This window comes from Varroa destructor, unplaced genomic scaffold, assembly GCF_002443255.2.
Source record: "Varroa destructor unplaced genomic scaffold, Vdes_3.0 BEIS01000005.1, whole genome shotgun sequence".
NCBI lineage: Eukaryota > Metazoa > Arthropoda > Arachnida > Mesostigmata > Varroidae > Varroa > Varroa destructor.
In genome coordinates, this window is record NW_019211458.1 from 22,027,154 (window position 1) to 22,171,332 (window position 144,179).

The 144,179-nt window shown below is 40.3% G+C and overlaps 1 protein-coding gene and 4 long non-coding RNA genes across 27 annotated transcripts in view; 2 read left to right on the plus strand and 3 right to left on the minus strand.

Moving 5' to 3' along the window:
• The first annotated feature begins 12,013 nt into the window (after nucleotides 1–12,013).
• LOC111251083 (uncharacterized) lies at nucleotides 12,014–51,522 on the plus strand. 5 transcript variants are annotated; one of them, XM_086990035.1, is made up of 8 exons: nucleotides 12,014–12,352; nucleotides 12,947–13,164; nucleotides 15,281–16,341; nucleotides 29,919–30,028; nucleotides 41,908–41,985; nucleotides 45,246–45,667; nucleotides 46,076–46,685; nucleotides 47,403–51,522. In XM_086990035.1, exons 3-7 carry the CDS (start codon nucleotides 16,298–16,300, stop codon nucleotides 46,205–46,207), a joined length of 786 nt encoding a protein of 261 aa, XP_086846161.1. In that variant the 5' UTR covers nucleotides 12,014–12,352; nucleotides 12,947–13,164; nucleotides 15,281–16,297; the 3' UTR covers nucleotides 46,208–46,685; nucleotides 47,403–51,522. The 5 variants fall into 5 exon arrangements, with proteins under 5 accessions (XP_086846161.1, XP_086846162.1, XP_022663093.1 ...); XM_086990036.1 differs by lacking the exon at nucleotides 12,947–13,164; XM_022807358.2 differs by lacking the exons at nucleotides 12,014–12,352; nucleotides 12,947–13,164 and adding an exon at nucleotides 13,226–14,576.
• Nucleotides 26,651–38,469, minus strand: LOC111251084 (uncharacterized). Its single transcript, XR_002673622.2, has 7 exons — nucleotides 38,255–38,469; nucleotides 37,076–37,460; nucleotides 32,942–33,068; nucleotides 30,980–31,138; nucleotides 29,872–30,383; nucleotides 27,508–27,572; nucleotides 26,651–27,025 (listed from the first exon to the last, which is right to left on the minus strand). It is a non-coding gene; the product is annotated as an uncharacterized LOC111251084 (long non-coding RNA).
• A 25,545-nt stretch (nucleotides 51,523–77,067) lies between the features above and the next one.
• LOC147755428 (uncharacterized) lies at nucleotides 77,068–84,186 on the minus strand. Its single transcript, XR_015328806.1, has 3 exons — nucleotides 84,172–84,186; nucleotides 83,108–83,977; nucleotides 77,068–82,747 (listed from the first exon to the last, which is right to left on the minus strand). It is a non-coding gene; the product is annotated as an uncharacterized LOC147755428 (long non-coding RNA).
• A 4,444-nt stretch (nucleotides 84,187–88,630) lies between these two features.
• Nucleotides 88,631–121,386, plus strand: LOC147755429 (uncharacterized). Of its 18 annotated transcripts, none has more exons than XR_015328929.1 (5): nucleotides 88,664–89,202; nucleotides 89,319–89,381; nucleotides 119,349–119,470; nucleotides 120,270–120,378; nucleotides 121,207–121,386. It is a non-coding gene; the product is annotated as an uncharacterized LOC147755429 (long non-coding RNA). The 18 variants fall into 18 exon arrangements; XR_015328930.1 differs by having other exon boundaries at nucleotides 88,665–89,202; nucleotides 119,357–119,470; XR_015328923.1 differs by adding an exon at nucleotides 118,481–119,189 and having other exon boundaries at nucleotides 88,675–89,381.
• A 7,423-nt stretch (nucleotides 121,387–128,809) lies between these two features.
• Nucleotides 128,810–144,179, minus strand: part of LOC111251211 (uncharacterized) — a 45,811-nt gene continuing 30,441 nt past the window's right edge. The window contains exons 3-7 of one of the 2 annotated variants that reach the window (XR_015328493.1): nucleotides 138,243–138,372; nucleotides 136,415–136,886; nucleotides 134,314–136,122; nucleotides 132,092–132,194; nucleotides 128,810–129,978 (exon numbers count right to left, since the gene is read on the minus strand). This is a non-coding gene — a long non-coding RNA (uncharacterized LOC111251211). Of the gene's footprint in view, nucleotides 129,979–132,091; nucleotides 132,195–132,731; nucleotides 133,357–134,313; nucleotides 136,123–136,414; nucleotides 136,887–138,242; nucleotides 138,373–144,179 lie in introns of those variants that run through there. The other variant, XR_015328494.1, reaches the window with a different exon arrangement.

Here is a 144,179-nt window from a genome sequence, read left to right on the forward strand (position 1 = left end):
ACCGTTGCGCGACACACACAGTGTTTTCCTGAACAGATCCAGTCATTTTGTTCGTTTGTAACGGTTAGTTCATGTGGATTGAGACTCGCCGCGACGACGACCCCAGAGACCAGCACAATGACTGTTGCTGCGTCAACACCGACGTCCACCCGTTTATTCACAGTCCTCTTCAGTACTCTGGCGTTCACCAAATCCTTTTCGTGGCTGTCCGGCGTATATTTCACCCTGCATAAGTCAATGCTTGGAACTCCGTCGCCGATTGCTGCCGTTATCGATAGCTCTGACGATTCCGGCGTTTTTGCTTGTCGCTTTGCTACGTTCAGCAGTAAACGTGAGCTATAAACGAACTCGGCTGCAGGTTACAAACCCAACTCGTAGATGGTTTCCGAGAACAAAACACCCAGATTCCATCGTGTAATGCCCACTAAGTTAAGCCCCCTGAGCCAACCGGGTGCTGAACTCTGTGTTGGCACTACGCCGATTTCTCGCGTTCAGGAACCGTGGCCGAAGCTTGGCTGCGAGTGGATTTTTCTCTTCGGATTCGTCTTAGACGGCGTCGAGGAACTAGAAAATACAAACCAGGGGCCGCCTGTAGTCTTACCAGCACAGCTAAGCACTTCTTGGACGTGAACTCACCGGTGGTAATTCGGTGGTTCTGGAAGCCATCTTTCAATCTACGTTGTCTTCCTGATTGGAAGCACGTTTAGGCGGCAACTTTACGTAACCCTAGGAAACCACCACAACCTGTCAGTCAACAGGCTCAGGAAACCGCAAGCTAGCCTTTGATGTGCGCGTATCGGGAAATTGGAGGGTGAAACAAGAACGTGGTGGTCTTCAAGCAATAAATGCAGCGACTTCGTTCCGTTGGACAACCGCAATGCGTGTACTTCTGAAATATACATGATGCTTATATCGCTCACGGCCTCGTTATGTTAGTACAACTCTTCACAACATCTTGGTATAGTATGAATGCTGTCTGGTGGCCTGGAGTGTCCTGACACAAATATATAGACAACGAAACGATAGAAAATCAGCTAAAGCCACGCGAAGAGACGCTAAATAGTTCACTTTTGGTTGAGCGTTCGTAACTCAGCCCTTTTCTGTTTTCACAGGGCACGGTTAGGAGTTCCTTTCCTTGAGCCAATGGTACTTATGGCGTGTTCTCCTGGAATATCCTATTGTTTAACGAGTGAAGCCTCTCAACGCTGTAATAACAATACAGTGGTTTGCTTACTTATATTGCCTAGAGTTGCACTAAGGGATTTCTATACGAAACAATATGTATTTTAATCATATTTGCTAGGACTGGTTTTGAAGCGTGTACTAGAATTTAAAGTTAGGCACTTCTAGTATTTTACCTATACGGTAGGTTGTCTTAGGTTATAGTCGGTACATATGTGACATGTAATATCTATTACCATTTATGCAAGCGTCGTGACTTATCCGTTAAAAACGAAAAAGCCCTTGTCAAGATCAGCCTGGCGAGATATGAAGTGCCTTTAAGATCAATATAGTTTATCGAACGACACTCGTTTCACAAATCAGGAAGCGGTTACACGAGTATTTCGTTTTCTATAATAAAACTGAAGACGTACACGTAATACAGTAAGCTACACAAAACTACTCTACGCTATTCTTCATTGTCACGTAAATTGAAAATCTTTTGTTCAATATATATATAAAGCTCGTTGCCAATGCAACGGAAGATAGACCAGATGCAGTAAACATTTTTCATGATGACACTCCACTAAGATTTATTAATATTTGTTTTTATTAATTTTTTTTTATTAAAAATTATTTTCTCTATCATTGTATTTTAATAGCAACATATGGCTGCTCAGAACAGTGGAGTAGCCTTACAAACGATGACCTAGTTCGCTCGTACGTTGGCTAAAACCATCCCAGTCGTTGTTTCAGTTTCAATATCATTGTTTGCTAACGCATTTCGAACATTTTTTTTGCTTTTTATTTTTAATTTTATTACTTTTTCTAATCAGGGGGTACTAATCAGAGGCTACTAATCAGATTTTAAATTTTGTTCCACATTAACGACCTTCGAATTCATATGACAAAACTTCTCCGACGGAATGTGTTAGGACAGCACTCTCTCAAATATGCTCTCCATGCGTTTCATTGGACCTACATTTATGGCTAACAAAGTGGGTTAGGACTGCCAAACAGGTCTGCATGAAGGGATACCGGTTTGTCTTGCTTCTTCGGAGTATTTATATATTTGAATTATACTTCTATTTTCGTGCTACCTTACTCGGGACGTCGTGGTCCTTCGTTATGATCTCTTGAGTTTCGCCGTTTCATTATATCGCGCGTATTTGCTGTTATACGATTTCGCCATTTCACTGGCTTTTTGAGCGCAATTATATTCGAAGACTGTCACATTTGGAATACTCGTCATATCCCGCAGCAACAGAAACTTGCAAATCTGCCATGAGCACATACTGGGGAATAGCCTGGTTAGCAACAGGTGAGTGATAGCGAACCATATACATCCCATGACAGCTCCGATTCCTCCTCCAATCAGGACTTGAATCGATGTGTTATAATCGAGGTACACACGGGCCACACCGACTGTATAGGCCCACAGGATACATGCACTAATTAGAAGCAATTCCTTAATGATTGAGTCCGTGCTTGAATCTGATCTACGATGCACTCGGACCCTTATAAATAACATCAGATAGATCGCAAAGAACCACATGAACTGCGAGTGCTCCGACGGCATTCCATAGGTCGAAAAAATTGATTCTTTTCGTGGGGGGACTGCCGTCGGCCGTGGTTCTTTCCAAATGTGCTTTAGAAGCACGTTTAGGCAACAATTAAGTGTTATGCCCAGCATTAACGCGATTGTGTGCAGATCTCTTCGAGATGCTATCAGCGTCAATAACGACACTATTGTAATTAGTGGGCTTAAGGAAACGAATGCCAAAAATTCCCCCACGCAATTTCCTCTAGGATACTGTACAAAGGTAAGATCGAGCGGCTTCCAATCAACATTCTCTTGCAACGGCCCTACGTTATACGTGGCATTCTTGATTCCCGGCGCAAATGCGGCCGAGTAGTGGTTATATAACCAGTTAAATCCTCTCATCACTCACAACGTCAGATATAGTAAGTTCTGGAATCACGAATATTATTATTATCGGTATTGTTCAATGTTGATTTTAATAGGTTCTATTTTTATCGACTGGGGAGCGGGGTCCTTTAATCAGACGAGTTTCAACTTTGCCACACCTCGTCGTTACGAACACTCAGTGATTCAAAACAGGAGCGCTGGCCAAGTCGGTAAGTATAGCCGATAACTAGCAAAAAATGCAACTCTTCGCTGTTTGCAGATATCCGCGTAGGTATCGAAGGTAGATGAAAACGTGTAGCAGGCAATATTCTCAAGTAAATAAATATAAATAAATTTGTACAGGATGACTTTTAATGCCTATTCCACGTTGGGGGCTCACATTCGGTAGGGGACTTCGCAACACGCACGAAAGTACAGGTATACGCTATACGCTGGCCCCAAGCTAAAGTCAGTTAGGTCTATTGTTGAAGAGTATTGGGGACATGCTGCGAGTCGATTTGAGCTTCTTGAAAGTTTTTAGGAATCAAAAATGAACGAGCTCATACAATGTCTGATCCCGTGAGATACTCAGCATGCTAGACATATATATAATTTCCGTACAAAGCTGGATCGAGGCTAAATTGAACGTTAAATATTGACTCATATTCTGTTCGTAGCGATTAACGGGAACGCGATCCTCTGTCTATCATTAAATGAAGCATGGGTCAATCCACTGAGGAAATGACCAACAAGGACAGCATTACTTTCAACTAATTAGCATTAATCAACAAATAAGTAGGCCAACATAAACAAAATACACGCTACCTTTGGACGAGGATGTATGCCACGCAACAACAAAAGGGACTACATTTATCCACTACATTAGATTAGATCGACGATTACTACCGTAGTACGCGTCGATGTCGGGCGCCCAGTCTGCAAATCTAGGTGGGCCAGTATAGGAACTGGATTGCTAAAAAACGAATGAACTCAGTTCCGTAAAAAAAGACCAACTGTCAGTGGTGTTCGGCCCTGAAAAGGTTGGTGACCACAAATACGCTGCTATATATATGCTGCTAGGTTCGAACCAGCGACCTTTCAATGATGAGTGGTAATTAGAACGATATATATAGCACTCGTACCTGTGATTAAGCGAAGCTAGCCTTTTTGATAAGTTTTTGGCACAGATTCGCTCAAGGATCCTGGCGTTTTTACAAAGCTTTATAGCTATCGCAAAAACTTCACTTCGCTTGTTTTTTTCCAACGTCGCAAATGAAAGTTATTATTATATTAACGTGCGTTCATTGTACAGTTCTTTACAGAGAGCGTCTCTTAATGTCGTTGCTGGCCCAGATTTAGCAGTTGCATAAGTTTTCGGGTCTTTATTGATTCATAATTTCTATGGCGATTCCTTGTTTTCCAAGCAAAGATCTGCGGCAGATATAATGCTTTACACTCAATAAGTGTTAGCAACGTCCTCAATAAAAAAAATCCATCTTGATAAATGTTGCATGATTTGCACAAAAAATCGAATAGTTGCAACCCCGTGGAGGAACATATAATGTTAAAAAGCTGCCCATACAACTGAACGCAAACAGATAAGTTAGGAAATCATAGAACAGTTCGATCCGTGCATTCTAACCGCTTGAAAGAGATTCCGTTTTTTTTATTTATACGCGACAACTTATAAACGGAATTTACTAGCGTTTTCTGCACGTATCACATAACTGCGTCATAATGAGAGACTCTTCTAAAAGAAACGTATGCACTTCCTATTTCTAGCCATCTGCGTCTCTACTCCAACCGTAAATAAATTGTAGATAAATATATAAACCATAAATAAGAAATGGATTGTTTTTATTTTCTTTCACTAATTAAATCAGGAACTAACTAACTTATACGTCCTAATAAAAATCTAGCATAACAGCATTAAGTACAGCAAATATAATAGGGTAATCAGTACCAGCCACGTCACAATAAACCTAGCTACCTTCTGTTAGTTGAATACCGCATATGTTCCGTTCTAGTTTGTTTTCGGGCTACGTGTAGGTGAAAAGCACCGCCTACTTTGCCCTTAGCAGATTTATGCAAGATAGGCATTCATTTGCGATGGATCCATCCTCAGCAGTACCCCATGAGGCAGCGTTCCGAAGAAATAGAGAGAAAAAGGAAGGGTAGAAAGAATAAGTTAAACTGCCATTAGATGTCGTTCGTTGCCGACGCCGCTTTGGAGTGCGGTAAAAGCGCTCATGCCTTCAGCTACCGACCTCATTTACCTATTGGGAGCTGTAACTGCTACTACTGCCATTGTGTGATTGTTTCGTCGTGGATTTCGCGACTGACTAAATAAAGCGTGCTAAAGCGTACAAGTGCGGGAAACCAGGACAGCAAAAGCACTTCGTGTGCTCAGCTCGTCAAGGCAACAGTATAGTGGGATGAAGCTAGCACGAAAACGGGGTGTTGGAGAAGTGGTAGAGTGCATAGGCTTTGAGACTCTGCTGAAATGAAAGCGCTCATCGCTGTCTCAACAAGCTTCAACCAGCGAGTGACGCATGACACTCGAGTGAGGTTGAAAAAAACCAAACTGTTAAGAAATCTGCTGATGCCTGTGTAGAGAAGGAAAACGTGGCTGAAAGGGACTTTAATAGGACCTGTCGCCGCCTTCACTATTTCGACAAAGACTATTATTCATGCTATTTGCGCAAGCTGTTTCGGAAAAGGCCACGACAGCTGCATCGGTAGCAGTTGCAGGACAGAAGCACTGTGTGCGCCACCAGCCCCAGCAAATACCCCACCGGAAAATACCTTCCGTAAAGTCCAGCTTAAGTAGCCTGGCTTCATAGGACTGGTTCAATCGCTGCCTTGTATGCCGCCCTATTTTGTGTCAACTCTGGCATTACCTACGAGATTTCATTTTGGTCTTTCATTTGTCCAAAAATAATCTTAAAATATGATTGCCCGCTGGTATTTTAAAATGAAATATTTTTAATCTTCCGCTACTACTAATGACAAACCCTCTTTCGAAAGCTCGGCCATATTCTTTTGAGTACACGCATACACACGGCCGGTAAGACACGTATTGGTATTTGAACGGTCGTGGCTGAAAGTACAGTTCACTAGAAATCTACAGTTTCATCATAGAGCGAAATAGCCCAGCGCGAAGAATCACGTCTGATGTACCGGAGAAACGGTGCATCCCGTGATTCTTTTAGAGTCAACGTCGTATTGAATTTTTATGTATTATCGATTAGTATGTTGATGCATTGTGAGTGACATGGTTAATTATACGTCTTTATTAATAAATAGTTGTCGTGGGGTAAACATGAAGAACTATCTGCGCGAAGCTGGCCTATAGAAATTTTGCGTATGTATTTTAATTCTGCTTTAATTTGTCTAAGTGCGTAAGAAGTTATTGCACCGGTACGCGGTAGCAGAGATCCAGTGTTATCTTGTAAACAGGTGTAGGTCCAATATATATGGCTGAAACTTCTGACTCTACATGTAGATTTTAGAGTTCAGCGGTACGTTGTGTTGAGCTGGTCTACCTGGTCGCGCAATAGCCCGTGGCAAGTATTCGGGTTGACTCGGTTCGAGGAGCTGGGTTCGAGGAGCTGGGTTCGAGGAAAGGTCAGTCGAAACAGTCTTTGTCTTATACACTTACATACATAAGTTGAAACGTAATTGTAATTTTTTACAAAAATCACGATTAATCGAAATTTACGATCGTTGCAGTGAAACGCCGAACAATATGTTATTGATTGGAATTTTTCTCGTGAACAGTTTGCCAGAGATTACATAGTCCGCCGTCAAAGCCACGTGGCCACCATTAACCTAGGAAAGGAATCGACAATATCGTGTCCTTTTATTCGGGTAGGATGTTTACTGAGCTAAGCAAATTATTAAATTAGCCATGCAAAAGGACGGCTGGGGATCATCGTTGGAAGGTATTATACTAGGGTTTGTAGAGTCTGTGCAAGGCGAGTCCAAACGGTGCAGCTTCTGCTCGATAATTCTAGCCTCAATTTTCTAATAAGTAAGTTTTTAAGAGCTAATAAGTAAGCTCGATTTTTTCACGACAAACTATACTGGAAAAAAGCTTTATATATCCATGCTGCTCCTATAGAGTTGTTAACGAGGTAAATTCCATTTTGAGTACGAAACTTCGACCCTGTCCTTTAAACTAAATAGTCTTAAGCTTCCTGACCTTTACCTTGAGCCTTACTTATATTGCATTAAGCGCCATTGCGATGCTTGTGGTGAGTATTCGCCGGTTATGGGTTAACTTGAAGGTAGGACAATACATTACTGAGTTAGCGTATATAAGGGAATAATTTCTGGCCACAGATCCACAGGTGAAGTCGAGCACTATAATCAATAGCTAAAAGTAAACAACTCGTATATGGGTTAAGGTTGTTTCAAACATCGCACAATCGCCATAAAAAAAGGAGTACACATATTCGCTGGGCTGATCTTTACTTCCAAAAACCAAATTAACTCATTGTCATTTGTATTTAGTCAGGTTGAAGCTGGCTGTTCTATGATTCACGCAGGCGTGAAGAGCCTGCGGTGTCCTGGGCATCCGTAATGATGTCACTGCATATTACAATTGCATCACACCATGACGAATCATAGCTATATTATCACTGTACGTACGCCGGGTTATTTACATTTATGTAGATATAATGTTTGTACGGCCGTCCTACTATACGTGTGTCTATGTAGGTAAAAGTTGTACGGTGCCGTTGGGCCAGACAGAATAGATTGGCATGACAATGATTTTTCGCTCCATAAAGAATGATGTCACTAAGATAACTGGTCATAATCTCGTGTCGAGTACGTACTTACGTTTAGGTGTGGATAGGACCTCGTCTGCGAATAGAGCAAATACAATATCTGTACCCTCTATGCCTGTATGGACGTGAGTGCCCGCAACTTTACATATGCTATATAATTGACCTTTGCGCATGTGCGACAGTCCGGTAACGGGTCAGAGTTCCTCTTTTTTTGTTTTTTGGTTAGTTAGCCGATGTCGTGGAAAAACTGTTCCAGCTTCTTGTCTACAGTACATCGGTTTCGGTCAACAAATGCCAAGAAGCAACCAGCCAACTAACATTTACTATAATCCGTGCCAAATATTGCCGAGTCGCCGAATCATCGAAAGGCTCTACGGCGTTTCCACTTGTAGGCAAAGGATAATCATGATTATGTCTCCTGGATGGTTCCTGAGCGCTGTAATAGCGCTAGACGTTGTGGCGACACGAGACACAGTTGTGTGCGAATTTTTAAGCTGAAGAAATAACACTGACTATATAATATCATACAATGAGATATTGGCCTTACAAATGTGAGACATTTTGCTATACGAAAACGATAGTGAAATGGTCGAACTACCTGAATACCTGGTACACTTTATGATTCAATAGTTGCAGACCCAGTCGATTGGAAGTATGGGTTTGTGCTTTACCACTGAATATATAATATGGAATGGCGATAACATTTTCAATCTAATTGCAAACATTGGATTAGGGAAATTTGTTTTACCTGATATCACTGCAATCTACAAGACTTGGCTGCTCGTACAAAGGATCGACTCGATACGAGTCAATCGATATCATTCCGCCTTTGCAAAACTTATTTTTGTAAAAATCGAGGGTACTTTCAGAATGTTTGTAGACAAAGGCTTTTTTAAGTTACTTAAAAATTTGTCCGTGAGTGCATGAAAGGTTAGTTTTGATGAACTGGCATACAAATAAGCCTAGATGCGTTTGCAACATCAAGTTGATACGGAATTTCAGACCTGTTGATCACAGCGTCAATTATCTGCGTTTTCGAGTTACAATTTTAGACATGCAGAAACGAATATGCGTGGTGGTAAGAAACTGGTATAACTACGTAAGTATTCTATATGAAGAGTTCGCTTCACTAAATAGATCCTCATCAGGGTCGCATGAAGATTTTTAGCCTACTTATTACTGCCACCAACAAAGTGATTTCAACAGGCTATATGCGGACGGCATATCTGCTATATATAGTCTCTGTGATATTTTTACTGTGTGCGTCATTTGACGCGTATTAAGACGATGTTTTAATCATTTAGTCAATATGACAGTATAAACCGTAAAGGGGCACCTGAGCTTAGAAAAATAGACAATCCATGATTTAAGCGCTATCGTTATTCCTCTCTCGTACTGTGACAGACCCATCGACCATATTTGTAATGGTTTTTTTTGACAAAAATAAGAAAGAACTTAATTTAGTTACAATAGTTTAGTTGTACTTGTTTGTTTTTCAACTGTTTGTAGAAACAGTGCCTGTGCTTTAAAAACACACGAGGTGATACACTTGATGAAGTGCAGAAACATAGAACGAATGCCAATGACGCTCTCACGAAATTTACTCCGTCAACTCCGATAAACGGACTGCACGATATAGTCATTCTCAAAACGAACAAACCTGATATGATAGACCAATATGTCGTTCTCCGAAATAATAGCCCACTTGTAAAAGCTGTAAGGGTCTCTGAGGCCGTGTGGGTCAAGCGTGTTACTTTACGTAGGAGTCGAATTCGTGAACCTAGGTTACGTAATAATAAATAATAACGCAGTCGCTACATTATAGTTCCTCTCGAAAAGCGTCAAATTATATTCAAAATGATAATAAGACAGCAATGTGTTACAATATATTGACTACGATGACACCAACCTTCCGAAACGATGTCAAGGAAGTTACCTGCGAGTAATCCTTGGCTATATTTAACCGTAATATGGGCGAACATCTGTAAAGTTAAGCTTGCTGCCCGCATCCGTTGGAAGTGATCAGAACATGCGCGCATCGCAGTATCACAAGATATTTCACTTTAATTGACGTGAAGCGGCGTAGCGAAGTCAACGTTTTCGTAAAGGAACGTGCGTAATAGTGAGAGCCTGCATCAGCAAACCTGGGTCAAATCATAACTGTCATGTGGGCATATAATACGAATAGTTACCCTATGCGCTTTAAATGCGAAGCCGACAGGCGAATTTAACTCGTACACAATACCCAATTGAAGTCAGCAAATTATTCCTTATAATATTAAAAAAATAGATCACAACCCGTTTAAGTTTGATCTCAAATGAATTGTGCCTACTATTTCTTAGCTTGTGCCTTAATGGAAGTTTGTTTAATATCTATCAACAAGTAAAGGGATCTGTGTCGTATTCCAATTTACGAGTGCAAATTGTTGGTACAGATAGAACGCAAAGACAGATTGCTTATATTGACATTTTACCTTTTCATCATAGAATAGGTAAATCGCGACATGATCCCCGGAGGGCATCTTTAAGCCTTCCACAAATAAAAGGGCCAATTATTGGACTTAGATGTTACTGCAATTCACTGTCTTGGCCTTCTTGGCAAAACGCGTCACAGTACGCAACTTCAACACCGTTGGTCTTTAGCTTGACTTCCTGTAGTCATCGTTGGTGATGAAAAAAACTCGCCATTATCGAACAGCGTTCCCAATCACACTCAGCTGCTTAGCTTCGCGTCGCCATCGTATCGTCCAATGGCGCCATAGTCAACAAACCGCAATAAGCAATTTTACCACCTTGTCTGCTTAAGCTATTTAATAGTGGGAAGACCTGTTAGCTCAGTAGGCACCAAAGCCAGCTTGACCAGTCTGTGAAACTCCTCCTTACTAGATTTATCCTGCTAGAGCTCTCTGCACCCCGAACACTTCACAGACGGCTATCCGTATCAGGTTCTACGGTTAACAAGCCAGTGAACTTATAAGCTTTTTTCTGCGCATCGGCCGTCGGCCTAATAACAGGACAATTTGAGGGCAGACAGTCCCTACCAGGTATTCGCGTGTTGTAAGTGGCCGGCCCCTGTAACGCGTACACGCCACATTGTGCGTGTTTGCCGCATCCAGACATGTAAACGTAAAACGTAACATAGTCGTGTTTGGTTTACGTGCTTATTCAATCACAGACTCAAACCATATCGGGAAAGCGTAAAATAGAACATTCGAATCATTTAGCCTAGTGTTTTTAAAAACAAACGTCTTTTTTGTAATAATAGGACAGAGAACTAGTATTGAATATCGTCGTTTTTTAGAGCATTTTATGTACGATGCTTTTCACAAGTGGCTTTAAATAGATTGTCTGGGTAGCCTATTTGTTCATTTTTTTGGTCTCAAACCCTCCTCTTTGCTAGAAAATACGAGACCCTTTTCAGCTTGTTCAGTGCGCGGGTTTTACGCGTATGTGAGTAATACTATCCGTTGACTTTCAGTAAACGAGCGGTTTTTGGTGAGTTGTAAGGTCTGTATCCAACAGGCAAACAATTAGAAAAATGCCAACAAGTTGCTGGACATGTTCTGGAAATATAATCGTATCTATGATGCTGGGCTCTGCTTTCTAGCAAAAACTTGGCTGTATTATTGGCGAACACATGTAGAAGGGTTATATAGAGAAAGCAGAGAACCTTAAATGTGGCTATTTTCTGTCCTTGACACTGGCGGTAACAATTACACATAGCGGAATTAGTATACCAGCAAGTCTAGTCATTTTAATTATTGATGTTCTTCATGCGATGCATCAATCACCCAGCACTAGTCATCCATTAATTATTTACTATATTAGAATTTAAAATACATCTTACACTAGTCGATAATTATTTAAATTTTTGGTGGAGGCTTTTCGAATTTCCAAATACGTCCTTATATGCACTACAGTATTAAGGATCTACTTACAAAAAAGGCAATGATATTCAATACAAGATACAACGGCCTGGGACGACCTTTTCCCTCGACATCGTGACGAGCTATGATCTAAACGACTTATAGTATCAACAGTCACCACGTCGAATGGCTGCCACTTTCCGGATTGTATAATCGTTGCCGACCCTGAATTCAGGCCATGCGCGTATGTGTGCCTTTTCGCCTTCTATGAACGACGGACGCTGGTGGTAAATATAAGCCGGCACTATGGTAAGCGCAAGCCTTATTCGTTTACAATTGACTTTAAGTCTGTATTAGTATCTTCTTCCTCTAAAGCGAGTTTGACTCTGCGAAAGAGACTTCGCGCAACGCCAGAGTCGTAGTCTTCTTTTCTTCCACTATTATTTTCATTTCGAAAATAGAATTCTGACAACCCGTTTTTTCCAACTACACTTTATAGTTAAGTTGAGTCTGAGAACACATGCGAAGCAGATGTTTTGAATAGATCTTTTTTACTTCTGCCAGTAAAGTCAGGCAGGAAAAAAGAAGCCTTGATTTGCCCGTTCTTCAGCGCCTGCAAAAATGTGAGTGAGACATAATTGACGAAACGTTCTCCTATATCTCGCCGTCTTCTTGCACTAAACAATGACATTTATTTTCACGTGCATTCTGATGTTGGCCTTTATCGCGAGTTTTTGGTGTGCATCTATGCATATCTCGTCTAGCTGTCTATCTCAGCACCTACGTTTTTTTCGAAGTCTTCTGTACCAGCTCTATTTCAACATCGCACACAAAGGTTTTACGGTCTGCGGGACCATGCTCAAGCTACAAGCTTCCTAACGCGTACCTGTCCGTGACGCAAGCCCATAGCATTGCCTCTTTCTTTTGACAGATTTTCGATTTCTGACAATATATACCTGCCCCTAGAGCTTTCTATCGATCCCTTTTTCAATATACATACCACAAGCACGCACAGAAATATTGCACGTAGACAGGCGTCGGTTCGTCATTGCCGGTTCTTTAGTTACTGAACGAAGCACGCTTGAGTTCTTGGGTGCTTGTCGCGAATGGCGTCGATGTGTTCTTCTGAGTTTCATCCGCAGTGCTACGGCATATAGTTCACATTTAATTGTGACGTGAGTTTCGGTTCTGCACATAATTCTGCCATTCCGACGCAGGTGAACGTGTATGCAGCTTGGCCATTGGCTGTGTAACAACTGAATCCGAGGAAGGAAAAGCAAAGGAGATACCGTTCGGGCAAGCGTGTATACTTTGGCGGTCATGGACATTTGATTTTTGGCTCATCTATCCTGGACCGAGCTAATCGTCAAGTTAGAGTAGTTACGAATTGCGCTCGTTATGATACCCCGCCCCTACACCCTCATATACACTTGAGGTATGTACTTTTATTCTTACGACCGCATACGCTGAAACGAGGCGTGCTGAAGTTAGTGTGTTTACTTCGTGGTGTTAGCAAACAGGGCCCACAATTGAGAAACTAACCACCTCCATTATTGACGCTAACCGAAAGGATTTCTGGTGCATCTTCTTGGCGATGCTTTACTAGGTATTGCTGTTCCCGCAGCGCCGCTTACTATGCTTACACTAGGCACTAAGAGGAGGAGAATGGAAGACCACGCCGCTGCCAGATACAGCTGTTGTGCCACATTTGAAGCTGGCCTTTTGCTCTTTCTCTTTCTGAAGATGGCAGAGGGCGCAACACAGGAGAGGGTCCAACTATGGGGGAGGGTTGCAGGAGGAGTAGTCCTCTGCGATCAATGGCTGGACGAGGAGGCAGCGCCAAGCATGCAAGTGTCTAAGGACCAGCAAAGAAGCAAGTTGTGGCGAGAGTTTGGTCATGTACGAATTGTGTTTAGTTGAGTGCGAGTACTGCGCGCGTTTGGAAGGCTGTCCTCGACTCCTTGAATCCATTTGACTGTTTAAGAGTATTCTATTGTACTGTATAATCGTAGAGTTCGGTCTCAGTTAATGATACTCCTTCAACGACTTGCTATATTCTAGCGATTACTACCACAGCTGCGACGATTTAACTCCCAGTCAGTCTTGTGACCATCCTCATCTAGTGACTATAGGCCGTCGTAATTTTTGCTATTGCTGTGACTTGAACCCATCTCTCGCATCTTTATGAGATATAGCTTACGGTAATCGTCGTTGATCGCCAAAGGCTTCTTGTTTACCATTGCAACTAGCTGATACAATGATATCACTAGTACAATTGTTGTTCAGGCGAATTTTAATGACCACAAACAAGCGACGGTAGTGGGTCGTATACAGTAAAGGCTGTCGAGATTTTCATTGTATACAAAGCAGGATCGTGTTGGACATTGCAGACGACAGATACGGGTATAGTCGACGAGACTATGGATGCATAAGGCACGCGTCGGGTACACAATTGTTGCCCCTTGTGCAGTTATTAATGCTACAAACGCTTCTGGCACACTTGAAAGCTCTGCCGCTGCTGCTATCGCTGCCAGTGTTGCAAGATAATGTATTCCCTTAGTGTTGTGCCTATTACAAGGCCGCTGATCCCCCAGTCATGGTGACCTAGCAGGCCTACCGTTAGCCATGCAGTTCTGTCGCGCTTGTGTGGACGTGCAGCCAGCTCAACCGTGGTGCGTCGCCAAGGTGATACAGGCACAGAAGAGGGCTACGGTCACGACGAGCTCAACTAGCTTGCTTGGTTGATTTATCACAATGGAAAGTGGCAATGGATACAGCTCGACAGAGGATGCCTATACGATGTTTGCCACTGCTGGAATTGTACGACCTGCTAATCGCTAGATAACGGTAAGATTTGTTTTGATCTTTATGTTTGCTTGTTCGGTGCGCGTGTTTTAGCGATACGAGAGCAAAGGCGTCAAAAAAGAAGATGAAGAGCGAGCGGTCAAGAGGGACGAAAATATGAGGCTGTTACGTATGTATTCGATCACATTTATAAAGGGAAAGATATTATGTTTATAATTGTGGCTTATAAATAACGGTAGCGAGCCAGTGCTGATTATTTCTGCACCTAGCTAGCAAGGAGACTATATTAATCTGTGACTGGCGTGCGCGGAACTGTGACGTTTTGCACTGAACGTGTTCGCGATGTGTAGCAAATGCATGTAGCGGGCTCTAAGTAGAAGGAGCTATGCCGGGAGAGGCTATGGCTTCCAACTATGGCATTAGACTTACGAGACAAACGATTCGGTAATGAACACTGATCTTTCCAATAACAATTGGCCTACTCTGTGTTGGGCATGACTTCACTATTTGTTCACATATGCGCAGAATCGTTAAAAGTTTCTACGCAGTTGGCTAATAGCAGTTTTTTTTTTGCAGCAAACAAGCGTACCTACCGCGAGTGAAGAAAATTCGTTTGTTACAATTGTATAGCTAAGCTTTTCCTTCGATTTACATTATTGTACCAACGACTGCAGTTTTTTTTCATTCGATCAGACCTGCCTATACTATAATTCTTCAGTGTGCTTCATGTTCTTTTCTCTTGATAGGTCGAGTTCGCCCGTCCGATTTTACGGCCAGCCTGCTTGTTCGGTTTTAAGGTCTTAGCGCGGCCCGACGCTATCGATACCACTCGTCTTTGGTGGCAAAGGTCTGGTTCAGCGGTCGGTATCGCCGCTTACCAGTGGTTGCGTTCGTAAAATCTACAGTTGAGTGGACCGCAACAGGCATCGCGACGACCATTGGCGTCAATGCTGTTCCAGTAGCCCAGACTGGGATGCAGTGAGAGATATGCATAAAGGAATGAGAGGGACAATAGAAATAGTTAGAAGAAAACAACGTTGAAATACTGTATTCTACGAAGTAAGCATACATAGAGCAAGAGGCAGAGAAAAATCCGAGGTCTTCGGACAGACGGGGATAAAAAGCGCAGCGTACTGTATTTCTGTTCCGTGTTAACCTCTAAAAAATCTTCATCAATCAGTGTTGTTGTGATCGTGAAGATCAACAAGGACAAGAAGAAGTTGAGGATTTGGTGATCGCCTGCCCCAGGTGTAACCCGTGAGATAACGTGGCTAATGCCAGCCTGTTCCGTACCAACACTGTCGTTTTGACCCGCCGTAGCTCGTGTCGTGCGCCCATATCGAAGTTCATCTTCTTCATTGAAGCAGCCGCCTTTGGTTCAAAAAAGGGAAAACTGCGCGTCCGTGTCAATGAAAGTGTGAGAAGCAAAGACTACAGAGGAACACGACGGACGGAAATTTTAATTATATTGTGAACCACGAAAATAACGTCGGTTGCTTTTGCCAGCTGGCTGGTGGTTTCTGCAGGTTGGCACCATTCCCTCGATTCCTGCCACGTACCTCCCGACCCAGCCTCCCCCCGCGCTGCTGACGCCCAAGAGCCGCGACCCCCCGAACTCGAATTTGAACGCTACTTCCGGGCTCACCCCACAGCAGCTTCCCCCTCACCTTGATCCACGGCCCGTCCTTATACCAATCCTTAGTGCTATAATTTTTTTCCCCATTATTGCTTTCATCATTATCTGCGCACTTCGCTACCGAGCCATGCGACTCCGACGTAAGGAGCATAGGAAACGTCTCCGCGGAGGGTAAGTGTTAAGTCTGAACACGCAAAATAGATATAAACAAATATTTTAAGCTTTACAAGTTAAGACTTGCATACGGCGCGGAAACCGGCCAATATATACAGGTGTTGGATTATCTGTTCTGGGAAAAGTCCTCATATCGCGACGAAGAGCTGTGCGTACCATGCGTCTTAGCTGTCTTGTCGTCGGCTTCAAGGGAATGTTAGGAACAGCTTTTAAAAGTAATATAGGTCAGTTAGGCAGATCTCGTGAAAGATTGACACGCCATTATGTGTAACCATCTTAGGTGCAGTTATGGTGAAATCGAGAGATGACAGCTGTAGAAATTTCGACTGAAAAAAGATCACATACTTATGATACAATACCGCTAGATGAATCTGTGAAGAAGTCAGCTCTATTTATTCTGCAAACTTTTTTGCTCTCCATCGTTGTTGAGGTGCTGCATTTTCCATGTGTGTGTGTGTGTGCAGAACTATAAACTCTTTTTTCAGAGTAGATACAATGCTGCATAGATAACTTTATGTACTAATTGACACCATAATAGCTGATAAATAACAGATAAAAACTACGACTGCAGAAATTATATGCGAAGAAGCGGAAACTGTGGCACTATCCAATATACAAGATCTGCTATTTTTTCGGAAAACCATACATTATGTATTAGTGTTGTAGAAGGCAGCAAGACGAGGCGGGAGAGCTCTTGTCGACTGTATGCAACATGCAGAGTAAAAGTTTCAGCATATGCTAGCCTATGATGTCTTGCTTGCTTCGTTTTGTTTCCCAAAAGGACAAGGCCAGGCATTTATCCGATGGATATCACCCTGCAAGCCATATTGCTAGGCGAAGCACAGTACTCGACGGCTCCAATTTAATATGGTCCAGAGTATGGAAGAGTGCAGAAAAATGCGGGTGTCGTTTTTAAAGAGTTACTTTTGCAAAAAGCCATTGATTTTGTAGCAACATAACAGTTCGATAAATATACATTTTATCTCCAACCAAGAGTATTATCCTTTATTTGCACCCGCAGTTACACTTCTAATGCTCGTGTATTTTCCGTTGCAAGTAGCGCACTTAACTTTATTACATAATCAAATGGCTTAAGTTCTATTTATATTTTTACTAAAGTGTTACTATTCCGAAGGTCGGATATTGTCACGAAGTATTTGTCGTTCTTATCATCACTTTTTTTTAAAAATATCTCCAGAATGCTTCATGAGCTGGCTTTAAAACGAGGGCTTCAGAGTACGATACTCAAAACACCGCTGCTGTTTCACCTCTTACTTGCAGAACTTGGTTGATCTCAGAATGTTTAAATAGATAATTAATTCTAATGTGAGAAATTTCTGCACAGCATTCCCGCGAGAATTCAAAAACCGATCACAAAAATATGATATTATATCTAGATAATATTTTATGTAAAAGTGCAGTAGTAGCATAGTATGTGCTCAGAGTCGTCCTCAATCGTGAACCGATTCTATTTATAGTGACAGTGTGAAGCAAACATATAACAGGCACTTGTCGTTTTACATCGCTGAACAATCTCATAGCTATTCTACAAATTGACAAGCCATCCGCCGGATGAATAGGGATATGTTTCATTTGTCTATAGACCACTCGGTACGATTTGTTCGGTAGGACATTTTAGGCCGACCCAAGAAGAGCAACCCCGAATGCTAAACAATGATCCATATTGACTAAAAGCGATAACAAGAGACTAATCGCAATTTGTTAATTGTCTGTATAGCGGAAAGGGATTGCAATATGGCGGGAGCGGTGTGGAGACGAAGATAGCACACGAGAGAATATTTCGTTTTCTACCCTGAAATTGGAACATTAGCAACGATCGTTTCAACGTAAAACATAATATTAGCACGAAGCTTTAACTAAAAATCACGCTTCGCGCCCGCTACCTCGCTTGCACTAAATGATCGAACATCGACACTACGTACTGATGATGAGCTCAGGCTCAGATTAGCGATGCTCCCGCTCGTCCTCCGCTAAAAGGCGGATTTTACTGCTTTTTATTTTTTTAGAAAACACTTTACTAAGCATACGCAGCCTGTCCAAAATGAACGGAAATGAAAAAGTATATTTGTCGTCCTTTTTTTTCAAGGCACTGCAACTCCAGCAACTAACAGGCATAAGCTTGCTTGTTGCTAGGCTTTATTGCTAACGTATGAGTGACACAATTGGACAGAATAACCAATGAGTAATGAATCTAACATGCACTCGCACAATTGGACGTTTTTCATTGGGCCCCTGGTCGCAACCTCCCCTAAAAGTTCTCTGCAATTAGGTGAGATACGGAAACTTGTGGTGTCTTCGATCTCTCTCTCACTCTCTCTCTCTCTCTCTCTCTCTCTCTCTCTGAAGCAATGACAAAGCTCGAAGCGTGCCTTCTGTCGAAAACAACCGCTTTTCCGATTATTTATGTCTCTTCGCTTATGGCAACCTGTCAGTGTACAGTTATCCTTTGATTTAGCTCATTTCGACCAGAGTTAAGTAGCGAACATCCGACCTTGGCCGGATATAGAAGCAAAAGCGAGTAAAAAATCAAACAGGTGTAAGGTATCCGCATCGATCAGTAGCCGTAGGTTTGTTGCAGCCACACGTCCGAGAGACGCATACATTGTGAGGCCAATTAGATCGTCGAGTCCTCAAGCGCAAAAATGATGTTTTTTGACTTGCAAAAGTTCTTCTTCAAAAAGAGAAGGTTTTCCGGGAAGGATATATGTGACAAAGTAAGTCGGACTAAAATGGGTGCTGCTAGCCCATACCTTCTGCTAAAAGAAGTAGCGAGATACATGTTTGCGCTTGTTTGAATCTGTCCTTTGAGACCAATAAGTCCTCCGGCCAGCCGATAGTGCTGGGCCAGCGGCGAAACATAGCAGCAGGCACAGTCGGGCACACATTGCGAATCTGTGTGGAACGCAAAGGCGACGCGATAATGCGGCTTCTAGGGGCTGCGAGAGACAGCTCAAATCTATTCACCGAATAATAAATTGCAGAATGAAGAGATAATTACCTGGAATTAGAAGGTATATATACTCTAGATCCTTTTCCCCACTAGCTAAACAGTACTCGCAATGTATTACGCCCTGTAAAACCGTTCCAATCTAAGTAGACCGTATCAACTACTATACTACTGTTATGCAAAGCATGAAATCATCTAAGTGAGAGAGTATGACCCGTTCAATAGATAAATGTACGGTCAATGTGGAGGTATGGTGAGGCTGCAGGACAAGGACGAACTAGGAGATTTTCATCTCAAATGAGAGGAGACATTTATTTCTGTAAACATATGCATCAACTATTCGAACGTGTCCAGAATGAAACAACATTCATATCAATCACTTCAAGAAGATGGACATGGGAGGGACCTGTGTCTCTACAAAAGTTACCTCGACTAGTACTCGATCTGCATACGCATCGAATGTGCCTTGTAGAGGTTATCGTGCGGCAGCTTGTATGCGAAACGTTTTTGTGCGGAACGCGTTCAGGAAGCAAATGTACAGATCCTACTGCACGCTGGCTGTACTCTGAAAAGGGCCATGCAAAAGAATGCAGTCTTCTGACACGCGTACGAAGGAAATGGAACGGCTGTACCTAAAAAGAAACAGAGAATTTTTTCTAGCTGGTGTCTAAGTTATAAACAATAAGTTATCGAAAAATTTCACTAGAAGCGAGAATATAACACATCAAATAGGTGCGTTGTTCGAAGTGTACACATAAGGAAAAGGGTACTACTGATCAGAAGAACGACGATAGTGTGTAAAACGATATCCAGAAATCTATGCTATAATCAGACTCTTCACTCGTAGTACAAATTTCAAAGTTGAAGATGTTATGTTTTACATAATTACCAGCCTATTTTTCTGAGATACTGACATCAATCAACTTTCAGGCATCGATATCGCGCACAATTTCTTAGAGAACAACGAGGAAAGGATCATTCATAATCATTAATATTATCCAGGAGGAGGACGACGGTCTCGAAACGGACTGAAAGCATTACCAAAATTCGATCTAGCTCGAAGTGGCACGTCCTATGTTAATATATATTGTTCCAGTCCAGATTTACCATATTGCCTATTTACTACCTCAGAGGCAAACGCGATTAACGCATGATCTTCTGATGGATTGAATCCCTTTGAAAAATAATGATCGCTCAGTTATTACTGTGTACTTGTACCGGATGACGAGCAAGGTGGACGATGGCTATACATATATATATAACGTGATAAAATCTATCCTCTTACGCGACGTATTTCCTTGATCTGACCAATATTGAAACTTGGCTCAATGGCAGCTTAAGCCCAAGTGGTACACACGCAAATAAAGAACATCCAGAATCGGTGCGATGATTTGAGATGTATAATCGGGGCATTTCGAGGAAGCACACGCCTTTCCTATACAGTTATATTGGATGTATATGTCAAAACAAAAAAAAAATCGATTTATGTTCTCTAGCACATGAAAGCCATTTAGAATTTACCTGGATGAAGACTAAATACCTGCTCATCTCGAAGCTAACCGAAAAATTGTAGATAGTAGCGATTTTCTTATTTTATAAAGAGCTAATTTTTATATAAGACGAAATTGCAGAAAATAAGATGGATAGGGATAAATTTTAGCGATGTGTAACTGTAAAAATACATGTAGATCTACTTGCATGAATCACTAGGGCCGGCGGGAGTCATAGTTGCGCACACCAATAATGCTTTAAATATACAGGATGATTTGACAATGAATACAAGTCCATGTTTCGGGTTGTATGTCCAGCATCGCCGTTAGGCATTCCGTCAGACGGTTAACTAGCTCCCAGCAGGAACTAAAATCTATCCATGGCCGGTTTCGAACCCAGATCACAACCCTTCCGTCCCCGTGATAACCTAGATGATGATGCATTTGCGTAAGGTATGTATACCTGATGTACGTAAAGCGTCGCTTACAATTTTCGTGTATTCTATGATAGCAACAGCGCTGCGGATTGTACGCGTCGTCCAATTAATCCTGGGAGCTCTGATAAATTTGAGGGATCTCCTAATGAAATAACGGAGTGTTGTCAAATAGGTACAAATTCCAGTTTACTAGTTCTTGCTTACAGAAACAGTGCGGTATACCGTCCTATCTCTTGCATCTGTTCGATGGATCGAGACAAACCCTATGTTTGATATATTGGACAGGGAGACTAGACGTAGACAACAAACTGTATATGCTTAAGTAATGCTACTGTATCCCTTACGCCATTTTAACCGTTGGGATATTACCCGAACTCATCGCCGGCAGGATCCATTAGATAGGTATGAATCCCGACTATCAGGCGTCTATAGCAACCACATAGCAATCAATCAAGTCTTAGTCAACCTGTGCAGCAACAGGCTCAATAAATAAGCTTCAATTCGGTATAGATCGTAGCGTCTGCTGCATTGTATGTGACTCTTCATTTGATGCTCGATCGGTCTAGAAGTTAGTGCTCTTCGTGGAGAGGCTTATGTGAACGCATGTTTTTTTTGGCAAGAAGGCAACGTCAGGCGTATGTTACCTCCTGTTCCTGACTAGCAACAAACGACGAGGCTAACCACGTAAAAAAAAGATGCGTCGGCCGTCAAAATGAATATACTGTAAAAATGATATCCTATTATCGTATTACAACGCTGCCGGATGATGCTGGCGGAACATGTGATATATGTTGAACGTGAAGAACATACTCGATGCTGTAACATCTATTACGCCTTGGTCTCTCTTTTTATCCATCTATAGTATCGCTGTTTATACGCCTATTTACACAGTGGTCTGATACAGTGGCCGTGAGAACTGGCCAATGGGGATAAGGATGCGACTCATTGATACTGACATTTTAACGAGCTACTTCTGGCTGTACCATTATCCTCGTGTTATCTGTTAGCATTGTCGAAAGCTACTAAACACGACATTTCCGTATTCTTCTCTCTCCTATGCCGTTTGTCTCGCTTTACCAATTTGAGATATCTACTTCTTATGTAATTTCAACATTGAAGAGTAGCGTCATTTACTTCTTGCTAGAAGGAAAGTGTGGAACTCTTCATTCGACCCCAGTTATTCTCCCCATGCATCGCCAAGGAAAACTCTGCTACGTGCATGATGCTCTCCTCAAAGTATTTGCATTCATTATATAAGGGGTTCAGCAGATCACTACGGACGCCTAGGCTATAATACTCTAGCTGCGAAGGTATAAGTCAGTACGGCCATCAAACGATGTACAACCCCTGTACTATGGGATAACTAATGGCGTGTTCCGTAGAAACGGACTAACTATTTAGTTGATTTAAGCTTCTCAGAAATATACCATCGAGCTCTGAATATTTTGTAACGCACGGCTATGCTGGTGCTGTAATGACTTAGGCGACTTGCAGAGACGTTGCCTATGTATTGGTTAAGGTTCTCGAAAGGAATATTTTTCGAGATGGAAAATCTTAGGCAACAAAATTCTATAATGAAAAAGTACAGCTTTAAGGAGGTGATCGACGCTTTCCCTTCGTAAGCCTAAACACATCGTACCACGTGTGTGCGTGTTGTAAAACGAAGCGTAAAGGGCTCTGTGAGAACAGTGATTGGCTGGTGAGGCAAAGCTCTTGGGAGGATTGAAATGACTCATATACTAAATAACATCTCACCGTTTGTCATTTTCTGTCAGTGCTACATTTAGTAACTTTGTGGATATTTTTAGCTTTGAAAAGTTCGTTCTTCGGAGGAACAGCAACGGAACATTTCGAATACGGATCTAGCACAAACTTAATGGCTGTACTGGCTGCGATGCCCGTCGTCGTGCAGCGTGGGCACGATAAAAGAAATTAGTGATTGCTGAAGCATTGGTTGCTTGGGCCAAACGGGTCATGTAGTGTTTGCTATAAGCAAGCAGCAAAACTGCTATAGAAATATATTGAATTTATCAATTGTAACCCATATTCGTCGAGTGCTTGTGTTACGCCTCGACCCGAAATCGAGCCGACGAAAGCACCTGTCAATGCATTTAGATGCACGACGATCGATTCGCTTACCTAAATGTCAGACTGCTTCCAGCGTATGTATGCATAGCTGTTAATGGCTTGATGTTAAAGGAAAGGACCAATGCACTAATCGCCTCTATCGGGCTCACGCTTCCGACGCCTTAATAAGCGTCCTTATATAATCGGTTAAAATTGCTATATGTAAGAAAAAATTGACGTCTAAGGAAGGAAGGATTAACTTCATTCCGAGCTTTTCCTATTCAATTAAATATGTTTTTTAATTTACCAAAATTGCTTTTTTGCTGTTTGCATTGTACCACTGCTATACATAAGGCTAAAACGGTTAAATGAAATGATCAAAAATCCAGTGATATAAGCATTTAAACAGGGTGCGCCAAGTTTAATATCAGGGCATCTATCAAACTATTCGCAAAGAATATTTTGTATCTATATTCTATATCTCATAGAATTCACACGTGATAAAATATTGGTGGATCTTCTGTTTTGGCTAAACGTTTGAGAAGAACTATACTTTAAAAAGTTGTAAACAAAAATTGCAACTTGCCAATTGAACTTATTTAATCCAATACGTAAAGCAGGCTACACAATATTGCTTAAATTGTTTCGACTGAGTGCAGGGTAGATATGAGACGGCACACTCGTATCGAGTTCAGACGATCCTTGGATCATCTTCGTATAGTTTAGGTGTGAAATAGCTCCCTGCTTCGCAAGCCTTGGTACAGGATGAGCCAGCACGGTGGGTCGATATTGTTCAACATAACTATTCATATCTCTTGGAAATATTAACAGCTGTGCAAATTATATTAGTGCAGTCGAAAATCTATCTCATTAACGCCTACTTCGTTGATAAGGAAGTGATAAGGAATTTGTTTTGTTTGACTAATCGACCAGAGAAATGTTTAATCTAGCGATTTTCTGCGTATATAAACGTAATTTTCCTAACGTGTCTATCAAAGTAAAATTGCGTCCCAGTTCGATCGTATTTTTCAAGACAGTCGAGGTTAACAAACGATTTGGCCTTTGCTGACCTAGCAAAACAAAGCAGAAGATAGATTAGATAGGACATCCGGCAAGTTGATTACTCATTTTTACAACACACCGTGTAAGTTTTATATCTATCATATATATATTTATGAGTACGAGGTCGGGTGATAGCCCTCACTGAATCTCAAGTTTTTCAAGCGTTTTTATATTCACGCTACTGTTTCCTCGTCAAGCTAAACGCGTAATTAGAAATATAACAAGAAAAAAAAATTGGAATAATTTTCGAGATCCTATTGACGTAGATGTTGCAACAAGCTGATAGAACAGGTTTTCGCACAGAAAGTTAGAAGTAAGGAACAAGTAACGGCAAAGGGATGTCTTTTAGAAAAAAGCGCTATTTCCAATCTAATATAGATCGCTTAAAAGTATTCAAGCTAAGTTGAAGCAAGTACTTTTTGTATTCTAAAATATTATTACTAAATTTAATGTAGGCTATTTTCATCTATGATATTCTACTGTTTTTCAGACAACACTATAGCACTGCCATCGTTGAACTTCTATGATTTTTTTGGGGGCAAAAATGGTGACAAACGACTTTTCCCGCATCTCACCGTTGAAATTAAATGAACATATTTTAGAGGAGTCCTGTAAAGGCCGAAACAGATGATGCTCTGACGGTGTGAAATCCGGGCTATACAGCAGATGCGCTAAAATTTCCCATTGGAGTTCGCTCAGTTTTTGCCGGGTAGCCAAACATGTATGTGGCCTGGTATTATCAGGCTTTCCAAATCGACGCCTTTTCTATTCACTTGTGTCGGCGGATTTTGCTCAATAGCGAGTTGTAATCTTATTTGTTGTTAACAACAATTTGAATCAATCGTTTTGTCACATGACAGTGGCAACCCATAATGTCCGATTCCTCTCAATCCCACCAAACACAGAGCATCACGTTCGTTGACGTTAGTCCGGGCTTTGCCGCAGGTCATAAAACGCATGTTAATAAACATTGAAATTGTAATGAAACTGTAACATATGACGAACTTTCGCAAAGTTGTATTTATTTTCAAGGTACTCTATCCCAGATTTGAAAGGCAGCTCGCAAAAATTTTAGTGTATCTACAACTGTCGAATTTTAGTTTTTGTATGATATCACGCCGAGGGGATTCATACTACCCCAAATATGCTAACCCATCTAGGTAGGTAGACGGTGACAACCCAATCTGTCTGCAAAGAGTGACAGAAAAAAACATACATGTCGAGTCAAGCCTAGCAACAATAAAAACGTTTGTCATCTGAAAACTACTATTGATTCATTTGATTATTACATCCATTAAATTCAAACTGATGATGGTGTTGATTCATCTGGATCATACGCAAAAAAAAGAGACGAACTTCATTCGCGATATTTCCCTAATCTAGATAACATAATAACACATAGAGATATGCAATAAAAAGCAAGGGTTTGTAAAATCAACTATCGATGCCAGCTTGTACCCATACCCCGTTGAAATAATGCGAATAGAAGTGATACAAACAACGAACCAATAACAAAATCACATTTTTTTCTATCGACCTTCCATTCGATCGGTCATTATCGAACGCGTTTAGTGACGGATATCGAAGAATTACTAGATGCTGTTATTTCTAGCGTTGTTGTAGCCATTGTTGCTTTCCTAACCTGTTGTTGTTGCTATGCTTATTGGTGTTGGTTCACTGTAACTTGAATATGAAAAAGAAAAGCTTGGAGTCCAATGTTTGTATTTCATTTTTTTTTCAAGTTTACTCGGCGACGGATGTTATTTGTGTTATTATTATTATTATAAATTATATTGTTTGATTTGAACGAGTATTATAATTTAGTTTTCAGAACTTAAGTTCTTTTTTTGTATTGGAACTTATATTCTTTCTATTCTATATCATCGGTAGGATAATTCGTTTGTCGCTCATTGACAGTCAATTCATCAACGATTTAATGTTAATTACAATGGAACAATAGTTGACTGCTGACTATGCGTTTACTATAATAATAATAATAATTAGTTAAATCTGATCCGAACTCTCTCGGAAACGAGCGAAATTTCACATTATAAATAAGAATTATACTGCTATTACTTGTTTAACTATATTTCCTTATTACACGACCTCTGAATCCGTCATCTGAATGTTTTCATTGCGTTGAACATCTTAAATAAGCCTCAGAATTATAATATATAAAAAGGACAAAAGTAAAATTAAGTACATGTTCATATTTGATTTAAAGTTAGTCAGTGTGCCAATTTCTGAATTCAGAAGACAATATCTAAGTTTTTTTGAAGGCTCACTTTCTTTATTTTAAATTGAAGCGTACAAATTGTACCTATCCCACTACTGTAGAAGCATAGGATTCGAGAGTCCGTAGTCTTAAAAAACCATTATGATATGATTTTGAAATGTTCATGATTTTCTTATAAACAAGTAACAAAAAAATCGTAATACGTGGGAGCAAGCATGGTGGATGTGACGGAGCTTCCAACTGTAGCCCTTGCATTTTTGCCAGCGCAGTTCTCGCAGCGTGAGGTCGAGCCTTATCATACAATAGTTGTGGTTTACCCCTGTTCACTAATCCATGACTGTTTAATGTGGAGTTTTTTCCTCATTTCCTTCAACCGTTGGCAGAATACTTCAGCCGTAATCGACGCCCAATATTGATGATGCTGTAATGGGTAACACCTGCATTAGACGACCAGCTAAAGACTATTAGGTATTGCTGGGGTATATTTGTTCAAGACCCACACGTTCGATCAGTGTGACTTGCCATAATTCAGTGCGAGAATAGATCACTGTTTTAATAAAGAAGCAAAGAAAAAAAATTTCGATTTTTTCTCGCTTATATCATGTGTCACATAGCTGCCCATTTTTTATCTTTCTAATTTAACCAGGGCCCGTTATTTTTACAGACACAAAACCAATTTCCGCACACTTTGAAGTGAGCCGGCCTCCGTACCAGCTTAGCTCTTCGTCATTTACCTTTGCAGGGGTCTCTCATGAGATTTCTTTTTGAGTTCAGAATTTGCTTTTCGGTGTTTTTTGAACAAATGGCTCACGGTGTTCCTAGTCATATAATCTTCAACAAGCATAAAATTTCAGCGATAAACTGTGTCAAGAGTAAACTTTCTATCGCTCACTACAAACTCGCCTGCTAAAAGCCCGACTGACGATAGCAAGGTGAACGGCTCGAAATTTCAGAGAGTGCAAGTGCATCTGGAATACAAAAGATGTCACACCGATTTAGAGTCACGTCATCTGGAAAAATAAAATGTATGTTCTACATTGAACGATCAAGTACGTTTAGGAAACATTGGTCACCATGCGCATTATAAGACTGGCGATAAATTAAAAAAAAAACGTTGAATTTGACACTCCGTCCTCCCAACTAAATTTCTCAAAAGACTGAATACTGATTCGAATCGTTCCTCAAAAACGCGGTTTTTAATAACCTACCCACTACTCTCCAATGCTATTTTTTTTAATTAGCTATTTCAACATAAAAATTTCTACCTTAAATAGTGAGGTAAGCTCTGCTAGAAGTTCCTATGCTAGACTGGACTTGTACAGCTAGTTGACGCCATTATTTGCCCCTCCTTTGGTTCGTGCCCTGGGCATATTTAGGTTAGTTGGTGCGACTACCCCACAGAGGCGCTCGCATCAGACAGTTTATTAGCTCGACCAGTTGGGTTCCCTCTCTATCGTATGCAGATGAGGAAGGTCAATGATCAACTGTCATTAGATATACGTTTCATTTCTTTCTTGCCCTGACCAATCTATACACAATCAGCCTCAATCAAGCTCGACATCCTTATTCGGACCTTTAGCCTTAGCTATGATTGAAACGTTCAACTGTTTTGCGATAGACTTAGCTAATGTACCTAGCAGGTTAAGCACTCTTATTGACTTTAGTTAGTCTGACGTATACTGCAGTACGCTGTGCCTTACCCCATTCTATCACGCAATCAACTGTACGAAAACCTCGCAACGTTCCCATATAATAAAACTAAGGGTGTTTATTTTAGCTTTACTTATCAGATTTATACCCTGCTGCTAAATATTTATTGACTCGTCCTGTCGCTGTTTAAGTCCGCTACAATAATCCCGATTCCAAAATGAAAGGAGCCAAACTGATGTCAACTCTTACTAATCACTTGCTATAAAATTCCCCTTTTTGACGCTCTCCGAAAAATAAATCGTATATCAAGCTTTCCTCCATTTCATATACACAATCCCGTTTCAGGTCGTCAATATGACATTCACACTGAACATTTAATAGAAAGAAATCTTGCTTTATTCAAAAGGATCTAAGTTCGTCTGATATGGGCGGTAACGTAGGGCATCGCTGTGGACGTAGCAAAGCGTAACCGTTTAACTACCGCAATCACAACATCCTGCCAAACAGCTTTTCACATATGGGTTTCACCGAAAACTGCCTTCGACTCCCTACTCCAAGGAAGTCGGCCAGGACACCTTTTTTGAATTTGTTTTATTTCTCGATACATGTCTCGGCTATTTTTCTGGTAAATAATTAAGTGCCAAATGCTGTTACTGGTACCCTTGTTGATGATACGAAAATCAAAGCAAATACTTTTTTGCTCGGTCCGGCATTGGTCAAGCTATCTTTGAAAGTCTATGAATAGTAACAACTTTATTTCAGCAGTTTAATTCTGAAACACAATATCTTTTAAAGCAAATTATTGGGTGCTTGTATTTTGTGTTTCACTATAAACAAGACTTCAGCCGTTTAGTTAACTCATCTATACTACTTGTATATGAGATCCTATTTCTACCATTGACATTTTATTGCATAAGAGTTTGGAGTACTCACCCGTCCAGTGCTTCCTAAAATGATGTGCTTAATGCAACAACTAACTTAACGACTTTGGTCCTTGGTGTTTTAGCCCCGAACTTATCTAAACTCCAGCCCCCTTCAGATTCACGTAGGTCAAATGATACTCTAATTAATCTAGAGTCGTCTAAAAACGATCGTCAGATCGTTAGCCTACCTCAAGGAACTCCCCGTCTAACGCTTCCAAGAAACTTAAATGAAAACTATTTAAATTTAAATAAAGGCATTTAAAAAAAGTACAGCTTTGCTTCCCGATATGCGCAATCTTTTCTTAACTACATCTATCTGTGCTGCTCTTTCGTATCATCAAAGACCTTGGATTATTCAGTTTTGATACAATATTAGACATTTCAAGCTGAGGGCTGACCGTCATTTGACCCAACCAGTCAGCTAGAAGGAAATTCAATGGCTTCTCATTTTGTTACTCCCGTATTTTTAAGAAGCAGCAACTGTAACATGTAATAATTTTGAAACTTACCGCAGGCGGAAATGTTTTGTCAGTTCTAGCAATCATTGTTGATCAGTCCCCATACCGACTAGACTATTTGATTTATACTCGCGTTGTACTCCATGGAAGTAAACTTATACTGTAAAAGTGACCTGACCACTTAACCGTTATTTAACTTTGCGTTAATTCGAAGTTAAATGACAGTAGAAGCTTACTTCATTCTCCTTTTGTCTCCATTTTGTGCGTTGTGTCTCCCTTGCAGGATTCGTGGAGGGCGCGGCATGCACGTGCCGATCCCCGCGCTGGGCGAGCGCTCGTCGTACTTCTCGCAGAACTCGTCATCGGGGGAGACCGCAAGCAGACAGCCCATAGGTGAGCTGACTTGTAGGCCCCTTTCGTAAGTGCCACGCACCAGCACTCATCAATTTATCAATCATCATCGACAACCACCATAACAGCTACAAACCATCCAAGACGGAAAGAAACGTTTAAAGAACACAAGATACACAAAAACAGTGCGAAAGACTTGGGCGACGAATCTTAGGGACCCCGTAGCTCGAGGTCAATCGATCTAGTGCTCCTCAACCATCTACTGTAGCATTCCCCGCACCACCTACCTCATCTCCACCGCCACAAAAAATTAACGAGAAAAAAAGCAGAAAGAGATGGGAGCTTTATAATCCAAAAGGCCGAGCCGCCTATCAGTTGCTGGAACCAGGTGGAGTTCCTGCAAGCAGAACAACAAAGGCAAAAGGAGAAAAGAGCAAAGTGAAAACAAGGTGAGAACAGATCTGGTCCCGTTTTGCGACTGTTCAGCTGCTGATCTTTTCATCTTGTAATCGTGGTAGCGATGGCTACGTTGATGACCGCAATGAGGGGAAAACAAGCAAGTATCTACAGTGTGTCCACTATACATACAGGGCTGTACAGCATTTCATAATGCCTCTTCCATCTAATGGCCTCACACAGATCTGTAGCTATGGAAAGAGCTAGCGCCCCCTTACAAGACTGGTTATGCTGCTAGATATGCGGTCTAGTTGCAGACCTCCATCCATGTTGCATTCATTAGTTATCTAAGCAACGAGCGACAGAATTCGCATGTCCTTTCTGTCATCAGTCCATCAGCTCGGGATGAAAGCTGCGGAAGTCATGTGTCGTATGGTCGTACCGGGTGACCACGCTTTTACGTCTCATGATGGAGTTGGTCGTGACGATGACGCTGATGATGATGCCGATACTTCTATGTATCTGTAAGTTGGTATACTGTACCCTATCGTAGCGTCTCGTATATGTGTCTTTTATGATATTACACCCAACACTTACTTCAGTTCGCGTCACTTCAGAGCGGCTCATCGATCCATCTGTCCCGGTCTTTCTTCAGGTTCGAAACAGAAATCACTTGATTCCAGTCGGTGTGCCCTTGCGTATCTGTGCCTACGGTGGCTTTCCGTCGAGCTGGCCGTGTTCTCTGCACTTCGATGCCTATCACTTAAAAAAAATCGCTTAAAAAGTATTGACCGTTGAAGCTAAGCATCAGTGATTTTTCCGCGATGCCGTTCATACGGTGAACGGAGTAACGTACGCTAAACAAATCGCCTGCATTGTGCGTCCTTTGGTATATATACGATTCAAACCTTGAACATGGCTGTTCAAAAAAGAAGCCTTTACATACACTTTTTAAATAGCTAATTAGCCAATTTACTCGCGTAAAGCAGTTTTTGCATCTTCAACAAGTAGATTTAAAGGTGACGCGCTCTCCCAACCCGCGCTATTCTCGTTTGGTATTTAGCGTTTTGCGCGAGCCGATCGCTCGCTTTCCATCTGTCAAGCATTCCTGCTACTGAAATTAGGCTCAATGGGTCGATGCATACGAGCCCAAATGGCGTGCTTGCACATAAAGCTATTTTAGTCGTGTGGGATGCATAGGGTGAGAAAGCATGTTCACTTCGGTGCAGTGACCTCCATTCCACTGCCAACAAGTTCCGCCCGGAAGCTACTTGTTGGAAGATATTCTTGCTTTTGGTATGGCTTCGATACTTCGAAGGGTATACAGCCAGCGCGTCACTGTATGATCAGCGCGCCAGTATGATCTCACATCTGATCTAGTAACCTTAGGTGGGCATAAACACACATATATTTAAACATATGTATACACTGGGGATATAACACACCATAGGGACCCCCCAGAAATTGAGAATCTATATAGATATGCAATGGTTATGTTTCTAACGCAAGGCGCTGTGCGTACTTTGACTATTGACAGTAATACGTTCCCTCGAAATTCGTAAACAACGATTATTCAATGTATTACTAGTAGTTTTTTTTTCTAAATACAGGAAACAACATTATATGGTAAACGACTTCAGTTTATTTCATTTGGTATTGAAATCAAGTACATGTTGAATTTACCCAGATGACCCCTTACAAGTTATGTACAACTTTTGTACGCTGCTCCCAAAGAAGTATGTTTTTCGTAGTCCCTAGCAAGACAAGCACGCATTCTGTAGCAGACTAATTGCGTTACTGGAACTTTTTGAATATGCTTGGATGCTTTCAGCCTAGCTTGGTTTTGAACAACTTAAAAGCTTGGTTCTTATTGGCTATATCCTATGAAGCAGCCGAATTTTTGGCTTTTCATAACTTGAACAGGTGTTTCCGTTCAGAGACAGCTGAATCCCCTAATCTATTACACAAATGTAGTAAAAGTATAGCACCGTTATTGCCTTCAATCACAAAACAACATTGGATATGTTCCTAATAAATATCACCTTTGCGCCATTTGTAATTGACCGCTTAGAATTTTGTGCCCCGTTGGGTATATTTAGAGTATTTTGAAGTTACATTAATTGCGATTCATTCTGATTTGTACACGGTCATCTTGTTTGTACATAGCGAGCTTACGACGTTGCAATATATGCCGCGGTATTTTTCTTTTTCGTTAGATAACTTTTGAATGAAGCTTGTTAATATAGTATATTAAAAATGACACCTAGCCAACGCGTGAGGATATATAGCGTTTTGACCTTTGAGCCCATTTTACCGATAACCTTGCGAAGTGCGTTGCCCTTATGATTAACAAGCGTGCTTATCTTAAATGGTATGGCCGTTTTGCAAGGTCCTGCGACACAAGGTCTGAGGGCTGGTGCCGGGGTTTAACATCTCCGCCCACACTTTTGAGATTCCTCGCGTGTGGAGTAGTAAGTTCTTCCTCCCCCCTCCTGTGCTAATCTATACAGCATTTTCGTCATGGATTCTTTGCTAGCGACCAATGTTATTGGCTCTTACCAAGTCACAATCCATGATTACTGCCCCCCCCGGTTTCAGCAACTTCATGCATTCCTGTAAACAATTTTTTCACACGAGACGATTATGGGGCCGAGCGACGGAGTGTTCTAACGCAGGCTGAACGGATCTGAGGAAATATAGACGCAGTTCCAAATATAAATATTTACTGTATAGGCTGAATGATGGTCATTGCTTTTTATTTTTTAAAATAAATTTAAAAAAGAAACAAAGCGCTGACGGAAATCATATCGTAATATCAGCTTCACTTTGAATGGTCTTAAAAAGACGTTTCTATCTAGGATAGTAAATTACAGTAAAATATACCTTATAACATTAATGACATAGGTGGTATGAAGTAACGATTGACGACAGATTAGTTGGCGAAACATAAATAATACGAGTGCGTCGTTTCAGAAGTTTTTAATTAAAAACTTCTGAAACGACGCACTCGTATTTTCATTTAATCATTTAAAACAAAATTTGGCCAACGAAAATAAGCTGTATATACAGGCTTTTAATTTTAGCCAAAGATGTATCATTTAATAAATATATATATCAAAAGACATACGTATGGATACGGATCTAGAAGCGAGCGAACCGTTCTCCTTTGTAGGTTTGTTGTCATTTGTACGGCCTATATATTGAAATATATATTTGAATAGTATGAAGTATAGTCGACCTCGAACAAACGCTTGTCAATTTTGCAGCGGGAGAATCAATGATTTGCATTTTCCTTATCATTTAACCGTTAAAGAATTTGGCAGAATACTTAGGAGCAATTGACTCATACGTTCGCTCACGCAAACCTCTCTGATTAGGGTCCGGACCCCTTAATGGACGCATGATTAATAATTATAGTAATAGATAAGCAAGACTCTTGGCTGTATCTTGATTTGACGAATCACCCAATTCATCTGATTAATTTACTGTATTGGAACATCAATACCTTTTATAACACCGGGGGGTATCTGACGGGTATTCGTGTTCTATGTAGGAAGATAGTTAATACGAGATTCATGTGTCGTGATCTGTTACGTGCTTCGTTTAAGATGGTTTTCTGTAAGCTTCTTTGAATATAAGCCTTTCATAGAGGCCTCGTTTGTTATCGGCGTGGGCACGGCCCAATAATAAAACGCTTTTTAAGCTTATGCCCTGTAAGTTTATGTCTATGTATGCGCATATATAGATAATGAGTGCTTTCCGAGTGGGCCTACTATATGGTTAAGCTATTCCTTTACTGAATAGCGAAAGACAAACGGAATAACGGGTAGTGCAATATGTAGTGAGTGCTTTTATTAGTCAGAAAGCCGGAGATGCATTTCACATTCTTCGATGATTGAGATTACTTCGACAACTCAAGACGAAGCTTATTGCCCACCTAATGATGTGTTGTCTGAGGTGCGGTTAGCTCTCGATCGATATTCCTCGGTATATTGTAAATATCCTAATTATCGAATACTTTTTTACATGGTTTCTAGGACAATAATAGGGCATTCTGACAAAATGCCCCAGTGTAAAAGCGTCGTGTAGTGGCGCATTTAAAATTGCACAACTGCCCTCAGTGGCGAAATGTTCAAAGCAGAATTGAATTTTCTGACTTCTCATACTTCATTAAAAATATTCTCTATTCTATTCTATTTTTGATGCCTTCTACCAACAGGTTGCATGAAGTCGTGAAGCTCAACTTGATATGTAATTAAAATCTGTTCGTATCACCTGTCACTGGCCATACGAAGCTATGGCTACAATATCAATGATCAAATATTTTAACAGATATGACCCCACGTTTAGTTGATTCTCGGGCAACATTAGGCACATTGAACTGCTCCTGGTACTCAAGTGCTTTCGCAATTTTAAAAAAATCCGCTATATTAATATTTATAGTGTATGAGTAGTCATTGTAAGTCCATTACAATTTCAAAGTACTATCAAATATATCCCGAACCACGACCCAAGCTGATGAAGAGGTCCAGGGTTTAGTGGGTGAGAGTCCCACAGTACGAGACAAAGCACAATTCAGTGATGTCTGGCCCGCATAATGCATTTGCCCTCAACTTCAAAAAAAAAAAAGCCTATTACAATTCATATTCAAAAAGCTCCTTGTTACTGTTACTGGTGTTGATCCTGGAACTTTTCGCGTGAAGGCACTCTGGGCTTATAATAATAATTTGATTTGGATGTGATGAACGACGATCTAAAAGCCCGCTTCGTTCATGCCACCATTTTAAGAATGGCAAAATGAAGTATAGTGTTGTTGTCCTGTTGATTTATAATAAAAATGTACTTATAAAATAGTTAGTTATGGGTTGTTATGTGATGCGATGTATCGAGAATCATCTATGCTGTGGCTTCGACGATCAAATTTTTAATTTAGAGAGAGGGGCTTATTGCTTCAAGTCGTCCCGACGATATACACACTATCGAACCTGCGTGAATAAAGTGTTCTATTTTTAACGAGAATATACGCATGTTTGTAAACAAAATGTAAATATAAGGCTGACTGACTAGCCATATTGAGCAATGAGTCTCTCGTCTAAGATTACAACAATGTCGTCAAATATGTAATTGACCATAGAAAATCATGTGAGAAGCTTCATATTGTCATGGCTTCGATACGGTTTTTTTGAAGTATTTTTCTATACGACCTTTTACGAGGCATTGGCTGTCCAAATGGCTAAAACGACAATCCTCTCTTCAGATCCGTCTAAAAACATCTGCAGAACTAAAGCACTAACATGTGTTAGAAATCAAGTTCGAATCTAGCCGAAGAACAGGATAAGTTTATACACTATTTGACAGCCTCAGTCGGTGACGTCTCATGGTATCAAGATTCATACAGCCAGTGTGTACGTTTGTAAAGTTTAACTTGCCTAGGCAAAGAGTACACCTAATAAACAAATAAGGCTGACGCTAAGTAATCTCCCGTAACAGAAATGACTCTGAGAAAGAAATGTTAATTAACAGTTCTATCCAACCGTTATAATATACAAATAATAAGTAATATATAATAACCGTCAAACAGAAATGTTTTATCTTTCTAAAGTTGAACCACGGTACTGTTTATATACGTCTATCAGCTATTATTCGTGCCTATAACTGAACACGACAAAACTTCTATGAGATTATACAAAATTTCAAGGTCTAGCAGCATAACCAGTAAAAAACGTGCTTCGTCAAGAGAATTCATTTAAATACCATAATATCGTGCGTATTGAAACGTGCACAGCTTTTGGCAGTTAGAAGATAAACAAAAGTAGAACAGGTGACAGCGTTTGAAAAAAGTGCGCTAAATTTCATCTGATGTTTAGGTCTTATCTACAGCGACGATACATCTCCTGTCCGGCCATCCACTGTATTTAGGACAGTTTTGGCTGGTAGGTCTTGCATTGTGGTCGTTTGAAATTCACTCACTACAAAGCCGTTGATCTTGAGCTTGAATGATAACACGTTCTCGGCGATAATATTTTTGTTGTGTCACTATTGAATAGGCACACAGACGCATCTACTGCGCGCAATTACTGTGGCAAAGTCAGATAAATCAAACGACGTAAAAACGGAATTCCTTGACGTTCTGATAACAAAATTTCTCTGTGTACGTACAACTATTATATGGCAGCAGCAAATAATCACAAATTATTGAAATAAGGGGTAAATTGCGGGACCATTTATTGTAGGGCGATTCACAATAGGCGAGTTCTAAGCGATATTGATTACCATTGCTGATTGCCCTTTCGAAAGCTATTGCCATCGAGCATAGAAAAATGCTATTATAATTACTACTAAAACTAAAATACTATATTCTATATGGCTAGAAAGAAAATGGTGGGGAACTCACAACTCTAAGCTACTCATTATATGAGTATATGGTCCGTCCAGTATTAGATTTTATCAACTGCATACGAAACATATAGAGGTTAACCTATCCTAAGTATATAGCAGCTTAGTCAAATTGTTACAGGGTGTGAAACAGCAACTTTTTTCCATTAGTATTTAATACAACTCGATATATTGTACAGTACAGTCTGACTGACTCTCGCAATCAGTGACACTACGATTTCTATGTCAAATTAGTGGATATAAAATGTTGACTTTGCAGAACTACTTTTTTCTTTTTAAGTTAGCTGAAGGACCTACCTTTCATTAGCTGCTAGGTCTTGTTGGTCCTAAATAAATATCTCTATAGAGAAGTGGTGTGCGCCCAACATACGGATGCGTGCTGTGGCTATCACCCAGACCGATCCATGTCAGGTCAGGTTAAGTTCTCTTACTTTGGCGCGCCAGCCCTGTCAAGTCCGCAGGTCAAGACCGAAGCTCAGCCATGAAACTCCAGATGCAAAAGGATAAGGATATTCATTTCTGGAAAGGAGGCCACCTTCAAGCGCTGGCCATCTACAGTGCTTCCAGTTATGAGAAGCATGAAGTCTTACTGGGTATCTTAGGGACACGTTCTTGTCTAGCTTCAAACCTGGACATAAATAAACCTCGTTTCGCACCGGAACCCAGCCATCTAATTGAGAGCCTGTTGGAAACCAGACGAAACGTAGAAATATGACAAGGGATTAGAGGTCAAAGAAGAGATAAAGCTTTTTTGAAATCATTCTTTCTCTTCCCTTCCTTATGTAATGCCCCCCGTGTGAATGTGGTTTATGCTGGTAGGCATGCTTTTCTTCCGCTGAACCCCTCAAGTTTTCGAAGCCCGAAAAGCTCCCAAGCCAAGCCATTCGTTCGCTCGTTTCTTCTTCCCATTTTATACGAAACAGGAGGTTTGGAAACTTTATTTTTGTCTAACACCTTCTGTCTCCTTGAAACGGCTCCCTTTTTCAGCATACGGCTTGACAGTTTAAATCAGCTGAGGGGCGATGAACAAGTCGAATGAGACCGGAGGCCACAGTGATACGCATACAAACGTTTATTACAGTAGTAGATTTGGAAGCTTTGGTTGGAAGCGTTTAATGCTCTGCTACCACGTAGTCGTGATAATCCTTAGGCAGCGGGACTACCGAGTATGGTACGCCCTCCTTCGGCAAGAAACGTCTCACCACGCCTCATTGCACGAAGCGTTCCTCTAGATGTATCGCACTCAAAAATACCTTTGCCAATTCCAATTTAGTTGGGTGTAATGCTTTTTGTGGCCATATTGCTATGCTCTTTTGACCTGTTAGCCATACTGTAACTAGCATTGCCACTTCATGGTAACATTGTTCTACATATTGGTGTTAATAAGGGTATAGACTATATAAAGGTCTACTTTACTGTAATTCTATTATGCGTATGTGCAATATCCATATAATTACAGGTGCATCTGAATCATACCTGTGTTCACTGAACGTGCCTACGGGCTAATAGAAAACCTCTCCCCGGCGGGGGGAGAACTTCATGGACTCTGCGGATAAAATGTTCATACAGGCTCTGCAGAAAACCGACGATAACAGGTGCCAATCGTCCCGAAGGTCATAGGTGTTAATTCTGGCCGAACGAATTATACAAATCTCCCTGAGAGAACTGATAGGTTGTTCGAGTGACTCTCATCAAAAATATTGTCGGTCAGATCTTTTCAGACTAGAGGGTATATTTTTGAATAAGTATGAAACTGTTTGCTCTCCGGCTTATTCTGCTCCCTCCGCTTATATTGATTTCTTCAGCATAAACTCTTTTCAGGTCCTGTTAAGCCGTAGGAGATAAAATAATTAAAGTTATTATATGTTTCGAGCATATCGCCTGCCACAGGCAAGAAGAATAATCGAACTTATAGCCAGATATGCGGTACATCCACGCAATGAGACGATATTCAATGTTTTTGCGATATACAAAGTTGAGACAAACGATTTCTATAACTGGCCGCAAATGTTGTCTAATTGGTATTTTGTTCTATTATTTATATTTTAAATATATTGTGTGTGTGTAAAGATAATAAATCAAGGAGAGGGAGGTTAGATATTAAAGGAGCAACTGTTCATTACGAAATAAAGTTCACTAACTGCTAATTATTTTCGACAGCTATGGTCGTTATCTATCTGTTTAGCGTATCAGTATTTTAGTGTTTTATGTTTTCTTTTGAAAATTGCCTAGGATCAGCAGGTCAATGATATGTCCTATGTAACTACTTATCTTCGACTATTATTTATACCTTTGCTGTGCAGAAAATGCAATGCACGGCGGGCAAAAATAATCTGGTAATTTTTTTACAATTACAATAAAAAAGTGTTTCCCTATATATTGTGAACGTATAAATAAAAATCTACCATTATGTTAAGCCTAATGAACTATTACGAAAAAGACTCAAATTATACTAGAATGTATGTCGGTATTTAGCGTAGAGTCCACCTTCAAAAACGGGTCAAATAAGAATATGTTATTATGCAGCATCCAATTTTTCTACCCTCAGCTTATAAAAATAATGACCAGAGGTCTCTCCGTACTATCACGGTAGCCTTGTTAGATCTATGTGTTAACAACGTTCATTTTGTGCTACGTGAATCCTAGTCGATCATCCTTTCTTGTTGCCCAATTGCAACAGTTCAAAATGTCTACGACGCCTTCGAAGTAGTCCTTTTACGACAGGCCCCAACAGAGTTAAGGCGCTCGCATTCGATCGTATTGTCTTTTATATTTCAATGGCATTTTTAATCATCGGCCTCTTGAAAAATCCTTGCGGATTGTAATAGGCTATATTGAGAGGGAACGATATTTTAGCAAACATTTCGCGAAATATTCGCAAGCTCCTAGCAAATAGAAGACCGTTACTTGGTTAAGAGGGATCTCGCCGTTTCGGTAATTTCGCAAAGACAAACTCGAATTTTATGTTATGTCTTTGGCTAACAGTTAGATAATATATTCTTTGATATGACATTTGCTGAACAACTATCGGTACAAGTTACTAAAACGGTCATGCTACCTGTGGAGCTGCATTTAAAGCATACTAAAGCTCCCAGTGTGGGGGGTAAGCCAGTAGCATGCCATTTGTCAAAGTCGTCAAGTTACTGTTTTTAGTTTTCAGTATCTGGTGCCGGTATGCGTCGTCTATCTAATCCTGCTATCTGGGGACTTCTGTAGTGGAAGCATTTCATGCTCAGTTAACAACCTGACCACACGTATGGCTTTTGCCCTAAATCAAAGTTATGAGAAGTTTAGATGGGAACTACCGCGCGCGACATTGGCAGTACGTGTAACAAAAACTGGCAAATTTGAGCAGATGTATCGAGATCATGGAAGTGAATTCGTTAGATTAATTCACAACGACTTCGTTTCTTGTACTAGTAAGTTGAACCTGATTCTTACAACTGCTCAGTTGCATCTAAGTTCCAATGGCACGTCGGTTTCAAGGCGCTCGGCAAGACCATAGTGCTTTCGTAGACTACGACGATGTTCAGCAATGAATTTTCTGCACATAGCTACTTGTATAGAGTCGCTGCCGAGTTTTACGCGAACAAAAGGCCGAATCGGTTTTTTTCGTTTTTCCAGTTCTTCGGCGATCGGGAACATTAGCCCTGGAAAACGTGGCCGTGATTGGGGTGCGGTGGACATATGTTTACCAGGTACCCTTACATTTTGTCGATTTGGATCCTCTCCATTCGAGAGAACTGGACTAAGAAGCTTTGCTAAAAAATCATTTAAAATATACGATTTTTGCATAAAATCGAACAAGTTATAACATAAGAGTACTCAAGGACTTGGCAACAGGCCCGCTAGAATTTGCGTAGGTATTTTGACACGGCCAATCCTGCTGAATGCGCTAGCTGTTGAAAATATTATATATGCACACTTGCAAAAATAGTTAACAATGCGAATTTCTTGAAGCAAAACGTTTCGTTTGTCGACATAAATCTATCGCTTCTGGTGACCGATAATCGTATGCAATTGCACAGCAAAGCTACGTGAGTCTAGAGACGACTTTGAAGGTATAATTTGGACATATATGCCCACTCGATTTTCTCTACAACTCACATAATGTGAGTAGTCTGATAATCCGAACAGAGGGAAGAACTAAAACAATTGTCAAGTTGTCACACAAACATACAGCCTGTATGCTAGTCAATGTCCAATTACCGCGTCATACGAGATACAACAATACCTGGAAAGGCGTAAAAATTGATGCCCCATTCATTGTTCCTTGATCATAAGCGAGCGTCTCGGGTGCCTGCCTTTGCACGATCCATTCCACGACAACCAGAGATCGTAAACGAATTCACTATCATCTACCACTTCGACGAAATACGCGCCAACGATAAACAAACAAATGCTGCACGAGAACATAATGTTTTGCGTGCGTACCTAGTGCCACGGAGTTTAGCGTTTGTTGTTGTCTCTTAGCCGCTGTTTGTTGTTGTTGTTATTGTTGTTGTTGTTGTTGTTGTTGTTGATGTTGTTGTTGTTGTTGTTGTGGTCGTCGTCGCCGTCGTCGTTGTCGTCGTCGTGTTTATTGCTATTTCCCATAATTTCGTCTCGATCCCCCGCCATGATATAGTCGTATTGTCAACATTAATTAACAGTGTCAAGTATTGTAGTGGTGTAACGTTAAATTAAGCCACTTTTTTGGCTTTAGTTAAAAACGGAACGTGCATAAATGCTGTTTGATTGCCGTAGTAACCATTCCACCATAAAGAAATGCTCTACCATCATGTTTTGACACCCTGTGCTGCCCGCGAATTGCTATTGATTAACAGGATAGTTAACCGCTTACCTTGTACTTGATGTTCCTACCCATCAATGGTAGTCGTCCATTTTCGACTAGCTATCGATCGCATTGTATACGTTATAGATATAGTTGTGCTAGAAAACAAAGGTTGCTTTATACGAGCTGAACGTCAATAGTCATTCTCACAAATCGTGCAATGCTTTTGTTGTTGCTGTTGCTGTTGTTGTTGTTGTCATCTTTTTTGTTTTCGTTGTGGGCGTTATTGTCTAGCGGTCACTCGCTCACAGACCCATATCGGCGCGTTGAATCGAATTGGTTCGGTAAATTTCAGGCGTCCCTTCTTCGAACCGACACTCTTCGCAGATGAGTCGGACTACGAGCAGTCTTCAGGTCCCCACCACATCATCTTGTAAGTATGATCTACCATTATCTGTCTATTTTGTCCGCGTACTATAACAGAGGCACCTTACCGAAACACTCATTCTATGCTAATATACAAACCCATGTCCTATTTCCCTATTATTGTCACTGTTCTTCAGGGACAAACTGTAGATTTTAAAGAAACTAAAGCTCGTCATAGCTGATCAGGGTGGAAAACGTGTTCATTACACTTAGATGAGCCTGCTTGTATTACATTGTACATCGGCGAAATCTTTAGTACGTAATCGGATTTAGAAAAATTTGAACTTTCGGCGTAAGCTAGAGCGTCCAGTTACCTGAGTAGGTCCTTCTCAAAAATTCAGTCAACTTTTTCAATCGAATTCTAAGTCATATGCAGCGTCGTCTACCCTGCATGAATAAATCACGTTCATGATGGACGTTCGAGCCTCTGTCCTGATAACTCATGCATATTCGGTCGTTGGTGCAGCAGTTGATAGCCCAATTGCCCCCACATGTAAAGTATGCTGAGTCTTTCCGTGGACGGAAAACGAGATAGGACACTAACCTCCTCCGGCTCTGGTTCTAAATATTGCATCTTCAACTGCCCTCGAGTTCAGTTGTACGGTCGCTTGTAATTATATTCCTTAGTCTAGTCTCATTTTTGCGTTTGAATAATAGAAGTGCAGAAATAAAGTCTGCTCATTTCGAATACACCAGTACGATAGAGTAACCTTCACCGAAATTGTTCGTACTATTGGTCATTTGTCGCATCTTTTTGCGTAAATCTCCATTATAATAAGTTGGTCAGCGGAAGGTATCGACTGATCAAAGTGAAAGTGGATTTGAGAAAAGAAGCAAGCAGCTAAAACACTCCTATCCAGAGGAGACAATGAAAAATGAAAAACACCGCGTACGCGCTGGCGATTTGCTCCGAGCTGAACATCGCTGGTAACGATCTTTCAGAACCGACCACGTTGTGTTTATGGCAGCCTATTTGCGAGTAACTTGTATTCATTGAGACAACGTATGTTGAGCTAGGAAATGTTTCCCTTAATGCTATCTTTAATTAGGGAGTTTAATATCCGTAAAGATTGTCAATTCGTTTGAATTAACACCAATCTGAATACGACTCGACGAACCTAGAACTTAACTTATCCGGCCTGATCGGTGTCCATGGTTACTTCAGTTACACTTGTGATTTTCATAGCTAGCATAGTTAAATAGAGCTAAAATAATACGGGCCAAAATTGTTCCGTAAATTGCTTTCGTACGCTTATATTGACTTATGTCACATAAAACAAAGAACCATAAATGGCCTTTCATGGAGAATCATAGAAAACACCTTCGTATTGTGATCTAATATTATATAGTAACATTCCTTAGGTTATGTAGTACGTGATGTGTACTCCAAAATGATATTATGTAGTTTACTTTTCGGCAAAACGGCCATAGACCCATACTGTTGCTTGACAATAGCTATCAAGGCGACGCATTGCACCGTAACGTCGTCCATTCCGGCAAAAATGTTCGCCTGTTCGCTGCAATAACACACCCGGCGCTAACCAGTCACGGCCCTGCCGGCCGCTTCGACCACATGGTAGCCCTTCACCACCATGAGAACCATATGCTTACTCTCCTCCGAGAAAGGGATAACTAAACCATTTGTCGCGGGACTCAATTCGAGAGGAACTAACAAAATGAGCGACATTATCGCCAATCGGCCATCCACAGGTTCTTTTCCGCTTCTCCCCGATATGGAGCCGATCTAGCCAAGTTTCAGTCACAAGGTACAAATATACACACATACATAGCGGACATATACCACCTACTCTAGTGCTGATTTCTCGATGACGGTTTATTTCTCAATCGAACTTGCCGATTCGCGCTTCAATACCCTCTAATGCAAAATCCACCTTCGACTATAATAATATTTCACCTTAAACCTCATTTAAATAGATTATATAGTAAGGAAGGCCAGACGGAGAAAAAATGCGAAGGTGGGAGTCTCAGACAAGACGAGGAACTCGAAACGGTTGAATGCTTAGGGGAGACGTCCAGTTTGGTTGAAATTACGATACATCGTCATTGTTTTGACTTCGGACGGTGGGTGTCCGTGTTTGTGGCGAAACGATAGGACTACTCCAAGCCAATCGAAGGCACGAGAAATAGAATACCGCAATATGATCATTAACAAGCTGTTTGACCTATACATATAGTACTTTACATTGCGTCTTAGTTTGATTTAGTCTGAGCTGTGTGTGCCGCTAGACGACACTCGGGCTTATATAATCTGCTAACGAAAAAGGACATTAGATGTCACCCAAGTGCAAAAAAGGCTTATATATACATATAAATGGCCTTTAATCGCTCTAGTTGCAAGTGAGTGGGTTAGGGGGGATCGGATTCGGTTACCTCGCTCGGCTCAAATCGGCATTAGGATTTGTGAATGGCGATCATGAGGTTAGAAAATTGCTGCGGGTTTTTTTCCAAGAATACAACGCAGCGTCTACAATGAGCAGTACTGGGTGTATTTTAGGTTCACCGCTTCTAACCGAACGCACTTGGGTGCGTTAGAGACTACTAAATCCACGAATTGTTTTTTGCTGAACATTTCTCGATATGCTATAATTTCTAATACAAAACTACGTGTGTGACAAACAATTAGTGATACGACTGGCTACAAATAGGCATAAGCTAAGAACAGAAAATTAAAAAAAAAAAACTTATTTCTCACGATTAGCTCTAATCGAAAGGGTGTAGCGGTAAAAGCATATAATGTCAAGGTTTGAGAGTAACAAGCAGTTTTAATATTCAATACATAGTTATACAAGGACTAGAAGGTAAAAAAGGTACTATGCTATAATGATTCGGTCCTCCAAACTCGTATCTTTACAATGCAAAGTAGCTTGTATGGTTCAATTTACTGTCATTATCTTTCTCAGAGTGTCTATGTATATGATCGCTGATCGTTGATTCGAGTTCGCTAGCGCACTGGATATGGACTAAATGCGTATCAGGGAAGCGACACTTCTGTCAGTCATCGATTTCTAGTCTAGATGCCTAGATGTTTTATTTTCTATATTAAAACTTGGGGTGTATGTTTTCGTTCTGTGTAGTGCATGTTCGAAGTACAAAGTAATAGGCTGCCCGCAGCAACGTTGCTTTCCTCCAGTCAGTTCTCACTTTGGATTAAGCATGCAATATCTATGATTAAAAGATCAGCACATTTGTTGTAAATATATCTAATCCTTTTCCGTACTTTTGTCGAAACTGGCGTATTCCTAACAGACCAAGGAACCCATCGGACCTCACGGTCAACCAGCTTGTCGATCTTCGAGCCGTCGTTCATGGAAGACTCCTCCGACGAGGATAAAGACAATGAGAAGGATGGTGTATTTGAAGAGGAGTCGTCTGATCTACATGAACAAGATGAGCACCAGTTTCGACAGCAACAGCAGCAGCAGATGGCAACGCCACAACAATATCAGTATCAACAACTGCACCAGCAGCAATCCCAAGGGCAGCACGGTGGATCCGGGGGCCGGGATAGGGAGCACATGCATACATCAAGGACTTCGACTTCTTCGAGCACACTGACACCCACAGCTGTCACTTCAAGTAACTGCAACCTTCTAAGCAGCGGAGGTCATGGCGCTTCGAACTACCATAATTACTGGGAGCATCAGAACAAGGAGAACTCAGGAACTGAAGTAAGCGCGTCTTACAAGCTTAACTGCTGCCTTCTAGCAACCTTTTATGTAGGGCTTCACGCTATGAACAAAAGTTGTGTTTTTCCAGCTCAAATAAAATTTAAAAACAATAACAAGGACATTCGGAAGAACGTTATTCCATACGTTTGTCTTTCATTTGCGTTTCGGCTTATAATAACTAAGATTTTACCCAAGCCCCTTACACATTCCGGGCGCATTCACGCGTCCAACCACAGTTTGCGGGAAACTAGTCGTTGACCGCTTGAAATTTTATAGGAAATTCTCGCCTGCTGGTTACATAGACACGGTACTAAATTATGCGGCGTGATACAATCATTAATTCATTAGATAATCACAACTATATATGTTTCGTCCCTACTTATCTACTTTTCGTTCACTTCACTTCAGAATGTAGGAGGCTATATGTCTTATCCAGAACCGCCTCGGAGATCATCTCGTCCAAGGACGCCTTCGTGGAGGAGCCAACAGCAACGAGCTCGCCGAAAGAAGAAATTGGAACTAACCTCTAATGCGAGCTGAAAGACGCCGCGAGATTTAGAATGACGTGTCACCGCTATTTTAGCGTACGTTATAGCACTACAGAATGTGCAATGCCCCGCAGATGGATGAGCCCATACACCTGATTCAAAACAATGACAGGTAGAAAGAGTGCAAAAGAAGCGGTATCATGATTCTTTGATGAAGTGTGAAGTCGAAGGAAAAGCAAGACTACCAAAATTGTACAGCCTGAAAAATGGTTGAGAGCTGCGTCTAGGTTCTGTTGAGGAGAACATGTAAACGTTCGCCCCCTTATGATATAGGTGTTCAACAACGAGTTAAATTATGGCAACTGATAAAACAGAAGATCGACTACAGGGTCCATTCGCTAACACGCTCAACCCTACCAAGAAGATGACTATTATTAAGAAGACTCTATATCGCATTGTACAGATGGACACTGGAAAGCCGTAACCAAGTAGCAGGAACACCCTCTGGACAAATCGTGCTCCTACTTCAGGTTAAGTATAATCCTTACTATGGCAACATTTGTGTTTAAAGTTGTTCACGTCCTGTTAGCATGCTTAGGCAGCCTTAACTAGATGACTATTTATTCGTGTATAAACTGTTCGTAGCATGGCTTTAGTCTTGATTTCTGTAAAATTTTACTCTATGGGCCCTTAAAATTCAAATTATGTGTTGCCGTAAATGTTCTCGGTAATATTGCTAACTCTCAGAGATTAACTTAAAATTTCATTAATTATTCAGAGTTCAGTTAGGATAGTATCATCCGACTGTTCGCTCAAGCCATGTTTCACTTTTCTTCAAACCATTAAGTCTGTACAAATTCTACGGCAGAAGGTCTGAAAAGAATAAACCTAGGCTAGCCTACCATTGACAGCTTCGTTCCTATGAAGCCGCTGCCTGAACAATGTCAGCATGAGGACTCATGCACCCTCAACTTAATTAAGAGTTTGTTGGGTACGCAGTTCGTAACCTATAAAGAGTAGCGCCTAGCCATAATCAGGTTCTTGGCAAGGTTTGCCAAATGGCTTAGCAACATCTTAGTTATGCGATATTATTCGACGACATGAATTTGCCACAGGTAATCAATCATACATAGTGGCAAATGTTTTATTTTTCCGCCTAAGAAATGTATGATATGTATGGTGTAGGTAAGCTACGTGCCCTACTAGCTAATTTATCTGGCAGACTTTTTTGTCCTTTACGGTTGTAGGCGTCTATAATGTGAAGACGTACGGGTCTTAGTCGCGCGGTCTGATGTGAACACCTTACATGATCGCTCTTTGTACAAGTGGGACGACATCAACGCGGCGAAGGTGCACCAGGCGTCATCTCGAAAGGCAGAACTCCGGGTCCGCTTGATATCGACCCGCCCCACCGGGTACCTGTCAATATATATATTAATTATATGTGTGGCCCAGGACAATGGCCACCAAGCCTGGGCGGTGTCATGGTCCGGACGACTATCACATCGTTTTCGTGTAATTATTGATATTCGACAGCGGAGTAACTGACCAAATACAATCCATATGACGTTTACCCCGATGACGATGATGATCGAACACATAATGAATTTAGTTAATCCTCTTCTATTTAGGACGCCAGCGAGCGTCTTTCTTTCGCGCTAGCGGATAGCTCCACTCAGCTGATGGATTGCGAGACCGACAAAGCAAGTGGCATGCCCCAAAAAAATGATATTGCTCTTGCGTCTGAGATCACTGCAAACATACCGACTCTATCTCTCGCTAATGTATCCCCTACAGTTCTATTTGTGTTTTTAGCTACCGCCAAGTAACAAATTATTTCAGCCAACAATAATGTTTACTGTTTTTTTTGCGTCTCAACAATTCTCTTCGCATCATTCTTTTTTTGGTTCAAATTCCGTTATAAAACGTATGTTTCGGGCTCTTTTTTAGATCGCAGGCCGAGTTCAGCTTTAGTCAGCCACGTGACTGTTATCTAAACAAACGTCTAGCCTATTCCAATATTCTAAGTCAATTATGAAATGAAACTTTTTTCTTTCGAATACAAAACCATATGGCTATGTAGATGTACATGTAATGATTGCCATATGTTGAACTTTCGATTTCAACTCACCTGGTTCAACTCGCACATTCCAACCCCCCAAACAACTCGCTTCAAGCTTCCCTTATGGCTGGGTCAAATAGAACGGTAGAAAGTCTGCATCACAGCATCCTAATTAAAAATACTCTTTTCTGCAGCAGGCAGATGTGCAGTATTACGCATATAAATATACAGACAAATAAATATGACGCCGCGCACTCAATCAGAGGGTTAGGACAGAATGCCCTGATAAACATGCTCGTCCTCCTATTGCTTTACACGTAAACGCACTTTTGATTGCATGACTGCTTAAAATGCTTACGCGCAGAGTACAAACTCAACATTTGTCCGTTCGTTAATACAATTATGCGTTTTGTGGAATCGTTTGGTGATGACCCAGCGCCAGTAGTGGTTCTCATGCACTCACGATAGGCGCACACAGGAAAACTCATAGATGCGTGGACATACAGACAAAATGAACGTCATCAAAGGTAACGTTATCTACGAAATAGGTCGTGCATATCTTACCACTATTTCTGCGACTGTGAACACCCCCATTAACCTTTCGGATGCATGGCGGGAGGTATTGTACACAAATATGGTACAGCCGCAGGCTATCGTCACAACATTGGAATCACTTGGAGCTGACGGTACGAACGTATGGTACGTTTGCTTTTATTCAACTGAATACAATGGGTCCAAGACACTTGTCTAGTGTATTCAATAAGCACACCGTCTTTACTATACAAACTATGAATGTTACACACGGAGCAGGTTGTTTTTTTGCTGCGGTCCGTGACATGATTATATGAAAATTCATAGCGGTGAAATAAGTGCCGATACGGCTTTCAATCGCACAGTAGTGTACAGCTAACCACGAAATGTTCGCTTTGCTTCCCTCTTCGATGCGTTTTGCCGCTTTCCATTAAGCTAGCTCGCTTTCGTTCGAAACACAAAGCCAAAAAGCAGACCTTGAGAAACGTCAAAAAGGACAACCTAATTGTGAATATCTTGCACGTTTTATTAAGAAATATTTCTCTACATTTAATTTCGTCAAATTTGTCAAGAGCAAACTTCATGCAAAAATTAAACAACATCTATTTGATCAAGCGACACCTCATCATTACATACATAGCTACCATAAACGTATATCGATACCGAGAAATGATCCATCGATCTTTCTTACAATCGCTCCTGCGATTACGATCACCACCCGAATACGAAAGTGATAAGTGCGCAAGTAAATGCTTCTATGAGCGCGCCTGAATCGTCTACAGTTCTGCTGATCAGAAATGATACAGGTCCTGTACGACAATGGCGACACATAAGTAACACCTTTCCGGCGAAGATTAGCAAAACCTATTTCATAGTTTGCCGAGCTTGATTAAACACAAAAGCTAGCGAAAAAAATCAGTGACAAACGTATTAGTCTGATTACACCCTCTGCCAACATAAGTAACAATTTCAAGTAGAAAAACGACCTTTTTTTTTTTTGCGTTGACTACACTTAACGCAGGACAGCGGTCGCGGAAGTCCAATAAGAAAGCTTCTCGTTCGTCCTTTACGTTTTTCGTGTGACACGAATCAAGCTAAATTCTGCTGAATTGAATAATTATATAATAATAATAAATAAATGAAAAAACAATACCCTATGGAACGTCCACACCTTTAAAGTCTATTAAATTATACATTAAAGATTGCTTTTGAAGGTTAGGTTTTTACAAACAGAATTTGATTCTCTCAGAGCCAGCACTGTCATACGGAGACATAGCATATGCTAGACTAGAGTGGCCAATTTCGATGCCCGTGTACAGAGGTCGAAGGCTACATCAATTCGCTATTTGTTAGCCTTATATGTTAGTATAATGTTTCGAGGCCTAGGGTAAAAATAGCAGGTGGAATCGAGCGGCTTCAATGTGTAAAACTGATAGAGAACATCGTCTAAAATAGAGGATTTATAGTTGTAAGTAGCTCTTGACACATGAGTGGCATACATGGAAAATTTATGGAGGATAATAAAAGGAACAATATTGTATAAGAGAAAAACGTATGCATGTATACATACAAATAGATGAAGAGAGGCAAAAGAACGTATAGATATAAGAATGCAGCGACTTCGAATGAAGATTTTAAAAAAAAAAGCGTATTTTCTATAGTAAAATCTGTAACATTACTATATATGCAACAAATAATTTTCCTTTGATCGTACTTGTTCACAACACCGAACAAAAAAACGGTCACGAATAAAGTATAGACCCATCTAATGGTGAACACGGCGGCGGTCATTAACGTCGAAAAAATGAGACGGAACTCATCAAGATAATTAATGTGAGAAAGAAAAACACGCGGACCCATTACGAAGCACACGACAATAAAAATAACACCAATTCTAAGATTACTACACAATCCTAGTGCTATACAATCTGCGTGAATAAACAATGATATTATTAATCTTAAAAAAAAAGAAGAGGTTAAACGGCATAATCGGTTACAAATTACCTATAAATATACGTTGTATAGCAACCTGTAGTACGTACACTGAAATCCATCGAAGCTATATAAAAAATACCCAGATTTCAGGTGTACACAGCGAAACATACACACACCCGTAAGCCTAAATGCACCCATATTCCAATTAGTAAATAGGCACAACATTTTTGTGCGTGATTCTATTACTATTACCTTTATGATAAAAACGTTGATGAAGTTGTAATGAAGCGTTACAAAACAGACTTCGATATAGAAACAACGGTGTGTTTGATTTTGTTCGATTCTAGAAATAAAGTGATATTTAATTTATTGAACGATTGGCATCGAGACTCGTTAAGGTCAATTGACATCGTAATAAAATAGAAGGAAATAGCGTGATGCAAAAGAATTGCCTTTATTTCTAGTTCGTTGTAGCATCAACGAGTGTCGTTACTTTCTTGAGCGATTCAGAAAAATGATCAAAAGAAACACGAATACGAATCGGACCATAAGTTGCAGATTACCCGGCATAGATACATACGATTGATGGCATCATAAAAATAACATTGTCTAGAAAAATCAAGAACGACAAAAAAGGTGTTTACAGAATGTACAAACAATAAAATAAATTATTCGTAATAATGGTTACGATGATGATTGAAAATATGTATAGAAATAAGGTCAACTTCGTAACTTAATTTTGTGAAATGTCGACGACTCTAAAAGACGGAGAATCAAACAAGTAAGTCATAAACAAATACAAGTTCAAGTAATAAACATTACGACGATCATATGGTTTAGACGGCGAAATCCCTCATTAATTAGTTATGGTGGCCAGCTCTACCTACGTACAGGTATATAGGTCGTTGGCTATTCATGATAGTACTAATTAGACGGACACGCTAAATCCAGCGGCTGGCAAATCTAAATAGCGTGACAACAATGCTATAGAAGAACGTACAGGGTTTGCATTGATCACGCGCACCTTATAACGTTCGTTGTAATGTCCGGAAGACTTTTGTGGTTGGAAGGAAGTTGTGGAACACTCTGCTTAGAGTTCTCATCGAACTCGGAGCGGGGTGTTCTTTTATGTTTACACTGTAGATTCGACGAACCCTAACATCAAAGGTAAACAAATTAAAGTATTATAAGGTATTTTTCGGCTCATAATATTCACTTAGCTTATAACTAGAAAAACTGAAGTAGGATTACTTCGTTACACTTAAAGCTCGAGTAAACAATTCGAGCTAGCGACTCGTATATCTGCTCCAATAAAAAATGTCAGTAGTTCTCATTATGAATGGTGGAGGTATCGTGACGGATATTTGTTTCGAAATATCCTAATTAGTTCCGCTTTTATAGAACTTGTTTTCAAGTCGAGCTTGAATGTCAGTACCTCGACTACCGCTCACCTGGTGAGCAGAAAATTTCTTTATTTATTCGACCTTTTGACATAGGTTCGCATTCTTTAGTGCTGGGTGTCCCTTAGGCTTTAGCGCATTACCATGAATTTCGATAATTTAAACATGTCCAAATTAACCCCGTCGCTTTAAAGCTAACCTGGACGTTTTGGTTTCTCCAAGGAATATGGGTAAACTACTGGACAAGAAAAAGCTGGAAAATGGGCTGTAGTGATACAATAAGGTGGTCAAACTCTAACGCTCACATCACGGTCGGTCGGTTCGAGATAAACCACCAATAAAAAAAAGAATACAAATGATTTAAAAACAATGATTACCTTATCAATGCAATAGTGACTTGAGCTCAGTCACTATTCAGTCAATATTTCAACCAGAACTAAGCAAAAGTGCTTTTGGAATCCTTCTTAGATAACTTCAAATAAATAGGACATATTTGCTGGCGGTAGTGCATGGCGAAACTTTTTGCGCACGCGTAGCTCAAAAAATTTCATCGTGCACTTTACGTTAAATTAAGTTTTCTTCCTAATACCTAATTATCTACATCCGAATTAATCCATTCACGCAGCCATGCCCTGAAGTTTACATCCGAGTCTCTCTGTAACAGCATCAACCCCACCAACGAAGAAAAGTTCTCTATCGTCAGGCACGTAATCGTATCAGTGTAAGCACAGCTCTGAATACGTCATGCCTGCTCATCCTTCAACCCGTTCATCGAGCTCGGGGCAGACTGCGGTTGTTTTCGTGAATCACGAATGAAAGCGAAACAGTTGTTTCGCTTTCATTCGTTTTTTTCGCACTCAGATATTCGAAGAGAACTGCCGCGGATATTTACTTTGTGCTATAGCACCGCGGTATGAGTGTGCCATACCCTGTTACGTAACATAAACGGTATTAAGTGGCTCGTACAACGCTGCTGCTAGCGGAAACCAAAGGTGTTTCTTCTTGTCAAATGTCACTATGGTTAGGACGAATGATATCGCTTTATAATCGTCCGGCTGGGGCTTCCATCCGTCAAACGGGTCGCGAGATCTCTATTCAGCAAGATTCTAGAGAAATATTCGATTTCTCCGAGACGCTGCAGGCAATGCATTCAATATAACTTCATATGTCAGTCGACTGCTCCAGTGCAATACAGTCTTAGCTGCTCCGTAAAATCATGAAGTTGCAGCCTTTCTTCAGGTAAACAGAACTTTCTCGACTCGGGAGGGTCCGCCACCACAGGACGCAGCCATATACTTTGCGTTTAAGGAGTTATCGGTAAATCGATTGTATCTTTGAGTAAACACACAGTTCGATTTGAATTTACTATTTTTTAAACACTGCGTCTTTTCTTATCAAGTGAATAGAGTAATATGAAACAGATCGACAATGTAGTATCGGCACCATAGAGTTCAATTCGATGATGCTGTGTTTGCGACTAGCGAATTTAGAAAAAAAAAAAACCGTTATTTACATCCATAATAGCTATGTTTGACAAACGGATAAACTAATGTTTATTAGCCCAGATTAGAGAATAAGCCAAATACTAAATGGCCAATATTATCGACAGGTACGAAGCCACTGATAAAGCAGTACACAGTTTGTCACATCGATTTGGAGTTAAGACGTATATCTTTCGGTGGACTGGGAATAGGTCATTATTTTCCTGTGGAAGCATACGCCTTGCTCTTACGAAGTTTAATAACAAATAAATTTAATACACCAAATAAAAATAGCGGTTGAAGGGACCATTTGAGGCTTTATACTATCTAATCAAAATGCAACCAAAGGCTAAGGCAAACATATATCGGATGGTTCGATTTCTACATTCATTAAGAGGATGCAAGACAAAGAACCCATTGGACGGCTCAGTATATGTAAAAATTAGAGGGTCCACCGAGCCTAACTAGACGAAAATTCGAAAACAAACCTAGAAACGTAGAAATACAATTGCTCTATGGAAAAAAAAGTACTATATTTGAAACATTAATCCAAACATCGTCTCTATTTGAGCGACACTCACTTGAAAAGGTTTATACCGGTACTAACGGGATGATGTAATTTCTCACTTTACATATCCATCCAGCGACCTCTAAAGATCGTTTAGGTGGAATAGACAAGCGATTTCTTAAAAACGGAACCAGTTAAGTGTAGATTCATACAACAATAATCCCTCTTTATCTTGTTTTCGTGTTCTATTTTTCTTATTAACCCTTCTATTAGCCAGTATCGAAAAGAGATATAACCAGTATACTGATTCTCGAGGCTATTTGTTTGCTGCACTGCCCTCAAAAATTTTCATTTATCGAACAAAACATTAGGCGTCATCAAGAAACAAATATCGAGCAATAGTTCTCTTTATGGATATTGGTACGGCATACCTAATCTATTGTCAGTACTTCATGATGTATTAATATTAGGCTTCTATGTATAGTGCGTACATTTGTACAGCGTTAGCAAAACACAATATCCCTGGCTGCTGACGTCGTGCGGTTGTTTTTAATAATAATGTTTTTTTCAAAGAATATTTCATAATAAAGCCGGTACCGAAAGTCGGCAGCAACGCACAAACGTAAAACGTTGAGCTATTTCTAAAAAACAATACGAGAGACAAGCTTAAGCTGGTGTCAAAACCTTGCCCGCGACACTTTTCAGAGAGAGACCGTCTATTGTCTAAACCCAGTGCAAAAGCAACTAAAATGACGAGACGACGACACTTTTTTGATAAATTGGGAATTTATGCGAAGTCCCAAAATCCTCAGCTCAGCATCGAAGCTTACTCGAAGATGCGACGCTACCGGTGCTTTTCGATCGACTCCACATCTATCGTCTTTCTAGCTGTCAGGGCAACTTCGACAAAAGAGACGAAGGTCCCTAACCAATGTTATCTCAGTGACGACCTTTTCTCGTTGGCATCCAAACGGGGTCATGCTAATATTGGTCTCTATGATAAGCGAAATAGAATTAATCGTGCACAAGTGGCAGGCCTCGGTGATATAGATTATTTTCGACTATTTGTGATTCAATGGGATTTGTTTTCTACACCACCGTTCGCAGGAGATCTAACCGGCGAAATCGCATGGCATCGGCACTTGAAACAGATGTGGTCCTATTGAGCCATTGACATTATTTGAAATCATGGATTTGTGTAGATGCAGAATTATCGGCTATGGTCGTTGCTTTATCCGTTCGATAGTTCTAACACTTCTCAAGAAACTTGAGCTGAGTGCTTTATAACACCCTGTAACAACAAATGTCATATAGCGTTATACAGAGCAAGGAATATCTTCAGGCTTCAGTTAAATTGATCGAGGATCGATTGAAGGCGAAAGTTGTACTATTCCCTGAAGACATTGCCGTTTCAGTCTTTGCTCTCACTCGTTCGGCTGGTTCTTCAGATGTAGTCTAAGACACATACTCATTCACTGCGATATACAATATTCGGTGTCCTCTAATGACTGCTAAAAAAGCTTAATGACATCGACTTTTTAAAACGTCTGTCGATAACGCTTGCTTGACCAAACCAGACCGTCTCGCCTGACTTGAGAATGATAAAAGCAGGACTCGAAGAACTTATTACCAGTAGTTCTTATTACTGCTAAGCGACGGCGCTATGCAGATAATGCACTACCGTTGTCGTCTGTTACTAGCCCCACGCCCGCTGCTGCGCTGTACGATATGTACATATTCTATCCTCTAATAGCCGTAATATATATACAGCTCCGGCGGAAATATTTAGTTGGTCTGAATGTCAGGACATTCGCCATTCCTGCGCTGAGACATTAAAGCTAACGCCATGAATAGACCAAAGATATTATAAGAATGAAAGAATGTAAACATGTGTGAGTTACTGCCTGCACGGGGAACCAGACTCTATACAAAGCAGCCCATTAAGATGACCTTTACGCAAATTGCATTGCTGATGCAGGAGGTAAAAAAAACTACATATGAAAGAGCGTGGCACAGCTACAGGATTGCTAGTTTTAGAGGAAGGTGATCTGGGCCGACAACGGCCTCACGTTGCAACTTATATCAATACACGGTGCAATATAAACTGCATATATATATATACAAATGTATGCACGGTTTAACTAACTAATTATAATGTTTTACATATGTTTTATATAATAAATTGAAGAAAAATCTGCATTACATATATAATAATCTTCATTCCCAGAAATGATTACCGTTTCTACTAACGACCTTTAGTGGATATTTCATATAGCTCTGTAGTGTATTCTAGTTCAAATACGATAGTTAAATATTGTTGGTCTCTGTATTATAAGTAGCATCATGTCGGCGTCAAGTGAAAAGAACCAGCAAGACCTTTTCGCCCAACGTACCTCTTTGAAAGGTACAAGCTTTTATATCACGATCATAATGTACAGATGCCCCATTCGGTTGCCATCCAGTTATTTTACGCGCGTGACAAAATGGATTACTATAGAAAATTCAGATAGTTCGCATTGAAACGATGAACAATGTGATTCATCAGTCTATTGCGCGAAATGCCGCAGCGTACCAAAGATCTATATGGTAGCATGTAGATGCCGAGTAATGTCTAGTTTTTATCTAGTTTTATATTATCTAGCATTATGCTACCGCTACAATCCATCTTCCCCAAAAAGCTGTGCAACATTTTTCTAACTAGCATTCGCAAAGCCGGAGTCGTCCATATGGAATATAACCTGTCCACTTACAACGTCTCAAAATGTGATGGTCATCTGATTTGCTGATGACAGGCTCATGGCGCGAGTTTCTCACGAACTTCTTGAAGCTTTCTCTTTACTACTTTTCCTCGGCTAGTGAGGCTCCTTAATGTTTTCGGTCTTGCGAAACATTGTCTACGAACAGCCCGAACAGTTCCATCGTTTTCAAGCTTATTTTTTACGTGATTAATTGTAAATCGCATTGATGGATCCGAAACTCTCTACAGTATCATCTTTATATTTCTGCTATATTTTTACATTTCTAATAACATTTAAGCATAGATGTTCTGTTTCGAAAACAATGTTAATTCATTCGCTATTGCTATTTAATTACACGAAAAAAATAAACTTTTAAATATTTTCTCTTGTTTTTATTGGAGCACTTTGAAGCAAATTTCCATTTATATACAATTGATATATTTTTGTTGTGTCCTGCAGTGTCCATAGAGAGACATTATTTCCAATATAGCAATACTGAGAGGAAATCCGCGCACATCTATCCTGTGAGTACCAGTTGATCTAGTCAAATTCGACTCCAATGCGAGATACATGATTAGCTTAAAGTTATTTCTCCATTGAACTATATATATATTTACTAGCTTGGCTCCTACAGTGAGTTTTTTTCGTGATTTTTGTTTTTCAATATGAAATTGTAGCCACCCGACGCACATTCTCGCGTGCTTTCTGCGTTACGCCCTATATTAACTAAATCATCAAAGTTTAGACTGTCTGATACACACGAAGATAAATAGTTTAGACTCGCAAGGCTTGGCCATTTTCTAGCTGATAGACAGCCAAAGAAGATTCCTCTTGAGGGAGCTAAAAGGAACTTACCTATCCAGTCACAGTATATGTATCGCGGTAGGATTGCATGTGGGCGATATATCACATCTTCCGTTTCATTACCTCTTGTAATTAAATTTGTTGAGCAAAATGTCATTATGTAGAAGTGGCAATTGAAGTTAAAATGCATCTTTCTTTGGTACAACCCTTAATTGTATCACGCAATCTAGTCTATTTTTTCTAATAATAAATCTAAGTTTCAGTAAAAGGACAATGACATATTAAAACGTCCGTAGGAGATTGCAACTTACAACCTTATGAACCTACAAATAATAAATGGTAGAAGGTTTCGATATCTTTGTTTAAATAAAATTCGTTAAAGCAATTTGATGTCTGCTATTGCAATTCACTAAATTTCTAAAAGCCGTTTTTTACGTTACCATTTTTTATGCATTCATGTTTGCTACTGTTGCAGTTTCTAAAATGCTATGACGTAAAAACGTGACCTCTTTTAGACCGCCCAGAAACGGAGGATAATGCGATCACCTATATGAAAATAACAAGTTACGAAACGAATTTGAGAAAATCAAATACACACAAATACACAAAGAAAGATAATGAAGCACAGATACAGACGACAGAACATTTCCTAGGATCATTACACCAAAGAGAAACGAAGTGCTCTCAACAGCCGAGTGCAATCCCGAAAATCCCGGTTTATGGTAGAAAGCGTGAGAAAACGTCAACCGACGAGGGTCAGCATTTTCCATAACCAAGTATATTTAATAATATATAACATAATATTTCGATGAACTTCACTTTTTCTAGAAAGATCAAGAAATAGTAAACAAGGTTTTGGTAACATTTCTACTAGACACAGCCGCTGACTTGACGGGTAGGAAGCCTCAACTGGGATCCATGCACGCTGACTCATAATGTAATCACATTCCCTCCATCACACACCACTGATGACGATCCCGTAGTCTGTCAGAGCACAAGATTATGTATACGAAATACCCAGAGCGTACACTTGCTCTTCTAACACGCTGCTTTACGGAGCAATGCAAGATCATTACGCATAAAATCACCATGAAGGTCCAATCAGCCTAATAGACCATGCATGTAGAGTATGATTTGATTACTTCAGCGAGCACTCAAATAAACCCTGAACGTAAAACCGTTTGCGACCTGTACTTTTTGCCATAATAACTAGGCACATTTAATAACTTTATTTTTATAAAGTTTTAAATGGCTGGTTTTTATGCAGACGACGCGGAAAGTTCATTGGATCGTGGCTTCACGCACGGACAGTGTTCTCTCCATTTTGATTCTAACGATAGACAAGTATAGTCGTTCTTTTACTGCTATTATTAGCATTATTGCCACAGTCAATCGACGTCTACCTTAAGAACATGCACTACGCGGACGCTCCGCTATATATATCACACATCGGCGTCCAAATTTCTCTTTATCCGTTACACTTACTCGGTCACTGACTCACTTGCAGGGTGCGGCTGTGCCCCGTACAGTTGTGTAAGCGTCCTGTATACTTAGGCCAAATGTTTTAGGTCCTGACATTTCCATTTTTACCACTAAACATCGTCGACTTTGCTGCGCTGCGCCGTGCTGAATCGCACCGCCGAACAGTCCTGCCGCGAAGACCGGAACCCATTCCTCAAACCATTATACTGAATTTTCTTGAAGCCAACAATCGCCGATGCCCAATACACTCAGTAATAGATCTCTATCGTCAGTTTGTGCAGCGCTGTCTAGTGCTGATGCCTAGCCTATGCCCTCAGCGGTTCGCCAGCGTTCTTCGCCCCCCTAACGTCGACTTCGCCGCTAGACTTTTTTCTGTCGACCTTACTATAGCCAGTAGTCCACGCTAGCTGCTGCTGACCGTCAGCAAAACACCATCGGGGATGGTCATCCCCGTCCGCTGCTCAATTTCGTACTGAAGGGAACCTCTTGAGTTGGTAATGTTGGTACCATGACCGGCGAATTCCGAAGCCGCAATAAAATGCCTTCATTTTTCAATGGGCAGTCGGCGCCTCCTTTTCAATGTTCTTAGGCAGCGGCCAGGCGAGCGCACGGCCGTTCAATGAACGAAAAGCTTTAGGTCCTGTCGCCCTCGCTCCGGGCCGTCTCCGCTTGCTTCTCTGCTCACGAAGGTCCTGACGCCTCTGGTGCCTTGCTCGTTCGCCCGCCATTATAGGAGCAGCTGCTGCCGCCGCCGCCGCCGCTATTTATCCTACAGACTCAGCCAGGGCTGCCTAACGTGAGTCTGATAGCCAAACAGCTTCCTAGCTTTTCCTGTCCTTGCTCAATCTTATTTCTCGTTTCGTTTGCGCCTGCTCGACTGTCAACGGACCTACTATCTAGTTTACTGCCGACTCCCGCTTTTTGCTTGCCGTTTGCTTTCACGATGCGGCAATACGCCGGCTGAAAAAGCCAACTCTGTTCAGATCTTTCGAACCGAGATCGGGTGAAACTGAACGGTGAGAGGAAGAAGCTACCGTAGTGCAAGAAACTCCGACAACTGGCAAACCAGTAGACGCCCATCGGTATTGGTAACTAACAATTACCTGACAGGGGGTATAGCTCACCGAGGCAACGGCACAACCAAGCACCGGATATGACATGAAATGATGCGCAGGTGGTTCTACGTAACAATCTTTTCAGGGGCGTTGCCAAACAAGATAATGTTGAACTAGTTTTCAAATCCGTTCTTGTTACCACTTAACTGCACTAAACTGCAAATGTTCATTAATGAGCGATTTTGGCAATAGGTGATGTCAACTGTTAGAGCAGTCTATATAAATCGAGAACGTCCCACAACTCTACTTGGCACAGCGTGATCCCACCACGGAAACCTATAGGAGCATGTTACATGCTACAAACTTCCAATTTAGATCCATTTGAATTCTGGCCAATAGTTTTTACTGCTGAATTACGGACGCTTAGAAATTTATGCGGCGTGCAAGTGACAAGATAAAAGCCATTTGAGAGCGAATTTCCTAGTTTCAGATACTTTAAAAATGACTTAATACGAGATCGTCAGCCGTTAAAGCACATATACAAGCCTTGCATTATTTAACGTGCGGCATATCATAAAAGACTTCCCTGGTTAGTGTTTACGGTAAGAAACCGTAAATATTTCGTAAAAAGTCTGCCGTAGTAAATTGACCGGGACCAAACAGCTCGTTTACATTACTCAACAGCTATTTCATTGTTTAGAATTGCAAGTTCTATCTAAACCAGTCGACGACGGCCTACGAGCACGCGAATGACGTGTCGTGTGACGGGACGGTGGCGTGACACTAGCGACTGAGTGTGACCAAATTATCGTAATAGCTTTCCCCGAATGGGAAATAACAATGGCGAGATTATCATTTGAAGCCTGCACCGACGTCTTCAAACGTCCATTGAACGTGTTGATTCCACTCACTGTAGCTTTTTGTCTTGGTATGCACCTGATGGCTTATTTATAATATGCGTTTCAACATTATTTCGAATCGGCTAAGGTTATTAACTGACCTAAATTCACTACGAAATTTGACAAGATGTCTTCCTCACTTGAATGTTCTAGAGAACTCCACGAGGCTTTGATTGATGATCTTTTGACACTGTATCTTTGTCATTCACAGAATCTGCTTTTCTACTTGATAACATCTGTATATGCCTTTATGTACCACTGCAGCTTACAAATACATAAGTTTCCACTACGATGAAATTTTTGCGTTTAGCGAAAGCGACTCAGCAAAAATATCGCCAATGACTTCTTTAACGGAAAACATAAAGAACGGAGCGGAGCCATTCTTACCTACACGGAAGGATTACAATTCATGTATACCAAATGCTAGAATTTGTTAATGTTTGTACATGAGCTATGGCTGATTTATGTCCTGTTTGCGCTTAGTGGAAATATAAATGGTGTAACGGTGTTTTCACTAGGGAAATCAAACTTTGCAGCTATGATTCACACTTACCGAAGACTTGCTAGCTTCCGCATAGACTCTGGAGAAATAATGACTCTATAGATAGGAGTTTCTTGATCACGTAGCATAGATCATCCGAGCAGAAACGAGATTCGATAGCTCTGCTTGTTCTGCCAAGATGGATACTTGCAGATTGACTACACAACTAATTGCAACTAGACATAACTTTAACGTTTAGCTCGAAACTTGCTTGTTTAAAATTATCTACATGAATGTTCGAAACATCGTTTTCAATCCAGTTCAGATCCATATCTGTATTTCATAAACGTTTTGTATTATCGAATTGTTAATAAGTTTTCAACTCTGTTAAAGTTCTCAAATATATTATCATTCTATTCTTCAACATAGATGCAACGTCAGAATTAAGAAATCGTATTAAACTTATGAATAGAGCTGGCGCGTGCCCTATTGCAAAAATGTAACAGCATTATACTAAACCGATGAGACTTTAATAGGATCGCTGAACTGAAGAAGCTCTTTTTTAAACTAACGGCAAACTGATATAAGTATAATAGTACAGGTAGAAAAACGAAAGCAACGTTCTAATTAGGTTAGCCGTCAGAGTGATAATAACTGCGAAATAGGAGCGGAAATGAAGGGATCAGAATATCAGAAATATAGGTTCTTTCTCACTACAAAATCAGGTTACTAGTACTCCTGAAATAATCCCTAGCCTTAAAAAGTGAACTCCAATTGACATAGGGGAAATGAGACTTTCCAATAACTGTTGACTGCACAACAAGAACGACCAAAATTAGACACACGTGTGGGAGGGTAAAATGGGCGCAAACTCTCATCGCGCGAAAATTCAAAACTGGACAGTGGCTACCGTACTATAGACAAGAGGCAGTAAACAAATATATATATATATAATATATATATATATATATATATATATATATTTTTTTTTTTTAGTTTTACATCTTATACTACTGTTATACCTTTCAGAATGGAGGGAGGTCCACTTCATCGGTACACCATTCCAAGGACATGCAACGGGTCCTATGCGTTGTATGGCCCTACATAGTAAAGCTTGCGGAGCGAAAAGGGCCAGTTGTCTGCAAGTTTAGACGATAGGAACCCTAAGCTAGAAGACCGAATACATTGAACTGGTATTAGAAATTTGATAAATAATTAAATCTTTGCTTAATGACGTAATGAGTTTTCGTCATGTATGCGTTATCAGCCTGCGATTAATCATGTTGCAGGACAACAGCATCAGCTGCGCGTAAGTATAGTAGGTACAGAAAATGCTGCACACTGCACGGCGATGCATGATAGAAATATTAGGCGTTCGGTTTTTATTGATTTCGAAAGGGCAATATATTTTTTTAAGTAAACCTTTCCCTCCTATTAAAACTCCAGTAAAATAAGGCGGACATATTGTTAGGCTACTATAAGCAAATCTGGCAGACTCTGAAGTTGAATAACCTTTGAGGCACACGTCATTAGCAGAAATCTGGCTGGTGAATACCGATCTTCTAGAATCTTATGAGTAAACACTCGTTGAGTTTACTCCAGCTTAGTTCAGAAAAAGAAATTCAGAACGAAAAACATCCTTTCGCCTCGGAAACCAACGCTAAATGGTCAAGTTTTATTTATGAAGGCTATAGCATTGCGGAAGATAAACAATAAACACATCATACAAGGAAGCGCTAAGTGAAAGTGCAGAAGTGAATGATGCGAACGTTTCGAGAACGGGAATCAGCTTGCTGAGGGGCAGCGATGAGAAGGTCAAACACGCATTTTCGCAACTCAGGAGCCTGTTTGCGGAAGCGCTACTTCGGGTTTAAAGGTTCTGTTGACTGAAACTGGCGTTTGACATGTAACGTAGTACAGAATAATAATTCAACTGCTAGAAATGCGGGAATTAAGTAAACCTGGCCTTTCCTTAAATTGGCTGCAGGTCAGCTGGAAATGCGTGTAGTGCTTTTCGCAGGCAATCCTCATAACATTCATCATCAACACGCTATCAAGGTAAGGCACGCTTTAATATCTACCGCCAACCGGGAAGGGACCAGGCGAGGGAACGACGTCGCCCTAAAGAAAAACTGAATTTGTCGACTAAGTTTGGACGTAACATAATGATAATAGTGCTTGCAATGGACATCAGAGACATCCGCTGTCATAGGGTACTCGTCCAAAGTAATTGACGCAGCTTGCTAACTCAGGTACCTCAAGAGACTTATGGGCCGTTGGCGCAGCTATCGAAAGCACGCGGATGAAAACGCCAACCCTCATCGCCATGCCTCAGTTACTTCCTGCATTGCACAAAGATATACCCAACGTTAGTAGTCAACCGGCTTACTTTTGATCTTAGCCCATCTGGTTAGGATATGTTTCACGCTCTGAAAAGGGCAACCGGTGGGCAAGCATATCCGACTGCCCATTTTCCTCGAAAAGCCAGAGATATAGAAACAACATATGAGAACACCAATGGTGCATGCTGTCTAGAAGCTGTTAGAACGTTAACATAAATATGCACAAAATAAAGAAGAGTATTTCTGCTACAAGTAACAAAAGACCATCGTTCTAGACCAATCAGTTTCAAAGTTCGCCGAATTAGCTTGTAACAGCTTAATATATTATGTAAGATATAGACAGGCTACACGGGTAAGTCGCCGTACGCGGGGACAAGAAGCTCATTTTGTCTTCTTCTATTTTCGATAATATCTGTTGAGCGCCACGTAACGACACATCCGTGTTAAGTGAAAGAGATATCGCTTTCAGTTAGACGAACGACTTATCTAAGCAGTTTTCTATCTACAGCTCCAGATAATTTCGTTGACGGTTCTTATGCAAGCTCGTTAAGTCGGCTACCTGATAGCAGCGCTGAATGACGCTGAATACCACGAATTGAAAGACATGACAGTTGAAAGAACGATATTTTTGTCCAATCTGATTGCTTTAAGGTTGACGTCCGAAACTGTGCCTAGCTGCAGTGTGCCCGTTAGCCCCCAAAATCTCAATCATTTTGTTATCCAATACTGAGGCATGCGTACGCAAACAGGGTTTGGGCCAAATTAACCCCCTTGCCTCGACGATGTTCGTGAATACGAGCAAAATAAATAGGGCTTCTCTTTAAGCCGCCTAAGCTAATAAACGCAACGAATCACAATGTTGCTTTTATTTCAATCTATCCTGTTATGAGCTTTAATGCTTTTAGCACCTAGTAAAGTACGATTCAAGGTACTTAATTAGCAATGCAAAGGCTCGCCTTCAAAATAGAGTGCATTAGGCAAATTTGTTCATCTACTAGCACCAAAAGGAAGTATTCTAACGGAAACATCGGATAACGTTTCGTAAACATAATTGTAAAATTGTTGCTATTCTGCGACTTCCAGCAAACGAATCCAAGCTTCTCTTTAGGAGTTGGAACCAGCTGATCCTAGCTGATAAATACGACGATTTGCTCAGCCTACGCTTCTACGGCATTTAGAAGGTTTCTAAATTAGCAAAACCTAAAGGCGTAGGAATGGAGTAGACGGAAGGTTTGTTGTCCAAAACAGAAGCACAGATTACTTACGACTAATCCACTTATCTGCTAGCACGAAAATGAGTTGGAGTGCCACAGTTGAAACATTTAATATGATTTTATAATTATTAGTTATTCGTTTCCTATTAGGCAGAAAACCGAATCGGGTCATGTCTTCGTTGAGGTGCGTTTGGTGCAGGAATCAAAGGCTGTGTCGAGGTTATAAGATCGTATCCCTGTCTAACTGAAAATCCTGCGGCTTTGCTTTCCGGTGGACTCGCTTATCGCGGCTGGGATATGAGTCAGCAAGACCCCTCAGTAAATGATCGACACAGAGCATTTCTATACAGTAATATATCGTTTATGTTAGTTGCAGCTTGCTCCTCAAGCCGTAGAAGTTAAAGCAATGATCTGGAGCTAAAGCAAACGAAGCCACACCCCTGATCCCTTCAAGCCTGTGCGTTCGCCAACTCTGATAGACTGTATCTTTGTCACGACAAACTGCAATAGGAAAGGTTACAGGATACAAATGCATGATCCCTTTAAGCCACCCGGCCAGCTCCGAATCAGCCTGGCCAATTGGCTGTGGCAGAGATCCACTGCTCACAAGTTCATCGTCTATAGTCAGCTTTTCACTCTAAGCTGTTAAAACAACTCATGCTAATGCATATGCAGCCCTATGGGACATACCATCACATCAGCTGGAGAACTCGGCAGATGATGAAAAGCATTTAAGGTTATTGTGGTCAGTCAAACAGATCTGATCCAGTGGTCGGCCCGGCTGGTTGATTCTGTCGAAAGGGAAACCAAGCGCGTTCTATTGGCGACGGCTTAACCACAAGGTCGAAGAATGCCAAGGTCGAACGCGAATAAGGCCGAAAAAAAGAAAAGTCTCTGTAGTATGAAACAATTTAGGTCGCATACGCAAAGGCGTTGCGCTGGTTGAACTGTGGTCGCTATTTGAAAATGCACAGGTCCTATAGGAAGTTCATAGTTCTCTTAAGGTTTGCTGAATGCTTGTGAGCTGATTTTAACCTTGTGCCAAGTTAGCAAATATTAGCAATTACTTTTATAAGGTTAACATCTGAATGATATTAGATACCTTTAAATCCAGTAAAATAAAATACGTAATAAAGAGAAGTACTTAAAAGTAATGAAATCTATTATGCAACCCAATTTATGAGAAACCAAATTTGCATTTAGTTTCGGGCGAAAAGTATGAAGAAAAATGCTTTATTTAATAAAAAACAAAATAGGGGCTATTCATTGTTAATGAAAATATTGAACCTCCCTTGATTAGCTAATGAGACCTTGGACGTCCATGGGTTTATCGATACGCTGCTAGGTCGGACCTGATCTGATTCAGAGAAAAAAAATACGAGAATTCGCTTCGGTTGGTATGAAAAAGCACAACTCTGCGAGAGATGTCATCATAATATCTGCCTTTATAGTGCTGAATGGGTATCAAGCGCTGCGGCGCTCACGGATGCACTAATCGATTTCCGGCAGGGGGGGGGGCTTTCTTTCTGCAACTGCCAAAGAGTCAGTATTTTTGGATCAGCTGGCAGTCATTGCCGCCGAACCAAGTGCTGGTAAAGCCTATATTCTTTAGGACTACCGCGTTGCCCAATGCGGATAGTGACCGCTTAATCACTGCACCAAAGAAGCATCAGGACACTCAATCTCCTCTTCGTACTTTTCACTCTATGGGTGAAATCATGCAGATCCTGTGTCGATTCATCAAGGCACAAGGCAAATTATGAAAAGTAAGTATATTTATGCTTCTGCCATCATGACACGCCCACAGCCTAATTGAGTTGTCCTCCTTACTAGTTCGTTGGAAATAATATGACTATATCGTGACATGCTGAGCTTAGCTGATTTGGGGCGTAATGTGCCATTATGGCTGCGACTCGGAGATCTATTGCATATTGGGTTGATACATAAAAAGATCCATCGAATATCACTTCGCGCATTGTGTATTCCACGACCGTTTTTGACGGTTTTGTCGTTACTTGGCGTATGAGTACTAGTTTACCACTAGATGCGATGCAGTCCCATAGATTCAGGTCAACAGCAAACATTGCTTCCGTGGTCGACTTTGAACATTTTAGGCAAACGTTTAGGTTACAACAGGTTAGAATCTATAATTTCACATCCACGCCGAAACTAAGAAAGCTGCAGGTGTGCTAAGCACTACTAGAAAGTACTTTGATACCAACCTGGATGCCGAACTTGTAACGATGCTTTATGCTGACAGTAACAATCTGCTTAGTTAAACAGGATAGAGCTGGTAAGTGTGGATTGATTAAGTTAACGAAATTGCTGTTTTTCAGGTCTAAGTATCTCGTAAGCTTTTATCCAAGATATGCTGATTATTTTCTAAGTTAATGGCTTAGAGGCAACTCAGAATACTGTTATATAAGAGGAATCATGCACGGCCACTACTATCCATACCATTAAATGTTCCCTTTCTTGAGAAGAATCAGGCATAATACTATATTGCATGAGAAAATGTTGCTGTTCCAAAGCTTTTCATGTATGAGACGATTTAACGATGCGCGTCTTTCGCCAGACGCTAACTCAGTACAGTTGATTAGAAAAAAATAGGTCATATAGTTAATGAATCTAGATGAAGACATATGTGCAGTGAGCCGTGGTCCACGCAACGCTACCGTTCACCCGGAAAAACACCGAAGAATAATTGGAACACGCCTTCGGGACGAACCTTTATTCGTCATGTACTGAGAAGCAGATCTTTTCACCAAAATTTCCACACTGGCTTAACCTTTACGGTGACCCTCTACTTCGTCTCGTCGTGCATCAGGTAGGTGATCATATATAGTCACGTCAAGGTTTAGACAGTAAAACTACGATCGGAAGGAGTATCGAGTTCGAGTCAGTAAAGAACATTGTCTTGTTTAAATCTTCTTAAAAACCTATATTATAATCTAACGCTCTACACGCAGACTCTGTAGCTATTACGTATTAAATTCAATTGATTTAATGCAAAGGCTAGCAAGACGAAGTCCATAATTTCAAATCACTTCTCAATGGTAACTGCAGCTGCAACAGTGAGGTAGATGCCTAGTTGCTATCAAAGTCTCTTGGGGCCTGCTTGCCTGTTTCCTTAGCCTTTGCGAAGCTATTGCTATTAATGTTTCTGCTAATGTTGTCTTTTTTTTTTCGCCTTAGCAAAGCCGATGGCGGCATCAATAATGACCAGGTCGATGACATTGTCAACGCCTTTAATTTCCCGTAGTAATGACTAAATATATGAACTCGGTTTGTTTGGATTAAGGTGGTGCTGTGGTAAACAATGGCCTCTCGGTTGAATGTTTGTCTTTTTTCACGGGCTAATATGATTAGTTAAGGTGACAGTGAATAGTTAAGGTACAAGAGTGACTTTTTGGCAAATATCTTGTCGACTTTGAACATAGAGTAATGGCATTTGGTGCGTTGGAGGATTAGGATCGCGCTGCTTTAGCTTGCGACTTCTGGCCATCGAAGCGATTTGTTACTAGCTACTTGGTCATCATCACTCAGTTTTTTTTGAAAGGTAGATTATATTTACAAGAGCTCTGCTCGGTATCTACATTAGCTTCTCGCCATCTTTACGACCTCGGAAAAAGGCGATCTCAAGCGCCAAAAGCTCAAAGTCGATATCGTTTACTTGAGTTAATTGACCATTTGCGAAGATTATTTAGAAATTGTAACAATCGAATGTGGGTTATTGTACAAATCGGCGTGGTCCTGGCCACTGGGCCGCTATATCTAATAGTACTCGAAAGGCTAAGCTTTTCAAAGCGTGTCTTTGGGAAAGACTTCATTTCTAGTATGGCATATTTGGTCTTGAATTAAGGCACATGGTATCTCATTATTCATCGGCCGGCACGATCGCCAACAACGAATAAGACCAGCTCGTTTTCGCTAGACTGTAACCACACTATTGGAAACGTCTAGAAATCGAATTGCTTTAGTCATGTACAAGACGCTTATCTTTTCTTACCTGATACCCTGGGCATTATTGTTTAATATAGTTACATTAGAGAGTTACGAGAGTATAAAAAGGCTCCCTAGGACAAAAGTCAATTCACTTTTTGGCTGGCGAGTATAGTCCAGGGCAAGATAAGTACAACAACGGCAAATATCATGTAGGTAATGTAAGTTTCGAAGCTTTTCATCTCGAGCTGATACCTAAGTTTTATAGGCTCAGAACTCTAAATAAAATCGTAGCCCTACAGCGCAGTGATGGTCTTATCGCCACATCAGTCAAGTTCCAAACTTGAATTTTCAAATTATGAATTTGTTTAGCATCAGGACTACTAACTTACCTGAGCATTCTTGGCATTGCCTTCATGAAGTTGCACTTAAGGACGTTTTGAGTGATCTGCAACTTGTTAGACCATTTAATTGAGTATCTTGTTTACTAAAAACCTTATTACTCCATCTATGGTAGCCCCTTTCTAATAATAATAATGACAATTTATTTTAGTTTTCTAATAATTTCCTTGAAAGAGAACGAAGTTGACTTATAGACTTTAGATGTGCCCTCCGAATATAGGAGCAGACCGTAATAATAATCGAACGTATTTTATTTCATGTTCGAACGATAAACAGAGCTTCTTGAGTTTTTTCTATTATGATGTAGGTCTTTTTGACAGCAGGTCGACATAGGTCCTAAGCCTATCTAAAAATGAGTCCATATTCTTCGACGCCATGCAAAGATCATTAGCGCACACGAACGCACGTGCCTGTTATCACTGCAGCAGCATGTTCACAGACCAAACGTCTAGCAATAAACCCACTGAATCGCCAGGTACAGATCTCTGGTGATCTATCTGGGGCTATCATGTCTTCTAATCTGATTTTCTTTTTGCAGCCTAAAACTAAAACGTCAAAATGCTTCGATTAGTCTCTTCCTACTTGTTAGCTGGGTTAGACGCTTTTACCGAAGTACGATACCAATCGTTTTCCTTGTCGATTAAATCTATAATAATAAATGATGTAGCAGATCCTGAATAGACCAACATTCTCCATCAGTTAAGGCAAGTAGTGCGCGACTCCATAACGCCTATCAGTACTTAGCTTGAGCGTACGGTTTTCTAGATCTATTTTCCGGCAGTACGCAAGTTATAAGCGAGTTGTGGTCTCTTTTATGTTTGCTGGTAGGGAAAGATAACCACTGCTCATGTAAAATGTCTGCTTAATGTTAATTTAATATGGTTCTTTGCTAAGCGGTCTGATGTTGCCGTCTCTTCCGTTGACATCTTCTTCAAGCGACATGCGAATTTTTTACAAATTTAGAAATTAGTTAAATCAACTCGTTGTTTTATAATTATTGTATCATGTAATTGCGTTGTGTGATTCGTTAGCAGGATTCGTTCAAAATAATCTGTCTCTTTCTTTCGGTTCTTCGATGTCTGTTACTTGAAGTGAGATGAGCGTTGAATCCCGTTTGAAGTCTGTATCTAGCGCTGCTAGCTGGTATGCTTGCTTTTGCCCTTTGTTGAGGCCCTGGGGCACCAGCTGAGACTGCGAAGTACTCGCGACATACTCTGCGATATTCGAAATAAACACAGCTTCTGCTCCCGCCTGTTGATTCATGAAAGCGCAAGCAACAAACGAGAAATTTTCACGATGAGCAAGTTTCCCAAATGATCCAGTAACCTTTTCTGTAAGTAGTTCCTTGGCGCAGTGGCCCTCATTTCAAGTGTTCTGGTTTTTTTTTTTTTCGAGCCTTTTCACATCCCGCCTGAGAAATATGACTGCTATAGTGTGATGGGCTTTTTGCTGTATGCCCTATAAGGCCACTTAGGACCTGTAATACGAGACAGATCAAAACACGACTTGATATCGCCGTTTGGCAGAAGCGGCGTAACCATTGCAGACTGGTGGAAGGCTTGGTTAGGTGTTTGACGCCGTATTGGTGGCAACGTAGATTGCTTTATAAACCCACTCCGGGGATTTTGTTGACACTTTGGTGCTGCCTTCTTTAATCGAGGTAGTGGTTAGGTAGGATATGAATAAAGAACAGAGAAAGGCGCTCGTTTGTTACTCGTTGTTTTGACCCGACGCCTTTTATAAGTCTCAGAGCTTTCATATGCATCTACAACTCAAAGATATAACGCTTTTATCTTTCTTACTTTATGCGGCTTAAGCATTCGATAGGATCCAGAACAGATTTACATGAAGGACCAATGCAAGATGTTTGACGCCTTCAGAGAACTGCTGGTGGCCTAGCCCATTGTGTAATTTCAGGGAGATATTTAATATGCTGGTGAATACGACCATTGTAAGTTGATTTCTAGCCATCCACAAGGGCGATCTACCTTAAGTGCTCTCCGAACTTAATGCGCCAATCACGCTTTTATCTAGAGAACGATTATTCAGTCAAATAATGATGCTATTACTAATAAATGTATTTCACAACGTATCAAGTCCCTTGGCTATCAATAACGATACATTTCCTTTGTGTTATATCTGCGCAGCTTTTGACAGTCATCGCTAATGTGGGGCCATCGTTGTTTGGGCTTAGATGACTGTTGCGGGTACGTGTATATAATCGAGTCATATGGATATGTGATCAAGCTACCAGAGCAATGGATTTGTCTTTTCGTGGTAAGCAAGGTAACAAACAGTTAAACTCTGGATATTACACGGCAATGACAATACGTTTCGGTGGACTATATATGAAACATACAGTACAGAACGTATCATCACTCCCGTTAAACCTCATTCAAATGATCGTTGACAATTAAACTTGTTTCTATATTCTATAATTATATGAAGCTGTAATGATTTATAGCTATCCGAATTTGTATGGAAGAAAATGTGGCCATCTAGGAAGACTGATACGATATGTTGTTCCAATATATCTAACTTCGGGATGAGATTGGCTGTTGATGTTTAACATGTTGGAAGCGGATTGACGTGACTTGCTGCCTACACGGTTATATTTTGTAACGCGAACCCTTAGGCGTATTTGGTAAATCAATGCACATGTGACAGCCCAAAGGTGTACACATTTGAGTACCAGATATGAAATCCTTATTTTGTGACAATACAAAGTCCGTGCACTTTTCCAGTAGTCGCACTCCACTTCCAAACAAAATAGAATACTATATGTACACTCCTCTTCATAATAATGCCTTGTTAATTCTATCTTATTGGGAAGGACGATAGCGTTGGGTCCCCTTTGAGACATACAATTGAAAGCATAGACTTTAATCATTCATACATGTAGGAGTAATTACACTACAAACAACAACCGAAATCACCTATCATTCACGTCATTCGGAATAGGTTCACACGTTACGAGGCCCTTTTAGAACAAGGTATTCGTTCGAATCTGCCTGTATCGTGCACGAACTTACTTACCGTCATCGATAGATCACAAGCGGCCTACGTAGGTTGCGTAAAGGCAAAAAAAAACGCATGCAAATTATGAGAGCATGAGTTATTATGAGTCGAAATTTACCGCTCTTTTTTTCGCAGTCATTGTGTAATAGCACAGACCGAAACGCTGGGGTGGTCAGTTATTAGCCTGCCCACTTTGATACCCCTCTTTCCAAATCTTATTTTAGGTGAACGGGTATTTAGCGGAAAATTGCCTTCCAGTACAACGTAGAACGAGCTAGTTAACTGTAGTCAGCCGAAAGTCTAATACGTCGTTTTACCTAGCTGCTACCCCATAAACATAGTAATTTTACGACGCTACATTCTGCTCCGTGTACAGTATAACGTGAACACGCCGTCTAGCAACTAGCAAGCCTAGTGCAATATTAGGTAGAGGCACGGTCGTAGGTTTTTCGTGTCCTTTATTCCAAATTGATTCGCTATCATCCCTGGTCAAGAAAGGCGCGGCTGCTAGCGTCAATATCGTACTCAGCTCGCGCAGGACAACTACGTAGCTAGTTGTATTCTATTCTAGTTTGCTGGCCATTTTCTGGTAGCGTATTGGAAGGCAATGTTGAATGTACATCATATTGTTCAGTAGTTGGTGTCGCACCGGCAAGGTCGGGGCACCTTTTTAGAATTAGCTAGGTGTATCTTCATATTTTAACGAGTTCTACTCGTAGCGTCGTTTTGTGTCGTCTAATGATACGTAATTTAATAACAATTTCTAACTAATGTAACGCCAGTTTTCTAGGCAGCGGTGTTCCATGTTGAAAGTTCCGTTTTTCGTCTTAAGAGTTATTTTCCCTTATTTCTCCTATAGCGTTCGGTAGGAATTTTGCTTTGCTGATTCAAGTAAAAACGTTGTAAGAAATGAGAGCATTAGATACATATATAGCCAAAGCGATGCAACCGGATTCAATCAGTGTATTTGCGAAAAAACGATGGGTCTAATCTACTGTAGAACTAGTTGAACAGATCACTGCAACAACGATAAGCACTGATTTGTTAATCTCTGAACGTTCTTCCTTCGTTAGTAACGTGCAACTTATAGCTGAAGCGCCACTAGATAGATAGCTCAAAGTGTCAAGATCATGATCGCAATAGTTCAACCTTTACCCCATCGGTATCTGTTTCATACTTAATATAGTTAGAAGTTCATTTGATAGATTCACGCTTAGACGTAAAACACGTGACATTTTTAGCGCAGTACTCAATTCTATATGACTCGAGTCATCTCTTCAAAAAACTTACTTTTGAAACGGCTCAATCGTTATCGGGTTAGTACCGATATTTTTATGGACGATCGATTATCCAAGAACCAATTGTTTCGCAAAAAATTGATAATGTTATGTTTCGCTTATTGTGACCAGTTGCGTGTGCCGGACTAGTACTAGGCTGACTGGGGTATTATTACAAAGTATATTTTGTGACAGATCGATGGTGCGTGCTTCGTCGCCAACCAGGAAAGGACCAACCAGGAGGTTTTCACACCAGGAAAATCGCCTTTTCATGAAATAGGCTTATAGAAGTCAGTTCTTTTAATCGTACGTTGATCGTTTAATCCTAAACATTAATTCGGATAAAGTTAATGGCACGTGTTCCTAGGATGTCGTGATGAAAATCGTAAAACTTAAAGTTCTTCGTGATCTAAGATCTCCCCTTATTCCGTTTGCCAAGCCAAAAGTTCTACTCAACGCTGCTTAGTAAAAGTTCTTCATTTCGTCTAAAGTTAGATTAAAAGCAAAGCTGAATAAGCAGCCTAGAGTTTCCGTAAACGATAACTGATTTCAGCAATATACTCGTCTTAGATATATTAGTAGTTGAAAAATCGAGCGTTAATTTTAACCACGTTTATGAGATTTGGAACTTAAATTAACCCATGAAGCGTGCTTACGGTATATGTTTAGCAAACACCGTTTATATAAGGCGTACGTCCAGAAGGTCACTATATTCTCAAGCTTTAATCAGTTTCTTTCGTGGTAGACAGTTGAAGGTGTTTCAAAATGTAAAGATTAGCCTAGATCTGTTGTATCTTGTAAAAGTTCGTGTTAAATAGGTAAACTGCAATAAACTTCAAGCGTGACCATTTGCCCTAAGGTGCGTTAGTAGTGCGCTACGAAGGACCTTACGGCATGGTCAATATTTCCAGCTTCTATGAATGATTTTCTGTCGCGTTGCTGACATGAGAAAGATTACTTCGAAAATGCTTCCAAGTACGAGCAAACGAAAAATGTATAGAAGTGAATGGCGGCATCTAGCGGTATTTTATTAGAACACGTCCCTAGGTAAAGTGCTCGTTGTGTCATTATTTATTAGAGAAGGAGAATCAATTGATTCTATTGGTGGACACAAACGAGTACGGCAGTTCTGCTTATTTGAGCAGCCGTCTAAGGTGCCATAGAACATAGAGCTAATTACGCAAGCAGTTAAATAGCTCGCGGTGGACGTTCCCTGAGTACGCCTTTCTTTTTTTTTATATAACCCTCGGCAACTATTCTCGTAAATTAAGGTTTTTGGTGCGTGGTGCCACCATGAGTGCGCTGGAGATGTAAACACATGTGAGCTTTGTCGTCGCTCTATTCATGTATTTACTTACGGCCCTATTCAAAGGAAGGCACATCTAAGTTTTCAAGTCAATCGCTTCTTTCGGGAGGCCCCTTGACAGCAGACAATTTCACCGATAGTATTTGAAGGCAGAAGTACTATAATAATATAACATTATGTTTGACACTATACGGACAGTGGTTCTACGCATATGGAAGAAGCGCATATCCCCACAGAGATTCTATTCTATATGGAAATTTCTTCTTTTTTTAAGATTTTTTTTTAAAACATTTTTGTAGGACACACTTTCTTGCTCGATAGCAACGTCAACTATGAATGCGTTATTGAACACCGACTTATTTATTTGCTAGGTTTGGCTGATAATTTTATGTCGAACATAGTAAGGAGAACTGAAATGAAAATTATCCAGTCTTCTGAAATTACCGGATCGACTATGCCTTTGTCAGCTTCATGTATAGGCTAACACGTCGAATACAGTAACCTCACTTCAAACCAGGTTTCACATAAGTACTGCATATACATGACCGGCCTTGGAACCCAAGCCGTGTTATGGGACAAAGCATATGGATTGGTAAAGAATACCGCGCTCTACTTAAAGCATTAGTCGAAACGTTATCTCACAGGCCCACAGACACCTGGACTAGCAGAAAGCTCGTCCGGGTGACGCGAAAGCTTCGAACGGGTGCTAGGAATAGATTTCTGACCAAGCAAAAAGTTGAGCACATAAAAAACACAAGAAAGAAATGGTGAAAAAATTAACGAATTCTGGGGATACGTCCGAAAAGCTATTTCTTGCAAGAATGATCACATAAAACGCTAAGTATTGAGCAAGTAAAATGCTTACGAAAAGCCTGCAAAAAAAAAGAAATACGAGCTGATAGTAACTGGAACTAACTGGCAAGATCTCAGCCGACCTGAAGGCATAGCTGAGGCTGGCGTTGTACTGTGCCAATGCAGAACTTAGAAATGCGCACAAGTCCGGGAATTCAGGTAGCAAATTGGAAAACAGAGCCGCATAGTGATGACGACGAACACGTGTCTTCCGCCCGTAAATCTCACCCGAATCAGAGTCGAGGCGTAGTCGAGCATGAAGATAAAGAACCGGTGCGATGCATACACAATCTATTGCGGAGGGGAACAGCCGACGGCATGTTAGAACGAAAACTCCATACGAGTCAGTTTACATACGAGAAACAAACAGGGAGTATAGATAGAATATGTACCTATGCAACCCCAATGAGGGTGTTCATTCAGCTCGCAAGGACAGTGCATCACTGAAAATGTTCGACCACTTAAGGCTGGCTAATCGATGATTTCGGTAACGCTAATCATCAAGACTATAAAAGGTATCAATTTCAAGTTTTTAGGCAGAAAGTTACGCAGCGAATATAAGACCACATCGTATCGTATCTGATATCCTGATGAAATAAGTCGAATGAGAAAACTTTACAATATAATATCCGACAGAGAAAATTGCAGTTACATAACATTTTTAATTCTCGATTGGTAAATGTCAGTACGCTAAATTTTCAATGAATAATGCGTTTGCCCCCGGCGAATATTAGGGATGTCAAGTATACATCTATGAAGGATTAAAACTGATGATATGGTAGCATGAAAAAGAAGCCAATCACTAGCAGAGACAATTAAGAAACATTATTTAAACTATTCAAAAGTGAGCAAAAGCCCTTATAAATCAATTGCACCAACTAGTAGGCCACTTATTATGCCAAAACTCGTATGCCTAAGTCAATGGGACCTACACTGAAGCAGTACAACTGAAACAGCCAATAACAACACGTATTTAACGCTATGACACAGTAGATTTTGATAAAGATAAATCGCCCCTAACGCTAACGAAGTGTGACTCACTACGGTCCTATAGATATGTAAGCGTAAATCGGCAGTATACGCGTCTTACTTGCTGAGTTCTGCTTACCTATTATTAATAATCTGCTTGAAATTCAAAAACTATTATGTGTAACTACGCGACGGTAAAATAATATGTGATATCTCTAATCGAGCTAACGGTAAATTTATTGAAAAAATATAATAAAACATACAGAAAGTACCATGCCACAATGGATTTTTTCGTAGCACATAAATAGCTTTATAGTCAAATAGACCGGTGCGTCTACGGACTATCTTGTAGTACTCGCATTGTCGCATTGTAAGATACGATTTCGCTGGTCGCAGATAATCCAGCGTGCAATAGCTTTGTCAAGCAGCTTTCACAATAACATTATCAAGATACAGAAGTGTTGAAAGGCCCTGTTCTGTTGAAGTTTTCGCCATGTCACACAGCTTACTACTAGTCAGAATAAGTTTACAGTCTTTAGATCTGTACTGTTTTTTGGCTCAGGTTTACAATCGTTAGGTCTGTCGGCTTGTGAGTCTCTTGGATATTACCTGAGACGCTGACTGTCGATTAAAATACAGACCCTTTAGGTGAGCCAGCCTCTACGACAAGTAATCAAACGGCGTGCTTTCTATTACCCTGCTAACGATCCATGGGTTTAAGCCCGTTGCAACTATTGCCTTGCGTCCCTAACTGCTTGACGCTGCCATCGAACTCTTTCCAGGGCGACGATATCTTTTCGCCTAATCTATTTGCTTGGCAGTGGAGATTGAGTCATGCTTCGGCTATGGCGATCGTACGGTCCAGCCAGATTTTTCGTTGATTAAAGTTCCGCAAACCGAAATACATTACACACGTTTCCACCTGGTTCAGAGTCAATTCACGGGAAACCCGTTTTTTCTGAGTTTCAGCATTTCGGTTATAGTTCTGTAAGACGTGGCATCGTAGCGTTGGCCATAGTTGCTACTAGGAAAATAAAACATTGCTTTGCACAACGATGGCTTGAAAGCGGAAATGCGCTCACATAATATATACCTGTCATGGGGATCGCCATTAAGTTAACAAGGTTGAAAACGATAGCTATATATAGGAATAGAGCTCTGATCGGGTTTTCTATCCAAACAAGCTTGACACCTAAAACTTCATCAGCTTAACACGCTGGTAGGAAATAGGTCAAGGAAAAAAATAAAGATATATTTGTAAATCTGGGGTTGGCTTGCAGAGAATAAAAGGATATTGACTACAAAAATGACCATTGAAAATATCAGAGCTAAAACTCTGTTGAGATTAGTAACGGCAAGGAAACAATTTATATCGAAAAGTGTAGCGCGAAGGATTAATGCCTTCTGACTAGAATTAACCATCTATAAAATATAGCTAAAACCTGATACTTTTTGATTGCGGTCGTAGAAAAAAAGCCAGTGTTAAAGAAGACTGTTCTTTTTTACTCACACACATGTACCCCCCGTAGCTTCAAACACTAATTTTTTTTATTTTAAAATATATGAACTTCATGTTATACATCGACTGCTGTTCTACTCTGTGCTAGTACTTCACTTCGACTGCGGCTTACGTGAAATCAAATATTTCCAAGGAAATCATTTACGGATCGAAATAAGATCTATTTGGTCAAAGACACCTTAATCACTCCATACGCCAATAGGTACTTCAATATGCTGACTGTTCTTTTCCCATATGTTAATGTTTACTATATTTTATATATTTCAAATAACAATTATTTCTTAGATAATACTAGACGTGTTTACAAATTCTACTTGTACCTTGCTTTAGTTCAAAACAGTCTTCTCATAGCGACAGCTTTGCCTACTTAGGCCCCCCTGAAGAGGGTTTAGGATGATAAACAAAACGAGTGGAGCACCGATTGTCTTACTAGCTAGTGTTTACGTTTTCAGCTTCCTACCTTTGTCAATTTGCCGAGTGCAATGACGGTTTTGTGTAAGGCCTGAGTCGGTGTGTCAGTATAATCGGGGGGTATATTATCTATAAAATCCTTCGTTGGGAAAAGACTTAATCGTGAATCCATAGCCCGACATCATGTTTGTCTATGGACTTGCGTTGTGAGAATGGCGTAACTCGATCACTGGCACAGAAGCGAAGCCATATACTTCGCTGATCTTCTGCTTGATAGATTTGGTTTAATGTTTTCTATGGTATTATATTTAACATATTTGAAGGCACTAGCAAACCGCTATGTATAATTTGTTCCCATAGAAAGAATAGAAGTGCGAAATACCGTTGTGACGTGCATATGACGGATGTAAGTTTACTTTAAGTGAAAAAGGTTGTTTCGTCACAAACTTCTCCTGATTCAGACACAAGTAAATCGGTCTGCTGCAGACCAAGTAAGTATTTGCACAATCATGGCCAGCAGTGTAAATAGGATTTCAATTTCTTCTTTACATGTATGTAATGCTTGTTGCCAACGCATGCAGCTGCACCATGTGTCTACTAATCTATAATATTTCATAATGTATTTATGGTGTTTTTTTTTTCTTGCTTTTAAAATTTCCGCGAAACGCTGCTTGCCGTTCTCTACAAAGTCACGGTCGTCAGACGCGGTCATAGACAAAAAATGAAAGATTGTTTGCCGTGGTCCATACAATTACTATCCTTGCGCAGGTAATAAATGCAACAAACGGCCGAGGCACATTTAGATATTACGGGGAGTGTGACAAGCTTGAAATGAATGGCTGATAATAATTGTCACTACAGGGTTCCCATATTTGAGCCTACCTTTAAATATTGTCATTCCGAGTCTCTGTTTTTTATAACTGTATTTAGGTAAACTTCTATCGGTCTACCGTGCATCTTAAATGAAGAAAGAACTCTTGCGGAAAATATTTGTTCTTAAAATATTATATCGTTTTCGATACGTCCGGAAGGGCTTTCCAAAAAGCTAACCTCAATAGGCAAAAACTTTGACCACCATCACGTGTTTTCTTGATGACACCTGACAAAATGATTAGGTTTAAATCGATGTTTAGTACTAATGGTGTCAGCAACGAGATATGCTTTGACCATACACCGTTTGCTGAAAAGAATTGTAACCGAATTTTGGGTTTTTTGTTGGGATACGCAGATATGCCATACTTTATACGCGAAACGAACTTGATACACAGTTTTCTCCTCGTTTGGTATAAACAACATTTCTCGGCCTCAGGTTAGAAAACTATCTCTGAGTTTCATTCTTCATACTAATCCGGTTTGTAGGCGAATGAGTTGTCTGAGATCGGTCAGGTTGGCTAAATCTATGAGTTGGAATATAACTGAATTTTGTCTATTTGTATGATATATGGGTTGGTCCCTAATGTTACTCAGTTAATATTAGGGACCAACCCTAATAGATGGTAATTTTGCGTCTATGAGTGAACTGTTCCTGTCGATGTTGTCTTCGTTCGTCGAAGAACCTTTCGCACAGCGGAAAATAGCCATCGGAAGAAAAGTAAGTTAGTTTTCTAAGTGAGCTCAACCCACTGTTGTCAGCAGCATCTAAAGTAAGCTAAGAAGCGAAATTATTTTTTGGCAAACCGAGCCAACGGTCAATCTCACACATATGCATTGAGCTCAAAAAAAGCAATTATTTCCAGTCCTGCATGTATTTTACCTCTGCTGTGTAAGTGTGTGTCTAATCTATTTTGCAGGTCAGAAAGCGGGCAATGCCATGGAATTGCATTATTTCGCCTGGTTCATTCCTATTGCCAACTACAAGTATCACCGTCGTCCGAAGTTTGAGAACTTTATCCGCCGTCATGACGTTCTCTTTTTGCAAAGCAATAAAAAGGACAGAGATGCAAATGATCAATTCTAAGTTTGCCTGGCATGGCGCCGTCTTGTCTCGCTGAAGTGTTACCGAAGGATCCGGCTGATAGCCGTTTTACATCCACCTATCCTATAACGAGATTGAACGACTCAAGCAGGTTTCAAAACGAGCAAAATTAAAAGCAGGATGGGGTACGGTATCTCGAACATATAAACGTTTGATCTATTTTCCCACTGACTCAAAAATGAAACCCTATGAGAAAGTGATCAATCGTTCACAGAAAACGTCAATGAAGTATATGCTTACTTAGAAGCTTTACAAGGGCGTCATGTACGAGTAAATTTCCTCTATAAATCGAAGTGAATCTACTGGTTTTTAGCCCTATCTATCCTTGAAAAATGAAGTCACTTTCCGACTATATAAAGTCTTACTATGTCAAATGTTGCATAGATGATACAAAGCGTAACGTCGAGGACCCAGCTGAACTGAAAACTCTTCTATTGATCTAATTTTACTTACATTTGCCATCGGCCATAGATCAACGCACTCGGATACCCTGCGTTCATTGTGCATTTGTTATTTAATTCTAGCTGTGCGATGAGAGAACACAATTTTGTAAATGATATGGAAACAGTAAGGCCTCGTTGGTTGCGGATGTTGGTTAGAAATTGCCATGCCAATAGAATGAATCGTTCTGATCAAAACATGTATTCTGCTAATTGCTGCGGATTTTATATGAGTTCTGAAAGCTTTCTCTCAAGTTTAACACAGGCGTGTCTGCGATAATGAATATATAGGAACATCCTAATCAGGTATAATTCACCATCAGACAGGGCTATTGACATTCGTTTCTAATCATTGGCCAGTATTACATACAACTCATGCTCAAGCTTCAGTGACTGTATGAGTTGATTCAAGAAGTGTATGAGAACTATAGTTCGAATTTAGTAAGTTAGCGTGTAAGTCTTTCTACTATATTTAGCCATACGAATATGTGCGCGGCATCTTAGCTGCCCAGTGAAAAGCAACAATGTGCTCTAGCGTATTATAGGGACCCCCTAAATATGTGTAATAGCCCTAAATTGTGCCATAGCCGACATATATGCTATTATTTAGGGCAAAAAATAGTATTAAGGGCCTGCCGCGTAACGTCAATTTCTATTGTACTACTATGGCGTAACTTAGCTGCTATTGGTTGACATACTGATAACTCTATAATAACCCAGGCGCAAACCTCCATCAGGATTTGCTATCGCGTATGTTAATGACGGACGTAAGCTTTGGGACTTCACACATCTTTGTTGCACGTGCCGGTAATAGCCGTTCGTACAGTTCCTAGAATCCCGAGCTATATTATGTAGTTTACATCTAAGAATATTTATGAAAGAGTTTTGCAAAGTAAAAATATATTCACCGACGTAGGTCCATACGGAGCAGGACATTCGTGACGACTTCAGTAGAAGCGAACGCTAAAAATAGAGGAAACTGTGTGTTGCGCACGGATGTTTTTAGTGCTAACGGATCTATTCCTACCCAGTGGCAGTAAGCAGAAAAATTGCCCTTCAAGGTTGCTCCTAGATAGCCTAAACGAAGCGGTATATTTAAAACTTCCGGATTTTTACTTCTTTGTATCAACTCAAGTGGAAAAGGTTTTTACCTTAAAGGGATATCTATTGCATCATTGAATTTGAAAGCCCCTTCAACCAAATTTACAGACAGCAGTATGCAAGCATACGTAGTAGCATATTAAAACTAAGGTTTTAGTTTTAATTTTAATATCTTAAAAACTTTAGTAACCTTATCTCGTTGATATATATATATATATATATATATATATATATATATATGTATATATATATATATGCATCAACGTATTGTATAAAAATTGAGAAAGTAGGCAGTATGACAGTTCGCGTAAGTCTGCTCACACACGAACGTTATAAAGTTCACAGAGGCTCAGACATATGTAGACGTCTGGTTTATGCTACAAGTTGAACAGCGATAGTTTAATTCGGGCTTATAGCAGTTTTTTTAACGCGCTTCCCTCGGACAATACTGCAATACAAAATACACTTATTTAGAATATTATTTATTTATACATATCTATGTGGATTTATGTTACACTGGGACATCCGCACTTATTGATTCAGTGCATCTAAATGTACACAATGTTTTCGAGTTTATAGAGGAACATTATTGAGACACCCGCTATCTAGTAAATCGCTTAATAATTAACGTCATTATAACAACAAAAGCACTGGAAACGTTTTTCATTAGTTAACCAGCTAACTTCCTCGACCTAACCTCCCGGCTGTTCATCCTATTCTTTTGTCATTCGTCACTGTGAGCTCCTCTTAGCTTATTTACAGGATACCTGTAAAAACTAAGGAAATGATAGTTGGATTGCCCACCTACCTGCTTGCTTGCTTGCCTGACCACCTAGTAACGATTCTCATCGCTAGCTAGAAAGCCGACTGTTTCGCTGACGAGACGCATCAGGCTCGAAGCCTCGAACTAGGTTTCCTTCGCTACGCAAATATTTACATAACGTTGTAGCCAACAGCAAACGGTGGCAAGTTCTGTTTGAAACTGTCATGGTGGGGCGGTTAACCGCGTCAATCGGCCAAACGATAATCATTGTTCTGCATAGGCTCGTATAACCGAATCCAAAATAAGAAAGTCAACAGTTGTTTTCCTTTTGCTCGACGCTATTGTGGTTGCCCTTGACTGGAATCGATCTTTCGTCGTATCTTTTCGTTCTGACGTCATTGCTATGTACTGCTATCCACCATTGCCTCGCACCTATTTTCCTTGTTCTGCAGGTCACCTACATGAAAACATCAGAAGGCGTGTAACGCTGGTTAACACGCTTGTCTATTAGACTGGCTAACTCTGTAGTTAGTAACAAGACGACACCCAGCGTGGTTTGGATTTCTTTGTTAGTCGAATATATACCGCCAGGGTGGTAGGACGGCCCTTACCTTTTTTTTTTCTCTGTTCCTCGTTTCCTTGTTGCTATTCAAGTATTCCCCACAGCACTCCCGCTTTTCATTCTCTTTTAGCGAAGTTTGTCCTTTCTCCCGAGAGGTGTTGTGCGTAATCACCCTTGGCTGGCCTAGCCAATCCTCCTGCAATGCTGCCTCCGGTCACTCAACTTGCTCAGCAAGCTGGCAACCCCTCCAACAAAAGCCAACTATTGCCAGTTGCTGGTTGATACATTTCCAAAGAGCTGGAGGAAGCAAACGTTGCTCCATAGACGACGACGACCGTCAACTAATCTCAGCCCTTTCAGAAGCAAAGACAAGTATGCTTGAACGTGAAATGAATAGAGCAGAACTTGAGAAGTAATCTTAAAAAGTGATTCACAATGCACCGATAAAGCCAACCAGACACCTAACAGGGTTAACAAAAACCTAAACTTATGTAAACGTCGGACGTTATTGCTGATTTATCGCGCTAAACCAGTTGCAACATCGTACCTCCATCGAGCTTAGGTAGCGAATCCCTTGGATAGCAGGTTCACGGGCGCGGATCTCCCAGTAATAGCGTTACTAGTTGACTGCTTTAATGCAACATAGCTGTATACGGCAACCGGAAGGGCGACAGAGGCTTACGTACGTATAGACGTAGCGGTCAGCGAGAAAGAAGTTGGTCCGGCGAGAGACCCGGCAAATACCTTAGATTTGTCAATTTGCGTGCTTAACCAATTGTTAGGGTGGTCGATTGGTATGCTTGCTTTTAACCAGTATGTATGTTTTTTCTATTTCTGCATGTCCGTGTGACAGCGCTCCGCATTTCCAATGTAGAGCGGCGGCAAAGCTAGGTTAGCTCACGTTTCTAGCGTTTGCCGATCTTCTTCCTGGCCTTGTGATCTCCTAGTCTCTCAGTTCCCTTAGATAGTTCCTCTGCTAGGTCCCGGTTCTCTTCTTGGCCCTAAGGGCTGCGCCCGAACTCCTGAAGAGCACCCGCCATGCCATTGTGATCATCTATACTGCATAACCTAGAACAGAAACCTGATAACGAAAACGACTGATAGAGGGATGGACGGGGCAAAGGATGCTTCAAAGGCTGTTTGAATAAGAGAAAGAAAACTACTCGCCGGATTTTCTATGCTTGTATTTTTATCTAAATGATCATCGTCGCATAAGTTTCTTTGTACGAACTATTACTTGTGGCTGTCATCCACCATGGTAAACGGATCTTCCAGGAGTACATAGACGCTAGAAGCCAGCGTACTAGGAAGAGATTTACCATAAAGTTCACTCGGTTTTTACCTGTTAATGGTGTGTACTACTAAGAAATCTAAGAAAGCCTTTGATACTAGAATTAACAAAAAGCTGTTTATTTAAATTGGAATTAGAAGATAGTTGAAGCTAAGCGTTGGTCTTCCTATATATTATAATATGCCAAGGCAGCCCGAATGCGTTTTACGATTTTATTAACACTAATATGTGCAGGTCGATACATTATAAAAAAAAAATATATATATATATATATTAATTTAGAGAACCAGTCTTCAAAGTATTCACCATGGGCATGACGCTCCGAAGCGTCTCTCTATCTATTGTTCTTCTAAGCGTATATGAGTATAATTAAAGCATCGAATCGCATTAATACCTCAGCTTAGAATAATTCTGCAGTATGAAATTCACGATTTTTTGATGTAGCTTTAAAAAAACGTTGACGATGCCGTTGACTATGACCAAAGCGTTTTACCAAGACATTTTAAGCTAGCCAACTGAACGTGCAGGATGGAGCGTGTTTTGAAAAAGACACGTTCTACCGGTGCGTCGCCGTGTTATTTTGGTGACGTTGATGTCCCAACGACTGGATAAATTGAGTTAGTAAAAGGGGCTTTGCCATAAATGAGGATTCCTTTAGGCTACAATTCGCTTGTGGCAAGTGAAATTCTTTAACACAACATCAAACCGTGTTCATTCGCTTTCTGTTTGAAGCTGATTTGAGTGCTATCTCTATGCGACGATTTTAGCTACGTCATCGTAGCTCTGGAAGCAGGACTTTTGCACTGCCAAGTGGCGTAATGCTGATATCAAATGCGTCGAAAGCTGAACGAAGGTCATTGCCAGACCTTATGCTGCGTGTGTCAATATTTGTTTTCAAAGACGGCTTTAGATACATATCATAAAATTAATATGTATGTAGAACAAGTAACATGGAATTATTTCATATAGATATAAATAGCTTGTTACATAAAAAGGACTACACATCAGGGCGCTAAAGTGAAAGAATACGCTGCTGTAATCACGGAACCTTTTCAACAAAACAGAGCGTGGAAAAGTTAGGCTGCCATATAAAGGTCTTCAAAGGATGCGTTATGAAATTATGAAGAAAACACTGACTATGAAGGAGGAAAGGGTTTCCTATAAATCGAGACTACGACAGATACCATCTGTATTATACTCTAGAGAGTTTTCGTGCGGTCATTATCAGCAAAAAAAGCCCGTTCGGTGTGCATTAGATGAGACACGCATTAGTGCGTGCTATCTTCCAGGGAAGAATCAAACGAGAAAAGAGCATCGGGTGAAAGGGAAAGCGATCTTGTTAATTTGAGCGTGAGCTGACGCTTGCAATGAATATCAGAAATTTTTATTGTTACAGGAGGTTTTCCGAAAAGAAAATGGTCAACGATACCAGATATCCTGAACCTCTGAAGAGTCGTGGCAATCAACAACCCCCAGTGAGGTTACTAGATAACGATGTACGAGCCCATTAAGTCTCAATTATGGCCTGAAACGAGTTAAGCGATGGCTTCAGTATCAATTTTCTTTGGATTTGAAAAAGAGAGCTTTACTGACTCGATTGTTTCCTTAATCTAAAGAAAGCGGCAGGTGTCGTAACCTGTCCTACCTTAGACGGTGGCAAACAGATCTATGATAGCGAGATTAGATATAGTAAATCACAAGCGCACAATTGTTGAGTAGACCCCAGAATATACTGGCTTGATTAGGTAAACAATAAGCAAAAGTGTATCTACTACATGCTTGAATATTGCCGTTCTATGCCATATGACCGAAAAGTTAGTTAAATATCTTTAATCAATGCAATACTTAGTACCATTTGTTAACGAGGGGTGCGCATCTGTTATTATCAGGTTCATACCTGAGTAGTGTTTGATTCTACCTATTTCCTGCTTTTATTCCCGTATTTTCTAATTGGCAAAAAATATTTATCATTGGAAAGTTGTGTTGTTATTCGTATCACCGAATTTCGAAAACCGGTTGTCTACTGGCAAAAAACAACTTCCACATCTCTCCTCAGTCCTCATTCACCGACGTGACAATGCGACTGCGGCATATAGAGCGAGGGCTCTGTAGCTTGAAAGCAACTTATCAAGTTCAAACAGAGCATTTCGCGTTCAAAGAACATATTCCACTTGTTTTTTTTTTTTAGTTTTTAGAGGGTTACTTCAAACCGTCTTAGAAGCAAAATCATTCCTAGATAATTCTACTTCTCAAAGCTCCTCAGCGTCTTCAATTTGTGCGCTATGAATATCCGGTGTAGCCTCAGTAGCTTTGTGTTTACTGTTGCTACTCTAATATTTTATTTCTTGTAATATTGTACAGTTAATTAATGATTTTTATTAGTTTTACATTTAGCTAATTTTGGAAAAGAGTAGTCGAACATTGTGTTTTTCATTACCCGACAGATTTGTGTTTGGAGTTTTACCCAGAGGTAAATGTGATCTGCACAAAACGATGGACGGGACGAATAAAAAAGGTTTTTAGCATTTGACCTTTTACCAAATAAAGAAAATTGGGCAAAAAAGAAAATTCTCAGTGTTTCTTTACACGAAAGCAGTAGGCGAAACAGTTAGAAAGACATTAGAGAAAGGACTGATAGAAGAAGGATCCTAATAGGAATCGCTCTCCTTGTGATTTGAATACCTAGTTAAAATTCCTTTTCTTTTTTTCTAAGTCCAAAATAAGAGGCAAAACACATCTGCGCAGCTAGACGGTCCATTAAAGTAAATATTCGGAACGTATTAGTGCAATAAAAAAAAAGTTACAGTTTTCCAAATCCCTGGAAAAGGCCCTATGTTGCATGAACTAGGAGCTGGGCTGAGTATGTGGGTGGAGACGAACTAAATTGCATTACCATAGTATATAGTCAAGCCGTAGTAACAGATGTTGCAAGATTATGGGGAACAATTAAGCCAAAGCCTGTGGAAAAAGCTTGGCGAATTCTACGTGTAAATATTTAAAGGTACATTGCGAAATTTTATCCGCACAAACATACACATACACGGCGTGCACCCATTTATCATCAAGAGACTAGTATTAAATTCGATAGCGGCGCATTTAAGCATATATTACGTATCCGGGTGTTGGATTTCGATTTTTTAAGATAAGTGAATGCATACTGTTTACTTCAAGCGTATATGAACATGCCCATGTCAAACCTACTATTATTCTATAATAATCAACTTACATATACTTGCATGTATTAATTATCAAGTAAATCCACCATGTCCCTTTTTCTCCATTAGTCAGACATGTAGCAATCTAGCGATAGACAAGTCTAGCGCAGCTGAGCGGGCCCGCTTTGCGCAAACGGATACATTGACGGTGTCAGTTACTGATTTCGTTCTATTCAGATGAAGACCTGGGAAACTTTACACTCGAATGGCCTGAGACGAACTTTCATAACGTAATTCTGCTATACGTTCGCTCTAATTTTTAATGCTCTATGCGTTTCTTGGGTCTTTTTGTCGGACATGTCACCACGTCCTATTCCCGCCTCGTTTCATCTAACCAATGCCAGCCCGGTAGTATTAGAATGTCTACTACATCTTGAGAGATGCTGAACTACGGCGAGGGGAGCACGGGAAGTATTAGACTGTGAAAAAATAAGTAGACGGCGAGCCCTTAAGCTCTTGTTTCCGTTAAACCCTTGCTAATGAAAGACCACCAACAGCTGAGAACCCTTTGCGCTAGCAGTCGTTGTCGCGTGACTAGATATCGTCGTGCAAGTGGAAGCCAACCACCGCCCTCTAACAGGGCCGGCGACTGAGCCAGCAAGCTGGAAAGCTTTTCTTCTCCAAAGCTTTTTCTTTCTCCCGAAAGCCTCAACGCCAAATCCATTGCTGAATCTATTCTAAGTCTCAGCGCATGTTTAAAAAAATCGCAAGCGTTTTTACATGAAGACGGCCGCAGTAACAAAAAACTCAGTTACATAAGAGCTATTAAAATTGCTAACGTTACTTCCAGCTCCAGCTGCAATAAAATCTTGCTACGTGGCCAACTCTGCCCGACACGTTGTTACGTACTGGTCTTTATATGGGACTTTGCCGCCACTAGCCGCCGGCAAACAGGTGAGCCAGAAAACATTGTTGTAAAAATAGCAAATAGGACTCCTGTCCGCTACAAGCGAGCTGCGTCAGAAAGGAAAACGAAGGGGACAGAACGAATTGAAGCTCAAACGAAGGGTGCAGACTTCGAATAGCACATAGGACGGTGACAAGAGTAGAAAAAACGAGGATACAAGAAATGGTACGGAGAGGGATCACAAATGGCAAATAGTAAGGCGTTCCTTCAGTTTTAAGCGGTTTTTCCTGGATAATAGCGATGTTCTATTAATGTTGATTATACTGCTGACTGTGTCGTAGAGATGGAGAGCGGCGATGAAAAACAGGACAACACAAACGCAGAGATCGCGTCGGAGATGAAAGGTGTGGTTGGTCAGTTTAAGCACGTTTTTTTGTTCAATTAAGGAGTAGAACTGGAATCAAGTAACAGTATACTTCTAGACTAGATATGATGCTTTATTCTTTCAATTACCAAAATACTATCAAATCAAAATACTAGTCACCAATCAAAATCACCAGAAAATAGATCGACTCTAAATAGAGGCTACAAGACGCCCACGGGATCGTCTCTGATACACGTTATACTGTTATAAACAGATGATTTTAATGCAATCTGTTTGACTTGCAAACGTTTGAACTGTGTGGTTTTTTCTGGTTTGTTTACTTACTTTACCACGTTGACAAACGATACCCACCTAGAGGTCAGTATCACTGAAAGATTCTTGCTGCGAACTAAATCAACATGCGTACACGTTGAGTTGTACTGCTGAAGATCACGGAGTTTTGATAAAATTTCGTTGCAAACCTGGTCAGGTCAATGATTTTTCCTCCGGCAAAACATGTACTTACGTGGATCCGTATTACAGATTTATGACATATTAAAATTAAACGCATAAAAGACTAGTCTTGACTTAAGTCAGAGGCAATAATGTAACGCCTATATTATGTGGGAAGGTGTTTAAGGTCTATAGATATTCTTGTCGCGAAAGGATGTAATTTGTAGAATCATTGTATCCGACCAATTATCTCATAGTGAGGGTTTTAAAATAAAGCAGTTCATTTGCCAATTTTTGGTTATCGTACGTTATGTGGCCTGAACCGTTAATAGACTACGATTGCTGGTACTGTCTAGTTCACGATCGCCCTTGTCAACCTTGCGTGTATTTCTTAGAAATACAAATAAGGAAACTGTTTTTCGGAAGTACCTTCCAGCCTTACGAAGGCGAGCGTTTTAGCTATATCACTAATACTTGACATAATGGTATGCTGGGAGAGACTTTAATTTGGGATATATTACCAGGCCACAATAAAAACGGTTCTATCAGGTGCCATCGTCCGCATCTTGAAAGCAAATCGTCGCAAAAGCGAATCGTCGAAACAGACAGCATCTAGAAACAGGGAGAAGTTATAAATGTGCACACCGAAAGGCTTGCACAGAGCGCTTGAAAACCTAAAAACCATACTATATATATATATATATATATATATATATATATATATCCACGCTACCTCAACGTAATATTGCAGGCTGCAGAGAGTTTTCATCGCCAAAAGCATCACGAGAGGAATATGTAGATGAAAGAGGCAAAGACGGTCGGAAGGGTGAACGTTTTTTTGTTGGCCTATAGCAGATAGCGAACGTGTAGCGAATATTGTGTATATCGTAAAGGAAGGACTGGCAAACGGAGGCGGGCCTCGGCGGTCGCGCGCTCCGAGAGCGCAATGGGAAATATAAAACTTACAAATGACAGACATCTACAACGGCCAATCTCTACCTGCATATACCAGAGGTCTCAAATACGTTTCTCACACATTCTGTTCGTATCATTCTATAATGAATGGTGGTACCTTTCAGAAGACATGTCTATTCTCATTTTTGATAAATAGAAACGAACAGATCCCTTTACAGCTGACAAAGCATCGATCACTTACGCGTTGTTAAACTCATAGGTCCATAGTATTGCGATTTACATATGGCAGATGTGGTTTTTCGCATCTAATTTCGCTGAAACTTTTTTACTGAGCTATGAACTTGTTTATGATCAATAACGTTTTCTTTTCTTTTGTGAGGTAGGTTTATGAGCGCTAACACGTAGTTGGCACACGAAGCGTTGATGGCTACTGATAAGGAAGTGCTACGGGTGAACGGTTTTTTAACCCTTACGTTATCATAATATTTTATAAATATAGGATCTTCGCGTCTAGCAAGATCTGTCATAAAAAAAAGTATTTTTTAACTGTCTTCTTAGACTGAACGTTCCTGGTTTGGACTTTGCGATCGGCATAGTGTACTTGCCAAACCTCAAGTTCATGGGCTCGATATTGATAAATAACGTTAATATTTAATAGCAATATCTGTACCCGTGTTGCCTGTTGTCACCTGTTGTTACTATAGGAATTTTTATCTCTCTATTACGCCAAGGCGTATTTCATCATTTTGCATACTTATATTGTTCAGAATTTTCGCTCAGCCTAGCGCACTTCACCGGCCAAAGATTTGCGCTTGTGGCTTCGTGCCTAATAAGAAAAGATATTTACATTAATTACAAAATGTCTATTTTCCCTTTGGATCAATTAATGATACGTTGCAGTAGCGTCAAGGACGACTAAACCGACAATAAAACGCAGGGTAATTGTTTTTTTTTCATTGTCAAAAAAAAAATAGGGATCACGCTTAGACCACTGCTTACTCCGACGGCTATAATTCGCGTGAATGGTGTGGCTGTTAACTCTCCTTATGCCATTAGGGTAGATTGTATGCTAATTTATGTATCTGATGAACTTAAGGTAGAATAGGATCTGGCGGACTATTTCGGGCGTAATGGCCTTTTTAGACCAATATGAGTTCGGGCATTGGCGACAAGTGTTTTCCTCATTGAGATCCATGGTTATGATTTCAGTTGAAACGGTGACTTGATTCCAATATTCACTTATTGTACTATTCATCATATTCTTTCTAGAGCCATTTGTTTCTTGCAGTATTGTTTGCTACTGGATCTCGTCAATAAACTTCGTGTTATGTCCACTCCGCCTAGCTTTTGCATACAATCGCCTGCTGTTATATCTGTATTCATATTTAACTAGGGTTCTTTCGGCACGTTAATTCCGATTGCTTTCCCGCACTAGCTCCATGTTTGTCGAAACTCTTACCATTGGTCTATTTCCTCGTACGTTACCTATGCGCTTGATCAGAACCTCGACTATTGTATGACCATTGTATTCGTTCAGGTTAGAGTGAATATAGGTACTGAATAAGGAAAAAAGCTGCAACAGTGATTTCGCTAAGGACATATACTGGCAATTGCTTTTCAAGTCAAATTTGTACATTAGTCTTCTAGTGGAGGAAAGGAATAGAAACCATATTGGCTCAGACGGGTGGAACTAATAAGTCCACTCTACTACTATACGCTTTCGGATTTGGCCGACGTAAATAGGTTTCTGACCATGTCAAAGGACCATACTGAAGACTTGACATACGGTACGCCTGTATCCCTGCGTGTACTGCCATTGAACGCCTTCTGGGTATATAAAGCTTCTAACAGATTTAACATTCGTAAATGACAGCGCTTCTTACGAAAATGTCAACGTAACTACTTTTCAAATACGTCAGCACTTAGCCCATCCTAACGCCCAAATCATTCACCGAAAATGGTGACTGCCCTAATTAAAAGGCAATTTTGTTCAACTTGCCTTTTTTTTTATTTTTTAGCTAAAAAGACGTACTTTTACGATAAAAAAAAAAAACATTTTAGGAGGAAAATTGCAGCGAGCTAAGTTCTTGCTTGGCCTTTAATCGCTATCGTCTATCGCATTACCGCAGTATGCACTGAGTATACTATGTTCATCTTCATGCGTGCGGAAAATACTTATATTGGCTGCCCTCATTACAGCCAGCGAGACCCTAAAAGTACTGTGACGAAGCGTGTCCTTCCACCTGACTTTGTTTCAAGAGCAAAAGGCGAAAACTGCCGTTTTTGGTTTTTTTGCGGAAAAATACAGCCCCAAAAGGAATTTCATCAGCCTAGGCCGTCCTAAGTCGATCCGTTCGGCCGCTCATTTCTTCCTAGCTGTCAGCGCTCGGTAGGCTTGTAACAGCTACCAAGCATGGCCGTCCGCCGTGTTCTAAGAAGAGCAACGTTCTCTGTGCACTACGTGACCGTGTCCTGAAGGTCCACCATCAATGCCACCCTTTACCATACTGCCCCAGTAGCCTTTTTAGCAATGTACAGAGATCCGCGACGGCCCGTCACATTATGGAAGGAGTTTTGCTACCCACTCTGAAATGGGCCTTAATATTTTTGAACGGTTTGCCGTAAAGGCCAATGCAGTGAGATCCAACATTATATATACATATATACACACACATATGCAATGGACTTAAATATATATTGTTACAATAAATGAGTTCTTGGTTCCGGCTGGCTGTGTGTATGTAATCACTAGTCGTTACCGGTTAGACCTAGTCGTACCTTGTTGTAGCAAGAAGCTACATTATATACTCCCTTGTTCAAAAATGAATGAGTCGTTTAAATTTTTACGCTACTGAATAATCGCTGGTAATCAAAGTTTCTGTTAGTTAGAAGAGCACGATTTCTGCTATATGGAAGTCCATTTTCATAATAATCTGAGTTTTCCGGTAAGATTGCGTCAGCCTGTATTGATTCTGCAATATTCGTTTGAAGATTTTCCTCAAATAGAGCAATGAGCGTACAATAGGTTTTGTGTTCAAAGTAAAATCGATAGAATAGACGCTTTGCAAATATTACAGATTTCTCATAAAGACCCGACTTTGAGTGGTTCAAGCGCTCCGAAAATGAGCGGACAATTAACTTGGAGGAAAGTGTCAAACAGTCCATGCTTGCCAACTAACTTGAATCACCATATAAAAGCTAGAAAGATATCTTAATCTTAAGAAGAGATAGATATCTTAATAGGTCATTTTTAACGACTGTTTTTAGGTATCACGAGGCTTATAGTAGTATTTGTGCTGAAACAACTGAATGTTCATCAGATGAACACCTGTACAGAGTCGTTTCAAAAAAAAACGTTCTGGCACTTCTGGAAGAGCTAAACGCGTTGGAACATATCACTACGGGTGACCAGATATAAATATACAGTTACGATCAAAACATCGAGGCGCAACTTTTTGAGTGTCAGCCCAAAAATGAGCTGCGGCCTCAGGAAGTCGCATGACCTACCTCCAAAAGCAGAGTGGTCCTGAGTCTTCTTCGACTGTCGGGGAATCATTCGTTGGAAGTCCATGCCGTCCGGCTTTACGGTCACCAAAACGTACTATCAAGTTTGTGTGGAAAAACCTGCGTGAGTTTTTCTGACGCAACGTAGCGAAAGTGTGACACAGCGAATTTTGGGTTTCCTATCGGGACAACGCACTGACCCACATTTCAACACTTGTTTAGTAGTCTTTACAAAAAAAAAAATCGCTGTCTATGCTGGCCCGAGCTTCGCAATAACTTGACCCAGTTCTCTGCGACTTGTTTCTATTTCCACATGATAGAGGAACGATAGCATAAATATGCTATGCTGCGGCTGCTCGTGGGTCTGAGCAGAATTGTTAGGCTTAATCTAACACATATTCGGCCCGTACTTCTTCCGGTAGCGGCATGTATTGCAGTATTACTGAAATACTTTGTCACTTATCCAGATTTTCGAGTTTCTATGTTACAAACGCATGCCGACGCATGTTCTTGAGGGTACGCGAAGAATTGACAAGATGACGAATGGATCGACAGAAGATGATTTATGATTTTTCTCAGAAGCTCTGTTTTAAAAAAAAATCATTGAAGAATCATTTGGATTTTGTGTTTAATTTGTGTTTTGTGCTTTATAATGCATACAATATAACTGTACAACAAATAATAATTTGCTACCAGCCTTACATATTGCTTTTATTTAGAATCCTTTGTCAGATTAGGTTTAGTATGAAAGGAAAAAGATACATTTAGGTATATTTAACGAATATTTTGAAAAAAGAAACTGATTCAAGCGGTTCCCATTTCCTCTCCCAGTTCTTTGCTCATGCATGCCTAAGCAATGTACTCACGTCACGAAAAAGCTCAAGTATTCTGTAGGATTGTAGACAAAAAATTAGACCTCTGTAGAAGATTTTGCAATACTAAATAGTCAGTTACGTTAGTATCTACCTCTCGTACAAAAGCTGCATGCATCCATGGAACCCAACCATTGGCTGGATATACGTACGAACATCGATTGGAAATCGGCGATTCTCCCTTGCTGAAAACTAGAGGACTGACGTCCTTCCGCTGGCACGCAGGCGATTAGGATTAGCAAGCGAAACGGGTTGTTTCAATATGCTAGGAATATTTCGATAACAATTTACCATAGCTCGTTTCAAACTGGAACTTTGGGCGGGAATTGAAAATGGGTAGAGTTCCATCTAGCAGCAGCTGCCGTTCGGTTATTAGCCGCAACGAAACTCTCGGTAAAGCAGCGTAATGTGACGCAGATATCATTTTTTTTTTATTGAATTTGATTATGCATACGTTGTTTTTCATAAATAGGTTAAACAACAACTAACCAATGCACTACTTAAAATGTACCGTAAATAAGTGTACGTAATTAGACTTATTCATTCGTATAGTGTGATCAAAATCACATGAGTGAGGTCTGCTCAAGCAACGAAACATGTGTGACTGATAAGGTTAGGTTAGGTTAGGTTAGGTTAGGATAAACATGCGCTTATCGTGCGAATTTATCTATTTCACATAAAACGTATGCTTGAATGACGCTTAATGTGTTTTATTATTTTTCTTTTTAATCTATATACATATATATAGAAAAGGTTATGCAGTCATAAGACTAGAAAAGCAATAATCATAGTTACATTGATGGGAGAACAGTACAGATCTACTAGATAAATAAAATGCTAGCGGCGTATTCCTTAAGCCTCTTCTATGCCAACAGCTAAGCTAGAAATACTCGAACCTATTAGAAAACATGCTTGCACGACTTTGTCTACGTACAACAAAATAATTGACATCCTATAATTACAGTGCATGACATGTGTGCTTCTATCGTTTTTGTTTTAGTTGCCATCCTGGGAGGCTCTTGTAGGACAAGCCGTATGATGAAACGTATTTACCAGAGGAAAAATAATGGCAGTAACGTGCGTCTGCGAGCTTTCCATCCGCAAAAGTATTGCGTGCGTGGCCTGCACGAATGTCTTAGCAGATAATAGAATCGATTACAAACGGTCCATTGGTTTTATCGAGCTAGAACACTCCTCATTTCAGAAAGCAACGATGCGCTAAGACCATGATGTGGACAGAAGCGCACAGCCAACTGCAATCCTTTGCCAGCGATGTATGTAGGAATTATCTCAAACATATGCTCTCGTGTAGATCTCACACAAATAAGCAGTGCTTCCTGTCGTACCGCAGACTTTCCGGATAGGTATACGTTGACAAATCTAATAGAATTGCTCCACACACGCTGGGAAAAAGGCGAATGGTGTGTGGAATAGCTGGATAGAAATTTTTTTCCTCTCTAATTAAAAGCTATTTCAATAGCTCTAGAGGTAAACAATGATACGAATAAATATATGCCGACTTGCCACCTCCTAATGGCTGATTATATTCGTCAAAAAGTAGTGAAAAGTTACTCCAGTGAATGAGAGATTAAGGTATCAGGTATTCAAAACGCGCGTTTTACTTTTGTAATAAACTGTCTCCATATCCGTGTACAACTAGTGACATTCTCAATTCCGAATGAAACAGAGGCAAAACTTTCTGCAGTTCCATATGCCCTAACCACAGCCCGTTTTTCCCACAGCAACTGCGACCGTCCATTGCGAACGTCGTACTACCCTGTTTCAGAACTCAAAATAGTTTCTTTAACGTACATAAGTTAACGCAGCAGTTTCTACTAACCACGGCATTAGTTCGAGTCCTACTGTTCAACAACATTTAATAGGAGTACGCAGAATGAGCGCCGACTGGGTCTATGTTGCTTGTAAAGCTCGCGTTTGGCGGGGCTGGATCGATCGCACACTACAACATACCAGCAGCGCCAGCAGCAGACGAGGCATTCTATTTTTTAAATAAGCAAGGCTTCAGTACTACGATAGCGGATACGTTGGCGTCGAATCTGAGGATAGCGTAAGCCTTACAGAACAATAGGCTGCAATTCTCTCGTCTTCGCGTTCACTCTTACAGCTTCGAATGCTTTTGTTCATTGTCGTTAGCTACTTCCAAGACCCGAGTCAATACCTGCTCCGCCACTGTCGAAAATCCTGCTCCGCTACTTTTGTGCAGTACCTTCCTTGATTTCTCTTTTATCCGGGACTCTGCTGTCATAAGCCAGCAAAGCATCGTCGCACAGTCGCAAGGGTTTACTTCTCTGCAATCGGTAGTCGTTGGCCATAGAGTCTTCAAGGTCTTCTTAGTCTCTTCTCTTTCCTTTTTGGGCCGTCCTGTTCCTTTTTTCGTGTTTGATTCAGGAGTTTCGCTCGTCTTTGTGCGCCTTGTATCTAAAGAGGAGACCCTCTCTACTGAGAAGTGGCAAACGGCGCAATACGTTAGCTTGGAATTGCCCTTATGTCGATGGCTCGTTAGTTCTAATAAAAAACAATTGATACATAAAGCATGTTCTACCAATCGCCGGAAATTAGTTTCCGTCTTTTCCTGGGTGAAAGACAACTATTCTAGTGGCAATCGATTGTACAAGGGCTAGTCTGCTCCACTAATGTTGTGCCTTGGAGTTCCGGAGCGATAGGTATTGAAGAAGACGTTTATCGGCTGAACATCGCCATGCGTCTATTTTTTTCATGTAACTAAAGACGGTTGCATGAGACCCATTTTCAGCTGAATGTTTTGGCTCAGTAAACAAAACTATCGGGTTATGGGGAAAAAAAGACTCTAACGATGATGAAAAAAGAGCTTCACCCCGATGAAACGGCATTTCTGTTAGTGGAGCTTCACATACTAGGTATTTGCTGCGGTAGTTTAAAGCGGCTCGTGCAGTCCCACTACTTCGGGAGACAGTTCAGTCGACATGCTGTTGAACCAAAAGGGCTTCGCATGATAACAAAAAGAATCCGAGTTCAATTTGCTTCTTTTAAACCAGTCCAATTAGGTCTTGACTATGTAGATAATTATTTATCAACGAGTAGAGCATAGCAAACACGACTAACCTAATAGAGCTTGAAAGCATAAAGGAAAGTTTGAAGCTTCTAATCTAGTTTTGTGCTTTTCTGTATTTGAAGGATCTGTTATTTGTCCCTGGACGAACAGCTTAATAGCTACATAAGACAAATAATATTAGGTATCGTGGAATAGTGACTATTTTTGATACTTTGAGAGGATCCACCAAGCGAAGCTATCTTGGAAGAGCAGCGTTAGACATCATACAATTTTTCAAAAGTTCTAGTTCACAAGGGGACCCACATAAAGAAGATACACCATTCCTCGACGTTTAGTTTTCGTTAATAAATATAATATTTCGTTCACTCTCTGTGAAAAGAAAGCCACCATAATAGTTTTAGAACGTTCTGTAGCGGGAACCTGTCATGCTCCAGGTTTCGTAAGTACTCTAATTGGACGATGACAGAGACTATCTATACAAATAGATTCCCTGTCTCTGTTAGATCCTGTGCAATTTTTCGTAACACAGACTGTTGGTAATATATTTTTATTGCAAAATCCAGTGTCAAAAAATTATCTATATTTCACTGATTATAATACAAACATTTATGGGTAATAGCAATAAGAAATACGTTAGTGGTATTAATGAAACGGTAGTGATCGAGGCTGTCTAAACATAATGGCGTCGGGCAGGTAAAGCTTATAATACACTGAGTTTAGCTAGTCTACGGAGTCTCGTTCATATGTTGTACTAAAAAAAAGAATCGATACGGAGCAGGGCCAAGCACCTGTATGTTCAGAACAGACGCAAAACGTTGTGAGTGTTTATCATATTGAATTTATAGAGCATTATAATTTTTCAATAAGGATTTGACTGTCGTAGGGTTGACCGATGGAAAATACAAGAATAACACTATGTCTTAATATAATGTAGACTTAGAGCAGTATCCATTTTGATCTTAGCCAGGAACATTTTTTTTTGCTGTGATAGTACAACGAATTGTTTTTTTGTAGCTTTCTTTGGTATCACCTAGACCATTTTATGGCTTTACGTGATACCTAAATATGGGCAATATGTTACTCAATATCTACACTCACACACATTATCATGCATCATCGATAATGCCCGTTCTGCGTGGACAAAATTAAGAAAGACTATACAATATAATCTACTGCACGCAGAAAACTATCTATTAATTAGCAGTAATCAGCTGACATATTCACGCCACTTTCAACATACGTTTAAGTTATTTTAAGTTTTAAGTAAGGTTGTTTTTCCTCTTTTTTTAGACACCCTTTTTATATTGCTGCAGTATGTTGCGTCTATCCAAAAGCTATCTTTGTCTGTCGTCTTAATGTGAAAAACTTGTGTATGTAACCTGCGTAACTTGACGTGCCTGATTCGAACGTCGTCGTACGCGTTGTTCTTTCCGTTGCTATTGGTGATGGTCTCTCTGAAGACTGATTGTCGCCTCAGTTATCTAGGAAAAAAGCGCAAATTCCACGACTAATTCTAGAAAGCCTCGAATTTAAACTGACGCTCGCCAATGCCATGTTGAAGAGTTCCACGGTAATAAGGAGCGACCGAGCGAACGGCCGAACGATCGAGGGAGGCAAACAATGACTTACATAGGCGAACGAAGTAAGCTTCTCGATCTCTCCGTCCCTTCTCGTAATAGCCTCAACCACAGCGATTCACAAAAAAGCGATTTACGTCCACCGCCGTCGGCCAGCTCACTCTGTGAATCGGCCGTACTTTTTTATTCACGTATCACCTCGCGCGTTTTTGGTAGCAGCGACTACTTTCAGTTAAGCTGAGCTTGCCAGCAGGGTTTTAGAAGAATAGGGCTAGAAAAGAAGTCTATTGAAAGTTTTCGCGCTCGCATACCTTCATAGGCTTCAATCTGCTGAAACTACCGTTGTTGCCCCCGTTGAGGCTGCAGTAAGATGTAGTGTACAGCATTGTGCACGTATCGGTGTTGACGCCGCTTTTGTTCTGTATGCTTTATGCTGTGAAAATAGTCGAGGCGGCATTTGGGCGCTCTGCGATGGTGTAGGAAGGGGCAAGAGTTGCACTTAACTCAATTACATGACACGTCTTCCATTACGCAATGGTAAACAGAGTGAAATCAGAACCACTTATTTTTCTAGCTGGCATAGGCACTAATAATAAATGCACGGCCAGCAAAAAGAGCTTCAGCACTAGCAACAGCCCGACGGTACCTCGTATAGGAGTAATATTACGCCGTTGATTAATATCTGGCAGTCGAACAAATGGAGATCGATCCCTCAAAGTGAAAGGCGTACAACAACAAGGAAGACTCTATAATGAATCCAAAAAAAGACTAATTAGGGCAAGGCCAATAAGGGTAAGTGCGCGTGAAAAAAATTCAAAAAACGGCCTACCGACAGGATGCAGACAAGGAGCAGTTTCCGCATGTCGTAGTTCTTAGACTAGAATAGTTAGTTAGTAACACAGTATGATATAATTAAGCATAATTATATCATACTGTGTTATGTAAAGCGCACAAATGACAGGCTGCTGATAATATCAAATGGAATATCATAATACAGGTTATTTATTGCAACCTTCCGAGTCAATAGCAGCATCAGATCAATAACTTGTCCTTGCTTGTACTGCTGTGGCAGTTATTCCTAATCATAACTTAAGACGAAAATCTTACTGGTGTTGGGTGACGATTTTCGCAATAAGCACACTAAAGTTTATACTTGAACTGTACACCTGACATAATGCCTTAGTTCAAAAAATTAAAAAAAGTCTTGCATTCAATCCATATTTCTAAAATAAGTTAGAGCATGGAGCTTTAAAGTATTCGCACCGCTCAGTTATCAGTGGGCAAAATTTCTGTAGTAGAACAAACCAAATGGGCTGCCTCCAGCGATGTTGATTTTTAGTGGGTTTTTAAATGGAGACGCACATACACACTGTGTGCATAATCATTTATTTTCCGCCTGTGAACATTGTGCGTTCATGTTAGCAGTGGCAACAGTTCGGCTTAAATAATACTGAATTGTAGCCAGGTCGTAACAAAGATAGAGTTCCTTGTAGAAGGGCGTTCTCGTTGGCGCTGTCGGCCCTCCAATGTCGGTTTTTCGGCTGATAGTCGGGCTTGCGCTGCCGGATGCCTAAACATTAGCGGAAACAGTACAAAAAAGCTGATCTGCTCAGCGTATATGGCCCCTTCATTTTCTATTCTCTATGTGTTCAATATTACCACGATAGTTCTGGCCATCATTACTCTCAGTAGCAGCCTGGTATTTGGCGACGCTTCACTTAACGATGCAATTTCGAATAATGCTCTTTCGGCGCGGCACCGATCCATGTTAAATAGGTGAAGAATTTTGTTTTTCGTTAGACAAAGACAGGGTTGTTGCGTAAAGTGTATTTGTCATCATCGACGAAATAGCGTCACAAGGCCGAATGGTACCTGAGTTTTGTCCTTTTTAGTACTACATGCTCATGTAACAGGGCCAAATCAATGTTTATTGGATACGAAGCGAATCACAAGAAGCGAGGCTGCAATTGTGCATTGTTTTGCAAAAGTTAGACTTGAACTGCTCTGACAGAAGCTACATTATTATAGAAAAAAAAAAAATCGAGATTTCATAAGAAAAAAACCAATAGTATCATTATGAAAAATTTGGTTCGTGTGTGCCAAGGTCAACAATATCTGGCGAACGTCATATGCAAAAAACAACAACTTTATATACTTTATAAAGTATATATATATATATACTTTATATATTTTGGCAATATACATTTCTTAAATGTATATATTCAACGAAAAAGAAGCGCCGACACCAACAAGCGAACGCAGGCATCTGAGGTCTACAGAACGGGCTGAAATTGAATTTTCTTTAGAATGCCAACAAGCGGTGGATTGTTTCGAAATTCTAATTTATTGTAAACGTTTGGAAAATTTAATGGGCAATGTCAGATGTCTATAACAAACGACACCTGTGCTTGCTGTTTGACAAATAGGAGCCCTTTCGAAAATCGCATACAACATCTTGGCGTCATGTCTAAACGTACGGCCTAGTGATAGCACGCAAAATTCGAGATCGGGTTCTAATTAGAATGAAGATAGAAGGGGGTTAAGCCCAGCATATTTCAATTATAGTTGCCTGTCTACACAATGGCTAAACCGTATGCGAGTATAAAACTTCTCTCTATTACGCCCGTACGTCTACACCGAGACGTCACAATCTCATACGATCCGTTTATTTAGACGAGGACATATTTACAAACTGATTTTCTAGGGCCTGTTTGGATATATCGATTGTATGATTGGGGCAAACGGCTCCTATTGTGCCAGGCATGACTTTATCTGCTACTTCTGGTACCAGATGAAGGTCAATCCTTTGGGGATCAAAACAATCGACTTGTCATGGCAAACGACAGTGCCTGGTAGTTGCAATATGAGCGAAGATCAGCCAATTCCAGCCAGAAGCAAGCCAACTACCAAACTAAGGACAGTTCTTTTTTTTTGCGCAAATAGAACCAGCTGCGCCATTGCCAGTTTTCATAACGCGGAAAAGAGTCTCACCGGCTCCCCTAAACACTGGGACAATCCCAATGCGGTTTAGACTAAAAAGCTATAAAATTCGTCAGAATGACTTGTAAGGCATTTTTGATGTATTTGGGTCTTTGGTTTTAAGGGCGGTTTTGTAGACGAAGATAGCGATTTTCCGTCGGGTCGTTCATGTTCCTTTTTGCTGTTTCAAGCCTTGCATTTTTTAGGACTTACCTCTGTTATGAGCTCAAAATTTAACTCTATCGGAACGTTGCGTATGTGGAGTATTTGAATGTGTCTTCAATGACCTCATACCCATCAATATCGCGGCCTCTGTTACTTGGCTAGGTTTAGCTAATAATTACATCATATTACAGATACTCGAACCTTTTAGATGTATCTTTTCGCCGGCCAACGTCAGTGCGTGTATTTAGAATTTACGGACTTTAAGTGGTCGTCTATCCACGGCCACAGAGAGACGGTGCAATTGGTAAAATTGCCAAGTGTGCTGCTTATAAATGGGTTAAAAAGATTTTTAATCTTTTTAACCCATATATATGGGGCCGCAATGGTTTGTGTGATAACTAAGAAGACACTGTTGAAAGTCATGCTGAACTACGGTATCCATAATATTTTCTCATATTTAATGTACATATGATTATTTTTGTAATATTAACAAATTAGTAATGATAATGGGAAATAGCCTGTATGGTCAAAAAGGCATATCAATGTTAGGATAGATAATTTTAACGTAGTATGTAGGACTATTGAGGCTGGAGAGAGCAGACGCTATCAAAGCCCGCCATCATTTTTCTATCAAATTTATCATTTTACTAATTAATTTTTCATTTACGACGAAATTCGGTGCTTGTATGCCTGTGTATACGTTTGAACAATGCTATGCCAACCACTTTGACAGTAGGATAGGGTTTACCAGCGAGTTCTACTTAGGTAGTTGTAGAGATCCTGGCTATAAACCTTGTTTTTTTGACTCGAGTAGCGGGTCAGAAAGAAATAATGTATCCGTTAAGTTTAGCGCTAACGATAATTCTGATAATAATTGTACCAGATGTCGCTAAGCTTTGCTAAAGAGAAATAACAACTAAACAGGCCCATTAGGCTATACCTGGTGGAAACTAATATTTAGGTTTAATTTAATCTATATTGTAGCTTGCCAATTGATCTGTACAAACCATTGGCAACGGACACTGGCGCTTGCCGTTGGAACATTTCCAAAAAACTATGATGAAGGACCTGGCTGAAGGTCAGTTGAAGAAGCACAACTTATTTTAAATAATTACTTTTATTGGAAAATTCGTCCTCCCAGCTGAACCCTACCAGCTCATCCATGGGCCTTACTCTGCATCGTTTACACGGATAGTCGTTTCCAGCTCGTAATAAGCAAACGCTTCCAATAGTAGCTGCTTTATGGATATCTAAGTGCCTGTTCATATATATTTGCAGGACACATTTTGCTCGAGGCAGACGGGCAGATTACTCACAGGAGCTAATGTGATAGAATTTTTTTTATCGGTTGTTTTTAATTACAGATGTAATAATATCTTAAGCTGTTATCGTTTCAATCGAACTTTTTATTCCTTTACTCAGAGTACTCCTTCTAACACGCACCGGATTACTCAATTAGTTTTTGGTATTTTTACTTATGATTATGTTTTTATATATTTATTTATACATATTTATTTACATTTATATACATAGATTTTACACATATTGGCCTATATATAATGTTTTTGGCTAAAAAAATTTCCATTCCTAATGTATTTTTTCGGTTTCCTTAAACAATGAAAATAAAACCTCCATTTGAGGTAACCCACACACGTATGATTAATAAAAATTGCTTTTAACCTTGAATATTGTAATAGCGCAACATCTATACATATTACCGAACGTAATTACATCTACCCTCGGTCTAAAGTACGAGATAGGTTGTTGCGTGACGTTTCGCAAATTGTTACGGTTGGTCACTTAACTCGAATGATTGGTAGAGGTCCGATTTGACTACAAAATAGGTATCAGCGTTTCTTTCCGCTATGGGCAAATGTACTTATAACTGGGCTTTTCTTTTATTTACCATCTCAGACTGGAGGCCTGTTTAGACTGCATTAAAAATTTGAGAAATAGAAGTGCTATAGTAAACCCCCCTAGGGCCGTCCGTAATTTCGTTTTATAGGTGCCCCCAATTACGTGCTTGTGGCGTAGCAATTTAGACAAAGCCTGTACGATGGATAAAAATAATCATAGTTAAAGTAAACCTTGTTATACATTATTGTTACTATTTTTTAATTTGTTACTATATATAGACGATTTAGTGTTCATGGGCTCTTTCCGCCGGCTGTACAGATTCCCAATCATTCGCTCAATACGAGTTACATACACACGATACGTAAACGAACTTTCAATTCATAGCTAAATCGGCAACTGTTTCACTGATGGCGGCTATTAGGAACCGCGAGCGGTTAATAGAAACCCAAGCTTTCTTGTTTGACACGGACGTTTAACGGGACGTGTACATTGCATAAGCAACGTTAAGGATATTGTCAATTAGGATTCTCAATGTTAACGTTTTTTAAGTATAGGAAAACTGAAAAAGTATACTAAAGGAAAATGTATACGTTATGTTCTCTTGTGAACTTCTTCCAATATGCAAATATGGTTCGTTCCGTTGACTTCAAAGTCAGTTATCGTCTTAATGGACATCCGTGTAGCTTGTTGATTATACCATAAATCTGAGTAAAGATTTCCGTGTATTTTGCCGTTGCTCCTCTGTCACTCGTAGCTTTTTGATTATTTTTGCTTTAGCCAGACGCTGCTTGCAAAATTTTGAGCCCGCTGTTAGAATATATCCGAGCCAAATTCCCCTCAAAAATACCTTTGCACAGATCCTGATATTTCTTGCTAGCAGAATTAATATTCGATGAACTATCTTGTACTCTAAAAGGCAGCTATCTAATTGTGGGGCTATGCCCTTTACGCTGATGAAGTGTCCCCTGTGGGTAGTCTTGGGGACTAGCGCGCAGCAGCAAAAAACTATCTGTACAGCATGATATAGCTTCGCGTCATGTCAGCTTTGGTCTACGAGGGTGACAGTTGGGGGCAGTTGTTAGGATTTAAAAACCTGAAATCAAAAAGCTTCAAGGTTAGAGTAAACGTCTACCATAGACCGGAACAGCATAGGTAAGTGCGTAGAATCTGAATTAAATCAAACGATCACGAGAGGTTTCTCTATAAAGCCTCTTTGATCCAGCCAACTGATGAAACCATTAAAGACACAATTACTAAAGTGTTCAACTAACAATTAAGGTGATCAGGTTGATTCTACTGTAAGAAGGCGTTTAGGTGCCAAGCCCGCATTTCATTTACCCTATCGTCGACGCTAGAATTCCGCCTGTTCAATAGTGAAACTTTTCCAGTTAACTATGTAAGTAAACCGATGATGAGAATACGAAAGATGAGGCCGAGAATGAAGAAGAATAGCATTAGCGGGTGTGAATTTGCAGGTTCGACGCTCAAACTGGAATTCGATTAAGTAAAACTTTGTTATTTAAATTAAGACATATTAGCAAAATGCTTGTAACAGGGAATCAGGCGTATATTTACTTCAATATGATGTTTAATACGATCTTTGTAAAATTTTTCCCTATTGACAATTTCATCAATTTACGATTTCCGTTTCAGTTGATTATATATGACGGTTCTCATTGTGTATTTCTAGTATCAGCGATCTTTCACTTCCTTTTGTCGGCGCTCGTTTATTTCTCCTGAACTATCCCAGATTGGTACGAGTTCCTCTCAATTCCTTTACTTTTTATGCGACTTTCGGCGTCCGATCTGTGGAAAAATCACTGATGAATGCGCAGGATAGGAGGAACAAGTCTGCAAAGGATTTGCAAAGTTACTTTGCGCCGATACCAGTTGCCTTCGATTTTTTATTGCATTCCCTAAAGCAAACAATGAAATCAGGAGTGCCTGAAAGCTGCTGGGCGCGGTTAAGAAGAAAACGATGGTTTTAAAATTGGCTGATGTAGCTTGTTTTGTCCTGCAGGATTTCTGAAGCAGTTTTGCCTACCGGCGTCAGACGTACGACAGCCCCCATAAAAAGAAAGATATGGTAATATCAGCGAATCCCCATCAGCCAGTGTTCGGCGAATGCCGTTATTCGATTAGAATTTCCATGGCATCGACTACGATAACCCTAAAGTAATACCATGTACACAGCTTTTTGCTCGACGGAAGGTATTCTCGTTGATTGAGCGTTGAGATAGGTTCCCGAATAGGCCCTTGAATCCGTGAAAGACTTGTCAAAGCCTGCTTTTTTTCACACGGTAGTAGACAGTAGTAGAAAGACAGGTGGCAAATATCGCACTTGCTTAACACGTTTTTTCTTCACCGGGTGTAAATCCTTGCAAGTACATTTTTATCGATTTTGAACAACGGGCGATAGGGGCATTTATGGTACCATATATAGGGCATAGTATAGTCCCGATAAAGCCTGCGCACAGGTAGATGAGCACGCGTGCTCATACACTGGCCAACCGAAAAATAAAATGTGGAATCTATCGCAGCTTTAGCAGATAATAGAGAACAGTACAGCAACGAGACAACACTCAGGGAGCCTGAAGCGAAAAGATCCGTTGGCGTGCTTTTATGTATTCGTCTTATCTAAATTTGCTTTATATGTTGTGTGCCTTGTTAGCGACACCCAATGATGGTAGCACTGGCGTTAATGTTGTGGTGAAATAGAAACTGAGGTACTTTGCAAGCACGACGGCTTATCCAAGATTTAGGGACTACCCCTGACTAAAGCGTACTAGTGTAACAGTAAATCTATACAAGAATAGACGTTTTTGCCACGTTCTAACCTAATTTCTCCTGTTCTTTATTTTCGTTTTCTCCCTGCTTCATTTATTTTTTAGCTTGTCTGCTTCCTCACCCCACTGTCGGCTGCTTTACTCAACCGCATACTATCAGATTGTAATTTACCTACGCCAATAACGGCAGGCCAAATGGCTTGCAAACTTGACGACGTGGTACGTTTTAGCGCCCTAGGATAGCTCGCCTTGACGGTAGCATTTCTACAACAAAGAACGAACGTCGTTCTGTTTGTTGGTGCCGAAAGCCTCCCCGAACACCATACGTTCAGTGGTTTACTATTCTTGACAACTGAGCCTGTTAACGATGGCACACAGCCGTAATTTGCCTTTACCCCTCCAAGAAGTCACCAAAACAGTTAGCAGCCAATGTTTCCCCTTTGTTAAAGTATGTTTCAGCTTAAGTAGAGAAAATACTGCCATTGTGAACAGCTAATTTCGAGCGCTGGCTGACCAGATAAGAATGCTAATAGATGGATTTATTTCTACAGTGATATTCAAATACTAAACAGAGAGTCAATGCACAATTTAAAAATTGTAATAGTGAGAGATGGCTTAAGAGGAGGAAATTTAGAGAAGGAAAGTATATTTATATATATTGTTTCTATATCTAATCATACTTGTCGTATACTATATATATATATATATATATACAGATAGATATGGTAAAAACATCTCATGAGAACTTTGTCTATGTTAATTTGTTTAACGACAGAATACCAAAACAAAGTGAATTCGTTTGTATGCGCCTCAGTCGTCCCTTGTTACGCGTTATTTTTATGTCCCAGTTTGCACACTCAACTTGTTTCGTCCAACCTTCACTCCTTGGCCTCGCGGGAATCTTAGATCAAGCGGTCACAATCCTACTTGCATACATATCTAATTGACTAATTAATAGTTACATAGACTCAGCGACAGAACGGAGTAGCGCCGAAGCGCCCACTTCAATCGGCTTTCGTCAGCCATTGGTTAAAATTCAGACGGATAGCTAAGTTAATTTTCTCTCTGTTGCAACACTGACAAACATAGTTGTTTGTAATCCGATATAACAGCCGGGCGAATGTTATTGTAACTTGGATAGTCTTAAGCTAAAAAAGAAAGAGCACACAATTTTCAATGAGGACTTGCGATCGGTAAGATAAATCCTATAGTATGCTAAATCCACTGTACAAAATGCTGTGTTGTGCGCCACGTCGTTTGAAATTTTCACCAGCCTTTTCCGCGAGGGTTTGACCGCCCCCCAGAGAGGCTTGAAGCATAATATAGGATACATTTGAGCTGGCAAGTACACAAATACAGTAGGGATGCACTCACAATCGTTGGAAACACGCAAACTGAAATCAACGAATATATCCGTCCGTAGTTATTGTCGGATCTGCATTCTTTATGACGTACTCCTAATCCTAATGCGCTTACCTGATCCATGGCTATCCTGTGTACAATAACGTTGCTAGCTCTAATGTATTTCAAATAATTTAACAGCGCATGTCATAGACAAGAGTTTATCGTATTCGAGCCAGATATCGCTCATTTCTGCTCGACAAATCCTAATCGATCGAACCAAAGTTAAGCAGACGATACGCTTCGAGTGCCGTCAAAATTCGGCAACGCACCCGTACGTGCATTTTTGTGCCATCATTAATTCGTTAATTTGATTAATTATTTTCTATACCATTGCAATCCGCATATTGGAGTGCTCTCCCTACGGACAAACGCAGGCAATCATCGTACTGATAGCAATGGTACCCTAAATCTAACTAGGACCAAGGAATTTTTTGCGGGTTGGCCTACGTCAACTCACTCAGTAGCCATCAACTGGACGTAATGCCGACGTCACGACTCGGCAAGTGTCACATAATACTGCTTACCATGGAAGTCCTTCATCGTCCGACAAAGCTTGAACGATCTCCCAACATACAGAAAGTTGATCTAACTCCGCTCCTAAGTCCTCCCCTTCTCCTCTTTTTGGTAAATATTGACCTACTAATAGGTTTATAGCGACACGAAGCGACCAGCCAATGCGATTATTGCTACTGCCCCTCATTATAGTCAAGATCATTATCTGTGGGATAAGTAGCCGCTCATTGTTCCAATCATATGAAAGTAATCATTCTTTAATTTTAAAACAAGTGATTGTTGTGTGCGCGTACAAAATTTAGGACAGATATTGGTTTAAATTCAAGTCCTGGTCTAGCCGCATGTTGAAAACCAGTCATGTGAAGCAATTTGTTTTGAACTTACGTTCAAAACAATATAAATTTTTAATATAACTAGAAGCAACAATTGTTCATTGTATCTCAGTATCGTAAATTGGAGGTTACACAGAACGCTTTTTTCGGTTAAGAATGTTTTTGAAAGACTCGAAATCTCCTGTGATAGATATTCTTTGCTTTCGAACGCGTAGAGTATCTTCAGCTCGTACCCTGTGACGTTTTGATTCGATAACAACGTTTAGTACTCAAAGCTAACTTAGTAAAGTATTTCACAATTTACGAACTGTTTTTAGAATAAATTCTAATATAATTACTTGTGCTTACTAATGATAATTACCTATTAAAGAGACCTGAATTAACTGATTGCACTTAACACGAAACTTAACATGAATAAAGTTAATTACAATTAAAAATGATGATGGTCTCCTACTTGCGTTGAAGCAGCCCTCTTACTTAGCAACAATCATACGTATAGAAGTTTACTCGTAGTGCATCCTTTGACGAAACGTCCTCATAGCACTTCGTTTCACCTGACAACACTTACGTCTACGTCTTCAACGAAAAAAAGTCCTCTAGTAAGACTAATCTTCGTAAGACAATCAATCAGATTCGAACAGGTGGAAGCTTCAGCGAATAACAGATTTAAGAAACAGTCTGAATAGAAACAGTCGTAACTAGCCGTTCGTAGCAACGTTTAGAAGAGCATGCATCGATTTTACGCACCGTCGACATGATAGCATAACGCTAGTCAGGTTGTGGTGTAGTAACGCAATTCAATGAGGTGAGAGCCGAGCTCCTGATGAATTCAGCTTTAATGTCCTCAAAGGAGGCGAAAATTATATGCTGTAATGATACAGAACCCTTATCGGGTCCTAAGAGTTGAAACTAACTCTCTCTCTCTCTCTCTCTCTCTAGCTTGCCAGCGACTTTTGCACTTCGACAATTCAGGTTCTGTTCTAACTATCGGATTGTAGCTTTACTATAGGTGTTTTATAGCCAAGAATCTGAACGTAATAGGTAAGAACGTTTCATGGCTGAACACCAACATGAAAAATATTTACAGTTAGCAGCTCGATATTGTACAATACAAATCATCTGAGTTCGCAGCAACAAGGATGGCCTAATTTTTCCTAAAGCTTAGTGATTTTTCTATTAAATCCCGACAAATGACTCGCCTTTAAAATTGTTTCGCTTTATCGTTGTTCAATCTTTTCTTTTCTAAACCTGCCGAAGCGTACGTAGAATGTGGCTTTTATGCCCGTAAAAACTGTCATCCATGCTTGTCTTGCATTTAGGGATCTTTTACTGAGTTATTTTTTTATAGTTACGTGGCAAGGGCATGGTTACCTAGAAGGACATTGTTAGGACAATTCCTTCGAAGAATACTGATTCTTGGCGTACTGTTTCTAGTTTTCGATGGCTTGGTTCTGTATCGCAAGCCCGTCTAAAATATGGAACCTCAAGAGCCGCAAATCCGTTTCGATTCTGCCAGAAATATGGACCACCGCAATATGTGACAGGTTGATGAAAGGCTCAGCTGGGCATTTAATACCATATCGATGAGAGGCTCAAGAGCTGATCGAAGTGCAGTGTAATTGTTTTATGGAATCTGTATCAATTCAACAATCTAAACTATCAAAAATGTAACAAGAAGCAAAAACTCTTAAAAGATTGGCGGCCTAATTTTAGAAACAGTCAGCTTGCCCCTTGTATAACTTCTTAATCTTTTACAAATAAGATACAATCACTTCTTTAGTTTTTAATTAACCTTTCGACAATGATGTCCTGCATCATAAGGTAGTTCCGCTTGCGGATGGTACTCTGGCTCAGTCAAACACCTAAGTTGATGACGGTAAGGGTCTTTCCAAATGGCTCATAGTTAGATTTTAATTCGCCACCAATGGCTTTGTGTTTACCGGCCGTAAAAAATGCTATGCACCGATCGAAACTCATTCAATACTGGATTCTACGATATTTATTTCCCCATATTTATCCAATATGTTTAAATGTGAACGCGTAATTTTAGACATTTAAGATAAACGAGGCCGAAAACATACAGCGGCTTCGTAAATCATTATTTGACTTCGGCTCTGCTCGCGGCAGAATGGCAGGTGTCTACGCGTTCTCTCTTTGCAGTGTTGATGTCTATTTGTTCGTTTGTTTTGGTGTTCGCCGTATCTCTATCAAACCTCTTCTATTTTATTTTGTCGTAGTCTCTAGTGGTAGAAAGTCATTATTGAGAATGCTTAGGTCTTTCGAAGTTCGAGCCCTTTTCAGCCTGTTCCCGACCAAGATTGATTTCGGCAAGTAGCTCTCAGCGGAAAAATCTTAGCGCAAAGCTTTCTCATGTCTTGAGCAGCAACGAACATTTCCAAATAATTGCCTTAAGAGTTATCGGTTAGCTTAGTAACTGATCGTTCTCATTTGTCGTAAATAGCAGAACGTAATAACAGATACAAGTGAAGCAATCTAGATCGAGCGAAACAATCTTTTACAATCAATTAAAACTTCAAAAACATTTCGTTAAGCCTAATCCTAAATTTTCAAGGTTATAATTCTAAACGCGCGTAACAGTACAAGGTTTGTCCGTATTATTCTAAACGGTGTTACAAATGTGAGAAGAGAGACCTCTGGGATCTGTGTTTACTTCAAAAAATGTATATATAAAATTAGTTAGGAAACGACCATTTGCGAGTGATCTGTCGGGTAACGTCCACGGTGCCCTGAATCGAACAAGACTCTCTGCTACATCATGCACTAAACAGCCGTGATGTATAATGAGTCCCGCTGAATGGCTAAAATAAGAGCGAAGGAACCCAAGCACTGGGATCCAGTCAACGAAGACGATGAGCGGACTTAGTTTCCGAGTGTTACGTCTGACACTGCGTCGAATAGCTGACGCTAGTACAAATCGTATAGGCGAAAGTAGTTTGATATGTTTCCAATAAAGCTAGTCCATGCCCCTCAGTGTGGGATATGCTTTTATTTCTTTAGTAAAAAAAAGTCCTGAATGAACGCTTGAAGACCTACAATCGTATGACGTTCCAAATGGCACTACAGTTCTTGCTGAGTACAAGACGTACAGCGATAGGTCTCTGAAAAAACCAAATAAGAAAAAACGCTTTTTTATGGAATTGTATTTTTTTAACGTGTTCACGCAAACACGTTGATGGTTGAGTCTTATGTTTAAATGATGTCTTTACATCTAGTAGCCGAACTTTGCCTTAGCTTTCCGACAATCGGTAGGTACGTGTAATTATAATTTACTGCTTATCGATCCAACACGCAGTCATAAAGCAAGCCGCTCGCTGGGGCCTTTAGAATTACAGGGTTATCAGACGATGGATCAATTTTACTTAGAAAAATTTAGTTTGCGACAACGGAAAATAAGTCTATTATATTCTAAGTAGTTACGTATAGTGCGGTGTCCTATTAGAATTTCTGTGTAGAATTTGTCTTATGGTCTATGTTAAGCAATAGACACGTGGACATCGTTGTGGCGCGGCATCATCCCCGTTTTAATCATATCGTATTGACCATTCCTTTGATATGTTGTTTATAGAAAGAAACACTTACTTTGTATCGATAAGCGTAAATGTTTGGCCAATCGGGATAGCTGATCTGATCTCATCAGGCCGACTGGGTAAACCTGACCCGGTGCGTTTGTCGAAAACAGCCTTGCAATATACGTTGCATTTGCTTGCTTAACTTCTAAATTAGTGTGGACATAGGCCCATATCTAGCTGCTGTACCCAGTTCACTTTAATCCGAGCTACTCTGAGAGGAAGCGGGAAGGAGTCCAACTGCTTAGTAATTATAAGAGACATCCTTTAAGTCTCATTACTTAATTAAATTATGGTAGATATGGGCTGCGGTTATTTTAGTCGCTATTCTTAAACGTTATATGCTACATGATCACTTTATTATTATGAACGAAAGTATTATGAATACTTTCATCTCATGGTGGTAGTTTCAGAGGCTTCAATAATTAAAAGCGACTGACCTGCGCGTACGACGACGATCTGATACGGATAGGTGGCGATTAAATTAAATCTCAGTAGGGCTCCGATTACGAGTATGAACTATTTAATTTGACTTAGTTTTTTTTTACAGCTATTTTGCCGTACAAATAATGCTCGAACAAGTACTGCAATTAGGTCTGGCGCTTTGATTATGGCCGTAAAAAATAAAAAATAACAATAGATAAAATGTACAGTGAAAATAGTATTAAAAAAATAATGAAGGCAGCCTAAGCTTGATCGCGTCTCAAATTAATTCTTTAACTACGTATATATAGTTGCTATTCGCAGGCAACGACCACAGGTTTCTGCGAGATTCTCAAGCATCTTCCGTGACCCTAAGAGACTGCCAACGACAGAAATGAGTCTGATTGGCGCAGGCCCAGTCGTTGCCTGCAAGAGTATTGCTCCACTCAAAGCCTTCAGATGTCAGATTGGCATTCTGATGATGACAGATCGACGCCATCAATAAAGTAAAGTTCATGTAAATCCTAATGTCTCCGTCCACACTCGATTACTTATGAGATAGGTAATCGAGTGTGGATTGAGTGCCTTAAACGTAAGCGCCTTAAAAGAGGATCATATCTGTGATTGAACTGGCCATCGAATTAGCTGCTCGAGTCGACTGATCGAATACAGTACGATAACTGCTTGGTACAGAATAGTTTTTTTTATTACCATTTCCTAAAAACACACAAGCGATTTTAAGGTCACATACTCGTAGGTAAAAAAATGCACTAATATTATTGGAGACGTAAATTTTTTTCGTCGACAACAAGAGTAAGTAAGTTAGTTGCCCTAGTAGAGAATATTTCAAAAGTACAAATGCAATAGATCACACAGAGGTACAATTCTCTCTCTGTTCCCTATAGACTCAAGGTGATCCCAATGATACAAATGTTCTTAAATGTTTTTACCGATGAAAATCAAGTAATACAACTTTGAATGCTACCACTAACATACACCACAAAACCAGTATGATTATATTAAGGGAAAGGATGTGTAGTTCAAATGGCCCTTAATTCGATTGAAAACATACTTCATCTCGGATAGTTTACGTGTCGGAGTTCGGATATTGTTGACACGCACGGGCGGGTTCGTCGTAATTATAGCGATAGGATCTAAATATTTTTAGATGCTACCTAACTTGAAATTAACATGCAGTATCGCCGTTCAACACTGCTACAACCCTGTTACATGCTAAACTAGCAATAAGAAAGAGTTTGAGAACGAGCGCTTCAATAGACATTAATTGAGTACTTGATTTCGTCTCTGGAAAGTTGGTCGGCCAAGGCAGATTGTCACATCAACGTCAGACACTCCTATCACACAATTTCAGTCACTTGCGATTCGTCCACGGACCAAATTCAACTTCAGTGTAAACAAAACTAGGCTGCGTAAACAGGGAAATTTCTTGGTTAGCGTCTGCTTAACTGTTGACAAGATGCACCATGGAATTATCATTGATTTAACCAAACGCTAACTAAGAAAGAAAAAGCTATATCAGAAGGCATTTAGCTATTACAGGCTTAGAAAAGAAGACAATAATTTAAAATAGAACCTAATGAGGGTACCGACTACATGCGAATACCCATTATTTTACACGAGGCCAGCTTGCGAGTGTAACACGGCTGGACGGTTGCCTCTAGACTTCTTACGTAGAAAAGCCAAACCTTTCAAGAACTACCTTGCTATGACCCATCTATCGACTAGGGTTGTTAAAAGCCACCAACGACGCCAGTGTTCCACTCCTAATCTAGTACTGATAACACTAATGTGGAGCCAGCAAATCTTTTTGAGTATCTTTCGTAGAAGGCGGCGGACTTCAGTAGAACACTTAAGGATTTCTTTGCAGTCCACCACAAGCACTGCGCAAAAGAGATCCGCACTCCCATAAGGCTGATTAACTGATGCTCGTTAGACATATAGGGGGTGTCTATATAGCTTTATTTTGCCATAGCAGCCGTAGCGCACAGGGAAATAAATGTAGTTGGAAGAGTGAGATGAGTCAAGAATAAGCGACCAGGATCACCAGCGCCTACAGGCTACAAGCTTCCAGAGATGACTTCACTATTGAAAAATGAGGCCATATCTCTTGACACAAATGATCTCTACCGAACAATTAATATAAAAGCCGATGGTGAAGTCGCGTACTCTACAGCTTCTCAAAGCTCTATATGACTGAGCCTCATATAAACCGTATCACAGCAGACTTAGTATGATTCGACGCGATTTATTCTTATTGTTGCTATTGCCGTTTGAGCCGGTGGCTACGGAAAATTAGTTTTCTGATATATAGACTCGGCGCAACAAACTGGGTCCGTGGATGCAACCCGAAGAAACGCTGTCAGTTGAAGTTCATAACTCATATTCCCCATTAGACACTGCAATCCCATGGTAACTACGAGTCATGATTTTAAGAGCGCCCGATATCTATTCTTTAAAACAATGCTTTACCACAAGTAGTAGCTTCGGGAGTAAACATAAAGAAGAAAATGGAGTTGCGAGAAAGCCAGAAGGGAAAACCTGCCCTAATCAACTCCTAGTAGCTGCACGACATAAACGGCCTATTTAGATCTCCTGATTTTCGCCTGATTTGCCGTAATGTGTTTTGATTAAACTTAGAAAATAAGTTCCTCTACATCTCAAACGACCGATGCTATTTAACATTCAAGTATGTTTGTCACAGCGTCATTGAGGTGCAACAAAATACACCAGCGGCATTATCGCAAGAACAAATTCCCTTCGCGAATCCACCACTCAAAGCATACTTGTATATTGATAGGCTTAAACTTTTAAAAACTTATTACTCATAGGCGGTGCCCCTGTTTACAACCTATGCTTGAAGATGTATCTACAAAAAGCAGAGATGGTCCGGACTAAATGAGAAGAGCAGCGTATAAATGGGGATCTGATAAAGAGTCTCTTATCTTTTCACCAATATAAACTTTTATTGATACACAGGATCTGCCGCGTCCTGAAAAGACGCAACGAACAGCCTGAATTGTGCGGTAATTTTTTGATACATTTGGAACAAACACTAAAGTCTACGACTTAAAGACTCTTGCCCAAAAAAATCTTGCAGCTTATGCTATGTCTTTTAAGAATGGAATAAACATCACTAGGAAGAAAAATACGTTCGCAATTGGGTAAAAAACGACGTCTGAACTTACGCTAATCGATGGGTCAAGTGAGTCTTGCATCTTCTGAAGCACCACCTCTTAATGAGAAGTATGGTGCTAGAATCGACTATGGTACGCAAAAAGGTATTTCAGTACTTAAAATGTACAGCATAGGTCGATATATTGATTGTAATTTGATAAATTCTGAAATCAACTCGATCTGATCAAGCGTCGCTTCATAGGATTTGGAGAAGTGGCATCCGCTAAAGACGATTTCACGTCAAGAGATAATGCAATACCGTATTATCGGGTTCCTATCATCAGAAATTAACCCCATCATAATGCGTCAGTCGTCTGATACAAAAATACTATATATCCTTGCTTCTAAATCTCAATGGATGCTGGGGTATTAGTGAGCACGGATGTCATATATTCTAACAAGAAACATGCAAAATGTTTCTCTGCTGGCATTTTAGCGATCCCTCTATTCTACAACGTATAGCAAGGCTCATTTATTATAGCTACAGATGTGTGCTGGTCACAAATGACACCGGAAGTCTGTCCAAGATCGACCTTAAACTGAGCTTGCCCCAATAGGCGCAGCGTGTCGATCATGACGGTACAAACGCAAGGCCGCTCTGCAAGTCAGTGCTAACTAATCATGTGGGTAGAGCATACACCATAGCGAAAAGGCTATTGACGGTGCAATACAACCCGCGCACAGATTCGGGCGGCCGTCGCTAACGAGAGGAAAAATTTGTAATAGGCAGAAAGTTGATTCCCCTGGGAAATATCCCATTCGTTTTGTCGTTGTCCTGTATAACGGTTTACTAGAGGGGAACGTTGCTAAACTCAGGAGAAGAATCTAGTGCATTACAAGTTTCATAAACGTCGCGTAATTCACGAGCGACATCGCTAAACTACTGTGTAAATCATATAAAAAGCATAACCCGCATCCGGAAAGCGACCCAATCCGTGATCCACAGGAGGGAGTTTTACATTCTGAAAACGCATCGTTGACAGGATTAGTATGGACCGAAATTGTTTTTTCTATTTTATCTGCTTTCCTAGTTACGAAGAGTTCAGTCTTACCCATGCAACGAAACTGCCACAAATTAACGTGTAGGAATTTACTCGATAGCATACGAAACTATCTTCAGTGTTCTTTTGGATTGACAGATGTATTTAGGCCAAGCCACGGACGCCAACGCGCCACTCATCGGTTCATTACTGATTGATATTTATGCCACTGTGCTGCTAATACATAACAACTTCAATAGCATTGATGTAGGCGAATCTGCTGACAATATAGTTACAATATCCTTATATGTTTTCCTTTTATTCAGATTAATATATCGATGCAAGACGAGTTGAAACGCGGTTTAATCTGTATCGTCCTCGACTTCACGGGTGAAGTGACGAAACAGCAAGGAGTCACGCCATTGTTTCAGGATTCACGTAGCAACATTGTAGACGTTGTGATGTGGTGGACTTTTTGCGCTTGGTAGACTTAATCCTTAGAATTTAATCTTGCTGTCCCTTGTGCTTTGTGTTTCTGTATATAGATTACATTTTTTTGCAAGGTAACCACCGGTTCTATCCGTGATCGCGGTCTTGATCAAACCTAACATGTTTCCTATGATACGAGCAAAATACTTAGTCAAGCGGTAAAATCTGGAAGCAAGCTAATTTCTCTTGCAAGTGAGTCTTTTCATCAGATTAACGGATTAACGCTTGCCCATGGGAAAGCCTTTAAAGACGGGCCAGCCTTTCCTCTTCGAAATCTTTCCACTCTTTTCAACAAAGAGTGAAAAGATTTCGAGATGTATTTAGCTGGCTATACGGAACTTTAATGCAGAGCTGCGAAAATATCGTTGGATTATCGAAGGCTGACATCGAATTATGTTAGTGGTAACCCTTACTGAACTGTTCATTCATTGTCACTCACTTCACACAATCGTATCATGCCGTTTCTTCCATTAACAACGGTAGCTTTCTGTGTTTCTGTCTGAACTTACTGTCTTATTTTGTGTTATTTTTAAAATTCGTGCTGAGCCCCAACCGCGGATCGTTTAAAGGCCTTTTTTAGGCATTTGTAGCTCGAACAAAAAGATATATCGAATATATCTTTTAGACGTTTGCAAAGCAACACCTACATCTGACGGAAATGATGAAAAGCGCCTAGTACATACGAGGAAGTTGCTATCGATTAAACCCTAGCCAACCAATCGAAAGGACGAGCCCACTTGTTCTTGCGTGTCCTGACTGCTAATCGTGAGTTGTTCCTAAGTTAGTATTGTATCATGCCAACGTAGGGTTACGTAGCTAAATTTTAACATACGATAATTAGTGGCAGTAATTGTCAACCTAATTAGAATATTGAAGTAAAATAACATAAATCGATAACTATACCCTGTTTGTAATTAAAAACAGAAATTTAGACTTCGACAGGCGGATCGCTAAGCAGGCGAAGAATGTTTTCACGATCCTGGCTAACCGGCGGATGTGTTATAATCTCTTCATAGAGATCCTCCCAGTCTTTACCTGGTAGCTAAGTATGTGGTCTAGCATTGTTTATAATGTTGTTAATACGTTAGATTATACAGTGAGGCATGTAACACACAACAATTTTATATTCCAGGATCAGACTACTTTATAACGATCCGACATTTCACAATACTTTCTCTCTATTCGAAGTGCGTTTGAACAATAAAATGTGACACGGATATATATATATATATATGCAGCTTTTGAAACCCTTGTGCTTGAACTTTCGGATGCCAGGTGAAAGAGTGTTTACCGCTGTCTGGGCACTGACCCGTCGAAGTTGTTACAAATATAATATTATGCTATCCTTCTGTGCTTGATGTTATGGCAATTAGCTTAGAAAAAAATTGATCGTTTTTATGTATTTCAATGAGCTGATAGATATCCGAATGTAACAAAAATATTTCCCCTTTTTTCCAGCCTAGACAAATTGTATACGTTTTTTTTTTGGAATGTTACTACTCTGATTACTTCAGACATTACTCTGATACGCTGTAATTAGCAGCTATCTGACCTCAATCTATTTTTATCGATGTTCTTCTAATTTACTTTTATTATTACTGTGGCTTATTTTTCATCCCACGGCTTATAGATGATCAAACGTACTCATCAGCGCTAGCAATTCGTGTTTGACATTAGTTATACATTAAGTTGTTTAATGTTTTAACGCATTGTCGACGCCGGCCTAAATTATGTCCTACCAGATGCCAAGCACGATATCCATCAGTATTATCAAGAACGCCGGCATTGTAAACATCGGCACAACGTTGAGTTTGCCAGGCTCCTAATTGATCTTTTCATTTCCAGTTCACAAGATGGTACCGAGGGTTTAACCTGTTCGTGCACTGGAGTGACGCTACGGGGCAGCCTGTATCAACAGCTCACTTAGGAAAGACTGTCGCGGGATCATTTTCGAGTAAACATAAGCAAAATACTTTGATCGTTACTCTGCCTGCTCGGAACAGGGGCTGTAAGATTTAATAGAAAGTCGTAGAACAGTTGCTCAGACGCTTGCAGTCACGGTGCCTCTGAAACAATACCTACCTAGATAATTTTCTAAGTAGCCCACAAATAAGCGAAAATCAGACTCCTGTTATATTTTCATCTAAGTACAATACAAAGTTAATAAATTCGGCAAAATATATTTGAGCTTTGTAAAAACAACTACATCAGGCTGTAGATCCCAAATTTATGAATATTAATCTTAATCATAAAGAAACTAAAGAACCCACCAATGAGATGGCATCTAGATCATTTTCTAAACAAGCTACACGCAAGTCGTAGCCTTCTTTAGTATAAAATCTTTATATAATAATAATAAGGCTGCTTTGTTCCACAAATTCTCGAAGTGTTTCCCGCCAATTAATGCTCGCGCAACGGATAGCCATCGAAAATCTATTTCACGGAAGCTCGATTCCGTATTTTTTGTAACGTCCCCTAGATTTCCCCTAAATGTGGTGTTTTGCAGGATACGCCAAGGCAAGGATTGTGACATACAATTATCATCATTTTTTCCGGCTGTGGAACTCAACTCCAAGAATTTGCTATAGATATTTAAGATGTGGTTGGAACAAACATATAGTGAACTCTAGGACACCTCGTTCTACATTTTTCATGAAGTTCATAATAGAGCAAAAGTACAATTCTATTTGAGGTATTCATTTTTTAAAACTGCGTAGATAATAAGTCACGAACATTTTAACATCTCACCGTTTACCCATCCTTTCTTGATGCCCAATTCCAGGAAAGTTAACTTGAGCGCCAGTTCGTATCCGATTTGTAGAAATTACGGAATACGTATCCTAGAACCTAAACTCGAGCTTCCTTGACAAAAGTTCATCGGTAGTTAAAGTTTAGCCTGATCACGTCGAGTAAGCAATTATGTAATGGAGTCTTTAACGCGAATAAACTATACCAAACAATATATCATGAGCTTAATTTAATGTAAAAACACTTAACGACTTGCTTATAGTTAACGCTGTTACATGAACTGAAAGTAGTATTTAGACACAACTATTAGGTACTTTTTCTAGAACGACGTCGGTGAAAACCAATTATCAATTCTAGTTTCGGCAGATGCGCCTTTCGTAAGCCAAGGACACTCACCAACAAACTCCGACGTCTGGCTCAGAAGAACCAAGACCGAAACTTTCGGAGAACTTTGCAGAATAAATCGATTTAGCTATCTCAACCCAGCCGTAGCTGAACAAACAAGGATCTTGTGCTATAAATTTGCACCTCTATCTGGGAATACCCCTTATCGGGAAACGCTATTTTCCGTTCATCAGGATATACGGAAAGTCAACCGGATTACTGTTTCTGATAACGTAAACTTGTTATCCTAGTTCGCGAAGGCCTTCTAGTACACAGTTGCGACTGGCTTCGGGGTCTGTAAAGACAAAATGCGTATTTTTTTTTTTTTTCATATTCCTAAACGTTTTCGACGCTTCGACTTGTTTACATAGTGGAGGTGCAATGTAAGGTAAGGCGGCATTTCCATGTAATACTGAGAACTGTTCAGTATTATCGATTACCAGTTCGATCATCGGTCAATAATAATTAGAATGTAAATCATATATACTCACACACATCCCTGCTGCATTCATCATTGATCTGCTGGTATTCCAGCCTCTGGAAAGCACTAGAAAAACGTGTTCTATAGAGAATGTTTGTGCAAGTGCGGCTACGTATAGCCCAATAGCATCGCACAGCTTTCGAAAAGACGCTCGCGTGTACCGTAAATCTGCCGCGTGTACTCGATTCAATATCATCACTTATGAACAAAAAATATCTGAAAATTGCTGGTCGATGCTTGTCCAAATGCAGTTGTTAGGGCCGCCTATTCAAATCACGTTCGAGCGTACGTTTCCTAAAACATTTCATGGCCATTCAGAAACGCAGATGTCGTGGATATAAAATAAACGAAAAGCGCAAAAAAGAGATTGCCTGAGCGTTTGGTCTAGCCGATTCTTCTCTCTCCTCTATCGTCCAAAAAAAAGAGCACGTGCTCCCGCCGGATGCACAAGACAGGGGACGTAATCGGAATTGGATGTGAGCGCCCAAAGCGCGCACGTCCCACTTGACTTTCTGGCGCTGCCACGACTCCGGTCCTGGTAGGATCTATCGTTGATTCACTAGTTTCATGGTTCAAAGGAAGAGGCAGTAAATACCTAGTGGAATACATACGCACACCGTAAGCATTACGCGGAAAAATTGGGATGGGATTATGTTTGTTTAGAACAACAATGTAGGTTATTATACGCCCACTTCGTGGGCTCTTTGGACGTACCACTAAAAGATTGTGTTGTAGTTTAGACAGCTGGTCGTTAAGTAACTCGTTTCGGTAGACCGTGATGGAAGGACTTATGTAGTATTTAGATTCGTTTGAAACGGGTCGCATGCCTTTAGGTAATCAAAGGACATACATTCGATTATAAATAATAGTTGTTATTGTGTTTGGTGTCGTTAAAGATACTAGTATCTTTAAAGAAGCATTCGAAGGTGAGCCAGGTAGATAGCAATATAAATCAATGTCAACGTGGTTCACATTGAGGGATGGTATATACGGAGCAAAATCCGTGGCACAAATAGTACCAGCACGATAATCATTGTAAATTCCAGCAAATACACCATTACCTATAGTAGACAAGAAAAAAACAGTTATATATAGGCATTGAACATGTAGGAACAGGTATCAGGGTATAATGTTTATTAGTTTATAAAGTTGCCAATGTTGCACTACGGGGAAAAATATTAACGAAGTGCATAATTCATAAATTGGTTACATTAGCAGTAGTAGATTCTTGTACAAGTTGCTTTATCTGCCACATAGTAAAGCTTACGGACAAGCCTTTCCTTCTAATACCGTCTCTTGGCTTGGAAATGCGTTTTTAGTAATACTAACAGACTGTGAGATATGCTAGATCGAAATTCCCTATAGGAGTTACGGTCTGCCTTTTTAATTTAGCGCAATTTAAATTTAGGCTAAAGAAATAGCGCAGTTCGGTCTACGCTATGTCTGAAGGCGAGTCGGCATTCGTTCAAACTTAAGACCCGCGAGACTTTTGTAGGAATTAATGTAAATTTTAGCATTTTGAATTAATAACAACGCGTCTAAACGTAATGCCAATGATGTATGTTGCTGATCTAATTATCTGATTTATATGACAATCCAACTCAAGTTCCGGCGTAACTTTAACACTTAATGCTTCACCAACATGACTACATGAGCGATTTTTGAGCGAATATAAAACCATACACTTTTGAACAGAAATGATGACAGCGGATGGACATTGTATCCATGGCGAGCAAAAGTAAGAAGCAAGACATGCAACTTAGATCCTCTATAGCGATGCTCTCGTGTATCGTTAAAGAGCTCAGAACATAAAAGCCCTGTTAGGATCATGCCTGCTGCTTTTCAACAACCGTTTTAACAACATGCTACTGCGCAGAGAAGTGTATATCATATAGTTAATAGTGACGGATAGTATATGATGCCCAAAAGCTCCCTTAAAGAAAAATCCGCGACAGATCTTTAGACTAGCTATATATCGATTCACTTTTATTGCAAATATAACACTCAATAATTTGCCATTCGAAGTTCTTCGCAGACCGAATACGTACACTGTTTTGAACTGTTCCGTTCAGCAGGGGACATGAACCCCTTTTGCTGGCTAAACATCAACGCTAAAACGACGTAATCTAGTCGCTCGTGGTGCGCCTCATGCAGTCAACGGGGCCAAGACAACGAGAGCAATGTGCGGAGCTATACGTTTAGCACGTATAGTGTCTTACAATTCTAACGCTATAAATTATAACATCTAGCACCTCATTCGGATTTCCTGTACTCAATAGCAGACGGTCATAATGACAAACTCGAACAGCATTTGTTGTTTTTGCCTCTTTTCTAATTGCTCCTCTATTTACGGCTATCGTATTTCCGCAACTTCAATACGCTTTTGCTCCGCCCAGTGCCTTCTTCTGCTATTTGTAACAGACACTTCGTTATATCAGATGCGTATACGCCATTGTGTCCCCGATGGTAAAGCGGCTCGTTGTAGTACCTGCGACATCGTTTTCTACAGTTTACTGTACGTCTACTAGCCTGACTCTCTAAGAGTTTTACCTAAAGGGTTTAAAAGGCGGAAGCTAAGCATTTGCAAATCGACCAGGGTAGACGCTCAACCGAGCCCACGACAGGGAAAAGTAGGCCGGTTAGTAAGGAGGAAGGGCAAACTGCTTAACTGAGCCGGAGCAAAATTGTGTTCAAAGTCGGTCGACTACCACACGTTACGCGGACAATGACCAGTAAACGTGGGGCAAAATGGTTTTTGGGATGGGAAATTGATCTCAGTGCTTGTATTTGAGAGTTAGTTTAATGGCAAACAGGGCTAGTATTAGGGTTACGGGAATAAATAGCCCGTTCCTTTGTCACTTCACTCGTATCGATGTGGGAAGAGGGTTTAGCAAATCCGAAGTGACGTATGCTATCGTCGTCGTTTATTCAACTAGGAGAGATGATCGAACAGACAATTCAAATAAGGAATTCATTTGTATGCTAAAGGAGTAATACAAACGCACTGTATTGCTTATATTTTCCGCACGATATGCTAACGTCATTTTAGGTAGAGTATTTGATAATTTTACGCTCATCAACGTATTTTACTCCGCCATTTAGCACGTGGAAATCGTTGGAACGCTTGGTGGACAAAATTTTATGTGCGTATGGACCTCTTCCAGGCAGGGCCACAACTGTGCGTGTAAAATTAGAGGTCACGCTTCAATGCTGAGACTTGTGTTGCCGAATTGATTGCCTTCTTTACCGTACCTGATACCGTGCCTGTATTAGTTGTAACTGGCTAAGTAGCTCTTATTCGTAAGACAACTGTATAATTGTGTTCAATGACGGTTGTACATCAACGGTTTATTTAGTTTCGCTAACACAGTAATCGTTGGCGTTTCACTAAGGTTAAATTAGCATCAGCAGAAATTCTCCACCGACGCGTGCTACTCAGCACCTCAGTTGAGATGATATTATCACGGCTAGGACACAATTAGCTTATAGGCCATTGTCGACAAGTGCCGAAACGTATGTTCTAGAATCAGAATCAAATACAAGGTCATTATTAAAATTGTTACAAGTACGGTACGAGCGTAAACTAGGACCGTAATTATGGCACAAATGTCTAGTAAACATGCAAGCGAAGTTGAATGATGTAATCTGAATAATGTTTTCTGCCACCTTGAAGAAAGTCTGCAAAATCCAAATAATCCAGATGCTTATAGACAGCAAGAACTTCTCGCAAAGGTTAATGCCGCTAGTTATACAATGGCGTTCTTACGTGTACATTGAAAAAATTGGAATCAAGGCCCGTACTTTGGTTCAATAGTAGGTGCGCGTTGTACAGCGAAACCATAGGGTTTCGCTGTACAACGCACAGCAGCCTATTGATAGCATCAGCAGAAACACAACATCAAAACGATAGTTTCGTCTGAGGGAACAAAAGCAGTCGCAATTATTTTTATATTGATCTTTTTTAATAAAGTAGGCTAGCTACGTTCATAACAAAATATTATTCGGGTCCTAAATAATGGCAATATTCAATAATCTTGCCAAGAACTGAGTTTTTGCAACAGTTAATTCATGCCAAGAAAATCTGTGTGGAATCGATGTCGACTTTTTAAATTCCCCTTTGATTCACTTTGTTCTATCTCTCAATACATGTATGTAGGTATGATGTCTTGATCCTATTAGCAGTATGAAATTTTTTTGCACACCACTGCACATTGTTAGGTTGGTCGAGGAAGCCGAAATTGCGGATTCCGTAAGAAATGACAAAAACACTATAAACCGAACACTTCACAGGTCTGTAGTGAATATGAGGATTGATGATTTACGCCGACGGTTGCCTTTCGTGGCTTGCTTATGGGGAACAATCTTTTCTACGAAACTACACGACAGTTTGCTTGCATACGTGATAGAACAGAATGAGTAAATCGATCGTGAGGTCAACGAACGCTGTTCTGTAGGCGCCTAAGGAAATCTTTCTCGAAAACTCCTAGATGAAGAGCTATCTGATTAGTAGGTCAACATCGACTTCGTGAATTCGTGGAGATAACTCAGGTTGACGCGGCTACACGTCGCTTGACTTTTCAATAGCAACATCGAAAAGCGTTCCCCACTTAAAGTCGAACGAGAAACAAAAAAATTACCAAATATACTGGAGTATATATTCTAATATAAAGTTGCCCTGGCGGTGAGATTATACCTGTGGAACGCTTAACTCTGATAAGTTTCTCAATTTGAAAATTAATAATACTTATATAGTTGTAGATTCGTCACTTGTTCATTATGGAAGATTTTGAGGCGACCTTTTAAAATGCAAGTACGATGAGTTTTTTTTTTTAACAATTGTCTTGCGAAATTAAGGTATAAACAGATCATTCCGGTATTATCTAAAAAGTGGCATCTAAACACACCGTGAGGGACTTAATTGTTTATATCCGTTGACTTGAATTGACATTCTTGGCCAAGTACACACATTCAACGTCCTGGAAACTACATTACCAACGGTCCTCGATAATAGGGAAGCCGAAAAGACATCTGCGATACGCTTCTACGAAGCATAAATCGGCTATCTCTGCTACTTTGACAGTGTTTTTGAAAAATAAAATATGTTAATAAGTATAATCCAGTACAGTCGAGTTTGCGTAAACATTAACAAACCTACATTGGCAGATCGAAATCAAGATCCATAGCTCTGCCGCCTATTCATGCACCAAATAAAAGTGATAATGTGACGACGACTTCCTCCAGTAGAAACGAAGTGTACTGGCCGATATTCACACAAATGAACAGTTATGTCTATCTCGTGTGCCAGATAGGGAGATTCTATGAACCAAGCTATATATCTAACACCGTCGGCGTTCTCTCATAAGCGCTCTCCTGGCTAGCGAGTCAACAACAACGGACGCCAGTCCGATGTCCGTTTCTTTACACGTAGCGGGAGCGTCATAAAGGGAATTGGCACAGTGATCGGTTCGCTATATAAACAAGTTGCGTTCGGTAGGCTGATTAGCAAGCATTCAAAGCATGTTACCGCTTTCTATCGCTACTCCTGTTCCTGTTCAAATCCTGTGCCAATCGCCCGGCAAATTTGCCCGATATGAAGGCACCGGACAACCGGAGAATCGCAAATAAGTAGTTTCGTCTTCTTAGTTTAGCGTCCCTTCCCCAAACGTCGTTCCGCTAAAACGCCTTACTTTCGCAGGATTTTCCAGCACCACAATTAGCGCAACCATGAACAACAACAAGAGCAGCAGCAGGGATACTAGACGCCACAGATCTGCAGGTTGAATGCCTTGAGGGATAAATCGTTTAGCATAGGGTCCAGCCTGAGACACGAGAATGTCGGCAATAGAAAAGAACGCTGGGGACAGATTGGTCAGATCGGCTGCATTGGATGATGGTCCGTCGCGTATACGAAGGGTAGAATTTGACGACGTGGTTCGACGATCCGTTATTTCTGGCCATCAAAGCTATCAGGCACACAGTAGTTTCAAGGACGGAGAAATAAAGGGGTCCTATGTATCGGCCAGTGACTAAAACCATTGTAGTCACAAAACTATGCAAGTGAACTTTCGAGTCATCGGCCTTAGCCGAGTGACGCTGTTAGATATAAGCGGTAGTGCGTGTCATGCACTCTGACAGTGCCATATTTCGAAATGTTACACACTATATATAAAAGAGGCGTCTATAAAAGTTACAACACTGTTCGACGGTTGTTCTTGATTTAACGAAAAACATACGAAATATTTAGTCTGAAAAAGAACCATGACAAAAACAGAACCTAGCGGACATTCCCGTTTTTTTATATTGTCCTTCGCAAGCAAAGCCTTCGAAGCCTGCTTCTACTGGTGTGGTATTGCTACTTGGTCACCGCTCGGCTACATCGCATTGAAAGCCAGCTGTCCATCGCAGTAATAGTTTGCCCTACAATATCTAGTATAAGCCTTACGATAAGAACTAAATTACGCTCTTGTGAACCAAATGCTCGAGCCCCTTTTTTCGCAAACCGTATGGCGAGGAAATGGAGAAAAAAAAAATTTATGTGAAAGCGGAGGCATATTTCACAAGCTAGCTGTCAATTTTTATTTGGTATCGGTCTTAGCGGCCCAAACTAATGCATGCACTTTGATTTATATGATCGAGGTGTTCTATTTTGTAACCAATTTTTTGTCTAATTTTGTCTGCCTTCTATACTTTCTACAGTTACCATGCGCAAACAACTTACGAGCGTCACTCATCAAAAAGAACATGATTTTTTTTATATCGGGACGAATTTCACTGTTTATTTGGTTAGTCGTTCCATCTGTGCATCATTACGCTGTTTTGACATTGTCGTTATAACCAAAACTCTTACTCGGTCGGTAACATAAAAACTAATAGATCACGCAGTTAATAAGTACTGCCTCTATCTATTAGAGTCTACTATGGCCGATTTACGTGTCATAAATACGCATGTGGAGAAGAGACGTGTCGAAACGTACCTACTCCTATAACCAGGCTAGTATATATGGCATCTTCCGCATTTTCGTCACTAAAGGAGCCACCGCGTGTTTTATTGCGTGAACAAGATGATAAACAAGTTGTAGTCAGTAGCATTGACTGCCGCAATTAATACACCTTGAAAAATGTGCAATTTGCCAACAAAATGAGAAGACCAAAAATATATTTTTGAGTATGGAAGAGATTTGTATTCTGCATCAGACGATAAACGTTGCACCTACTTGAATCAGCAGCGGCAAACGCTGTTTATTCTCTCACTTGAGTGTACGTTCGAAATTTTATAAGGAATACATCGTACTACGAATTTTATCGTTAATATTCACGGTTACCATGAATTTCTCGAGGTTTACGTAATCATTTGAGGAGCCATGATCTGGGCAAGCTACACCTTCCGGGTATGTCAGTGAAAATTTAACAAAAATGTGATCCTTCGCCTGGAAGCAGCCAGATGCGCGTCGTACGTCGGTGCTAACACAGATACGGTCCGAGTGCAGCGTGCATATGTATGGCAGAGTCCGTACGAAAGCTAATGACCAGCGTCGTCAAGCATGACGTGGTAATGAGATGGTCGCGATGTTCCTTGAGTGCTCAGCTGACAGCGCATGTAGGAATCAAAGAGCCCCGGATGCACGATCTCAGTTTCGACAACTGTCCCTGGTAGAATGTTCTCAGGTTTGCTGATCGTTTGCGAGCATAAAGTGGACATGATTCCGCTTGTGTAGAACGATCAGTAATATGAAGGGCCAGAAGCTGCTTTTGAATGCTGCGCATGCCGAACGCATCTAGGCTATTTCGTGTAGCTGGGCGACATCGAACTGAGTCTCGGAAACCCCGTCGCGGTAAATGAAAATCCACGCGGGCAGCAACTAGTTTTGCTCGTGGAACTTATCCAGACACTCCAGGAACATCTCTTTCACCCCGATCCCCATCTGAGCCGCCTTTGTTCGCCTGGAGTGTAATAGTTTAGTACTGAGCTGGAGTTACATCCATCAATGCAACGACAGACGCCACTAACCGGAGTACCGGTATTACGTAAGAAAGCGGACAAAATGCTCAACGCTTTGTAAGTGCGCTGTAATTAGTACGCATGGGGTTCAATGGCTTGACTTGGCCTTGAAACAAATATCAAGTACGCTTGTTTACGAATAGATTGGAAAGATTGACCGTTTTAATCAGATATATCTCCCCTTATATGTGTATCCACTATCTGGACGAGAGATTTAGCAAATAATGGGAGTCGTGTTGATAGCGTCACGAGACTACAGAAGATTACTATACAAAATGGGGTGGGGATTACAGGCATTTGATAGTATTGTAAAGCCAGTAGTGATTTCACGTCATTGTTACTATTGATTTTGTCCTGCTCAAATGGTCCGAGAATCCCCACAACCATAAATGGCTTCAGGAACGCCACTGGTCTCGCATTGTTAACAACAGATTCTTAACAAACATTCCGTTAAATTCTTTTCACTATTGACGTTCGAATCATTGATGTTCGAGTATGCAAAAATTAGGTGTTTCAGCTTTGCCTTTAATATGGCGATAGTGAGATTAACGAAACGTAACGAAATCAGTGTGACTTCCATGTTCGGTACCCAATGGTTTTTTACATCCTCAAGAATACACTGTGGTATTAACTTTGCCGTAGTTATGGGCCAAGGCGAACCTTCGGAAAAAATTAGTAATGCTGATTGCCTCTATAGCTACAGACCAAAGTCATTCTGGAATTGTTGCATAACCGCGTTAACTTTCTTCTGTTTTTTCCTATTTGATGTTACCTAGAACGGTAATAATCCCGGTAATAGTAATAAGAAGAACCGCGTCTCGAGCTTCCTGGCCCCATTCGCCACTTCATTGTACGGTAGCCTGCGTATTTACTCTCAGAGTGACTCTCCACCTTGATCGGGCTGACATTCAATTTCACTTCGAACTCGGCATTTCTTGTAAGTGTATGAAGACGTCGGAAACGGTTTTTTGGAGCAACTGCAGTCTTTCAGCAGTTTTCAACAACTTCCAATGACAGTGCTGCTCTGGAATCGTTCCTTTTTTCTGGCTTGAACACGCGGCGGGACCGGATACTTCAGTTTGTACTTCGTTGCGAAGTAGCCCGCAATTGTAACATGCCACCGGTCCCAATCGTAGGTTTTTCATTGGCACCTTTTCGAGTGATGTTTTCGATACGATGTTGGCACCTGCCATGTAGATCGCTTACCCGCACCATTAGTGCTCGGACTTCTTTCAGTCCGACATTCAACAAAATTAGGATTTGATATTTGAGCCTATACCCAAAATTTCCTGAGCCAGATCCACCGAGGGACCAGCAGACTGATATGCTGTGGCCGACATGTCGATATTTACTAGAGGCAAACCCCTTTAGAGGTGCCATTAGTGGGTTCCTTTCGATAGCATACATTCTTAATCAAACTTAAGAGGCAACATCCCAAAGTATCGCATAGCAATTTGTGGTGCGGTCATTTCACTAAATCATATTGTCTATTTTCCATGATGTTCAATTTGTTCATCACAAGGATTAATGCTAGATACCACTAGGCGCTGCTGGACGTATCACAATAAAAGATCAGCATATACACAGATGAACATTCATTGCTTAACTACACAGCACACTGAATACAAACATCTTTTACAGGCGAGGATTTCGATTTTCCATAAGTGAAAATCAAAGTCTTGAAAAATAAAAAACACGAATTCGTGATGTTTTTTTGGTAGGTTCTGAAATAAGAGCATCCATGCATAGCATTCATTTTGTCTCGTTCAAGAAATACCTATGCTGTGAAATTAAACTCGTTCTCCTATCGGGCATAACTCCACATACTGGAAAACATTTCAGTCACTTTTTTTTGTGGCAAAGCAATACAGGTCTATTGGATAACGCTTGAAAAGCGTCTTTGTCACATATGGTGCAGATTTCAAATGTAGTGAATGCTATGGAGGTATTGAAATTAACTTGTCAAATTAGTCTAAGTTGATAAACGGACGTTCCGCCACTACGTTTTAGTTATTGGATTTGAGCCCCATAATAATTGTACGCTTGTCTGCTTACCCCTTTTAGTGTAAAAAACCAACGTCCGGCCTGCATGGCATCCTGAGGAAGTTCTGATTCCTCCTACATAGGTTGGATAGGATCTAGTGCATAAGACGATCTCCTGCAAAATGAAAGACGGTAAAATAGAAATGTGTTTTGTTTATGTTTTCTGATAGTATTTATAAGTAGAGAATTAGTGTTTCTGATAATTTATGCTCTTATGAAGCAACGGTTCGCTAGGCTGGACCTATGCATTGAGCATTCGGTTATCTTTTATTCCAGTTGCTCAAAACTGATTTATGTTAAAACTGTTTTGTAATATGCTTTAAACCAATTAACGAATTAAAGTATAATTAGAATAGGAGTCGAAGCCAAAATAGAAATAGGACAACTAAGTAGACCAAATGTTATAATGTCCTCCATTCCTAAAAGGCCAAGCCAATCGTGCGCCTTACGTCCGGCGTTACTACTAAACACTGCTTTACACAACTCCATGAAACGAAGTGTTCGCATACATTTTTACTATGCCGCCAGCGCTAAAACAACTCTAAAAAAATACGTATGTTGAACTTCTGACCATTTTTAAATTGTGCTCTGAAGTTCAAACCAACGTGGCTAACCCTTTGTGAGCTATTTGTAGCTAAATAGTGATTCGTACTTCTTTAGGTACGTATCGTTCATATGTATAAGTCTTCCTCCCGTCAAAAACTGGCTGCAAATTATTTCATCTCCTTTGTAAAGGCTCGACTTATCGCTTCGATGACACGCTGTTTGAAGCACAGCGAGCCTTTGTTGTCAGTAGAACTGGCTTTTCACTGGTGGCGCCCTCGAAAGGGTTCGGCTTGTTTGGGGTTCTGTTGATACTATGCCTGCACAAGCCCGCCACTACCAAACGCTGCAGCAGTCACGCTGACCGTATGAACCGGTTGAGAAAGCAAGCTTATCGCTGTTGAAACAGGGACAAAGGCGGGGACCACAGAGGCAAGGCTAGCGAGCCCCCAAACTGTCTTAGGGGTAATAACGAGAGCACACACATGTTGGATAACTACAGCAGCTCCAGAAACAGCCCCTGTTGCTGCTGTGTCGACCTTGGTATAGACAAACCGACTTGAGGTGCTAGACGAGCCGATAAGCCATGGCGAGAAATCTGAGCCGGTAGTTGAAATGCGGTGCTGCTTATTGTCGTCGTCATCGTTGTTGTTGGAAGGAAGGGTGACCTAGATGGACGAACTGTCGAAGGTTGGAATATTGGAGCGTGTTATGTAGACGATGGGCCTACGGTGGGTTACCTGTCCTATTTGAGTCCGGAGCGCAATTGTGCCTGCCACGCTTCGTTACCAGTAACTACTGAGGAATAGAAGGTTTGTGGAATGTAAATTGTTTATGGTGAACGCTGTGGCGGGAAATTCGCTGAGTGTAGCGGCATCGTTACTGCTGTTGGCCTTGACGCAAAAGTAGGTAAACTTCCAAAGCTACTTTCTATACGTAGCAGTTTTGAATGGAGCGTCGTCACTTCCAGGGTAATTGCCATCGGCTTTCCCAACAGATGTTGGTGGCGTAACTTAGTTGGAAGAAAGACAAACGGGCCTTGCTACAGGTCAGACAGCTTGGGGCCTAGGTAGAGGCATCGCCTGTATCTGTATTTGGCGACATTTGACGATTTATAAGTTCTTGCCGGTGGTAGCTGATCTCAGCAAGGTTTGTGCTGGAAAAAAGTTCAACGAATATGAATTTCTGCCACAAACATTTCTGTCTGTCCCTTAGTTATCCTCGTTGACTTCTGTCTAACAAGCTAGCAGTACGTTCCGCAAGCAAGTATCATCCCGAGTTAGGTCTTTTTGTTCTGAATATCTACCATAACTGAATCTGGAACGTGAGTAAAAAGGTACGATTCAGCACATCTTTTAGTCCATACAGTCGCTAGAATAAAACAATCCTTTTACGACAACTAAGTCCGGCTCAAGTTTTTCAAACTTTTTTTGTTATTATCGAATAAATTTAATTGTGGTAACTACGATGTTCAGTCGTCATGTCTAGATTTAAGGTTTGAACACGGCTTTATTTTGTATTGAAGGACAATATATTATTTTACGTTAATATTTTTTTCACAAAAAAAAAACACACATCTATCACAAGGGTACGACGAGACTAACTTGACATCCAGCATGGAACGCCTAATGCAATAGGAAATGATTAATAAGAAACTCAAATCTAAACCATAAACAATAAATTAGACGCACCCTCGTACTGGAATCGAGGACGTGAGGGCTGGCTTGACACTATTCTCAACAAACGATTTTCGACAAATATTCGCTGAGTCCACTAAACGTGACGGTCCTCCGTGAAGGCTATTGTCGATCTGGGCCTTTAGTCCTTTCACTTCAAGACGATTACGAGGCGAAGCTAGCACCAAGACACCAGACAGGATTGTCAAACGTCACTGTTGTTATAGCGACTTTACTGTAGAAAATGATCGCTTATTTAACATATTTTCGTTCCGGAAATAATTTATAATTCTACTATTATATTAACAAACAGATATTTAAGCATGCTTGCAGGAGATAGATGGACTTGCACTCGTGTGCAAAAAATAGGTTTACAATAAATCTGTTCTAGCGCCGTATAGTGATGATACAGTGGGCGCTTAAGCCTGCTGAATACACCCTATAAGACACACTTAACTGGGGATTGAAAACGAAATCCCAAGTCAAAAGGTGTTTGAGTTCGCAGCGTAGAGTTACGCTGAGATAAAACTATTTGCTAAGGCCAATTGTTTGCAAAATTATTACTAGAAAAATGATGTGATTTAATTGATAGAATCTAGACCAGGCTCATAAATAAAACGTTTTCTACTTAACATATACAATTTTGATGCCATACAACGCTAATTTATATTGAAATGAGTAGCTCAGCGACCTTAGACACAAGCACATGAACAATGTTACTTGTTTGTGAGGTTGTGTACTTTTCTTAAGGCCGCTTTAAGGCACATCTAACACATTCTCAGCAGTCCTCGTTAGTTGTTGTTTGCTTCCGATCTGCATTTGACATGGCCATTCGGAACATCGTTCCTGTTAAATTAGTTTAAGCTGAAGTGCCCCAAAGAGTCGCGGCTAAGCTATGACACTCGAACTCTAGAGTAACCCAAGCAATGGAAATTGTAGTGGCCCTACCAAGAGACCTTTTCTAACCAAACTAAATTATTACGGGCTACGAAATTGCTGAGCTTGAGCCTATTAGGTAACCAATAGGAATAAGCCAAGACGATAAAATAAACCCGTCTTTATTCTCGTTAGTTATCTACTCAGCAAAAATAATAGTCATTCAATGGTAAGTCATCTTCTATACGCTAATGGGTTCGTTTTGTTCAATATAAGCCGTCTCTTAGCTTTGGTAACTCCTAAGAGGTACGACGATGAACTCGGATACAAACTGGGACGATCATATTAAAAACATCAAAAAATCACAATTTGTTGTAGAGTCCTCGACCTTCGATGGTTCGAGTCGGCGACAAGAGTAAATTTTTTCACTTGCCTACATATGACGTTGACCCGAAGTAGACGATCAATCAAGACGTACAGATTAAAGGACGCAGAAAGCGCTGGTGGCCTTGCAAGGATCAAGAAGTCTATGTGAGCTCTCAGTAGAGGTCCTGATCTTAGAATCCTGTCCTTTATGCATTGTGCGGTCTGGTGCTAACATTAGAAATACATCATGGTAAATTAACCAAGCAAATTTGATCTTGTGGCCCGCCTAACCGGCTAGCTTCGCTTAGTGTGTATTAGGTCTGCGCTTCTTAGCTAATTACCGACTCGTTAAAAAGCCGATCATTTGTCAAGAAACTAAGAAACAATTGTCAGTTAAGGTGGAAACCGCACGGCACATGGTCAGATTTCCGCAAGGTCGAGACGGTACCCAATCTTGCTTGGGTGTCAGTACAGTTCCGAGAAACGCGCTGATGTCCCTCATTTCCTTGATGCGTTGGCGCGCTTGTAACGTATCGTGTCTGCTAATGGTTTCGGACGTTTGATCCTTGCATAGTCGCCGTCCTATAAGATTGCATTTTATCAAATGTCACCATCTGGAATCGTTAACTTGTCAGTATAAGAACTGACTACGCATGTACTTGATGATACAAATACCCGCCACAATTCACCAGCAAGCGATGTTTATAAATTATAATGGTACTTATTTTTTATATATGGTGTTTAGTTAAATTTCACTATGGTATTTTTAAAACTAACTTATGACGGTCTTCCTAATTATTAGAAGCTTATTTCAATTACGTTCAACCTTCAGTCATATGTCAAATGGTCATTTGACTTGTGAAATCTGAAATACCTGTTTTACACAACAGATGGTTCTGTACATAAGCCGCTGTGTTCATGCGAGAACCAATAGATTATCATTTTTGTCTTTAAGCAGCAAATTGAAATCGCAGAGCTTCGAGGCCACTGGTTGGTAAAAATCAAACACGGTATCAGACAATGGCCAATGCATGAATTACAGATGTGCCTTGTGCCGTCTTTTTTTCTGCCGGGACGTAACATCACATCGGTGCAAAGCCCAAAATAGCAGCGAAAATTATATGATCGGGGATGGAATGGCGCAAACGTAATGGTTCCTTCAATCCCGCCGCTTCCAGACGTTTCTAGGAGTTTCAAAAGATCTCTCTTCATCTCAAATATCTGCCAGATACGAAGATTCTCCACTTTTCCCTATCTTTAGCAGCGTACGTTACAAAGCTCTCCAGCGCTAAGGAAGCATCGCTAGGCGGAACGCGGCCTCCTTGCGCCGAATTCGTTGCAAATGCCTGGAAGAGAGTTGACCACCCTTAAACAATCATTAGTAAAAGATGTTTTCGAAGCAACAGCCCTCTTGTCATCGTTCTTTCTAGCTCAGTTAAATAAAATACATGCTTGCAGCTTGTTATTCAACGGGTAAAACCGTTCCGGCTTTTAGACATTGAAGGAGTACAATTAAACATACATAATCACATATTATATACATATATATCCATATATCGTAGGCATATAATACTGGAGAAATACAAAGAATATAGTTGCGCTAAACTACGAGAAAGTAAGTGACCTAAGAAGTCTATCATTGCACTATCGGATAAAAAGGCTTCTGCTCGTTATAGTCTCTTTTGTTCAAAAAAATTACATTTGATCTTGAAAAGGCTTTTTTTTTCAGTTTAAAAATCTGTAGTTCGCCTTTCTGAAGTCATTACCGGCTACCGGATAGCCTGAAAAGGCTGATTCACTTCTGTATTACATATGAGTATGTTCTTCTGCAGTGACAAAGACAGTAAACTTTTTATCTGCATGAAGCATATTGAAAAAACAGCTATGCCTTGAAAAAGCGCAAATATACAATGCGTATAAATTTGATTAGTTTAGTAGTAAGATTCTTTGCTTTTAATTTTACAGAATTTACAGAAAAATGGGGTAATCTTTAGAAAAAACATTCTCACGACCAGATCGCAACATATATTGCACCTTAATTTATGGCTTGAGCACGACCAGTAGCATATAACCATCGAGTCTATTGAGGCAGTGCTTTGAATATGATAACACAAATTATCTTCACCTTTAGAAATCGGTGGAATAACATGGGACTCGTACGAACTTCGTCAAAGAAGAACGAGCTTCAAAGAAGAAGTATTCGGAATGTTAAAAAACAGATACGACGCTCCTATCCTTCAACCGCTTATCGACAGAGTTCAAATTTAGCCGATATCTATTTACAAACAGCAGCTAATATGTCAGAGTGGGCTTTAATGTTCACACAAAACCAGGGCACTATGTCAAACCTCATCCCGCATTGACTGGGTCATAATTTACGAACTAATTAATGGCTCGCTTATTTTTATTTTTTCAAACTTCAACTCAAAGTAAAACTTGCAAGGCTAGCCATCAGCATCTATATAGTTAAATGTATCTGAATAAAAAACCCAACCTGGATCAACTATAAGTAGCAAAGACAATTGTATGTTCTCTGAATTATTCTATTTAGTATAATTTTCATTTTATCATTGAGTTTGTTATTTTAGCATTTGTCTCCATAGTTAGATAATTTAAGCAAATGAGCTGTGGAACGGTGCTTGATACAGAACTGCATTTGAGAACTCTACCGTATCGCATAACGTTGATATATTTACACTCACCATACAATCGAATACGGCCATTTCAACATTGACCCACTGTCGAGTTTGATCGAAGATGTCTCCGAACTCGAACAAGTATCTGCATGGAGTTTTTTTCCTTATGGCTTCCTCTGCTTTCTAATAATAGGACCTGTAACGACACCGTTACGAACGAGGCGTTTTTAAACTGCTGTGACGAGAAATCATTAGGACACATAATGCACAAAGTGTACGAACATTCGACCTATACGTCCAATTCAAATGTCCTATTTTCCTCTACGAGACGTTTATAACGAGACGTAGATAGCTAGTGTTCTTTTATGTTTCGTGACTGATTCTGTTTCGTGCTGGGAGCTAGCCACCCAGCGGTCGATCTGATGGAATGCCTAACGGCGATACCAGACATAAGATGAAGGTAGATTATTTCATTGGTGTTCGTGTTTTGGTGACTATACTTTATACCCGTAAACAAAATAAGATGAAAAAAGCGATCTCGAAGAGAAAACGCTAAGTGTGTCGGATTATTGGAGAGTGCAGTTGACAATGTGGCTCGAAAGGTGAAGGGTGAAGAGGTACCTCTGGCATCAAGGTAACAGGACAACGGCACATAATGGAGCGAGAAGATAGGAATACCCTAATCGAGCAATAAAAAGACCGATCCGTAACGATTGCTCAACCGCTTAGAGGTGGCGGAACGCAAAGTCACTGAGTCTATAAGGACCCTCCGACGTCGTATCGAAGCAGGCAACCAAGGAGCCTCCGCTGAACTCTTCACACAAGCATAGACGTCTCAAATGAGTAAAGCAATCCAACAGTTCGGCACTTTAAAAGGATCCGATTTTCAACTAAATCGCATTCTGAGCAACGTTAAACACGGCTATATTTGTTCCGGAATCCAGCGGGACTGACATTCGAGGAAAATAGTAGTCCGAGCTGTAATTACTATCCACAATGTAGAAGCCTCACATTTGATCAACCTGGTTATGGAGAAACGACAATACAGCGAGCTAGCCCAGAAAATACTGTCTCAGGTTCAATAATGATTTCCGGCCGGAAACTGTTTTGATGCATGGCAGGTCATGACAAAGTGTTACTGGAATGTTTACCGCTAATGCTTTGGAAATACACCCGACCTGATTCCAATCGAAAACTCGTGGCTATATGTCAAAAGACAAGCCGAGATCAAACAGGAGATTACCTATTAGTAGAACCCGGCACGTGGATTTAACGGAAGATGATGCTAGAGTTCACTTACATAGCACTTTGTTTCGAACAATACTGACAGATAAGCACCTCGAGCGCTGTTTCGTACAAATGATACGCACGTACAACGCACGATGAATAGATAAGCGCCACTCCATAAGGCATGACGGAAGAACTAAATTGCGCGTTTTTTTCCTAGTTATAAGCTGCAAGTTCGAAACAAAGCATCGTTGATGGGATGTATTAGTAATAACAATAACAACTGTTAAACTTTGTATCACTAAACATCACGACAGAACAGCACACATTCTTAATAAAACTATTGCATCGCCGAAATGTAACGGGCTTTTTTTTTTAACATACACTCCTATGTGTTGATCATTTTGGATTGGACCGATGCCAGCACGTGAAGATACCGGAACTGAAACGGCGCCCGTGAGTACACTACCAGAAAAACGCCTTTAGAGAAAAATAACATTGACAAAATTCAACTTTTTGCTACACGAATAAGTGAATAGGTTGAAGGTCAGTTTATAACTTACTTACCCATTTCGCTTAGGTTGCTGACACTCAGTTGGGCATACAGGCTTGGCCAATATCTTAGTAAGGGTTACTAATTAAGATAAGTTAAATTGCGTAGAAGCAAGCTCGGAGGTTGGCAGGCAATTTGTCTCTTCTACAGCTTAAAAATCAGTACATAGAAAAAAGATGTTCGACCAGTTTCAAAATGCAACGAGCCCCGCATTCAGATGGTGATCTCTGGCACAGTAGTGATTCGGAGCCATGTACATGAATCTATTCTTTAACTTTATGCACAGCTCACCCGCAGGTCTTCTGGCTACAAGCAGAGCCTGAATATTATTCCGTTGTTATTTTAGAGTATTGTTTTTCGTACTTGTTTCGTTTTGCCTTTCTTGTTGCATATACATGTACAGTATGTTGGTGTACACTCGGGTACGAATGCTTTACGATAGTACAGAAAATCACTTATCCTATTCGAAATCGTCATTACAGCTGATTTAAAGTAATAATAATAATAATAATTTCGACAAATGTCGTAGCTAATTGTCACATAGAGATCTATTTATTAGCCGACATAGCGGGAACGATGTTACGCAACGATGAGATCGTGCAAACTTTCCACTTGTGTGCGCGCATTTCTACGTCGCCAAGCGCATAAGAGCCAAACGCTTAATTCAGATAAAGTCAGAAAAAAATCCGACATTATAATTACTATCCTGAAATATGAATACTAATCTCGGTGTGATTTTATGTTTCTTCTGTACGTCCGGTAGCAGTAGACGTCGCTTCTGACGGCTGACTCCCAGCATAAAACGAAGTATATAATAACCCAGTATCGAAAATGTTCGCTGCACGATCACGATCCATACGCTACTCGTATGATTTCCATGTTAAATTTAGCTAGTAAGGTTCTTGTAGAGACGTTTGAAGAAGTAAATTTTTTTCGTTATAAAATGGCTATTATGCTAAAGACAAATATTAATCTAAGGGTAAATTGAATTTTAAGTATTTTAGCTTTATAGTCTGAATATTGTTCCGACAGTAAAATGTATTTCCAGTAGGACTAAAATCACAGCCGTAATTAAGGTAGCGAAGTTCTTCGACACCTAACATGCGAACATTGTTGAAGCAATCTTAAAAGAAGCAACGAAGTGAGACATGTGCAGAATTCGAACCCTTTCTGTGCTTCTAAAATGGTAAAATCCTCAAGTGTAGTTTATAATAAAAGTATACGGCCTCCTGTTTCAAGTGCATTGCTAGAGCTATATGCCATTTTAGATCATGTGTGGTATAATTTTTTAATTTCAGTCAAAAGTCCTCTACTAGGACTGCCCAAAAAGCTTGTTTGTTTACGAATTCTTTCTCAAATTTTACGTCAAACTCCGGTTATATGGATTCAAGTAGAAGACAACATGAAGATGCAATATGATGTATTGATAGGCTTTATGAAACCCAACGAGTGACAACAACGGTATGTGCGTCAATTTCATCAAGTACTTATTATCAATAACACTGTTTATAGCAACTTCTATTTTCCATTTTACCATTTGCGTTACTATAACGCAAGGCAGTATCATATGTATGAAGCGATTACTTAGGACGTGTATTTCCGCTGCTATCGTAGCTAGCTACTGAGCGAATGGTATAACGCTAACTAAATCTCAATCTGAGATATATACCAGTACCCTAATATTAATATACGTCTGCTAAATGGTTCTTTTGTGCTTGGCTGACTCTTTGGTCTTTTTACATCCGCCATCACTGTGCCTCAAAGGATATGGCGTCCTTAGGAGGAAGTTCCATGTTGTCCACACAGGCTAGTACGATGTTTAAAAAGAACAACAAACGGTAAATGGCAACATTCTAGCTTACCTCGAAGTGTATGACATACTTCGCCTCAATGGAGGGGGATATCAGTGTTTAGTTGCATTTTCATCGTATAGTCGTTTAAGATGTTTAACAAGTGACGCAGGCCTACGAAAGACGTTTCTTTTTGATTGAGTTATATAAGAATGTATAGTGCATTGAAGAGGATGTCAACGTTTCTTTGCAAACGTTTTGTTCGCTAGTTAAAAGCGAGTATTGTAGCACGGCACTTAAGCTTGTCTCGGTCACCGTCTAACCCTTGTTTCCGTAATTGGTTCAGCTTAGAATCTCTCTAGTGATTACAGTGCACGCGTATGTAGTGTATGGTGTTCAACTTGCTGACAGCCGTCCTCGTAATCGAGTCTTCTACATCAATCGTCCCGGATGTTAACGGAAACACTAGTCAAGATCTACGTGTCAACATGGGTATCAAGTGCTACCCTATGACGTTTTGCCATTCACAACTGAAGCATGGCCGAGCTCGAACGGTCGTGGGCTGATGCGGAACCGATGTTCATCTATGAAAAATGTACCTTATATCCGATTAGTTCACCACTATCAGGATACATGACGTACATATACTAAAAACCAATCGTACCTTTTAATGCGTCACTCATTTACATTAAAAGTCACTACCGTGTGAACGATTCTTTTTTTCTTCTTCTAAAAACAAATAGTACATAAGCACCACAAGTAGAAAAAATGTCTGGGGGCAATGAGCCATCCAAGTTGGGGTGAAATGAATAAGCTCATGGCATAGTAAAGGACTATAACTCTGCCTGCAATATGTCCGGATTACGTTCGTGTGCTACCAGCGCTCTATATCATATACAAACTGTATAGCACAGTAGGAGCTCAATACAAGTGCTGAAATCAGCGGGTAATCCACGTAAGCGAAGGCGTGTGGATGTTTTAGACGCGAAGTTGGTGTGCCGGTGCTCTCGACGGTTACTTCGTTCCGATTAACAGCGGAAATGTTCTTCAACGTACACTTTTGTTAACTCAGTCACGTTACAGTTTTATTAACTGTAATTCGTTACGAAACTGTGTGTAAGCGATATTTTGATTCTTTTTCATATGAATGGTATAGAAAAAAACGCATACGTTTTCCAACAGACGATGAAAAATACACGCTATTATAGAGTCATCCTGTTCTCTATCATAATTTCTAATACTTAAAGGGTATATATTATATATAATTAAGGAAACGCCTAACGGAAGAAGTACAGCACATGGCAATTTTTGGTAGTTTTGGCAAAAGCAGCGAGTTACGAACGGACTACTTGTAGCTTACTTCAATTTAATAGTAACGTATAAAAACACGATACAAAAAACGAAATGTTAACCTCTTCATTGTGTCATTTGCGTATCTATTATAAAAACAAGTGATTAGAGTGCACATCAAGCACTGGCGGTGAGAAACTTGTGGAAACGTTAAGCGACAAGAAAATCAACGGAAGTTTATCAATGAAGTTGATCATTGTTAGTTATATACAGTGTGCATGAAAGAAAGGCTGTCCGATAGTCGACGGCTTAAGCGCGCAGGTTGTGATGGAATGATCTGTCATTTTTGTTCACATCATCGAAACCACCCGTTAGCACGAGCTTTTTATCGTTTAAGTTGGAGCATGGTGGCAATCATTAGGCCTGCCCTAGCTGGCCTAGAACCAAGGATAGGCACCGATAATTTCTCCCATTCGTGGCTCTGTTTTAATTACGCCATCTTCTAAATGTCTGAATAAATTATCTAGCTCGTTTGTGCGTCTATTCGTTGTATTACGCTTTATCACTGCGTCAATTTTCGATCCGGTAGTCATGCGATAGGAAAACTCTTACGTAAAGAATTATAATCTAAATATCTACTGACAGAAGGGAAATTTGGTGCCAGTTTAAAAAATGTCACTTAACAAGGTTTGACAGTTTTTACTTTATATTTATTGAAGTAGTAAGTGAAGGAAATAAGAGTAAGTAAATAGTACATTTTTTTGCCTTCACTACAAGGACTCTGAAACTGTGAAGTGACCTTTTCGAAATGTTTGTTCCGCCCTGCATAATCGAAGCTATAGATCTATTTCATTCTTTCTAGAAAAGCAGCTAGCTAACATTTTCATAGCGAAGGTATACTTTTTTTTACCTGTAGCATTGTCAGTCACTCATATACCCTTAATAGAACAACACTGACATATCTTCCATAAAAATATGTTCCTTAATTGTGTGTCTCCGATCGTCGTCTTGTTCATTTGTTTTTCAAGTGGCCTCCAGTCGAAACTAGCTTTCAGAAACCGCCTATAAATGTTTTACCTGAAAGTTAGATTGCAACAGATTATCACGGACGACCATCATTCGTACTCTGAAGAAACTGTTGGA

Coding starts and splice junctions, on each gene's coding strand:
- LOC111251083 (XM_086990035.1), top strand. CDS start 16,298: ATGCGACTCCGACGTAAGGAGCATAGGAAACGTCTCCGCGGAGG. Junction 30,029..41,907: donor CGCAAGCAGACAGCCCATAG/GTGAGCTGACTT, acceptor GGTAAATTTCAG/GCGTCCCTTCTTCGAACCGA. Junction 45,668..46,075: donor AGGAGAACTCAGGAACTGAA/GTAAGCGCGTCT, acceptor ACTTCACTTCAG/AATGTAGGAGGCTATATGTC.